Consider the following 141188-nt stretch of genomic DNA (forward strand, 5'->3'; position numbering starts at 1 on the left):
ATATATATATATATATATATATATATATATATATATATATATATATATATATATATATATATATATATATATATATATATATATATATATATATATATATATATATATATATATATATATATATATATATATATATATATGTCTTCATCGGTGGATATGCCCTCTGCAGTCACATGATGACCCAGGTATTTAACTTCCCGCTGGAAAAAGTAGCATTTCTTTGCGTTAAGGCGTAGACCAGCGGCTGACAATTGCTGGATAACGTCCTTCAAGTTCTTAAGGTGCTCGTCAAATGTTTTGCCCATCACTATGATGTCATCCAAGTATATCAAGCACGATTTCCAGTGCGACCCCTTCAGTACCCGCTCCACCAATCTTTCGAAGGTAGCCGGAGCGTTGCAGAGCCCGAACGGCATTACATTGAATTGCCAGAGACCGCCATTAACGCCAAAAGCCGTCTTTTCCTTGTCTTTCTCGGCGATCTCTACTTGCCAATATCCACTCTGCAAATCGAGCGTAGAAAACCATGTTGTTCCGGCTAGTGTGTCCAACGTGTCATCAATGCGTGGAAGCGGATAATTGTCCTTTTTGGTGACATCATTCAGCTTTCTGTAGTCAACGCAGAATCGGGTACTTCCATCTTTCTTTTTGACCAGCACAACTGGGGAACACCAAGGACTTGATGACGGCTCGATCACACCACTCTCCGCCATTTCCTTTATGAGCTTTTGAACTTCGTCTCTTTTTGCCAGGGGAACACTTCGTGGTGCCTGTTTTATGGGCCTTTCTTCTGCGGTTTTAATTTCATGTTTCACTACAGATGTTCTTCCTTGATTTCCCTTTTCAGAAGCAAAAGCAGAGGCGTTTTTCCACAACAATTGCTTGGCTTTATTTCTCTCTGACGGCGATAGATGACGTCTCCAAGCCTCGACATACGCTTCTAGATGTTTTCTTACTGCTCCATGTGTCTTTGATGAGTTGCCTTCCAACTTGACTATTGCCTCGGCTGGTGTACATTTGCCAATGTCAGAAAATTTTACAATTTGCTCGTGATTGTCAGACAAGTTCAAGACACGAACTGGTATTAGTCTCTCTTCGTTCGTTGTTACCAGGGCATTTGCTATCAAGATGTTGTTGCTTTTGTTTTCTGCTGGTTCAACAACCCACAATTGGCCGACTTCACAATCTCCATCCATAGAAACCCATATAATTGCTTCGGCATTCGGTGGTATAGACTCTGACTGGCTCGTTGTCAAACGTCTGACAGGTATATTCTCGTCGTATCCCACGTTTACCGTTATTTCGGCATCGCACCATGTCATTACACGACGCTTCATATCCAAATTGAGGCCAAAAGCAATCATGAAATCCGCTCCAATTATAACTTCGTCTACTATATCGGCCACAATGAAATCATAAGTAACGGATTTGTTAGCAATAGTTAATTTTACGGCGACCTTTCCATATACGGTTGCGGGTTCACCTGTAGCCGTGCGTAGCTTGACTCCAATCAGTGGTGTAACTTTTCCTTTTACTAAATCAGATCTAATTATAAACTTTGATGCACCAGTATCTAACGTCAAAGTACGCTTGTCGCCATTAATAACACCCGCAATAGTTAAATTGTTATTTTTCTGTTGAACTATTGCTATGGAGATGGTGGGGCCATCGTCTGTGGGAGCCAGCTCTTGCCCCGCTGAACTAGCTCGATTTAGTTTAAAGGCGACTCACATGACTGTGGGGTCACCTTCTTATGGCTATTGTTTAATGGAGATGGTGATGTGGATCTGGACCGTTTGCGTCGTGCTTTGCATTCTCGAGCTAGATGTCCCGGCTTATCACAGTTATAGCATTTGATCCGGGATTTATTTGCCTCTTGCTTCATTTCTTGCATAGCCTGCTTCATGGCCTCAATAACGGACTTTGATTCGTCACACTCTGTCTCTACTTTACGTACCTTGTGAATTTGAGGCCGCGCTAGCAATCTCGCAGTCTCCTGTGCAAGTGCGAATGTTACTGTTTCAGCGAATGTAGCCTTTTGTGACGCATATGTTGCACATTTTATATCTGGGTCTCGAATTCCATTGACGAAGGTTCCAAACTTGATGCGGTCCACAAGAGGATGACTCTCACCTGGGTATGTCAAAAGCACTAGCCGCTCAACTTCTGTTGCGAAATCTTGTAGGGTTTCATTCGATTTCTGGATTCTGCCTCTCAATTCCATTCTGAAGATGTCCTGCTTGTGCTCTCCACCATACTTGCGTTGAAGTGCCGCTATTACTTCATTATAATTATTTCTAGAAGAAGCGGGAATGCTTTGTATCACATCAGCAGCATTGCCCTTTAATGCCAATAGAAGTTCAATTGCTTTATCATCGTCATTCCACAAATTTCTACAAGCAACCATTTCCAATTGGAATTTGAAGACATCAAATGACGTTGAGCCATCGAAAACAGGAGTTTTGATTTTAGAGCCCTCGATGACGCGCACTGGACCACCTTTAATTTCCAGCTCTGACATTTTTTTCTCGATGTGCAGAAACTTCTGATCATGAACCATAATTTTCTCATCCACGGAAAGAACTTTCTTATCCAATTCCACAATTTGATTTTCTATATGGTCCACACGTTTCTCCATGCCTTCAGAAATTTGTTGTAATTTTTCGTTGAGAATTCTAGAATTTTCGTCGAATTTTTCTTCCAAATTTCTAGAACTTGCTTCCATTTGTAGGGCATTTTCTTTCAGCAATTTTCTAGAATTTTCTTCCATTTTTCTAGAATTTGCTTCCATTTGTAGGGCATTTTCTTTCAGCAATTTTCTAGAATTTTCTTCCATTTTTCTAGAATTCTCATCCATGATTTTTCTAGAGTTTTCTTCCATCATTTTGCTCAAAACATTGAGCATTGATGTGTAGTCCACAACACTCGAAGCCACAGATGGAGTTTCTACACTGCTTGTATTGACGAGTATTGATTCATCAATGTCTTCCTTATAATCAAACTCATGCGTCGCAATGTCCATATTACGCCGTTCAAACTCTTCCAGTAGACGCTTTTGAAGCTGGGCCTTATTGCCTGTTGTCGGCAGCTCCAGTTTGCTCAATTCCTTTTTTAAGTCTTCCACACGAAGCTCATTAAACTTCATTGTAGATTTTTTTCCGTTATTTCACTTCCGACACCAATTGTTACGTTTTTATATTTAGGCGTTTTTAATTACCCGACAATTAAAACACAGTTCTTTTAAATAACGACAATCTACAATTTATTTACTATGACTTCACACTTTACAATTCGTTCACACTGAAGTTATTCGTTTGACGCTTTAATTAAGACTGACTCGTTAGCAGCATGCGAGCGCTTTTATATATGACGGTGTGGCAATACGAGAACATTCTGGTAGCACTACAATATTCTGGCAACGCTAGAACATTCTTAGACAATGCTAGAAGGATCTACGACCATTAAGTTGTTCATCTGGTGGCTGCCAAACACATACACACTCACATAGATATATGCTCGCATTACTACAACAACAACAATAATGACAATAGACAATGAGATGAAATGAAATGAGAATGCAGAATAACAAAGCAAAGGGGTTGCTATTCTATGAGAGAGAGTAAGAACTAACATTACGGTAAGCAAACAAAAGAACATAAATGAAATTCAGGAAAATACTAGAAAATGAATAGATGATTCCAACAAGTGATAGCGAAATTTTATCGTTACAATTTGAAATTTTAAATTAACGGAAACTAATTTAAATAAACTTATATCTATAATTATCAAATTCGTAACAATATAATAAAACAATAAAAACAAAAAGAATCACATTTTCTTAAAAAATAAACAAAATAAATTCAAAAATACGCTGTCAAAAATAAAACACACATGTTCCTATGATCTCGCCCACAATTGACGACGACAACGTATTGGCCTATTTACGTCGTACGTTCAATTACATATATTACTAATTTTAACGCCGTATGTCGAAACGTCGCAATTGTGTTCCGGCCTTTAATTTGTCAACAGATTTAACCCAGTAAACAATTAGTGGCGAACAATTGTGCGAATTCCTACTAAATAAATAAAATTCCATCAATCTAGGATTTTTTTTTGAAATAGAGTACATAAAGAGCACTGTTGGACATAAAAATACGGCACCCAAAAAAAAGAGAGTGAACAAAAAGATACGAACACAAAAAGAGAACATGTTCTCTTTAAAAAAGATGTAATGGACAGCCTACCTCTGTGGGCAAATGAGTGTAAATCGGGCGAAAGGGAGCGATATCTAAATCTGAACCGAATTGGCTGATATTTTCCAAGTTTTAATATATGTGCATTTATACTAATGATGGGATGATAAATAAACTGGCGACGTATTGCACATTTTAATCCAGAAGTTGTTGATATGGAAAAATATCAAGTTGCTATCAATTTTAAATAATTGCATTTTGCAAGTTTTCTGGAAGCTTTCCCTTGTCGATAAACCACCATTATTTGTACATCGGTCAGATTCTTAAGCCATAATTCAAATATTTTATTTGAGTTCAGTGTCTTCCTTAAAGTTTTCATTTCAGTTTTTATTTTCATTATTACACTCAAAGAAGTGAACACTCTATTTCACTAAAGCCAATTTGACTTTATTTTAGTCCATTCTTGCAATTTTGAACTCCAATTTTTCCCTTCAAACTACAAAATTTTCTTTAACAAGTGGAAAAATTTAATTATTTCTAATAAATTTTCTTGAATTTGTCGCAAAACATTTATTTATTTTTGTGATACCAGCGTGATGTCAGCGCTTGTTATATTGTTTATGTTAGTTAACATTTTCTAAAAATAATCAAAGTTTTCTAAAATTAAACAAATTTTTCTAAAATTAAACAAAATTTTTCTTCCTGATGGGTTAACTCTTTTTTGAGTGTATAAACCGTTTGGAGTAACTTAAGTTAATTGTCAAGATTTTTCATATTTGTATTTTTATTTCCCCCAAACTTCGAACTTCGTTGCCCAAATTAGTATTGGAAACCGCATGTTTTTTCGTTTCATTTAAGATTGAAATTGAAAATGTATTGAAGGTGAGCCATCAGTGATAGGAGTATAACGTTTTGGTGATGTGCCTGGTGATGTACAATAAAGTGGCTGCTTATTATTACAGACACAAGCTGATAAAGCGATCTTATGTTTTATTACTCATTTCACCTTTTTCGATGACAAGCTGTCGAGCATCTTCATTCAGCTACATTCCTCAAAAGAAGGAAATAGGATCCACTTGTTTTTATCATCTGAAAGATGTATGTTATAGTTAACATAATTTATATTATACATGGATGGAAAGCTTACCGCCATTAATGTAGGCAAAGTCATGGTAGTGAACCATGATATTTGAAAATAGAAACTTCGACCGGAACGCATTATCATCATTCGCAATAACTGCTTGAATTCCTCGGATTCGTTGTACCAATCACAGCTAAAGAAAGCGTATGGAATCTTTTCACACTGAAATCAAACAATGGGAATTAATAAGTGGGAAATGCACACAAAAAAAATTTCTGATTCAATCACGAAATTAATTGATCCAATTATTTTATACCCACCACCATAGGATGGGGGGTATATTAACTTTGTCATTCCGTTTGTAACACATCGAAATATTGCTCTAAGACCCCATAAAGTATATATATTCTGGGTCGTGGTGGAATTCTGAGTCGATCTGAGCATGTCCGTCCGTCCGTCCGTCCGTCCGTCCGTCTGTTGAAATCACGCTAACTTCCGAACGAAACAAGCTATCGACTTGACACTTGGCACAAGTAGTTGTTATTGATGTAGGTCAGATGGTATTGCAAATGGGCCATATCGGTCCACTTTTACGTATAGCCCCCATATAAACGGACCCCAAAATTTGGCTTGCGAGGCCTATAAGAGAAGCAAATTTCATCCGATCCGGCTGAAATTTGGTACATGGTGTTAGTATATGGTCTCTAACAACCATGCAAAAATTGGTCCACATCGGTCCATAATTATATATAGCCCCCATATAAACCGATCCCCCGATTTGGCTTGCGAGGCCCCTAAGAGAAGCAAATTTCATCCGATCCGGCTGAAATTTGGTACATGGTGTTAGTATATGGTCTCTAACAACCATGCAAAAATTGGTCCACATCGGTCCATAATTATATATAGCCCCCATATAAACCGATCCCCCGATTTTGCTTGCGAGGCCCCTAAGAGAAGCAAATTTCATCCGATCCGGCTGAAATTTGGTACATGGTGTCAGTATATGGTCTCTAAGAACCATGCAAAAATTGGTCCACATCGGTCCATAATTATATATAGCCCCATATAAACCGATCCCCCGATTTTGCTTGCGAAGCCCCTAAGAGAAGCAAATTTCATCCGATCCCGCTGAAATTTGGTACATGGTGTCAGTATATGGTCTCTAAGAACCATGCAAAAATTGGTCAACATCGGTCCATAATTATATATAGCCCCCATATAAACCGATCCACCGATTTGGCTTGCGAGGCCTCTAAGAGAAGCAAATTTCATCCGATCCGGCTGAAATTTGGTACATGGTGTTGGTATATGGTCTCGAACAACCATGCAAAAATTGGTCCACATCGGTCCATAATTATATATAGCCCCCATATAAACCGATCCCCGGATTTGGCTTGCGAGGCCTCTAAGAGAAGCAAATTTCATCCGATCCGGCTGAAATTAGGTACGTGATGTTAGTATATGGTCTCTAACAATCATGCAAAAATTGGTCCACATCGGTTCATAATTATATATAGCCCCCATATAAACCGATCACCAGATTTGACCTCCGGAACCTATTGGAAGACCAAAATTCATCTGATTCAGTTGAAATTTGGTACGTGGTGTTAATATATGACCTCAAACTCCCATGCAAAAATTGGTCGATATCGGTCCATAATTATATATAGGCCCCATATAAACCGATCCCCAGATATTACCTCCAGAGCCCCTTGGAAGAGCAAAATTCTTCCCATTCGGTTGAAATTTGGTACGTGATGTTAGTATATGGTATCCAACAACCATGCAGGAATAAGAAGTTTTAAGATACCACAACCCAAGTAATTCGATTGTGGATGACAGTCTTTCGTAGAAGTTTCTACGCAATCCATGGTGGTGGGTACATAAGATTCGGCCTGGCCGAACTTGCGGCCGTATATACTTGTTTTTAATTGAAATGTCTTCAATCACAGAAATGATAGTATCAATTAAAAAATTAATTGAAGGTCAATTAAAAAATTAATTGATTCAATTAAAAAATTAATTGATACTATTAATTTTCGTGATTGATTTTTGTTTCAGTTAAAAAATTTTTTGAATCAATTAAATTTTTAATTGAATATTTTTTAAAACTCAATTAAAGTTTTAACTGGAAAAAATTTCGTGGAATTTTTTTCTGTGTGACCTGTCGGGTGAACTATAGTATATGATACCTTAAGGTCGGTACTATCCCAGCAAATAATACTTCAGCAGTAATAGTTTAGTTGCACTTTTTGGTATACAATAAAGTAGGCCGTGCATCCACACTGCATGAATCGGTGGCAATAACGTAAACGAGTAATCAAATTAGTTTATGATAATTCGTTTACGTTATTGCAACCAATTCATGCAGTATAGATGCATGAAAGGTAGTTCTGTTTTCCTTCACGCCAACAATGCTATACTCAAGATTTTATATCACTTCTGATCAATATTTCTATTAAAATGAGCAATTATATAAGCACTATGTAGAAGCTGCACTAAATCGGGACATCGCCCACAAAAATCAGCGCTGATTCGGTTGTGCTTCATTTCTTGCTGGGATATTTGGTTTTTTTTTTCACCAAACCATTAAATTAGTAGTGAAAGAATAAACGTAAAGACAATTACATTTTTATATAACTTTGTTAAAATTATGATGAAAGTTCCAAAGCATTAATTGCCTAATATTTTTTTTTATTATTAATTGATACAAACTGTAAGTGTAAAGAAAAGCAGGTTTTCGGTACGGAAGCTGAATATATATAAACTTAAAATTGAAAATTGCTTTAAAATCCGTAGTTTTAAAATCCTGAACAGCACAGAAAAAAATATCACCAAAATATTTCCAATTAAAAAGTTAATTGAAGTTGAAAATGTTTTCAATTAATAAATTAATTGATACAATTAAACTTTTAATCAAGGTAGCAACATTAAGTTAATTAAGTAAATGATTGAAAATTTTAAAATTATTAATTAAAAAAATAATTGATACAATTAACTTTTTAATCAAATTCGAAAGACTAACGGCCATTTTCATGTAGCTCAGTTAGGCTTTAACTGCCAGTTAACAGAAAGAAAAATGGAAATATCTTTTCTCCGGTTAACTTTAACTGAAAATTTTTCAGCAGCTAAGTTTCTAACTGGCATATGACAGATATGTAGATATCACGGTTTAAAAGTTCGTTAGCTAACGTAGCACTAATGGAGCTTCATGAAAATGGAGGTAAGTCAGTTAAAAAAAGTGATGAGCATTTTGTATACCCTCCACCATAGGATGGGGGTATATTAACTTCGTCATTCCGTTTGTAACACATCGAAATATTGCTCTAAGACCCCATAAAGTATATATATATTCTGGGTCGTGGTGAAATTCTGAGTCGATCTGAGCATGTCCAACCGTCCGTCCGTCTGTTGAAATCACGCTAACTTCCGAACGAAACAAGCTATCGACTTGAAACTTGGCACAAGTAGTTGTTATTGATGTAGGTGACGGTATTGCAAATGGGCTATATCGGTCCACTTTTACGTATGGCCCCGATATAAACGGACCCCCAAATTTGGCTTGCGATCGCTCTAAGAGAAGCAAATTCCATCCGATCCGGCTGAAATTTGGTACATGGTGTTAATATATGGTCTCTAACAACAATGCAAAAACTGGTCCACATCGGTCCACTTTTACGTATAGCCCCCATATAAACCGGTCCCCAGATTTGGCTTGCGGAGCCTCTAAGAGAAGCAAATTCCATCCGATCCGGCTGAAATTTGGTACATGGTATTGGTATATGTTCTCTAATGACCATGCAAAAATTGGTCCACATCGGTCCATAATTATATATAGCCCCCATATAAACCGATCCCCCGATTTGGCTTGCAGAGCCTCTAAGAAACGAAAATTTCATCCAATCCGGCTGAAATTTGGTACATGGTGTTGGTATATGTTATCTAATGACCATGCAAAAATTGGTCCATAATTATATATAGCCCCCATATAAATCGATTCCCTGATTTGTCCTCCGGAGCCTCTTGGAGGAGCAAAATTCATCCGATCCGGTTGAAATTTGGAACATGGTGTTAGAATGTGGTCTCTAACAAACACGCAAGAATTGGTCCATATCGGTCCATAATTATATATAGCCCCCATATAAACCGTTCCCCAGATTTGATCTCCGGAGTCTCTTGGAGGAGCAAAATTCATCCGATCCGGTTGAAATTTGCAACGTGGTGTTAGTATAAGGCGGCTAATATCCATGCCAAAATTGGTCCATATCGGTCTATAGTTATATATAGCCGATCCCCAATCACACAAAAATTGGTCCATATCGGTTCATATTCATGGTTGCCACTCGAGCCAAAAATAATCTACCAAAATTTTATTTTTATGGAAAACATTGTCAAAATGTTATTTCTATAGAAAATTTTGCCAAAATTTTATTTCTATAGATAATTTTGTAAAAATTTTATTTCTATAGAAAATTTTGTCAAAATTTTATTTCTATAGAAAATTTTTTCCAAATTTTATTTCTATAGAAATTTTTTCCAAATTTTACTTCTATAGAAAATGTTGTCAAAATTTTATTTTGTCAAAATTTTATTTCTATGGAAACTTTAAACTTAATTATATACGTATTTAATCGGCCTTTTTTAGTTTAATATATACTACGTATGGACTACCTTGTAATTTAGGAAGTTTTAAGATACCTTGCCATCGGCAAGTGTTGCCGCAACCCAAGTAATTCGATTGTTTTCAGTAGAAGTTTCTACGCAATCCATGGTGGAGGGTACATAAGCTTCGGCCTGGCCGAACTTACGGCCGTATATACTTGTTTTATTTTATAATTCAAAATGTATTTCAAACAATCATTTGTTATTCCAAATAAAAACTCTAAGCCAGTTCAGAAAGTAATTGAAAATATTGACCTTTTTTAATTAAAAAATTAATTGAGTTTTGCAATCAACATCAATTAAATTTTTAATTGAATCAATTAAAAAATTAATTGAAATTTGCTAATGAAATCAATTATTTTTTTAATCAAGAATTTTTTTCTATGCCCAATTAAAACTGTGATTGATACTATTATTTTCGTGATTGAATCAGAACATTTTTTTTTGTGTGTGGTTAAAGTTCCTATCCATTGCAGGCTATGAAGTTTAGCCTCATTCATATGCCCATGTTCCCAAATCCACTTCCAGGTGAATGTGAATCAATTCCACGATTTTCGTGTCCTACAATCCACTTTCACCGGAATTTTCGTGAAATCAATTCACTTGCAAAAGTCTTGGTGAAAGTTGAATTATGTCCAAGATGGGTGTATTTCCGGTTTAAAAAAAGTACTCGCGTAAAAAAATTTGAAATGTTTTATATTTAATACATGAGTTTTATTAAAACTGCGTCATTTTTAATTAAAAAAATAATAAATTGTAATAAGTCTATTGATTCCACTTATTTTGATTTCCGCCTTAGTGAATTTTTGAGTGATTTGTTCAACCCAGCTGGTTACAGAAAAGTTCAAAAAAGAACGTGGAATTAAGAACACAAAATTTTCACGTTCGTGGATTTGACGTGAATAGTGGAATTGAAGTGGATATCCGAACATGGGTGATAATGTATCATTCCATGCTAAACGAAAAGTTCCATTTCAAAATAAAACGCTCTTGGAGGAAAAAAGTAAGATGTAAAGTAAAGAAAAGGTGAAGGCCACAAGAAAATAAGAAATTATAATTTTTAATTATAATAAACAATATACATTTTCGATTATAAGATCATAACAGTACTATATCAATAAATGTGCAAAAGTACAATATTGATGATATCGCATTTAAGAACAAAAATATACTTTTGAAACTGAATATGAGGTTAACTTCAAAATTATTTATTTTATGGAGTATTATTCACCGATTTTGAAAATTAATTTAAAAAGTCAATTGTCGAGTAAAGTAATACCATAGTATTGATAGGAGTTTCGTAGGACTGTGATAATTTAATTTTAGCAGGATAATCCGTTATAAATATATGACCACTGCTCCCATCCAGAAATTCGGTGTGAATTTCATACGGCATTTGAGTAGGCATATCTGGGTATAACAAAATCAATTCTGGAATAAAATGCCACCTCTCTGGAAAGATGATTCCTAGAACTCTAAAACAGTGGTTAGTTCATTTCAAAGATATGACCACTGCTCCCGACCAAAACCCCGCTATGAAATTGGCCAAATTTGAACAGCCGTATCTGGGTGTACTAAAATCAATTTTTGAATAAAGTGATACCACTATGGATATGAACTTTCTAGGACTATACAACAGTGGTCATTAGATGAGGGCAGCATAATCCGTTCCAATGATATAGTCTCTGCTCCCAGTATAAAATTGGCCTCTTTGATCAGGCGTATCGGGGCATACCAAAATCAATTTTGGAATGTAGTGAAACCGCTATGGATAGGAGCACGCTTCAAATTTATAAAAACGAGGACGTCCGAGCGTTAGTTTTTAACAAGTATATACGGCCGTAAGTTCGGCCAGGCCGAAGCTTATGTACCCTCCATCATGGATTGCGTAGAAACTTCTTCTAAACACTGCATTCCACAATCGAATTACTTAAGTTGCGGTAACGCTTGCCGATGGCAAGGTGTCTTAAAACCTCCAAACACCATCTTCTAAATTGTATGTAAGTCCATACGAGGTATATATTAAATCAAAAAAGATCGATCCAATACGTATATAATTCAGTTTGACAAAGTAGACATAAAATTTTGACAAAATTTTCTACAGAAATAAAATTTTAACAAAATTTTCTATAGAAATAAAATTGTGACAAAATTTTCTATAGAAAGAAAAATTTGACAAAAATTTCTACGGAAATAAAATTTTAACAAAATTTTCTATAGAAATAAAATTTTGACAAAATTTTCTATAGAAATAAAATCTTGACAAAATTTCTATAGAAATAAAATCTTGGTAGATTATTTTTGGCTCAAGTGGCAACCATGATTATGAACCGAATAAAATTTGAACAAAATTTTCTATAGAAATAAAATTTTGACAAAATTTTCTATAGAAATACAATTTTGGCAATAATGAAAATTTTATTATGAACGGAATAAAATTTTAACAAAATTTTCTCTAGAAATAAAATTTTGACAAAATTTTCTATAGAAATAAAATTTTTGTAGATTATTTTTGGCTCTAGTGGCAACCATGATTATGAACCGATATGGACCACTTTTTGTGTGATTGGACAAATTTTGGTATGGTCCTTAGCGACCATATACTAACACCACGTTCCTAATTTCAACCGGATCGGATGAATTTTGCTCCTCCAAGAGGCTCCGGAGGTCAAATCGTTTTATATGGGGCCTATATATAATTATGGACCGTTATGGACAAATTCTGGCACGGTTGTTAAAGATCATATGCTAACACCATGTTCTAAATTACAACCGGATTGGATGAAATTTGCTTCTCTTGGAGACTTCGCAAGCCAAATCTGGGGATCGGTTTATATGGGGGCTATATATAATTATGAACCGATGTGGACCAATTTTTGCATGGTTGTTAGAGACCATATACCAATATCATGTGCCAAATTTCAGGCGGATCGGATGAAATTTGCTTCTCTTTGAGGCTTCGCAAGCCAAATCTGGGGATCGGTTTATATGGGGGCTATATATAATTATGGACCGATGTGGACCAATTTTTGCATGGTTGTTAGAGACCATATACCAACACCATGTACCAAATTTCAGCCGGATCGGATGAAATAAGCTTCTGTTAGAGGCTCCGCAAGCCAAATCTGAGGGTCCCTTTATATGGGGGCTATACGTAAAAGTGGACCGATATGGCCCATTTTCAATACCATCCGACCTACATCGATAACAACTACTTGTGCCAAGTTTCAAGTCGATAGCTTGTTTCGTTCGGAAGTTAGCGTGATTTCAACAGACGGACGGACGGGCATGCTTAGATCGACTCAGAATTTCACCACGACCCAGAATATATATACTTTATGGGGTCTTAGAGCAATATTTCGATGTGTTACAAACGGAATGACAAAGTTAATATACCCCCATCCTATGATGGAGGGTATAAAAAATGTCAAATTGAAGCAAATAAGGAAAAATTGGCTGCACTTTCAACATCAACTAGGAACTAGAGGTGTGCGCGTGACACGAAATTTTCGTGACACGCGTGATTCACGCGTGAATCACGTGAGTCGTGAACAAAATTTGAAGGAACTCTCGTGAATGTGCGTGAATGGGACTAAAATGAATATGTCGTGCGTAAGCGTGCGTGAGAAATAAAATCGGTTCGTGAGTGTGCGTGAATAAAATTTCTGCAAAATCACGCTCACGAAAAAAATCAATATTTAATTCATACTCGTATGTAAACTGAAATTAATTTAGCTCTCGAACTATATTATATTTTTGAATTTTGTTACCTTTGCTGATTTCCGTTTGGAAAATATCGTGAGTCCCATGAATTTGTCGTGAATCACGTGAATTGTCGTGAATCGTGCGTGAGTGTGAGTCTTAAAAAGTAGTTCGTGCGTGAGCGTGCGTGAGTACTGGTTTTCATTCCGTGAATGTGCGTGAGTGGGATTGGCTACCACACGTATCGTGCGTGAGCGTGCGTGAATAAATATTTTGGTTCGTGAACGTGCGTGACTGTGAGTGAAATTTCAGTCACGCGCACACCTCTACTAGGAACTATCCAGATCCGCTGACAAAGAATTTAATTTAAAATTTCGTTAACTAAAATAGAAAAACGTATTTGTTTCTTTAAAAATTTGAAAAAAATACAAAAAGGCAGTCAAGTTGATAAAAATTGGTTCTAACAGTAATGTTGTTCTATATTCTTTGCAGCTTTCGAAAAACTGATACAGTTATTTCTTCTTAAATAAGAAAGAATATTATGAAGCGTTACAAACGGAATTACAATATTAGTAAACCCCCTATCCTATGGTAAAGTGTATACAAATTTTGACGATATTTTTTTTTTCATACCTTTAACAGGACTTCATTACAACAACAATACAATTATTTTACTTATGAGAAAGCTGACAACTCTATTATCACTGAGTACTGCCCGATTCTATATTTAGCTTAATGACACAATTCCATATCTTACCTCAGACGTTAGACGTTGACCATTGTAGCAGTACAAAACTATTTCATATCCTGCTGCTGAGATGTACATTAACATCCGGACTAAGGTCATTATGTCCGATTCCTATAAATACAAAAACAATGTTTTTTAGCTTTCTCATACCTTTCTCGGACTTTTTACTCACCAAGCCAACACTCATTTGGAAAAGTACAATGCCCCAAACCAACAAACTGAGCATGAACTGTGAAAGGCTGACGTGTTTGTAAATTCTTCGTAGTTCATCAATATATCTGTGAAGACAAATATCGTGTGCTGAAAACAAATCTTATCCGGATCCAAAGATGTTGTCTCTATTTAAAAGATTTTGATATTGATTCCGTGCTAAATACAGGTGGAATTGCGTTAGCAATGCTCTTAATTTGCATTTAACAAAAACATATTTTCTCTTTTTATGCTTTTATGGAAGAGAACAACAGGAGGAAATAAACACATGAGATGCTACACATACTCAGTACTTCCGCTGACGAACGTGTTAATTGTAAAACCGACACAGATCACTGTGCACATCAGCGTTGCCACAACGAAATCTTTTTGGACCATATTTCCCTAAATCGGACCAAAATTCCCTCCAGCGGTCCAAATTTCCAATTTCAAAGAAAAATGTCTTATTCTTTATTATTGTACATGGTATTTTTGTTAAAAACGGAATTGAACCAGAAAGGGCTAATGTGATTTAGCAGTTAAATACAAAATCAGAATGCCGAATTCTCGACTTTTTATACCCTCCACCATAGGATGGGGGTATATTAACTTTGTCATTCCGTTTGTAACACATCGAAATATTGCTCTAAGACCCCATAAAGTATATATATTCTGGGTCGTGGTGAAATTCTGAGTCGATCTGAGCATGTCCGTCCGTCCGTCCGCCTGTTTAAATCACGCTAACTTCCGAACGAAACAAGCTATCGACTTGAAACTTGGCACAAGTAGTTGTTATTGATGTAGGTCGGATGGTATTGCCAATGGGCTATATCGCTCCACTTTTACGTATAGCCCCCATATAAACGGACCCCCACATTTGGCTTGCGATTGCTCTAAGAGAAGCAAATTTTATAGGCTTTCCTTACTTGAAATTTTTAGGCTTTCCTTACTTGAAATTTCGATCCGGCTGAAATTTGGTACATGGTTTTAGTATATGGTCTCTAACAACCATGCAAAAATTGGTCCATATCGGTCCACTTTTACGTATAGCCCCCATATAAACGGACCCCCAAATTTGGCTTTCGATCGCTCTAAGAGAACCAAATTTCATCTGATCCGGCTGAAATTTGGTACATGGTGATAGTATATGGTCTCTAACAACCATGCACAAATTGGTCCACATCGGTCCATAATTATATATAGCCCCCATATAAACCGATCCCCCGATTTGGCTTGCGGAGCCTCTAAGAGATGGAAATTTCATCCGATCCGGCTGAAATTTGGTACATGGTATTGGTATATGTTCTCTGATGACCATGCAAAAATTGGTCCACATCGGTCCATAATTATATATAGCCGATCCCCCGATTTGGATTGCGATCCCCCGATTTGGATTGCGGAGCCTCTAAGAGAAGCAAATTTCATCCGATCCGGCTGAAATTTGGTACATGGTATTGGTATATGTTCTCTAATGACCATGCAAAAATTGGTCCATATCGGTCCATAATTATATATAGCCCCCATATAAACCGTTCCCCAGATTTGATCTCCGGAGCCTCTTGGAGGAGCAAAATTCATCCGATCCGATTGAAATTTCCAACGTGGTGTTAGTAAAGGGTGATTTGTTAAGAGCTTGATAACTTTTTTTTTAAAAAAACGCATAAAATTTGCAAAATCTCATCGGTTCTTTATTTGAAACGTTAGATTGGTCCATGACATTTACTTTTTGAAGATAATTTCATTTAAATGTTGACCGCGGCTGCGTCTTAGGTGGTCCATTCGGAAAGCCCAATTTTGGGCAACTTTTTCGAGCATTTCGGCCGGAATAGCCCGAATTTCTTCGGAAATGTTGTCTTCCAAAGCTGGAATAGTTGCTGGCTTATTTCTGTAGACTTTAGACTTGACGTAGCCCCACAAAAAATAGTCTAAAGGCGTCAAATCGCATGATCTTGGTGGCCAACTTACCGGTCCATTTCTTGAGATGAATTGTTCTCCGAAGTTTTCCCTCAAAATGGCCATAGAATCGCGAGCTGTGTGGCATGTAGCGCCATCTTGTTGAAACCACATGTCAACCAAGTTCAGTTCTTCCATTTTTGGCAACAAAAAGTTTGTTAGCATCGAACGATAGCGATCGCCATTCACCGTAACGTTGCGTCCAACAGCATCTTTGAAAAAATACGGTCCAATGATTCCACCAGCGTACAAACCACACCAAACAGTGCATTTTTCGGGATGCATGGGCAGTTCTTGAACGGCTTCTGGTTGCTCTTCACTCCAAATGCGGCAATTTTGCTTATTTACGTAGCCATTCAACCAGAAATGAGCCTCATCGCTGAACAAAATTTGTCGATAAAAAAGCGGATTTTCTGCCAACTTTTCTAGGGCCCATTCACTGAAAATTCGACGTTGTGGCAGATCGTAAGTCTATTCATGATGAAATGTCAAAGCATACTGAGCATCTTTCTCTTTGACACCATGTCTGAAATCCCACGTGATCTGTCAAATACTAATGCATGAAAATCCTAACCTCAAAAGAATCACCCTTTATAAGGCGGCTAATATCCATGCCAAAATTGGTCCATATCGGTCTATAGTTATATATAGCCGATCCCCAATCACACAAAAATTGGTCCATATCGGTTCATAGCCAAAAATAATCTACCAAAAAATTCGAGCCAAAAATAATCTACCAAAATTTTATTTGTATGGAAAACATTGTCAAAATGTTATTTCTATAGAAAATTTTGTCAAAATTTTATTTCTATAGAAATTTTTTTCAAATTTTATTTCTATAGAAAATTTTGTCAAAATTTTATTTCTATAGAATATTTTGTCAAAATTTTATTTCTATAGAAAATTTTTTCCAAATTTTACTTCTATAGAAAATGTTGTCAAAATTTGATTTTGTCAAAATTTTATTTCTATAGAAACTTTAAACTTAATTATATACGTATTTAATCGGCCTTTTTTAGTTTAATATATACTACTTATGGACTACCTTGTAATTTAGGAAGTTTTAAGATACCTTGCCATCGGCAAGTGTTACCGCAACCCAAGTAATTCGATTGTGGATGACAGTCTTCAGTAGAAGTACGCAATCCATGGTGGAGGGTACATAAGCTTCGGCCTGGCCGAACTTACGGCCGTATATACTTGTTTAAATTTGGATGGATTGATTATAAAAATTTGACGTTTCAATTTTTCGACCTTTTTAAAAGTTGGAAAAGTACACCTTTACTCGATTTTGGCTAACATCAAAATTCGATTAGTCGAATTTCAATATTCCAAAACGATAATGTAGACTTAGAGGTATTTTAAGCCCGAAAAATACATGTATTTGGTTTATATTGGCCTATGTTTTGGTATAGTCCCGATGAAGACCGATCTCCCGACTCGCACCTTTATCCGATTTACGATAGTGTTGCTTTGCACTCACAATTTGCCAGGTGTAGTTTTCTATTGGTTCATATTCTTATACATCTCCCATATATCTCAATCTCCCTATTTAACATCTGGTGCACTTTCATGATCCAAAAAGATGGATATATTTTACCAGATAGATGGAAATGGACCACAATGAACTAAATTCCATTTGGTCCGTACATCGGACCAAATTGAAAAACTAAAATCATTTTGGACCAATTTTGGCAACGATCGGACCCGGGATCGGGAGCCACCGTGGTGCAATGGTTAGCATGCCCGCCTTGCATACACAAGGTCGTGGGTTCGATTCCTGCTACGACCGAACACCAAAAAGTTTTTCAGCGGTGGATTATCCCACCTCAGTAATGCAGGTGACATTTCTGAGGGTTTCAAAGCTTCTCTAAGTGGTTTCACTGGAATGTGGAACGCCGTTCGGACTCGGCTATAAAAAGGAGGTCCCTTGTCATTGAGCTTAACATGGAATCGGGCAGCACTCAGTGATAAGAGAGAAGTTCACCACTGTGGTATCACAATGGGCTGAATAGTCTAAGTGAGCCTGATACATCGGGCTGCCACATAACCTAACCTAACCTGACGATCGGACCCGAGTGGCAACGCTGCTGCACATATCTATAGAAATCGAATGCAAAATCACAAATAAGAGAGCAATAGTCATGACATTTGATGAGAGGTGACTTTTTCATGTATTGTCATCTGCTGAATTCGAAATGAAGGTTAATTTTTCTATGGAACAGTTTTTGAGATATCCCAATATTTTCAGTTTTTCGTCCTTATCTTTACTAGACAAATCATATCTCGAGCTAGAAATGTCCGTACACACGTGTACAATATGTTATTGTCCAATCAAAAACTTTTATGGAAGCTCTTATTTACTGGAATACAACCAACTTACTCGGTCACTCTTTGGTATTGATATATGCAATAGCGTAAATATTCTACACGTCGTTCTTTTGGGACATCTGGGGCTGTAGAATTTTCAATTAGCATGACGAGAACCTTTACAAGACCCACTGCGTGAACACAAAGGACAATGAAAACTCCATCAAAACTAACAGCACCTATTTCCAAAAATAAAATTTGTATAGGTAAAAATAAGTTGAGATTTTTCTTGGGCTCATACTTACACATTCCAGCTATGTAATCCGCGCTCCCACCTAAAAACATTTGAATATGGTAATAGGGGAACGACAAGCCTTTGCCTTTAAATATGGGATAATACGATGGGAAGGCTGAAAACATCGATGTGATAAGGAAATAAAAAAAGGACAAATTTCTTTAAAATAATGAAGTTTTAATTAAAAGAAAGTTTATGATCTTTGCTTCAATAAAATTGTTTATTACATTTAGGACACGAATCTTGGAAATTTGAGTCTCTCCGTTACAGTCGTATGTCTTTGAATTAGGAGAAATATCCTTAAAGTAAAGGAAAACATTTTTGTTTTAAAGAAATAATCCTTAACTTAGCTGAGATACTGAATCTTTGATTAATGATAAACATTTTCTATTATTAGGCTATGACTAAGTTTTTTAATAAAAAAAAAAACATTTTTTACTTTGAAGTATCTGTTATCGATTTTTAAACTGGCATTTGTTTGTACGTGAATACACCCAAAAAAAAAAGTGACCACTTCTTTAAGTTAAAATGAACTCATTGTGAAGAAAGTTGAACTTCGTATAGCGCCAAAGATTTCTTTTATTTGTTTGAACGATGTGATTTTCGTAGAAATTAGGTAGAATGCATTCCATATATTAGTTACCATTATCCTATATTTATGTACCACTATACTACAGAATGAAAAATTAAACTGAATTGAATTAATATATGGAATGATTTTATTGAACTTTTTTCATTCAGTTGGACAAATCTTACATATTTGTGGTAAACCTTTTACTTCAAAATTAGAACCGCTTACCTTCGTTTTTAAATGGAGTTTTATTTATTTATATAGGCAATTTTTTCTTCAATAAAATACACGTTTTATTAATATACTAAATATTTTTATTAAGAATCAACAGCATCAACTGGCCTTGAAATATTATCTTATTATTCCACTATTTCCAATTTCCATGTAATCAACTGTAGAACGCATTTTTCTTCTTCTTGTACCTTTCACTTTTAATAAGTTGCTACGTAACGATTTTGTCCTCCTTTTACAATTTCAATACCTACACTCAAAAAAGTGAACTCTCTATTTCACTAAAGCCAATTTAACTTTGTTTTAGTTCATCGAATTATTATATATGGAGAAAGTTTCGTTTACACTAATAATTTTTTGCGTACGTTAGTTAAATGAACTAAAAAACGGGAAAAAATTATATACAAATGAAGTGAAAAGTTTTACTGAATTCGAACTTCTCACCAAATAGTTCATTATTTCTTTAAATCTGTAAATTTTACTACAAATTCGTCCATCATGAACTTCGTATGTCATTAAAGACATTTTTGCAATTTTTAACTCCATTTTTTTCTTTCAAACTACATAATTTTCTTTAACACGTGGAAAAAATAATTATGTCTAATAAATTTTCTTGAATTTGTCGAAAAATATTTACTTAGTTTTGTGATATCGGAGAAAATTTTCTAAAATTAACTAAATGTTTTCTTCCTGGTGGGTTCACCGTTTTTTCAGTGTACAAATATAGAAAATCATAAACCAATTTTTTCACAAAAGGTTAGCGTCACTGAATGTTACCTGTTAATTGAAGATTCCAAAATGAAAGGGTTGTTATTCTGTTGGTGTTTTCTTTCCTACGAACATAATTATTTCTCACTAATTTAAAATAACAAATATTTTATATATTTGTTATTTATTATATTATTTTACTATATTATTTTTTAACAATCCCTCTGCATACCATAACAACGCGATTCCAACTAAAAACAACCTACGCGCGAACATATCGATTACATCGATGACAGGTATCGATTACAGGTAGATAAATATAGGAAAATTTCCTATATTCTAACAAGTGTGTCTCCTTAAGTTTTAAAAGGATTGAATACTTCTTTGTACGAATGAACTAAAATGTTTTTCTATGCCAAGTGTTATTTGTTGTATGATAATCTTTCCATAATAAAGGAATTCAGTGTTATCGTTTTATAAGAAATTTTACTAAATTTGAGGAAACTTGGTTTTAGTTCGGTTTTTGTTTACATTTACGAATGCTTTGTTATCAGTGAATAAAATTTTCTTGTTCAGTAGTAAATTCTTATACCCAGCGAAGAAGACAGTATTAGTAAACTTCCATGCCTTATTCTAGTTAATGAACTATTCCTAACTGCTTTCAGTTTAGGATGTTTTTACTGAAACAAGTAAATTTTATTATTTCACCCAAAAATTTAACTTAATGGAAATAAAATGGCTAAACTAAATTGATAAACATTTTTTCTTTTAGTTTCGAAGGCACTTTTTTCTGGGTGTAGCCTTATTAATATATCACAACGAGTAAATTAAAATCCGGTAAATGAGATCTGTATCCTAATAATCTTAATTTTTTTGATCATACACGCAGAGAACGAATATGAGCACCTCAAACATGTTTCAAGACCAAAATGTAATTTTTTGACATTGCTTTCTATTTTGATGTTGTTTTCTCGCCAAAGAGAGAATAACATGATTGCGACAAACATGATCTTGAAACGTGTTTGATGTAATCATATTCCTTCTCTGGGTGTAGATTTAAAGCTACACTCAAAAAAAAGTGAACTCTCTATTTCACTAAAGCCAATTTAACTTTATTTTAGTTCATGGAATTATTATGTTTGGAGAAAGTTTTCTTTGCTGTAATAATTTTTTGTGTACGTTAGTTAAATTAACTAAACCCGAGGAAAAAAATATACTCAACTGAAGCATAAAGATTAACTAAATTCGTGTCTTCCACAAAATAGTTCAATATTTCTTTAAATTTGTAAATTTTATTACAAATGCGTTCATCATGAACTTCGTATGTCACTAAAGACATTCTTGCAATTTTGAACTCCAATTTTTTCCTTCAAACTACAAAATTTTCTTTAACAAGTGAAAAAACTTAATTTTGTCTAATAAATTTTCTTGAATTTGTCGAAAAATATTTACTTATTTTTATGACATCGGCGTGATGCCAGCGTCTGTTATACTGTTTAGTTAAAATTTTCTACAAATATTCAAAATTTTCTAAAATTAACCGAAATTTTTCTTCCTGGTGGGTTCACTGTTTTTTCAGTGTATATAGGTCCCTAATACTCGTAATTTCTTTAGTTTCAAGAAGCCACATTTGTGGTCGCAATTGATAACAAAATCCTTAAGGAATGTCAAAATCTTTAGATCCAAGTAAACTTTGTTTGAGTGTATGGAAGGCCTAAATCTATCTATATAGAGAATATTCCAATTTTCGCGATATAAGCTCTAGATTTTTTTGTAGACTGCAAAGAAAAAAAAACGTTTGAAAAACGTGTACCGAAAACGTTTTTCTTTTGTTAGAGTTTTTTGAATTGCTTTGATAATTTTGAACTTTCATCACCAAAAAAATTCGTTTGTTACAAAATTTGTATTTTTTCAATAAAAAAAAGTTATTTTTGAAACAACAACACAGTCCATTTCTTTTATATCAAACACTGTTCTTTTCTGACTTTAGGTCTTTAATAAGACACATTTTACAGTTCAAAATTTAATATAGTACAATGTAATGTTGAACATTTTTTCGAAATCTTCCGAACATATCTGGAATATATGTAAAAAAAAAAACAAAAAAGCTTTGGTCGAAGCAGGGATTGAACCCACGACCCTTGGCATGCAAGTGGCACGTACTCCACGGTGCCAAACTAAATGTTTGTTTCTGTTAAATAAACTTTGTTTATTCGGTTCGTGGGCGCCGCATATAAATATAACTTATATGATTAATTATCTATTGATGACCATAACAGGTACATAGCTCAGTGGTTAGTGTGTTGGCTTACAAAGTGCATGTCCGCGGTTCGATTCTCCGTCCAGGCGAAAGATAAAAACATTTTAAAAATTTAGAAAATCGTATAATTTTTTCTACATTGTTTGTATTACAGAAAAAGGTGCTAAGAACTAAAAAACTTCGTGGAAGTGAGAAAGATGTGAGGGAAAATGCAATTAGCAAGAAAACAATGTTTTTTTTTTTTTGAGTTAGTCTTTATGAAATTGTTTTTACATCCTAGAAAAGAATAAACGTTTATCACAAAAAGTATATACTTTTCTTCCAAATACTCTTCCTTACAGCGAAAAGCAAATGAGAAACGAACTTTGTTTGTCTAAAATTTCGTTTGGGAGTAAAGAATTATTTTTTTGCGTGTATGTTTATTATTCACAACGAAACTGTAATGAGCCTGTGCACTCTTCAGCGAAAAGAACGTAAATGTTGTTAAGGTTTGCCCATCAGATAAGTTTTCTGTTGAACTTTTTACCGTTTGTTTTTCAAGACGCACACGCAAACATGTGCTTATTGCCATGCTTAGATGTGTATGTACAAATTGCATAGACGCTACACACGTATTAGAGAGAGAGTATGGAGAGATGTTTTAGAGAGAGAGAGAGAGAGAGAGAGAGAGAGAGAGTGCGGATAGGCAGAAATACTCAAACTCCTATTCGTATTATCAATGAACATATTTCATTAATATGACGAAATATAACAATTTAAAATTTATTTTTTAACGATCCATATCATAATATTAACGATCGCATTCGTTTTATAAATGAAATTTTCAATTCCAGTTTCGAAGTATATAAAACGACTGTTTTAAGGGCTAAAAGTTTTGTCTAAAACTTCGTTTGGGAGGAAAGAATTATTTTTTTGCGTGCATGTTCTTTACGCTACGAGAAAAACATTTTTGACTAATGCCACAACATTTTAGATGGTGACCATTTTCTTTTAATTCAAACAAAATTATTTCTAACATTTTAGATGAGGACAATTATGTTTCCATGTAACATTTTAAATTAAAATGTTACATGGAAACATAATTGCAAATAGCAAGATTTTCGTTTCCTTATGACTAAAGAACTCTCCTGCTAAGGGATTTTATTCCATTTTGGATTTAAAAAACACTATGGTAGAGAGCATGAATGCAATGTTTTAGAATTAAATCTCTTTGTTTAAACACCAAAAATAGCCAAATAAATATATTACGGATATCATTCTTAAATAAATACCATATATTATGGTGAAACTACCTTTTACAAACACTTACGCATCATAGGTTCATAATCGGCGGGTGCACCTTTCCATCCATTGTAAAAGTTTACAAATAATGCCATAAAAAAGTAATTGCTAATTATGGCGGAACAGCAACAAATATAGAATATCAATTGAGCATTGATGTTCTTCCAGCTTGATTCCAAGATTTCATCAATTTTATCCTTTAATCTTTCGCTCATGGGAAATCCTATTGGAAAGAGTACAATACTATTTAATACAATTCGATATGGCTGGGGTTCCACTACTTACCTTTATGGAATATTTCGATCTTTCTAACAAATTCATGTGTTTGAGCTTTCTCAAGCAGATGATATAGGCGTCGTTGAATGAAAAGATAATAGATCATTTTAATGATCGATATTAAAGTCTGGAATGCTGTACAAATACTCTAGTTTTTGAACAGAATTAAAAAGCATTACAATTTGTCATAAATACATAAAATCCATCCAATACACTACCTCTGCTATTTTAGGTATATCACGAATACTGCGTACTGTATAGGACCAATGAGCATAAAGTGACAATAAACTTGCCACAACCAGAATGACATTTATTCTGAAATTGAAATACATAAAATTTGATTAAATATTGATTCAATTTAATTGGACTCATTCCGAGTAATGGAAAACATACACACAAAAAAAGTGTCTCGTAAATTTAAGAAATTTTTACAATAATTTATTACAAGAATTTTCCAGAATTTTAGTTCATTTTTCGTATCTTCAACGAATATTAAATACTCGAAAAGACATTTTACAAATTTTAAGTAGCAATCGTTTAGTTCATGGCCTACAAAATACGATGGAAATTTCCTTAAAAATTCGTTTGTCATATTATAAAACTAATTGTGAAATCTAAAGTACTTTCTAAATTAGAAGTGCAATTTACTATAAGATTTATTTGTATGAGAAAATATTTTTGTACGAAAAATTAACTTGAAAGCGGATATCAATTTCTTACTGGCAAGTCCTATAGTTAATAACATTTGGTAGAATATTTCTCAATGTAATATTTTTATTTAAATTTGTGGACATTTTTGTCAAAAATGGGTTGATAACATTTCATGAAGGTTTTGGTAATTTTAAGTTAAACTCTTCATCGTTATTAAACTGATGCACCGTAGTACAGAGATCTTTCTCGGCAAGGTGGAATGTGATTAATGTAAAGATGATGTTACTCAGGGCTGCCAATAAAATTTTAAGAAAAATCGTCACTTTTTCCCGAAAAAATCGTCATAATCGGCACTTGCTTTTTAAAATCGTCAACAATCGGGAATTTTAATAATATTAAAATGAAACATATGTTTTGGTTAAAAGCGAAGGTATTCATTTCATATAAAGACACACAATTCTACTATACACCGAAAAAAAAGTTTACTATTGTTTACGAAAAATGAACTAACCCATAGTAAGAATGACCATGATTTGGCGCCAAAGATTTTTTTCATCTAGATAAGTTCATGATTTTCTTATAAATAAGTTTATGTATTGCATCGTATTTTAGTTCATTCTTACTACGCTGAGGGAAGAATGTACTTACACTCATTCAAAATATTCCTGCTATCCGGAAAAATGAACAAGTTTTTGGGAATCCTATATTTAGAAATTGGTTTCAAATAAACTATTTATCAGTATAATTTTCAAAGAAGTAAATAAATTTAGGAATTAAAGGTACAACAAGCCTGTATACAACTAAGAAATTTTTCGTACAATATAAGACAATTTTTCATAACTACCAGTATTTTATTTCAAAAAATTATTATTATATTACATAAAACTATGGCTTAAGATATACAATAAAAGAAATGTTTTTATTTGTACGCTGTATGTTGTTACTTTTCCGTAGTTAGTAATTGCTTCTTCAAAAGAGTAATATTCTATGTTAGTAGAATGAAACTAATTAATATCAATTTCCATTTTCTATCCATATGAAAGATATATGCCATAAGTTGCTATTTTCATTTCATTTTTGTCCAATTTCACCGATTTTGCTAGTTTTTGTTGTGTGGATTTGCGTCATAAGCCTCTGAAGTTAAAAAGGTATATGAAATATAAAAATATTATCAAATTCTATGGTATTTTGATCTTTAACTTACAAGAGAATTTTCTTAGAGCCAATAGGGATATCAGCTTAGATAGCATTAAACAGTAAGAAGATTCCAAAAAATACCATTAGATTTGCTGTCATCCTGCAAATGAAAATTATTTTTAATAAATAGAAATTTTGGCTTTATTACAAATGGACGAAAAACTTACCACATTGAAAAAAAACATCCAATTACTACATTAGTGGAATCATATCCATGCACAAATGGGACATTTTTGAAATCCTTCTCAGAATATAAATGAAATAAAAATATTATAAAATTAGATATAATTTCCACTTGTCAATATAGCATTTAGTATTTATGGTGGATATTAAGTTCGAGTTTAGTGGCTAAAATCCCAATTTTTCATGATTAGTTTTCTTTAGAAATACATGGGAACAAAATTGAACCGTTTTTGTGTTCATTTAAAATTTATATCAAATTTTTAGTAATTTGAGGTTGCTGAATCCAAATTTACACTTGTTTTTTTAAGAGCTCGACTTTTTGAGATATACGGTTATGTTCAAAATTAAGGGACTTCCGCTATATATATTGGAATAACTTGAAAACAATTCATCATATTAAATTAAAAAACAGCGTTCTACATAAGCTTAAAAACGATTTTCTGTTCTTAATCGTGTAATCCATTTAAAGAATATAAACTTTATAAAAAACTTGTTTCGAGCTATTCTCCATCAAGTTATATTTAAATTTGCATCGAAGGCGTATAATTTTACTTTTATTACTGATTTATTTCTGATTTTAGCACCTAAACTCGAACTTAGTACACACCTTAAGGACTCGCTATAACATAAAAATATAGACTCAAAAAATTGTACTGTGATCCAGATGTAGAGTAAATATAGATCATTTTATTACCACTCATTATGAATATTTTTATGTAAACCAATTTAAAACCGCACTAATTTTAAATTATTAATAGAAATATACAGTTTCTTAATATGTGATTTATTTTAGAGTTATTTATTTATTATCAATATAAAGTGTTTTTGTTTTCTCTAACATCACACCATTCACTTATCAGTTTCTAAAATGTTACGAAATAAATGTATTTTTATTAATAAACACAAATACCGCACGCAAGCGCACCACGTGTGCGTTTCATAAATGCATCAACAGAACTGAATGCACCAATAAAACTCAAAGACACAAATAGTCATAAAGGACACATATGTAAAGAAAAACAACTCCACACACACATGATCCCTTTCTGATCTCGCTATTGCAACAAAACAACTATCACCACAAAAGATACCAACAACACACATTCCATAACATCATCGCAATAACAAACACAAACAAAAAAAAAAGATGATGCAATAATTTCATAATTTCTTCTCACTTCAATTTCCAGTATCACGTTTATTGATTAGTTGGTATTCTATCTATAGGATAAGGTAAAATATATTCAAAATTTACGAGGAATCCATAAAAAATTATATACACCCGTCATGGATTAAATTAACTACTTTTTATTCTACTTTATCAAAAATTTTCAATGTGAGGAAATATACTCCAACTTATAGTAAAAACCGAAATAAGCTGTAGGAAGCCGCCATACGAATCGGTACTGTGGTTAAGTTAATTTTTACTATAAAAATTTTTTTCCATACAAAAATTTTTCTTAGTAAATTGTCCACATTTCGTAGTAAGATTTTTATATTGCCTATGTCTTTTTATAATACAATCAACGATGCATTAACTATTGTATTGGAAATTTATTTAAGGAAAACGCCGTCCCATTTCGTAGTTAGTGAACTAAAAAACATTTACTGAATTTTTATAAGTTTTCCTTTAGCTAAGTTAATTTTCGCAGTGGTTACGAAAAATAAACTATATTACAGTAAATTTTTTGAACTATGTGGAAGTTAAACTGGTCCTAAAATTAACAAGACACCTTTTTTTCTGTGTATATAGTAATTTTTTGTATTACGGATTCTGAGTAAGTCATAACCGTAAGTCACACGCAAAGAAAAAAAAACGTTTGGAAAACGTGTACCGAAAACGTTTTTCTTTTGTTAGAGTTTTTTGAATTGCTTCGAAAAGTATACACTTTTATCACCAAAAAAAATCGCTTGTTACAAAATTTTTATTTTTTCAATAAAAAAAGTTATTTCTGAACCAACAACACAGTCCATTTCGTTTATATCAAACACTGTTCTTTTCTGACTTTAGGTCTTTAATAAGACACATTTTACAGTTCATAGTAAAAATTCAATATAGTAGAATGTAATGTTGAACATTTATTCGGACTCTTCCGACCATATCTGGAATATATGTAAAAAAAAAAAACTTTAGTCGAAGCAGGGATCGAACCCACGACCCTTGGCATGCAAGTCGGACGTAGCAACCACTGCTCCACGGCGCCCAACTAAATGTATTTTTCTGTTAAATAAAATTTGTTTAATCGGCTCGTGGGCGCCGCAAGCTATGCTATATAAATATAACTTATATGGGTAATTGTCTATTGATGACAATAACGGCTACATAGTTCAGTGGATAGTGTGTTGGCTTACAAATTGTATGGTCCGCGGTTCGATTCTCTGTCCAGGCGAAAGATAAAAACATTTTAAAAATTTAGAAAATCGTATAATTTTTTCTACATTGTTTGTATTACAGAAAAAGGTGCTAAGAACTAAAAAACTTCGTGGAAGTGAGAAAGATGTGAGGGAAAATGCAATTAACCATAAAATTTTTTTTTTGAGTTTGTCTTTATGAAATTGTTTTTACATCCTGGAAATTAATAAACGTTTATCACAAAAAGTACACGCTCACAAAAAATCGCTTCTGTAACATATACTCCCAAACATATTTTGCTTCAAGCATATACATTTTTGGGTATTGCCCAAACATTTATATGTTTGATCTTTTCCAATATATAATATGTTTGAAAGCATATTGGTCTAAACAATATATGTTTGGGTAGTCTAAGTTCCAAACATTTTGTATTTTTGCATCCAAATTCAATAATGTTGTCTTCCAAAAAACAATATGTTATTATGTGACCATATAATATGTTTGGAAGCATTTTGCACCCAAAAATATTATATGCTTAAAAAAAATTCTCCCAAACAATATTGTGCTCAAAATTTTATTTATTTATTTATATATTTACAATCATAACGAATTATGAAAATAAACAGGTAATATAGGTGCTAACAACATAGGTTTTCGACCTGAATGCTTAAAATTTTGTTTCTGCCCAATTGTATATTCCCCCACATCTTTCTCACTTCCACGAGATTTTTTAGTTCTTAGCATCTTTTTCTGTAATACAAACATTGTAGAAGAAATTATTCAATTGTATGATTTTTTTTTTATTTTAATTTTACCTTTTGCCGGACGGGGATTCGAACAGCGGACCACACAGTTTGTAAGGATCAAAGTAGCTGATCAATTGCCCAAGAAAAAATAAAATGTTAATTTTGTAATAACAAGCAACAACCACCAACTTAATTCAATATCGCTCCCTGTTAGAAAGCGCTCCAAGCTACTAAACACATATATGTTTATAGGCTATTTCTAAATTAATATATGTTTGCATCCAAGCATATTATATTTAAAGACATTTTATGTCCCAAACATAATATGTTCTAACATATTAACATATATGTCCCAAACATGTTATGCTAGTTTATGAACATTATATGTGTTCGCCGAATGCGAAAAGTATGGAAATATAGGGAAAAATAAAAACACGATAGTTTAATATTTTCAATATATAACAAGAGCAGAAGGTTTTATTAAGGTGTTTTCTATTATAATTAATGGTAAACAATATTACCTATAATTTCCAACGATATGGATAAATTTGCAACCGCACCAATTGGCTTATCGATAACAAGTAAAGTGAGAGATGCTCTCAACCAAGATGGCGGAAGGCGGGGCTTTTGACAAGATAAATTAATATTCAAATTATGACATTTCTACTCTGGCAGGGATGTACCAAAAAGTAGTATACAAATTCTAACGAACACTATTAAGTCCAATTAATCTTTACTCGAACTTAAACATTGCCGGCCGCCTTGCAACATCAAGGTATGTTGTAACTAAAACTAAACTTAAAATACAAAATGAGGCTAAGTGCAGTGCAAAGTGAGTTTCCTTCAGTTCATTTACCATAAATCCAATTTATTAATTCATTTATCTTTTCAAATTCAACCTAAGACTAGATATTACGTAAGGTCAGAAGGGGACCTGGTAGAACCCAAAAGGGGGGCTCTCGCGACAATATATCGATGGGTCAAAAGGGGACCCGTTAGAACCCCAAAAAGGGGGCTCTCGCGAAGAGATACAATAAACGATGGCCAAAAGGGGGCCGTTAGAACCCAAAAGGGGGGCTCTCGCGCATTTACCCTAGCAGTTACACAACCCGGACAGAACCCAACCGAAGATTGTATAATGAGCCACCGGGAGACCGGGCGACGTATACACCCTATGTGTTATGATTCGCCCATACACCTCAGGACCAAAAACGATCGCAACCCGTCCCACTCGGTAAAATTGCGGATCTGCCAAAGGTAATCCCAAAAAGGATTCCTTGATCCGTTCTGGCACGGCTTCGGCGGGGGTCAACACACGACCTAGATCGTGCACACGAGCAGTAAACGTCAGTCGCTGCTCTGGATCATAAGCGGACGATACTGTCAACCGGCAAAATTGGACCCCCTCAATTACTGCACGGACCGGAACGGACACACCATGGGGGGACACGCGGACTACGAGGCTGGGCGCCAGAGTAACGACATTCTGCAGAGGCAGAACTCCGACGCCGCCAAAATCGGAATATGACCGTGCCACAGCAAGATCGGACGGACGATTCGTATGGTTCCCACTACGAATCCGCTGAGCAGACCTCGAGCTCCCATGTTCAATTCGAGGCGCCACAGCCGCAGCGTGTAACAAAACATTGTGGTCCCCGGAGCAACTGGGGCACCTACGCCGGCTAGGACAATCCTTCGACTGGTGGGTCTGTGCTAGACATCTGTAGCAATAGCGATGTCGTACCACCATACGTATCCTCTTCTCAATCGAAAGAGAGAGGAACTTCCGACACCGCCGCAATGCGTGACGACCTCCACAAACCCTGCAAACCAATTGAGCAGGAGTTCGACCAACATCAGTAGCCTCTACTACAGCAGGCGCCACCACGGGCTCATCCACAACTACCGGAGGTGGACTCTCAATTTCTTGGGGCGATAGCTGAACCTCCGGAATGGCAGGCGACGGTATCGCCATCGGCTCCTCCAACAATGCCCGTTCGACCGCCGACATATCAAGGGGGCACGCAGTATCATCATCCGATTGATCCATAATAACCTCGAAATTTTCCAAGTCGTCAGCGAAGCACGAGGTATTTTCCATGATACTGCGAGAAAATATACGAATTACAAAGAGTTCGCCGAAGTGTCGGTCAATGAGACCAACTTAGCTATAGGTCGTCTTACAACGCCATTCTCCGTACGTATATCCGCGACCCGAATGTGACCATCTACGCCCGGGTGAACCGACACGACTCGACCTAATTTCCAAGAAGTTGGTGGAAGCTGTTCATGACGAATAACGACTAGGTCATTTACCATAACATCGCGCTGAGGAAATTTCCACTTATATCTCATATGCAGATTCTTCAAATATTCCTCTTTCCAACGTACACAAAACTGTTGTGCAAGAGCCTGTACCTTACGAAACCGATTCACCAACGAAAGAGGCTGTTCGGTTATAACTGGCTCAGCAGGGGCGAGTAGAGGGGCACCTATAAGAAAATGACCCGGTGTCAAAGCGTCAAGCTCCTGCGGGTTATCCGATTGGGGACAAAGAGGTCTTGAATTCAAACAAGCCTCAATACGAGCCAACACCGTCGAAAACTCTTCAAACGTGAAACGAACATTCCCTATTTGCCTTCTGAAATGCAACTTAAAACTCTTCACCCCAGCTTCCCAAAGGCCTCCCATATGAGGCGCACCAGCTGGGATAAATCGCCACGATAGGCCCTGGTGTGCAAACTTAGAGGACACGACATCACTGCTTCCCCTCATTACATCCCGGAAATTTCGTTCAAGCTCACGCGACGCACCGACAAAATTTGTCCCATTGTCCGAGAAAATGGTCGCAGGACAACCCCGACGAGCAACAAACCTATGAAATGCCGCAAGAAAGCCGGCAGTCGACAAGTCGGAAACCGCTTCCAAATGAATCGCCCTAGTAGCAAAACACACGAAAACGCACACATAACCTTTAGTTATGCGACAATAACGTCCGGTGAACGACTTCACCTCAAAGGGGCCTGCATAGTCTACGCCAGTCGTCGTAAAAGGTCTGTCGAGAACAGTTCTTTCCGGAGGAAGAGGAGCCATCACCTGACTACAAACCCGTTTCCTCTCCAAAAGACATGGTTTACACCTATGTATAACCGAACGAATAAGATTCCTCACCCGAGGTATCCAGTATTCTATACGAAGAATACGCAACATCAACTGATTTCCTCCATGAATGGAAATCAAATGAACAAATTCCACCAAAAGCTTCGTGAATCGACAGCTGTAGGGCAAAATTATAGGGTGCCGCTCCGAATACGAAAGAATAGGCGAGCGGCTCAAACGACCATACATCCGCATTACACCCATTTCATCAAGGAACGGGTTCAAAGAAACAAGTGAACTGCCAGTACCTAACGAAGACCTATCCATCAAGTCCTTATATTCATTACCATAATTCATTTTTTGAGCAAGCACTATCAAGCGACTTTTAGTTGCCCTAATCTCCGACGATGATAAACTGTGATCCGCATAGCTACAATCACGCCTATGAGCGGGATGCGTCCGATAAAAGAATCTCATAACATATGAAATAACACGCAGCGCTCTATCCAGAGAAGAAAATCTATCGAGAACATCCTCGTATGAATTAACGAAAGAAGCATGTGCCTTCACAGACCGAATTTCTACGTCGGTGTCAAAAGAGGAAGTGTCACGAACCGGCCATTCCGATTGACTACACGATAGCCACTGAGGCCCATGCCACCAAAGTCGAGAGGCGGCCAAATCCGAAGGGGACACACCGCGGCTGCCAAGATCAGCAGGATTATCCTCCGACCTCACATGATACCAATTCGTACCACCGACGTTCTCCTGAATGCGACATACCCTATTCGCGACAAATGTTGTCCAAGCCGAAGGCGTTTTCTTTAACCAGGCTAGTACAATAGTCGAATCCGTCCAACAATAAATTCGACCAAAATCAATACCGATTTCTCGAATGACCGTTCTTGCGAGTTCGGACGCTAAAACAGCGCCGCAAAGCTCCAAACGAGGCAAAGAAACCGATTTCAACGGAGCAACTTTCGTCTTGCACGATAGCAAATTAACGACAATCTCGCCATTCGGGGCCAAAACTCGAATATATACTACCCCCGCGTATGCCTTAACCGAGGCATCTGAAAATACGTGAAGCTCGGCCGAAGTGCACGGTGTGTAACGAATCCACCGAGGAATATTTATCGAATTGACATCCGGATAACTATCTACAAATTTTTCCCACTCGGATGCCGTTGCCGAAGGCAGTATTTCATCCCAGCCGACGCGATCAAGCCAAACCTTCTGCATGATAATCTTTGCCACAATTATCACTGGACCTAACCAACCGACAGGGTCGAATAATTTCGCGATAGCCGACAACACTTCCCGTTTAGTGTATCCACACCTTTTTGCTATAGGCTCGACCGCGAAGTAGAATGCATCCAATTGAGCATTCCATCTCACACCCAATGGTTTCGAATTGCTAGCCTCGACAAATGCCAGCAATTGAGCATCAACCAAATATTCCGGCGGTAGTGAATCTAAAATTTCTCTATAATTCGATGTCCATTTCCGCAGTTCAAATTTAGCCGTCGCAAGCGCCGCGATTAATTGATCCCGAGCCATTATCGCAGTTTCAAGGTCATGAGTTCCGGTCAAAACGTCATCAACGTACATACATTTACGTAATATATCGGCCGCGAGTGGAAACTCCTCCTCAGTGTCTTCAGCTAACTGTAACAGTGTCCGTATCGCGAGATATGGTGCACAGTTTACACCGAAGGTCACCGTTTGTAGTTCATAGTCCTGGACTGTCCTTGTCGGAGAATCCCTAAAAACAATTCTCTGCAACGGAGCATGAGAAGAGTCCACTCGAATCTGCCTATACATCTGTGTAATATCGCAGTTGAACACGTATTTAAATAGTCGCCATCGCACAATAAGAAGGACTAAGTCCTGCTGCAAAGTGGGACCTACGTGAAGGATATCGTTAAGACTATTCCCGTTGGACGTTTTATTAGACGCATTAAATACGACGCGAAGTTTGGAAGTCTTCTTCTCGAGGTTAATGACAGGATGATGTGGAAGATAACACGAAAGTGTATCACTTGCAGAAATGGCGGATACTGGCCTCATGTGATCCAAATGCAAATATTCTTTAACAACACTATCATAAACTGATTTCACGTCCGGCCTTTTCGATAATGACGATTCATTACGATAAAATTGCCTCAAAGCAGTTGTTCGGGACTCACCCAAATATCCACGAGGACCGAGCTCTTCCTTTAGCGGAAGTGTAACTATATATCTACCTTCCGAATCTCTGCGCGTTGTCCGAACGTAATTTTCCTCACAGAACTTATCGGAGGGGGACAAAACCCCTTTACGTGGTGTTTCCTCCAACTCCCAAAACCGTAAAAGCGTTCTATCTAAATTTTCCTCTTCATCAACCGCTATAGTCGTAGTAAATGTTTGAATTTGCGATGTAGAAATCGGACCCGTTACTAGCCAGCCGAAAACACTGTTCTGTGCTATCAATGATTGAGCCGCAATCTGCCGGCAACCTTCTAATAGTATTCTCGGGTACAAGTCAGCGCCTAGTAGAATATCGACCGGTCTCGACACGAAAAGATTCGGATCAGCTAAGCGAATATCCGGAATCTGAGACAAAACTTCCTGCGACACCGTAAAGGAAGGTAAATTCCCGGATATAGATTGGAGCACTATAGCCATAGTTTCCAACAAAACCGACGCGTTGAGTGGAGATCCGATTTTCAAATTACACATTTTACTCGATTTGGCCGAAATTGCGCTATTTACCCCCGAAATTGTAACATTAGCCGCGTGAACCGGTAGTTTCACCCGATTTCGAAAGCGTTCCGTCAGAAACGAAGATTCTGAAGCGGGGTCAATCAAAGCGCGTGCCGGATATGAAACCCCATCGTGCATGATATTAATCATCGCAGTTCCCAAAAGCACGGCCCTATTTTGCGTCGTATGAAATGCCTGGCGAGGTAGGCACGCCGACGAGGTAGAAGGTTGCGGCTGATCAACCGAAGGCATAGTTCTCGGTTGAAAACTAGCCGCTGAACTCGACAAGGTGTTGGTCGAACCCGTCGCCGAAGTCGCGCTATTAGACGGCGTAGAATCGCGATGCAATAGCGAATGATGTCTCGAATTACATTTTGCACACGAATATTGTCTTGGACAATCCTTCATCTCATGACCTTTCATTAAGCAATTCAAGCACAACCGGTTACGTTTTACCACTATGTAACGTTCCGATACCGAGAGTTTACCAAATTTAACGCAAGCCGAAAGTCTATGATTATGTTTAGGACAAATAACGCACTTAGATTCCGACGAAGCACGCGACGATTTAGAAGAAGACGCATTGGTAAAATGCGCTTTTACCTTCTTTTCCTGAGAACGCTTCGAAGACGTGTCTTCCCGCAAATCATGCAAACACATCAACGTACGAACCCTTTCGGACAAAAAAGCGTCTAAATCCGCCCACGACGAAAGGGCTGATTTGTCCCTAACACTCTGCTCCCAAAGAGTCTGTGTGAGCCGCGGCAAACGTTGAAGGCAAATAAAAACGAGTATCTGGTCCCAATTATCGGTCGAAACTTCGTACGTATTCAATGCCGAAAGACAGCCATTGATTCCACGTTGAATCGATTTCAAACCCGCACTTGTCTCTACCGATACTGCCGAAATTGCAAAGAGAGACTTAAGTTGATTGTGAACTAGAACCCGCTTATTGTCGTATGCATCAACGAGGGCCTTCCACGCGAGGGCAAAACTTCGATGTGTCAGCGGAAACTTCGAGACAATTTCCCTAGCTTCGCCACTGGTCTTCCGCACAAGATGACACAAACGCTCGACGTCCGTTAATCTTGAATTGTTAACATAAACTGCTTGAAACAAATCCCGGAATGTAGGCCAGTCTAGAAAATTGCCCTCAAATACATCCGTATCGCACGGTGGCAACGCCAAATTGTGAACCATATCACAAAGTGGAGGGCCACTAACGGCCACTTCACCCCTAAACCCGGCTTTGCCATTAGGCAGCGACTGCCCATCCCGATCAGCCGGTATCGAAGTAGTCGCGTTATTAGCCAAAATCGCTTCGGATCCTTGAGTCGATTTATGAGACCCGATACTCCGTCTCGATGCTGCAACGACCGAAGACGCAGACGAAGTGATCGATGATCTACGTGACCGACGAAACTGGCCCAATTTTCGATTTATCGCGGACAAACAATTCATATAAGCCTGATGGGACGCGTCATATTTCCCGTCCACCGATTCAATATCGCTCGTTTGCGTTGTTCCGGCACCCTGTAAACTAGCCACGCATTCCTCAAAGCAATCCTGAACCTTTGTCCACAACTTCCCCAATTCCTCACTTCGAATCTCGAGGCTATAGACGTCTAACTCCTCATCTTTCATGGCATTAAAATGGGCGTGGAATTTAATAAGAGCGTCCGAAACGCGAATAAAGCGATCAATGGGAGATACAGACATTCTAACTTTACGTTCAACTACCAAATTGAAGAATGTAACCAAATACGAAATTACAATATAGCCAAGAAGCAACGGCCAATAAAATTACCAAACTCAGACAAGGTTCCGTTCAATAAAAATAGCAAAATACGCAAAAGTAACTCAAATTCCGACCAAAACGAAAAAACACAATTTTCACTATCAAAATAAATCAATCCGTATCAAATATCAAAACGCACTTTATCTCGAGTTACAAAGATTAATTCGAGTCCACAACTCGCGAAAATCCGACAAAAGATCAAACGTTCCCAGAAACCGAAAATACTGAATGTAGGGTGCACAAAATATTACCCCCGAACGCTTGACACAAGAAAAATTATAATAATAATAATAATAAACAAAGGTATAAATAAATCAATAATAATAAATACCTGTCCAATAAATATTCAAAATTTACCAAATATTTGAATGATCGAATAATTTCTCTCAGTGTGAGAGCGTAAAAGTTTCAAAATATACCGAGTTTTAATTCAAGCCCCGATTCCAACCGGGAAATATTCAAACCTTTGAATTCAACTTGAATTCTAATGTGGGAATTACACGTAGTGTATAGCCCCCTTAAGAATTCAAATGATGATCGATATCCGATAACACGATAGTACGAGATGTGCCCGATTAGTCACTATACTATAGCAATCGACTAAGAGCGCAACACTGATGAGAACAAAACAAAATAAAAGCTTTTGTATGTTCTCAAATGTATGCAAATGAACGAAACAATAATTAATAAATGAAATTTCAGCACAGAAAACGCGAAAAAGTGGTGAATATACGAAACAAAGAGAGTGATATATGTGTATAGTGAATATTAGTGTACGAAAGTGGTGAAAATATGTACTTTAAGTTATTTCTCTCCGAAATTATTTGCACAGACGTCAAAATGGAAATACAAAAACAAAAACCTTGAATGCGTTTTGCCGTCGGCAAATGAAAATTTACTTAAAAACAATGAAAAACGATATTTTCACGCAAATAAATGCAAATAAACCACTTTAAATAAAAAAACACTAATATTCACTGATATCACTGAACTTGTACACCACTTTTAGGAATATTTATAATAAAAACCGATCGCGTAGCGTTGTAAAACAACCTTTTTTTTTCTTTAAATGGACGGACGACCACTATATTTGTTGTTGCACCGACCGCGAACTCACTTTATAAGGGAAAATGCACTGCACTTACCTTATAAAACGATGAAACAGATGTTGAGGATGATGAACTGATTGGTTTGAGTTTAAGGTGAAATTGATGACCAGGTCAGGTGGACTGTGTCTATAACAAAAACCAAGAAAAACACCGGTTAAACCAATTCTTCCACTCCGAAGTCCAATTATCCGGTACGAATGGATCAAAATGTTCGCCGAATGCGAAAAGTATGGAAATATAGGGAAAAATAAAAACACGATAGTTTAATATTTTCAATATATAACAAGAGCAGAAGGTTTTATTAAGGTGTTTTCTATTATAATTAATGGTAAACAATATTACCTATAATTTCCAACGATATGGATAAATTTGCAACCGCACCAATTGGCTTATCGATAACAAGTAAAGTGAGAGATGCTCTCAACCAAGATGGCGGAAGGCGGGGCTTTTGACAAGATAAATTAATATTCAAATTATGACATTTCTACTCTGGCAGGGATGTACCAAAAAGTAGTATACAAATTCTAACGAACACTATTAAGTCCAATTAATCTTTACTCGAACTTAAACAATATGCTTGCACTCAAAAATATTGTGTTTAAAAATTTGTGTTCCAAACATATAATGTTTATAGCCAAACATATGAAAAACAGCCTTTTTCATCCGTGTATACACTTTTCTTCCAAATACACTTCCTTTCAACGAAAAGCAAATGAGAAACGAACTTTGTTTGTCTAAAATTTCGTTTGGGAGGAAAGAATTATTTTTTTGCGTGCATATTCTAAATTTCAGCTTCTAAACATTAAAAACCATAAATACATCCAGATTTTATATCCTATCCCACATAGTGGTTAGGGTATAATAACTTTGATCTGTAAAAAATATGCCTACCAGAAATATTGATTATAGACTCCATAAAACATACTGATCGACTCGGAATCACCTCCTGAGTCGATCTATTCGTATTCGTCCCTTCATCGGTCGGTCTGTCTATGTATTCTTCGCAGGATTCCGGTCGCAATTATTTTGATGAAACTTGGTTCAGTGTTTTTTTGGCACAAGGACGAACGCTTTTGAATTTGGAAAAAATCGGATCAAATTTAGATATAGCCCCCACACACATGTATCGCCCGATTTCAACAAATGGGATCGTATTGAGCCTATTTAATAACCGGTCGTCTTCAAATTTAATACAAGATAATTAAGCATCCTTAAAGTAAGTAACATTTAATTGAAATCGGTTCAGATTTCGAAATCGCTCGATTTTCCCAAATTTTTGGACGGAGTAAATATCGTCATTTTCGAGGCAAAAATCGGAAACTGCTATTTTTTGAGCCAAAAATCGTCAAAATGACGATAAATCGGCAAAATTGGCAGGGCTGATGTTATTTGAATTTTATTTGAGAGTGAGAGCATGTATTGAGAGCAATGCAATAATGAGAAATGGTAGCGAGTGCTGGTGTGTTGTGTATATCAGAGAGTGGGGTTGTTTTTATTTTTGTTCTTTCAGTGGTTTGTGTGTGTGTTTGTTATTCGCGGATGGTTTATTTGTCTGGATGAGGTGTTCTTTTCAATGAAGGCGCATGTATTTTTGTTGTTGTAGGAATGTTTGGGTTTGCACGGTTTTGTTTGGCATGTTTCAGTTGTATAGTTGGCGTTGTATCTAATTCAACCGTCGAACGGAACGGATGTGTTTTTTAATAGCAGACCAACTCATCGTAATAGGTACCTACTAAGAATTTCAAGTGTGGTGGGATATTAAGCCACCATGCAGCGAAATTCAAAGTCATCCACTGGGTTACTAACTTCAGGGCCCAGTGGACGGGTATCGACTGGAGTTATAAATCTCGGCAATGACCAAGAGTTAGGCCCAATTAGTCGCCCTGTAGACGGTTCGACAGGTGGCGACACTCTGACAAGTCGACATCAAAAGTGGGTAATCCCTCACGAAAGAGATTCAAGGAACCCATAAATGCTTTGTTTATCCTAAAGAAGTTAGGATCAGTCGACCCAAGCACGCTGTCGGCTAAACAAAGCGATTCCTTAAAATGGGCTCAAGGAATTCTTGAGACTGGAAAAAGGGAACGATCGCCGGATGAGCTGCCATCCTCCAAAAGGGATCAAAGATCGATTGCCTCAGTTGCTAAAGACAGCCTTGTGATGGCTATCATTAATAAAGGAGCATTTGGACGGTATGACAAAAATGGGGGGGAAATTGAGAATGCTCTGTCTGTCGTCTACTCACAGGTGCTGGAAAAGTTTCCCGTTCCAGATCCTCGACACCAAGAGGCTGGTTGGTATCAAGGACGATTTAAGCTAGTCGCATTTGAGGACCAGAGGTCTATAGAATGTTTTAAAGCTGCTCTGATACTAATTGGTGAAGTTTGGGAAGGAGCTGCTCTAGAGTTAGTCGAGAAGAAAGACATACCGGCTAGACCTAGAGCACATGCGTAAATACCTGCAAACCCTTCTGACCCTGAATCTATTTTTAATAGGCTGAAACGATGCAATCCAGATCTTCCAACAGCTGATTGGAAGGTTGACCGTTTGGGTGAAGTGAATGGACCAAGACGGCATGCAGTGTTTATATTGAACACTCAGTCTTTGCCACATCTAGCAAATGTATGTTATGGTTTTCATTATATCCAAATGAAGGTATATAAAAACGACCAGCTAAAGGATTCAGAAATGGACAAGTCTCTGTCTGAATCAGAAGTAAGCGGATCCTCTTGCGAAGTCGAGGGAGATACCAAAGGTGAAAACATGGATAGATACCGTATGCGTGAGGAAGTTTATACTGCCTCAGAACTCACCAAAGTTGAACTTGTGCTTATTGCGAGAGTCACCGAGATCTCTGAAGAGGACTCTGTTTTCTTTTAGTCCTTCACGGCTTAGGGTATCCAGTGCCAAAAGAAAACAGACCTATTCTTGAAGACTCGATTGAAGCGTCTGATGTGACGGTTGTTGAAAATCTCGATGGTCCTACGGATCCTCCAGATAAATTTTCATCATTGTAAGGCTGCATGTGCTGCCTTAACCCTGCTATTATGTTGGGGTCATTTGATGACCCAAATCGAATTTATTATTACCCCATTTCTTTGTGGTGGAATATAATTAAAAGATCTTACTACTCAGTGCATGAATTGGTGAAATGTACTTAATTCAATAGGGTTTGTTAAAATTTTATGTTCGTAGGGCTTTTTTTTTCTTGGTGTATACACATAACAGGTTGGGGTCATTTAATGACCCCATATATTACACAGGGGAACAAACACGAACTTTTTTGTGTTGATTTGAAATTTATAGCAAATTTTAGTAATTTGAGGTCGCTGAATCCAAATATACACTTGGTTTTTATCCATCAGTTTGACTTTTCGAGATATACCGTTATTTTCATAATTAAGGCACTTCACTACATATATTGGAAAAATTTGAAAACGGTTCACCATTTTAAATAAAAACAAACCGAAAATCCCAAAGAATATTATCTTTAAGCCGTCTTTACATTGCTTTTCAATTTTCTTAGTAGTTTTAGAGATATCGTTTAAGTTTTGAAAAAAAAAATTGAAATTTTTAACAAAAAAAATTTTGTTCTTTAAAAATTCCTACAAAATAAAAATGGGTCGAAAATCACAGTTTTGGTTCAGAAATAGTTAGTTTAATATATTTCGAATAAAATGAGCTTTATTTCATTACAATCGGTGCACGACTTTTAATATTGTTCACGATTTACTGAATTGATATAAATCGCGATTTCCGTATAAAAATTACATTTTCTAATGGGTGAATGTTTGTATGTAATAAGTTAGTTTTTTTTTATGGTTCTGTTGATGAAGAACTGAATATTGTTTTTATAGTCAAATCTGCACGTGGTTCCACATTTCGGTGAAACCACATAGAGAAGCTTTGAAACTCAGAAATGTCACCAGCAGAAGATATATTATTCCACCCGCTGAAAAAATACTTTGGTGTTTGGTCGAAACTGGGGTTGAACCCATGACCCTTTGTAAAACGGGCATGCTAACCATTGCGCGACGGTAGCTCCCATTACCACCTACATACAACTTTTTTACAACCAAAAGGCGCGAGTAAATTAAAAAAGTAAATTTTTTCATTAAAGAAAAACTTCCAATAAAGCATAACTGGCAAAATAAACGGTATGTTCGTCTCAACGACAGAAAATTCCAGTAACAACAACCTATTCCGATGATCCCAAACTATAAAAAACCTTTTAATTAGATACACATTTCATTTTATTTTACAAAATTAAGTGTGGGTCATGATATGACCCCAACATAAAATCTGTAAGTTTTTTCTAACATAGTAGCAGGGTTAAAAGTTCTCCTGATGAAAGGGGACATAGACATAGTTCTTATTCAAGAACCATATGTTTATAGAAACAACATATGTGAATTAAGAACTCCGGGGTTCAAACTATTGCAGTATACTGGTAATGATGTAAATCGGCCTGTATAACTGTTAAATACGAGCTTAACTTGTTTCTGCTTCCTTCAATGAGCAATGCAGACACTGTCGTTGCCAATTTAGAAATAGCCAAATGCAAATATTGGGTATCTTTTTTCTACATGGGACATGACAGGGAGATGCCTCCATATGCCGTTAAGACCTTAGTTGCGGAGTCACTGAAAACAAAGACGAAACTCATTATGGGATGCGATGCGAATGCCCATCATAGTATATGGGGAAGTAGTGATACTAATGCAAGGGGAAAGTTGCTAATAGAGTTTATTTTGCGTACTAATCTGCTAATCTGGTAGTTTGCAACAAGGGAGATGCCCCAACCTTTGTTACTAAAAACAGGCAAGAGGTTTTGGACATCACCTTGGCCTCGCAAGAACTGAATGAAATGATATCTGGGTGGCAGGTTTTAAGTGAACACAGCTTCTCAGATCATCGCTACACCAGTTTCAAATTTGATGTTCATACCACCAAGACCATATTTCCGCCAAATGTTAGGAAAGCTGATTGGAATAGGTATAGGGAATCGTTCAATATGATGATACCGGAAATAACAGAGACAAATATGAGAAATGTGCAAGATATCGAACACGCAGTTGAGCGGATTACTAAGGCCTTCAACATCTCACTGAAGGCTGCATGCCCTAGAGGTAGGCTGTCCATTACATCTCTTTTAAAGAGAACATGTTCTCTTTTTGTGTTCGTATCTTTTTGTTCACTCTCTTTTTTTTGGTGCCGTATTTTTATGTCCAACTCTATTTCAAAAAAAAAATCCTAGATTGATGGAATTTTATTTATTTAGTAGGAATTCGCCACAATTGTTCGCCACTAATTGTTTACTGGGTTAAATCTGTTGACAAATTAAAGGCCGAAACACAATTGCGACGTTTCGACGTACGGCGTAAAAATTAGAAATAGATGTAATTGAACGTACGACGTAAATAAGCCAATACGTTGTCGTTGTAAATTTATTTTGTTTATTTTTTAAGAAAATGTGATTCTTTTTGTTTTTTATTGTTTTATTATATATTTATTTCGTTGTTTCTATCATTAGAAACTATTATTATTTTAATTTTAACATCAATAAAATTATTAATTATTTAATAAAGATTTTTTTTTATTGTAAACTCTTTTTTAGTTAAAATGTTCTCTTTTTTTAAAGCGAAAGTTCTCTTTTGAAAATTATCCATATGGAAACCCTACCTAGAGGGAAGCCAAGGGGGAAAAATCAATCGCCATGGTGGTCTACGGAATTAAGTAATATGAGGAAATCCTGCAGGAAGCTCTTTAACAAGGCAAAGTCCACTAGAGCCCCTGAGGATTGGGACGCTTACAAGAAGAATCTGAGAGGATACAAGCGAGAACTGAAAATGCTCAGCATAACTCTTGGAATGATTACTGCAGCAGTATTGAGGAAACGCCCGAGGCTTCCAGACTACGGAAGGTACTAGCATCCACCAAATCCGCTCCATGCTTCATTACAACATCGGAGGGCAATTGGACAACGTCCAGTGAGGAGAAGCTGGAGGTACTTTTGGACACACATTTTCCTGGAAATCAGACGGTTGAACCAGGTTCTGGCGGTGGCTCAGCGGTCGTTTCCTATCGAGGAAATTGTATCGGAATCTAGAATAAGATGGGCGTTAAATAGCTTTGGACCATTCAAATCCCCAGGACCTGATGGAATTACTCCGGCGGAGTTACAAGCAGTGACTGACAAAATTATCCCCTGGTTGTCGGCGATATATAAAGGATGTATCAACTTATCATATATCCCAGGAAAGTGGAGGGAAACAAAAGTCGTTTTCATACCTAAAGCGGGAAAAGCCTCTCACTCGAGGGCGAAGGATTTCCGACCAATCAGCTTATCATCATTCCTACTTAAGACTCTGGAGAGGATGATAGATATTTATCTTAGAACTAGCATCGATTCAAGTTTGTTCTCGAAACGACAGCATGCATACTCGAAGGGCAGGTCTACTGAGACCGCACTACATGAACTAGTCAGCTTTATTGAAAGCTCACTATCTGTCAAAGAATACACAATCGTGGCGTTTCTAGACATCGAAGGGGCGTTCAATAATGTCCATCCGAGGTCGATATTAAATGGACTGACAACTCTGAATGTTGATCCATGTATACTCAGGCTGTTAGACGAACTGCTAATGAAGAGACGTATTTCAGCCACACTAGGACAAGCAAACATACAAAAGTATGTGAACAGGGGCACTCCCCAAGGAGGAGTTCTATCACCTCTTCTTTGGAATGTTGCTATAAATAGCCTTCTGGTTACTCTAGAAAAAGAAAGGATAAAAGTGGTGGCATACGCAGATGATGTAGCTCTGGCAGTCAGGGGAAAATTCCCATCCACAATCAGAGATATTATTCAGAGGGCCCTCCGGATGACTGAGAAATGGGCGAAAGACAATGGTCTTGGGGTAAATCCTGGAAATACAGAACTAGTCATGTACTGCAAAGATCGCAAAACTCCCACGGTTAGGTCCATTTCCTTAGGGGGTATTGAAATTCCCTTTGGTGAGTGTGCAAAATACATTGGCGTTATTTTGGACAGGAAGCTGAACTTTAAGCTTAATATTGAAGAAAGGGCAAGAAAGGCAACTGTAGCTTTGTACTCGTGCAAAAAGGCAATAGGAAAAAAGTGGGGACTAAAACCAAAAATTGTGCATTTGGCTATACACGGCAGTGGTTAGACCTATAATGCTATATGGTGTTGTGGTCTGGTGGCCGGCACTTCAGAAACCGACTTGTTTAGATAAAGTTCAGCGTATGGCGTGTTTGTGTATTTCAGGCGCATTCAGCAAGACAGGAACAAATTCCCTTAATGTCATGCTGCATCTATTGCCTTTAGACATTTTGGCCAAACAGTCAGCTGCAACAACGGCTGTGCGGTTGCGCGAAATATCGCTGTGGTTGGAAAAAGGTTACGGTCACAGTTCTGTCCTCAAAATAATGCCAGATGTGCCTAACGTAGTGGATTACACTTTGGCGAGTCCACTTTTCGACAAAAAGTTTGAGACTCAAATCCCCAACAGTGAGGTGTGGTGCACACAGACCCCGGGGAATAAAGAATATATAGATTTCTACACGGGTGGCTCCAAATTGGATGGACAAGTGGGGTTCGGAGTATATTCTAATGATCTGGAACTTCGAATAGCGAAAAGATTACCTAATCACTGTAGTGTTTTTCAGGCTGAAATATTAGCAATAAGAGAGGTGGCGAATTGGCTGAGAAGTAATGTTCCAAAAAATGTGTGCATTAATATATACTCAGACAGTCAACCTGCAATAAAATCCTTGGACTCTGTGTTCCTCAACTCAAAAACGGCCATCGACTGCCGCAAATCTCTCAATGAGATGGCTGAGCAGTACAATATTCACCTAATATGGGTGTCTGGCCATAGGAACATACCGGGGAACTGCGAAGCGGATGAGTTGGCAAGCCTAGGGACTACCTTACATATTTCAGGGGAACTAGAATTTGTTGGTATGCCCCTAGCTACCTGCAAGCTCATGCTGCGTGAGAAGGCTGTTATGATGACAAATGTTCGATGGGAGAATTGCAAGGGTTGTAACGACACCAAGCAAATGTGGCCCATTTCAACTTAAACCGCACACTAGATATGCTAATGTTCACGAGACGTCAGATATCACTCCTGATATCTGCTATAACGGGTCGCTGCCTGATAGGCGATTTTGCAAAAAGTATAGGCGCGAAGTATAATGACTATTGTATGACCTGCCATGATGCGGAGGAAAAGGAATCAATTAAACACCTCTTGTGTGAGTGTCCTGCATTTTGTGTAAAGCGCAAGCAACTTTTAGGAGCATATAGCTTCGGATTACTGGCGGATCTGGAAAACATTAACTTAAGCAGTCTGCTAATGTGTTTGGAACAATCTGGTTGGTTCAACAAAGGAAAATAATCAAGAAGGTTCAGCGGTTAAAACTAGAAATGCCCATATGTAATAAGTACTTTCAGTTAATGTGGTATCACAATGGACTGAATAGTCTAAGTGAGCCTGAATCTTAACCTAACCTAACCTTGTATCTTTTTAGCAGGTATGAAACACGGGAATATATACGTATGGATTTTGAAATATATTAGCGTTTGCTTATTAAACCTTTTAAGTTAGATATTAATTCTTTAGCAATGAGATGTACGATCATTAAGAATGTCCAATATTTAAGAAAAAATGCTGAAATGGAAAGTATGTATATTGAAATTGTTTTATAGAAATCTAATTTAATATTATTCCATGTAAAAAATAAATATTCAATTTCAGAGTAATCCGAGATGAATTTGGAAGTTTTTTATTACATCTCAACTTATAGTTTAATGGTAAATTGGTAAATATTCTTTTAATTTTTTTTTATTAGTTAATTAATTTTTTTGTTTTTCTTGTAAAAAAATATTTAATTTCAGAGCAACCCCAGACGGATTCGGACAAATTTCTATATTTCAGTGTATAATTTAATAGAGAATTGGTAAGTTTTCTTTTAAAAAATTGGGTTTCTTTTAACTAAAATATTTACGTTATTATGACCTTTATATCACCAAAAACACAGTTTTTAATACCTCATTTTATTATTTCTTTAGTCAATTTTTTTTGTAAACCAATTTAATATTTTTAATGTAAAATATAAATCTTTAATTTCAGAATTGCCCCAGAACTATTGGAATAATTTTGATTACTCCTCTGCTTATAATTTAATAGTGAATTGGTAAGGTTTCTTTAACTATCTTTTAACCAGAATATTTATTTTTTTTTTTTTTGTTTTATATATTTAATAAGAATTTTATGGAAACCAATTTAATGTTTTTATTTAATGTAAAAAAATATTCAATTTCAGAGTAACAAATTGGACACATTTCCCTCAGCGTATAATTAAATAGAGAACTGGTAAGTATTCTTTTAAATTTTTGGCTTCCTTTTAACTAGAATATTTAGAGTTTCTATGTCCTTCACATCAGCAACACAGTTTTTTGAGTTAAAATAGCTTATTTCATTATTTCTCTAATTATTTCAGGGTAAAATTTTATGAGATATGCTTACCAAAGAAAAGTTTAATTCCTTATACCAATTTATTTATTTATGCTCCCAAATATGGTAAGTTAAAAGCTAATATGATTAATATTTTTATTACATGATGTACATTTTTACAAGTTTCATTACTCCATCCATTTTGTTCAGCAAAATGTGTGAAAAATATACTTAGAATAAAGAACTAACGATAAGCCAAAATGTTCAAACGGCGAGTTAAAAGAAACTACTGTCTTGTTCCACGTGGCCATAATTTTTATTCACAAAAATCATTGTATTAAGAGCTTTTTTCATAAGTTTTTATAATAAAGTACGTTTGCTTAAAGAAAGTTTACTTTTAATGTATGAAGATTTTCATACTAGTATAGCGGTTTTTTATACCCTCCACCATAGGATGGGGGGTATATTAACTTTGTCATTCCGTTTGTAACACATCGAAATATTGCTCTAAGACCCCATAAAGTATATATATTCTGGGTCGTGGTGAAATTCTGAGTCGATCTGAGCATGTCCGTCCGTCCGTCCGTCTGTTGAAATCACGCTAACTTCCGAACGAAACAAGCTATCGACTTGCAACATGGCACAAGTAGTTGTTATTGATGTAGGTCGGATGGTATAGCAAATGGGCCATATCGGTCCACTTTTACGTATAGCCCCCATATAAACGGACCCCCAAAATTGGCTTGCAGACCCTCTAAGAGAAGCAAATTTCATCCGATCCGGCTGAAATTAGGTACATGGTGTTAGTATATGGTCTCTAACAACCATGAAAAAATTGGTCCACATCGGTTCATAATTATATATAGCCCCCATATAAACCGATCCCCCGATTTGGCTTTCGGAGCCTCTAAGAGAAGCAAATTTCATCCGATCCGGCTGAAATTTGGTACATTGTGTTAGTATATGGTCTTTAACAACCATACAAAAATTGGTCCATATCGGTTCATAATTATAAATAGCCCCCATATAAACCGATCCCCAGATTTGGCTTGCGGAGCCTCTAAGAGAAGCAAATTTCATCCTATCCGGCTGAAATTTGGTACATGGTGTTAGTATATGGTCTCTAATGACCATGCAAAAATTAGTCCACATCGGTGCATAATTATATATAGCTCCATATAAACCGATCGCCAGATTTGACCTCCGGAGCCTCTTGGAAGACCAAAATTCATCTGATTCAGTTGATATTTGGTACGTGGTGTTAATATATAATATGGGAGCCACCGTGGTGCAATGGTTAGCATGCCCGCCTTGCATACACAAGGTCGTGGGTTCGATTCCTGCTACGACCGAACACCAAAAAGTTTTTTCAACGGTGGATTATCCCACCTCAGTAATGCTGGTGACATTTCTGAGGGTTACAAAGCTTCTCTAAGTGGTTTCACTGCAATGTGTAACGCCGTTCGGACTCGGCTATAAAAAGGAGGTCCCTTGTCATTGAGCTTAACATGGAATCGGGCAGCACTCAGTGATAAGAGAGAAGTTCACCACTGTGGTATCACAATGGACTGAATAGTCTAAGTGAGCCTGATACATCGGGCTGCCACATAACCTAACCTAACCTAATATATGGCCTCAAACACCCATGCAAAAATTGGTCGAAATCGGTCCATAATTATGTAAAGCCCCCATATAAACCGATCCCCAGATTTGACCTCCGGAGCCCCTTGGAAGAGCAAAACTCATCGGATTCGGTTGAAATTTGGTACGTGATGTTACTATTTGGTATCCAACAACCATGCATGAATTGGTTCATATCAGTCCTTAATTATATATAGCCCCCATATAAACCGATCCCCAGATTTGACCTCCGGTGCCTTGTGGAGAAGCAAAATGCATCCGATCTGGTTGAAATTTGGTACGTGGTGGTAGTATATGATATTTAACAACCATGCCAAAAGTGGTCCATATCAGTCCATAATCATATATAGTCCCCATATAAACCGATCCCGAGATTTGGTTTTGGAGCCTCTTGGAGGAGTAAATTTCCTCCGAATCAGTTGAAATTTGGTACATTGTGTTAGTATATGGCCGTTAACAACCATGCCTAACTACACGCTCACAAAAAATCGCTTCTGTAACATATACTCCCAAACATATTCCTGATGGCAAGGAGGTGAAGTATGATATCACTGGGTGTGAGAAGCTTCTTGCTGGAGATGATGTGTCATCTTGATTATGATGCATTGATAATTTTTTTTTATCTTTTTCTTTTTTATCTTTTTCTCAATTAAATATCTACTTACATTTATATTTAGATGCTAATGTGATCTCATGTGCCTAGCCGATTTATATATTGTATGAATTATATATGAAGTTTTTGTTACATTTTTACCTAGTTATAGTTTTTTACATATCACTAAATTCTTGGTTTCCAAATCTAATACACTTTTATGTCTATGTCTACTCTTGACAATCTAGGCCCCATTGTTAGTGACAATAGCTTTATAAAGAATAGGTTGATGGTGTTTTCTGGTCAATTTGTGGTGGCTCATTGGAACTGTAGGAGTTTGGCTCCTAAAATGGACGAATTAAGGCAACTATTGAAAGAGAATATTTTTGATGTTTTTGCAGTCTCCGAATCATGGTTATCCGAGTCAATATCTGACAATGCTGTGTCTATTCCAGGTTACAGGATTGTTCGCAATGACCGTGGATCCAGGGGGGGTGGGGTATGTATTTATATATCAAGGAAACTTAATTTTAAGGTAGTTTACAGGTATACTGATGCTACGTCATGTGAGACCTTGTTTATTGAAATTCTTTTTAATGACACACGTTGTCTAGTAGGAGTTGTTTACTTACCTTGTGGTAATTTGGAGGCTTTTGAGAGCAACCACCGTGATATATTTTTGAATTATGCGAATGTGATTGTATGCGGAGATTTTAATTGCAACTTATTTGAGATTTCTAAGTCGGAACATTTAAGGTCAGTTGCTTTACGTTGTGGTTTATCTGTGCTACATAATTGTAGGCCTACACATTTTGATGTTAGGAGAAATTCTACATCTCTTCTTGACTACTATCTTGTGAGTTCATCCATGACAGTTGGTTGTTCCGACCAAGTTCAGTATCCTTCAATTTCTGACCATGCACTGGTATTTTTATCTTTTCATTTTAACATTGATCGGGTTGTGGAGTTTTTTGAATTTCCTGATTTTAATAGAGTTGATATGGATAGCTTAGCTACATATTTGGATAACTATGTATTTTCAAATTTTTTTGTTACAACTGACGTTAATGCCATGTGTGAAGAAATGTCTATATTGTTTAGAGATTTACTCACATATGTCCCTATGGTTAGGAGGAGAGTTGTATATAATACTGATTCGTGGATGAACTCACATGATGTTGTTTATGCTAGGTCTCTTAGAGACTTAGCATATTCTACATTCTGTGCCAGTCGGACCCCTCAGAATTGGGAGGTTTACCGAAGATTGCGAAATAGAGCTAAGGGCGTCATACGTAGCCAAAAGAGGAGACATTTCGAAAGGGTCTTTAAGGGGTTGGATACAGCAGGAATGTGGAAGTTGCTGAAGGCCAGTGGTTGTGTTGCAGGTGACGATGGTGAATTTGAGGTTGACGTTGATGACTTGAATCAGTTTTTTGTTGGGGGCAGTGATGTTGTGGATTATGATCGCAGTGTCATTGATGACTTTGCTGACCGCGATCATGAATTTTCATTTCGCTGCATCACTGAATCTGAACTTCTTGAGGCTTTGTGTAAGGTTAAATCTAAATCTACAGGTGTAGATAATATTTCAATTCGCTTCATTAAGCTTATTTTTCCTTATATTTCTGGTATAATTTTGCACCTTTTTAATACGATTTTGACAACTTCAACCTTTCCTTCACCATGGAAGTTGGCTCGCGTTGTCCCGATTCCTAAAGTGCGTGTGGTTCGTGGGCCAGAGGATTATCGACCAATATCTATTTTACCAGCACTTTCTAAAGTAATGGAGCACATTCTTAAGTCACAGATATTGGAATGTGGTTCAGTGCAGATTTGTCGGGATCAGTATGCCTTCCGTAAGGGTTTTAGCACGTCTATGCTTCTTATTAGATTGACTGATGCGATCAGAGAGGAATTAAATGAAAATAGGCTATGCTCTCTTGTATCTATAGACCTTTCTAGAGCCTTTAATTCTATAGATTTTGTCACAATGGTTTCTAAGCTTCATGCGCAATTTAACTTTTCTAAATCTGCATGCAGACTTATTTTTTCTTATTTGTATGATCGCTTCCAATACGTTGCATTTAGGGGTCATGAGTCTTCTGTGCTTGGTTTAAACTCCGGAGTTCCACAGGGATCCGTGCTTGGGCCACTTTTATTTATCCTATATATTAACGACTTACATCAATGCGTTTTCTTGGATAGGTGCAAATCTTTTTGTTATGCTGATGATGTCTTTTTCCTTTTTAGTGGCAATCGCGGTGAAATTGGAATTTTGGAGCGGGAAATCAATGGGTGTCTCTCGGGGTTTAGCGGTTGGACTGTTAGTAACGGCCTTTCCGTTAACCCATCGAAGTCGAAGGTTATTTCGTTTGGATCATCTAATCACGATGACTATAATTTGAATGTATTTCTTGGCAATTATCGTATTGAGTTGGTTGAACGGTTGAGATGTTTGGGTTTGATTCTTGATTGTAGACTTACCTTTAGACCGCATATTGATTTGGTATGTTGTAGAGTTTGGAGTGCCTTGCGTAGGATTTACTCATCAAGAGTGATTCTACCTTTATTTGTCAGGAAATGTCTAGCTCACAGCCTTTTATTATCTCAAGTTATATACTGTTTAGAAGTTTATTCTGGCACTTGCCATGGTAATTTGTTGGTTTTGAATAGAATAGTTAATACTATTGCTCGTTTTGTCTTTAACGTTAATCGACGCGATCATATTTCTGATTATGTGAAGGAATTTTTGGGTTGCTCTTTTGAGAATTTTCTGAACATTCGTCTACTTCACATGTTTCATAAGATTATTAAAAGTGGTCAACCTTTAGCATTGTATGAGTGCTTTTCATTCAGTAGATCTACGAGAAATCCTCAATTACTCATTCCTCTTGTGAGGAATTCTGTTTACATGAGGTCTTTTGTTGTCAGGATTGCTCGGTGCTGGAATGTGTTGCCCTATTCTTTACGTATTTTCTCTCAATGTAATAATGTCTTTCGACTGAAACTTTATGAGTATTTTAATGCCTGATGTCTAAAAATCTTTCTTTTTTCGCTTGACTGACTATTTCATCGCTGTTCTTTAGTTTTTGTTGCTAACACGGGGTTATTTACTAGTTATTTGTAATTTTTTTGCACTACTTGAATTATTATTTCAGTGTATTAGATTTGGGAAACTGGTTGTGATGTGTATTTATTTAGTTGTAAGGATTTTAATTTTAAAGTTTTTTTCTGTAGCCTATGGTTATGATCTATTACTGTGTAATACACTATATGGGCCACTAGGCCTTTGTATTATATTGAATGAATAAACAAACAAACATATTTTGCTTCAAGCATATATATTTTTGGGTATTGCCCAAACATTTATATGTTTGATCTCTTCCAATATATAATATGTTTGAAAGCATATTGGTCTAAACAATATATGTTTGGGTAGTCTAAGTTCCAAACATTTTGTATTTTTGCATCCAAATTCAATAATGTCGTCTTCCAAAAAACAATATGTTATTATGTGAACATATAATATGTTTGGAAGCATTTTGCACCCAAAAATATTATATGCTTAAAAAAATTCTCCCAAACAATATTGTGCTCAAAATTTTATTTATTTATTTATATATTTACAATCATAATGAATTATGAAAATAAACAGGTAATATAGGTGCTAACAACATAGGTTTTCGACCTGAATGCTCAAAATTTTGTTTCTGCCCAATTGTATATTCCCCCACATCTTTCTCACTTCCACGAGATTTTTTAGTTCTTAGCACCTTTTTCTGTAATACAAACATTGTAGAAGAAATTATTAAATTTTATGATTTTTTTTATTTTAATTTTACCTTTTGCCGGACGGGGATTCGAACAGCGGACCACACAGTTTGTAAGGATCAAAGAAGTAGCTGATCAATTGCCAAAGGAAAAATAAAATGTTAATTTTGTAATAACAAGCAACAACCACCAACTTAATTCAATATCGCTCCCTGTTAAATAGCGCTCCAAGCTACTAAACACATCTATATTTATAGGCTATTTCTAAATTAATATATGTTTGCATCCAAGCATATTATATTTACAAACATTTTATGTCCCAAACATAATATGTTCTAACATATTAACATATATGTCCCAAACATGTTATGCTAGTTTATGAACATTATATGCTTGCACTCAAAAATATTGTGTTTAAAAATTTGTGTTCCAAACATATAATGTTTATAGCCAAACATATGAAAAACAGTCTTTTTCATCCGTGTAGGTCCATATCGGTCTATAGTTATATATAGCCCTCAGATAAATCGATCCCCAATCACACAAAAATTGGTCCATATCAAGTTCATAATTGTATATAGCCCCCATAAAAGCGACCCCCATGTTTCAATTCTGGCTCCCTACTTACCGTGCAAAAGTCCATATCGATTCGAATTATTTGTAGACTTACATACCTTTTTGTCTAATATATACCACGTGTGGACTAACTCACAATTTAGAAAACGATTTAAGATACCACAACCCAAGTAATTCGATTGTGTATAACAGTCTTTCGTAGAAGTTTCTACGCAATCCATGGTGGAGGGTACATAAGATTCGGCCTGGCCGAACTTACGGCCGTTTATACTTGTTTTTTCCTTTGATTATTATTATTTTTTTTTTTTTTGTATTTTGGAAAGATTTATTTAAAAATAGTTTATTCGTCGATATTTTAAAGAGAATATTAACGAAATTTTACTATCGGATTTCCCCAAAAATGGTCAAGTTAACCAAAATAATACAGGTTTTTTTTTTTAACTTGGTAGGGGTATATACCTTATGGTGGTGTAAAATTGAACTAAAATACAATGCCATAGATGAATTAAAATTTAAGAGAATTTTAAACTAGACAAATGGAACAAAATCTAAAGGGCTAAATCATGGTCAATATTACCACAGTTTAGGTCATTTTGCAATGGAAAAGGGTTCACTGCTTTTTCAGTGTAGCAATAAATTATTTCATTAGATTTCATTAGATTAGTTAAATTTGTTTCAAATTTACACTTGGGAAAATAATAATTTTTGTATAAATTAATAAATAATACATGATTCAGCACACCCAGAAAAAAGTGACCCCTTCTTTAAGTTAAAATGAACTCATTGTGAAGAAAGTTGAACTTCGTATAGCGCCAAAGCCATTTTTATTTGTTTGAACGATGTGATTTTCGTAGAAATTAGGAATAATGTATTCCATATATTAGTTAACATTTTCCTATATTTATATACCACTATACTACAGAATGAAAAAATTTAACTAATTTGAATTCATATATGGAATGATTTTATTGAAATTTTTTCATTCATTTCGACAAATCTTACACATTTGTGGTAAAACTTTTACTTCATAATTAGAACTGCTTACCTTCGTTTTTAAATACAATTTTATTTATTTCTATAAGCAATTTTATCTTCAATAAAAGACATGTTTTATTAATGTATTGAATATATTTATTAATAATCAACAGAATCGAATCTATTTGAAATATTAGTTTATTATTCCACTATTTCCAATTTCCGTGTGATATTATCAACTGTAAAACGCACTTTTTCTTCTTCTTGTACTTTTCACTTTTAATAAGTTGCTGCCTAACGATTTTGTCCTCCTTTTACAATTTCAATACCTACAAATATAAAAAATCATAAAACATTTTTGTTGCAAAAGGTTAGCGTCACTGAATATTACCTGAAAATTGAAGATTCCAAAATGAAGACAAATGAAAGGGTTGTTATTCTGCTGGTGTTTTCTTTCTTTATACACTATCACGAACATTGATAGATTTATTTAAAAAAAACGAAAATTTTTCTCACTAATTTAAAATAACAAATATTTTATATATTTTATTTGTTATTTATTATATTATTTTACCATATTATTTTTTAACAATCTCTCCGTATACCAAAACAACGCGATTCCAACTAAAAAAACAACCGACGCGCAAATATATCGATTACACCCACGCGCAAACACATCGATTACGATGACAGGTATCGATTACAGGTAGACAATAGAAATTTAGGAAAATTTCCTATATTCTAACAAGTGTGTTTCCTTAAGTTTTGAAAGGATTGCATACTTCTTAGTACGAATGAACTAAAATATTTTTCTATGCCAAGTGTTGTTCGTATGTATGAAAAACTTTCTATTATAAAGGAAGTCGAAATTATCATTTTATAAGAAATTTTACTAATTTTGAGGAAACTTGGTTTTAGTTCGGTTTTTGTTTATTTTTACGAATGCTTTGTTATCGGTGAATAAAATTTTCTTTTTCAGTAGTAAATTCTTATACCCAGCGAAGAAAATAGTATGAGTAAAATTCCATGCCTTATTCTAGTTAATGAACTATTCCTAACTGCTTACAGTTTAGGATTTTTTTACTGAAACGAGTAAATTTTATTATTTTTCACAAAAATTTACCTTGATGGAAATAAAATGGATAAACTATATTGATGAAAAATTTTTCCTTTAGTTTCGAAGGCACTTTTTTCTGGGTGCAAGTACATTCTAAACTGAAAGTAGTAGAAAGAAATAATTTTGTAACTAGAATAAAGTATGAAATTTTACTAACACTGATTTCTTCTCGGAGAGTAAGAATTCACCACTGCCAAAAGAAAAAGAAAATTCGATATATGAGAACTGTATCTTAATTTAAATTTATAGCAACGTAGAAAGTATCCTCATTTTAACCCAAAATTAAACTGCCGGACAAAAATTGATTTACGGCCATTTTCATATAGCGCCGTTAGGCTTTAACTCCCAGTTAACAGGAAGTAAATTGAAAATATCTTCTATCCAGTTAACTTTCACTGAAAATAATTTCAGCGGTTAATGTCCTAACTGTCATATGAAATATATAGGCAAGATGACAGATATGTCCATAGTACGGTTTAAAATTTCGTTAGCTAACGTAGCACTAACGGAGCTTCATGAAAATGGGGGTTAATGGGGTTTTATTCTGTAACGACTAAATAAAGAGGTTTAAATAAAAAATTTACACTTTTTAGAAAAAGAGTGTCCCCATATGGGAACATTGGGCAAATTGAGCATGCAATTCTCCAAAAATCTTCACTAACTGGTAGTACAATTTTAAATTTGTTATTACAATAAACTTAACAGTTTTATCTACACACAACCGAGATATCATATGCGAAGAATTAAAAAATTTAGATCACTTGGTAATCCAATCTAGAACATAAAACTATAGAAAGTATTTTCGAAAGTTATCCGAATAATAACAAGAATATAACGCACAGAATATGACAATTTTGTATCGAATGCGATTAAGTGTCTTTGTTTATAGATCAGATGCAGTATAAAGCTGTCATACGTGTATTTAAAATTACACAAATAACCGGTAGCTCATAGTTGTTTGACTTTAAAAAGGTGTTCTCATTAGAGTGATGAAAACAGGTCGATGAAAACCGGTGGACCGGTTTTTTGTTTTGCACCGATTGTCGGTTTAGTATAAAACTCCATTTGCGGTGGACCGGTAGAACCGGTGTTTTTAATATCATAAAACCCGGTTGTCTGTTTTTTAGGCGCTACGAATATGGGCCCCATGAAAATGAGCCCCACTGTTTCTAATGAAAATGAGCCCCAATAATTACGTGCGATACAACAACACGAAATTTGGTTCATTTTTGGGGTCGTATTTCATTTATTTTTTGGGGTTCTATTTCATAATGAAAATGGACCCTAAAATGTCCTAATGAAAATGGGCCCTAAAATTTATTTGGGGCCTGTTTTCATTTAATGTGGGGCCAATTTTCAATTCTTAAGCTTATCAGATGCCTAGTTTTTAATTTTAAAGATTAAACTTAAATCAAATCTGGTTTTATCGTTTTATTACATTAAATGGAAATATAATGATCAAAATTAAAAACAAAAAAATTAATTCATTAATGAAATAAATCGCTTTCAGCGTTAACAATTAGTACAGTATTTGTTAGTTTAAACAAACACTTGCATTACATCCTGGACTACATGACGGCAACAAGGACATTTATAATCTTCTTCATACCAGCTTTAAATTACATTCATGGCATACAATTAAATGTTTGCAAGGTAAAAAAAACTATATTGGGACTATTGCCCCGACAAACAACGCAGCTTCTGTTGCTTTCGTTTGACACTATCGCGCGATTTTTTGGAAAAATATATTTTGCTTTCATTTCCTCCCACTAACAAAAGTACAGTATATAATTGGGCAAAAAAGGTTTAACAAGGATTGTAATATTAATTTTCAAATTTTTGTAGAACTATGTTCGCGCGATTTTTTTAAATAGTCTATTGTTTTAACATTGTTTTCTGCCAATAAAAATCTTTTAAATGTCGACCACATAGTTCTACAAAAATTTGAAAATTATTTCTGGAAATTGAAAGTGTCAGCTTTTATTTAATTATATATTTTAATCACTCACCAGCATCCGACTAGGCTTACACTCGGAAATTGGTTTGTCAGTGCACGTCTAATTGCACATTCATAGTCAGTTACGAATATATTCGGTTCCATTTGAAATATGTTTTCATTTATATATTTCAATAAACAAGCATATGCAATATATGACTTTTTATCCATTAGTATAAAAAAGACTGGAAATATCTAAAAATAGGTATATTAATATATATTATAAATAATAACTAAAATTATATACTTCATCGAAATATTATATATATATAACCAAGTGCTGTCGAAAACATCCACGGGGTACACAACTAAATGTACCATCCATTAAATATGTTCTATTTGCCGGAACAATGTTTTCTTTAATTAATTTTATTGTTTTAATTGATGAAAATATACAGTACGATATATCTTTTTCTGTGATACACGCTGTAAAGAAGCGCTCCGGTTTAGATTCTTCTGTGGTTATACCAAAATGTTGCCAAATTTTCTCTAATTGAAATGCCTCCAGCACTTTTAATGGAGTTGAAGGAGACGGTGTATAGTTTTTGCTGACAATATACTGCAATCCGCGCTGAATTTTTGGAAAACTGATATTTTGTGATTCATGCTGAAATCTTATAGCATACACAATATGATATAAAATCTTATTTATTTATTTATTTATATACATACCTCTCACAGTTTTTTTCAAAAGCTTGTTTTATTGAACTTCTTCGACTTCGATACAATCACTTTTAATTTTGTTTAAGACACTAATTTCTTTAAATTCATTTTCCTGATGGTCATGACAATGATCCACATAATTTTTCGCTAAGACACATTTCCCATCTGGCATTAAATTAACCCTTGCTTTACAGGATTTCACCCAACATTCATATTTATCAACTTCTTTATACGACGATTTTTTTTATATATCATTTTCTGATCATACACATACAATAATTTATTATCAATTTTTCGTCCAGTAAAAATAACACACTCCATATTCAACTAGGCACTAACTAATGTACGTGTAACTAATGCAGATGGACGCGACAGTACCAATAACGGTAAACAAGTAGCTATGGGTAAATAATTAACATAGCAACTAGTCTTAGAATAATATTATGTGGCGACATTCTTCATTAGGGCTCTCCCCGAATGGAGTACAGTCGAATAATAAGATTGGGTTTTAGTGCATTGATGTAAACTATAATTTTTAAATAAGCATTAAAAAGTTGTATTTAAAAATACTCTTAGATGTACAAAATCTTTAGTAATTATTTTGATGCATGTTTTTTTAATTTTGGGGCACTCTTTCGTAATTTTGGGGCCCATCTTCCTACACTCAAAAATACTTAATGAAAATGGGCCCCAACGTTTTTTTGGGGTCCATCTTCGTTTCTATCATTCATAAAAATGGGGCCCATGTTCATGGGGCTTGTATTCATAATGAAAGACGACCCCAAAATTGGGGTTCTGCTTCATTTACTGTTTGGGGCTTATTTTCCTGGGGCCCATATTCGTAGCGCCTGTTTTTTATTTTCAATGTAAACTGAAATATGAAAACATCCCGAATGTATTTTCTGTGCACTTCCAACATAGTACACCGAAAGAATTTTCTTCGTAAAAAGAACGAAAAATTTCGTTAAAAGTACGAAATTTGTCATTGTTTTACAACCAAAGAAACTTTTCATTATAGTACGAAATATTTCGTACTTTTTACGAAGAAAATTTCTTTCAAAAATATCGTAGTTTGTAAGAAAAAAATTTATGAATTTATTATGAAGAATCTTCGTACTTTTTATGAAAAATCTTCGTACTTTTTATGGAAAATTTTCGCAGTTTTTATGAACAATTTTCGTAATTTTTATGAAAAACTTTGGTACTCTGTTTTCAAAACTGTTCGAACTTTTATAAAAAAAAATTATAGCCGAAAGTGCATTTGGTTGTAGTTACAAGTGTGAAAAATGACATCACTACTTACTTTACATCTAAAGTTTTTGAATAATTTTTAGTTTTATTGCTTCACTTATATTCATAGCGCGCTATCACCCAAATGAGAAGTAGCATAGCTTGCATAAAAAAATAGAATAAAGGAATACACTAAAGGACATAACAAAAGACAATTTAATGCCGCGAACGGAAATTTTACAACTTCGTTATTTCAAAGAAAATGTTTCGTAATTTTTATGAAGAAATTTTAACGCAGAATGTTTCGTAAAATATTCGTAAAAACTTCTTCACAAAATTCATGAAATTTGAAGAAAGTTTCGTTAAAAGTACGAACTTTTTACGAAGAAAGGTTAATGTAGAATATTTCGTAGAAGTTCCGTATATTCGTAAAATGTTCTTCGTAAAATTTACGAAAATGAATGAAAATTTCGTTATTTTAATGAAGAATTCACGAAGAATAGTTAATGAAGAATTCTTCGTAAAATTAACGAAGAGAATTCTTTCGGTGTATTCGTCCAAGATGTCAAATAAAATACGTTGGTTTTCTAAATAGATCTCAGACATATTTCAATAAAATATAAGCAAATCGGCTTATATTTCGTTAACAAAATCTATGATATTTCTTACGTTATTATTATACGACTTAATTTGGTGTACCTTTCTTTAGAAAATGAACTCTGTGAATATTTTGAAAAACAACAAAATTATTCTTCGAAAGCCAAATGCAGAATGTAGAAGAACAGTTTTAGTTGTCGAGACTCTTTAAGACCATATTTAATATAACATTTCAGAAATATTCACACAAAGCAAATGGAACCAAAAAATAAAAAAATCCAACATTTTAATATTTATCTACGGTATTGTTACCGCAATTACTGCCAAGGAATTTAATTTTTAAATTAAAACATTGAAGCATTTTTTCCTTCATTAAGCGTTTTTGCTACTTTTGGGAAAAACCGGTTATTTAATTTTTAAAACACCGCCCACTGGTTTTAAAAAATGGTTCGGTTTTTTAGAACCGAGAAAACCCGACTTTCAAATAAACCGGGTTTTTATCACTCTAGTTTTCATATGGGGACACACGGCGGTAATAGTTCAAAGAAGCAGCATCTTTGGCTCGGACTCAATTAGAGGTGTGCGCGTGACTGAAATTTCAATCACACTCACGCACATTCACGAAGCAAAATGTTTATTCACGCACGCTCACGCACGATACGTGTGGTAGCCAATCCCACTCACGCACATTCACGAAATTAAAACCAGTACTCACGCACGCTCACGCACGAACTACTTTTAAAGACTCTCACTCACGCACGATTCACGACAATTTACGTGATTCACGACCAATTCACGAGACTCATAACATTTCCCAAACGGAAATCAGCAAAGGTAACAAAATTCAAATATAGAATATAGTTCGAGAGCTAAATTAATTTCAATTTATATACGAGTATGAATAAATATTGATTTTTTTCGTGAGCGTGATTTTGCAGAAATTTTATTCACGCACACTCACGAACCGATTTTATTTCTCAAGCACGCTCACGCACAACATATTCATTTTAGTCCCATTCACGCACATTCACGAGAGTTCCTTCAAATTTTGTTCGTGACACGCGTGAAAATTTCGTGTCACGCGCACACCTCTAGACTCAATACCTTAAGGAAGGTCAAGGTAAACTTTTTGTTTAGTGTGGTAGAGGCTTGTTAAGATTCAGCCTGGCCGTATATATTACTACTTCTGTGGTATAGGGTATCATATAATCACACCTACACAGAAAAAATATCACCAACATATTTCCAATTAAAAAGTTGATTAAAGTTGTAAATTTTTTAATAAAAAATTAATTGATACAATTAAATTTTTAATCATACTAAGCCAGTTAAAAAGCGATGATTTTTTTTAATTTTTCATTTCATTTTTTAATCAAAACTAAAACCACTAAGTCAGTTAAGAAAGTAATTGAATAGTCATGTTTAATGCAAAAATTAGTTGAGGTTTGCAATCAACATTAATCAAATTTTTAATTGAATCAATTAAAAAACAAGTATATACGGCCGTAAGTTCGGCCAGGCCGAAGCTTATGTACCCTCCATCATGGATTGCCTAGAAACTTCTTCTAAACACTACCATCCACAATCGAATTACTTAAGTTGCGGTAACGCTTGCCGATGGCAAGATATCTTAAAACCTCCTAACACCATCTTCTAAATTGTATGTAAGTCCATACGTGGTATATATTAAATCAAAAAGAATCGATCCAATACGTATATAATTCAGTTTGACAAAGTAGACATAAAATTTTGACAAAATTTTCTACAGAAATAAAATTTTAACAAAATTTTCTATAGAAATAAAATTTTCACAAAATTTTCTATAGAAATAAAAATTTTCACAAAATTTTCTATAGAAAGAAAAATGTTGACAAAAATTTCTACAGAAATAAAATTTTAACAAAATTTTCTATAGAAATAAATTTTGACAAAATTTTCTATAGAAATAAAATCTTGGTACACCCAGAAAAAAGTGCCTTCGAAACTAAAGGAAAAAATTTTCATCAATATAGTTTATCCATTTTATTTCCATTAAGGTAAATTTTTGTGAAAAATAATAAAATTTACTCGTTTCAGTAAAAAAATCCTAAACTGTAAGCAGTTAGGAATAGTTCATTAACTAGAATAAGGCATGGAATTTTACTCATACTATTTTCTTCGCTGGGTATAAGAATTTACTACTGAAAAAGAAAATTTTATTCACCGATAACAAAGCATTCGTAAAAATAAACAAAAACCGAACTAAAACCAAGTTTCCTCAAAATTAGTAAAATTTCTTATAAAATGATAATTTCGACTTCCTTTATAATAGAAAGTTTTTCATACATACGAACAACACTTGGCATAGAAAAATATTTTAGTTCATTCGTACTAAGAAGTATGCAATCCTTTCAAAACTTAAGGAAACACACTTGTTAGAATATAGGAAATTTTCCTAAATTTCTATTGTCTACCTGTAATCGATACCTGTCATCGTAATCGATGTGTTTGCGCGTGGGTGTAATCGATATATTTGCGCGTCGGTTGTTTTTTTAGTTGGAATCGCGTTGTTTTGGTATACGGAGAGATTGTTAAAAAATAATATGGTAAAATAATATAATAAATAACAAATAAAATATATAAAATATTTGTTATTTTAAATTAGTGAGAAAAATTTTCGTTTTTTTTAAATAAATCTATCAATGTTCGTGATAGTGTATAAAGAAAGAAAACACCAGCAGAATAACAACCCTTTCATTTGTCTTCATTTTGGAATCTTCAATTTTCAGGTAATATTCAGTGACGCTAACCTTTTGCAACAAAAATGTTTTATGATTTTTTATATTTGTAGGTATTGAAATTGTAAAAGGAGGACAAAATCGTTAGGCAGCAACTTATTAAAAGTGAAAAGTACAAGAAGAAGAAAAAGTGCGTTTTACAGTTGATAATATCACACGGAAATTGGAAATAGTGGAATAATAAACTAATATTTCAAATAGATTCGATTCTGTTGATTATTAATAAATATATTCAATACATTAATAAAACATGTCTTTTATTGAAGATAAAATTGCTTATAGAAATAAATAAAATTGTATTTAAAAACGAAGGTAAGCAGTTCTAATTATGAAGTAAAAGTTTTACCACAAATGTGTAAGATTTGTCGAAATGAATGAAAAAATTTCAATAAAATCATTCCATATATGAATTCAAATTAGTTAATTTTTTTCATTCTGTAATATACCACTATACTACAGAATGAAAAAAATTAACTAATTTGAATTAATATAGGAAAATAAATATACGAAAATGTTAACTAATATATGGAATGCATTATTCCTAATTTCTACGAAAATCACATCGTTCAAACAAATAAAAATGTCTTTGGCGCTATACGAAGTTCAACTTTCTTCACAATGAGTTCATTTTAACTTAAAGAAGGGGTCACTTTTTTCTGGTTGTAGATTATTTTTGGCTCGAGTGGCAACCATGATTATGAACCGAATAAAATTTGAACAAAATTTTCTATAGAAATAAAATTTTGACAAAATTTTCTATAGAAATAAAATGTTGACAATGATGAAAATTTTATTATGAAACGAATAAAATTTTAACAAAATTTTCTCTAGAAATAAAATGTTGACAAAATTTTCTATAGAAATAAAATTTTGACAAAATTTTCTATAGAAATAAAATTTTGGTAGATTATTTTTGGCTCTTGTGGCAACCATGATTATGAACAGATATGGACCAATTTTTGAGTGATTGGACCAATGTTGGTATGTTTGTTAGCGACCATATACTAACACCACGTTCCTACTTTGAACCGGATCGGATGAATTTTGCTCCTCCAAGAGGCTCCGGAGGTCAAATCTGGAGAACGTTTTATATGGGGGCTATATATAATTATGGACCGATATGGACCAATTCTGGCACGGTTGTTAAAAATCATATACTAACACCATGTTCCAAATTACAACCGGATTGGATGAAATTTGCTTCTCTTTGAGGCTCCGCAACCCAAATCTGGGGATCGGTTTATATGGGCGCTATATATAATTATGGACCGATGTGGACCAATTTTTGCATGATTGTTAGAGACCATGTACCAAATTTCAGACGGATCGGATGAAATATGCTTCTCTTAGAGGCTCCACAAGCCAAATCTGGGGATCGGTTTATATGGGGGCTATATATAATTAAGGACCGATATGGACCAATTTTTGCATGGTTGTTAGAGACGATATACCAACATCATGTACCAAATTTCAGCCGGATCGGATGAAATTTGCTTCTCTTTTAGGCTCCGCAAGCCAAATCTGGGGATCGGTTTATATGGGGGCTATATAATTATGGACCGATGTGGACCAATTTTTGCATGGTTGTTAGAGACCATATACCAACACCATATACCAAATTTCAGCCGGATCGGATGAAATATGGTTCTGTTAGAGGCTCCACAAACTAAATCTGAGGGTCTGTTTATATGGGGGCTATACGTAAAAGTGGACCGATATGGCCCATTTTCAATACCATCCGACCTACATCAATAGCAACTACTTGTGCCAAGTTTCAAGTCGATAGCTTGTTTCGTTCGGAAGTTAGCGTGATTTCAACAGACGGACGGACGGACATGCTTAGATCGACTCAGAATTTCACCACGACCCAGAATATATATACTATGTGGGGTCTTAGAGCAATATTTCGATGTGTTACAAACGGAATGACAAAGTTAATATACCCCCATCCTATGATGGAGGGTATAATTAAATGAAATTTGCTAATGAAATCAATTAATTTTTTAATCAAGTGTTTTTTGATGTCCAATTAAAACTGTTTTTGATACTATGATTTTCATGATTGAAGACATTTCAATTAAAAAATTAATTGGATCAATTTATTTCTTGATTGAATTAGAAACAAAAATTCTGTATGCAAATTTAACTCTTTATTTTTTAAATATCTGCTTACTTACATTCTTAGCGAATCCTTAAATTTGGAGGGACTAGTTAGATTAACACCCAGTCCAAATGAAATCCTTATTAATTCTTTAATTTTGTTGTAGTTGCGTTTTTTCAATAACTGCACTTCTTTTTCACTCAACATTTTAAATATTAAATTAGTTAACTATATGTCTATATTTCAACTAATTCCAAGGAACTCAAATTGATAACTAATTGACCATCAGTTGGATAATGAAGGTATGCCATACATGTTAATTAAAAATTTGTCTTATGATACTTCATAAATATTGCATACAAATGTTTACACCCAAATATTACACGATTATCTATTTGAAATTGGTAAAAAAAAAATACGATAGACTGGAGGTGTAACCGTTCTCATTGAAATTCTTTTGGATTTACGTTTGGGCGTTGTCCAAATAAATGAAGTAATTAAGTTTAGGTAATTAATAATTACGAGTATTTTTTTTTTTTTTTTTTTTTTTATTTTCTTCTATGGATTAAACCCTTACAGACTAACAGTAATATATTACATTATATACATATTGTTTGTTAATATATCAAGTATTTAATAATAATGTTATCTTTTTCTTTACATTGTATTTCTCTTCTGACAAATCAAGATAATAATAAAATTTATTGAATTCTTTACAAAGACGGCGAAGTGGATCGTTGTTTTCAAAGTTCGTTCGAAAGTATTCAATATGGAGCAGTTCAAAGTTGCGGGTAGGTCTAAAGGGTACATTGAATGATATGCTGTTAATAAAGAAGTCAGATTTAAATCTTCCGTTAATTAAATCAACCATAAAACAGATATTCAGCATGGTACGTTATTCCGACGTAAACAAAACAGTAAAAATTGTTTCTGAACAGATTCAATACGATTGCAATGAATTTGGTACTGTGGGTCCCAAATTACAGATCCATATTCCAGGATAGGACGCACAAGTGAAGTATATAAGTTTCTTGTAACAAATGGGTCAGAAAATTCCTTACTCCAGCGCTTGACAAATCCAAATGATCCATAGGCCTTATTTACAGTCATAGAAATGTGAGATCTAAAATTTAGCATGCGATCCAAAAGTATTCCAAGATCTTTAAAGGATTCAACAGTTTCAAGCGTTGTGCCATTCAAGTTATAATTCGTGTCGATATAATTTAATCTATAAAAAGAGATATGCTTGCATTTCCTTATGTTCAGTTCCATCATATTTGATGAGCACCATCTGTACATGCTATTCAGATCAGATTGGAGTAAGGATTGGTCATCACTATTCCGAATAACCTTTATAATTTTAACATCGTCAGCATACATGAGAGTGTAACCATATTTAATGGCTGATGGAAGGTCATTTATAAATAGGCAGAACAATAGAGGGCCAAGATGACTGCCTTGTGGAACACCGGAAGGCACATGTATTGATTTTGAAATAATGTTATCAAATACTACAAATTGTGCTCTTTACGGTTAACTCTAAAACTTCTCAAAGAGTACCGTAAAAGGATTGCATTTTTATTTCATTGGCAGCAATGTCCCGAAGGACAATTATTAAAAGCACATGCCCTCTACGATGATGTTTTAATAAAAATAATTGATGTGACTCACAGTCGTCCTTCAGAAAATAGATATTTCTCTCATTAAAAAGATGATTCTTAACCCTTCTGTGCGTGATGAGGACCTTTTTGATTTTATTCATACATAACTTTATCTTTTATATGATTTGCAGCGAGAAATATTGCTCTAAGACCCCATAAAGTATATATATTCTGGGTCGTGGTGAAATTCTGAGTCGATCTAAGCATGTCCGTCCGTCCGTCCGTCTGTCCGTCTGTCCGGCTGTCCGTCCGTCTGTGGAAATCACGCTAACTTCCGAACGAAACAAGCTATCGACTTGAAACTTGGCACAAGTAGTTGTTATTGATGTAGGTCGGATGGTATTGAAAATGGGCCATATCGGACCACGTTTACGTATAGCCCCCATATAAACCGATCCCCAAATTTGGCTTGGGGAGCCTCCCGGAGCAGCAAAATTCATCCGATCCGGTTGAAATTTGGTACGTGGTCTTAGTATACGGTCTCTAACAACCATGCAAAAATTGGTCCATATCGGTCCACAATTATATATAGCCCCCATATAAACCGATCCCCAGATTTGACCTCCGGAGCCTCTTGGAGGGGCAAAATTCATCCGATCGGATTGAAATTTGGTACCTGATGTTAGTATATGGTCTCTAACAACCATGCAAAAATTGGTCCATATCGGTCCATAATTATATATAGCCCCCATATAAACCGATCCCCAGATTTGACCTCCGGAGACTTTTGGAGGGGCAAAATTCATCCGATCCGGTTGAAATTTGGTACCTGATGTTAGTATACGGCCTCTAACAACCGTGCAAAAATTGGTCCATATCGGTCCATAATTATATATAGCTCCCATATAAACCGATCCCCAGATTTGACCACCGGAGCCTCTTGGAGGAGCAAAATTCATCCGATCCGGTTGAAATTTAGTACGTGGTCTTAGTATACGGTTTTTAACAACCATGCAAAAATTGGTCCATATCGGTCCATAATTATATATAGCCCCCATATAAACCGATCCCCAGATTTGACCTCCGGAGCCTCTTGGAGGGGCAAAATTCATCCGATCCGGTTGAAATTTGGTACCTGATGTTAGTTTACGGCCTCTAATAACCATGCAAAAATTGGTCCATATCTGTCCATAATTATATATAGCCCCCATATAAACCGATCCCCAGATTTGACCTCCGGAGCCTCTTGGAAGAGCAAAATTCATCCGATCCAGTTGAAATTTGGTACATGGTGTTAGTATATGGTCTCTAACAACCATGCAAAAATTGGTCCATATCGGTCCATAATTATATATAGTTCCCATATAAACCGTCCCCAGATTTGACGTCCGGAACCTCTTGGAGGAGCAAAAGTCATCCGATACGGTTGAAATTTGGTACATTTTGTCAATATATGGCCTCTAGCAGCCATGTAAAAATTGGTCCATATCGGTCTTTAGTTATATATAGCCGATGACTTATTACACAAAATTGGTCCATATCGCCAAAAATAATCTACCAAAACTTTATTTCCATAGAAAATTTTGTCAAATTTTATTACTATAGAAAGTTTTGTCAAAATTTCATTTCTATAGAAAGTTTTGTCAAAAGTTTATTTCTATACAAATGTTTGTCAAAATTTTATTTCCATAGAAAATTTTGTCAAAATTTTATTTCTATAGAAAATTTTGTAATCTACCAAAACTTTATTTCCATAGAAAATTTTGTCAAATTTTATTAATATAGAAAGTTTTGTTAAAATTTCATTTCTATAGAAAGTTTTGTCAAAAGTTTATTTCTATAGAAATGTTTGTCAAAATTTTATTTCTATAGAAAATTTTATAAAAAATTTATTTCTGTAGAAAATTTTGTCAACATTTTATTTCTATACAAAATTTTTGTCAAAATTGTATTGCTATAGAAAATTTTGTCAACATTTTATTTCTATAGAAATTTTTGTCAAAATTGTATTGCTATAGAAAATTTTGTCAACATTTTACTTCCATAGAAAATTTTGCCAATATTTTATTTCTATAGAAAATTTTGTCAAGTTTTTATTTCTATAGAAAATTTTGTCAAATTTTTATTTCTATAGAAAATTTTGTCAAAATTTTATTTCTATAGAAAATTTTGTCAAGGTTTCATTTCTATAGAAAATTTTGTCAAAATTTTATTTCTATAGAAAATTTTGTCAAACTAGATTATATACGTATTTAATCGGCCTTTTTTGTTTAATATATACCCCGTATGGGCTAACTTACAATTTAGAAGACAGTGTTAAAAAGTTTTACGATACCTTGCCATCGGCAAGTGTTATCGCAACCCAAGTAATTCGATTGTGGATGACAGCCTTTAGTAGAAGTTCCTACGCAATCCATGGTGGAGGGTACATAAGATTCGGCCTGGCCGAACTTACGGCCATATATACTTGTTTTCAACTTGCCTAGTTTATAATTCTCTTAAATTTTAGTTCATCTATAACATTGTATTTTAGTTCATTTTTACAACACCATAAGATTTATATACCCCTACCAAGTTAAAAAGTCAGTATTATTTTGGTTTACTTGCTTATTTTGTGGGAAACCCGATAATAAAAATTGGTTAACAGTCTCTTTAAAATGTCGACAACTAAACTATTTTTAAATCAATCCTTCCACAGTACAGAGAAATTAAATAATTAAAGGAACTGTTGTTCCGTTTTTACTATTATGAAAATGTTCATACATTAAAATTAAACTTTCATTAAGCAAAATTACTTTATTATAAAAACTTATGATGAAAGTTCTTAATACAATGTTTTTTGTGAATAAAAATTATGACCACGTGGAACAGAGAGTAGTTCATTTGAACTCGCTGTTTGGACATTTTGACTTATCCTTTTTTTATTCCAAAAATGGAAGCAATAATGAAAATTGTTAAAAATTAACATCATGTAATGAAATAAAATTTTTTAATTCTTCAATTTAGCTTGTAACTTACATTTTATCACATGGTGTAAGGAATTCAACTTTTCTTTGGAAAACGTATCTCATAAAATGTGTACCCGAAAAAATTAGAGAAATAATGAAGTATTCTATATAAGCTCATAAAACTGTGTTGTTATCGATGTGAAGGATATAATAAAATAAATATTCTAGTTGAAAGAAAGACAACGTTTTAATATAAAACTTACCAATTCTCTATTAAATTGTACGCTGAGGGGTAATATACAAAGGTGTCCAAATTTATTTGGGTTACTCTGAAATTAAATATTTATTTTTTACATTAATTAAAATTATTAAATAGGTTTCCAAAAAGGCTAATGAAACAAATAATAATATCCATAAAAATATTAATAATAAAAATACCCTAGACAATCATCATTCGTCAAAATGACGACACGTAACTTCATTTTCGATTTAAAATTCATTTTAGTCTATTGGGAAATGGTAAATTTAAGTTATACTAATTCGACCGTTTTATGAATTATTGTTTTATACGAATTAAAACCAAATTGAATAAGAAAATAAATTCAAGTTTGGTTCACTTTTTCGCTCACGATGAAAATTATAGCGTCTTGAAATGAGCCGTCGTCAAAATGACGAAGGATGACGTTAATGTACAAAAAATAAGGATGACTGTACAGGGTTAAAAGAAAGTTAAAGAATCCTTACCAATTCACTTATTACAATCAAAGGAGTACTAAAAATTTTTCCAAATTTTTAAGAGGTTATTCTGAATTTAAATATTTGTTTTTTACATTAAAAATATTACATTGGTTTCCAAAAAAATTGATTAAAGAAATACTAAAATAAGGTATTAAAAACCTGTAATTTTGATGATAAAAAGGTCATAAAAACGTAAATATTCTAGTTGAAAGAAAGCCAATTTTTAAAAGAAAACTTACCAATTCTCTATTTTTTAAATTTGTTCGAATCCATCTGGAGTTGCTCTGAAATTAAATATTGCTTTTACAACAAAGAAAAACATTAAACTGGTTTCCAAAAAAATTAATTAACAAATAATAATATACATAAAAATATTCTTTTTAAAAGAAAGCCATATTAAAAAAAAAAATACTTACCTTTTAGTATAATTATTTGTAGAGTTTGTAAGGCTTGAGGTCATGGACAACGTCAGGACGGACAACGATGGTGCTCGAGATATTGGAAAAAATTAAAAATAAAACACTATAAAAAAACTACGATTTTATTTTGTTTTATTACAACATGACCTCAAGCCTTACAAACTCTACAAATAAAAATACTTACCAATTTATGACTAAACTATACGCTGAGATATAACAAAAATTTTCCAAATTCATCTGGAATTGAATATTATTTTTATACCCTCCACCATAGGATGGGGGTATATTAACTTTGTCATTCCGTTTGTAACACATCGAAATATTGCTCTAAGACCCCATAAAGTATATATATTCTGGGTCGTGGTGAAATTCTGAGTCGATCTAAGCATGTCCGTCCGTCTGTCCGTCTGTCCGGCTGTCCGTCCGTCTGTGGAAATCACGCTAACTTCCGAACGAAACTAGCTATCGACTTGAAACTTGGCACAAGTAGTTGTTATTGATGTAGGTGGGATGGTATTGAAAATGGGCCATATCGGCCCACGTTTACGTATAGCCCCCATATAAACCGATCCCCAAATTTGGCTTGCGGAGCCTTCCGGAGCAGCAAAATTCATCCGATCCGGTTGAAATTTGGTACGTGGTCTAAGTATACGGTCTCTAACAACCATGCAAAAATTGGTCCATATCGGTCCATAATTATATATAGCCCCCATATAAACCGATCCCCAGATTTGACCTCCGGAGCCTCTTGGAGGGGCAAAATTCATCCGATCCGGTTGAAATTTGGTACCTGATGTTAGTATACGGTCTCTAACAACCGTGCAAAAATTGGTCCATATCGGTCCATAAATATATATAGCTCCCATATAAACCGATCCCCAGATTTGACCTCCGGAGCCTCTTGGAGGAGCAAACTTCATCCTACCCGATTGAAATTTGGTACGTGGTGTTAGTATATGGTCTCTAACAACCATGCAAAAACTGGTCCATATCGGTCCATAATTATATATAGCTCCCATATAAACCGATCCCCAGATTTGACCTCCGGAGCCTCTTGGAGGGGCAAAATTCATCGGATCCGTTTGAAATTGGGTACCTGATGTTAGTATACGGTCTCTAACAAGCATGCAAAAATTGGTCTATATCGGTCCATAATTATATATAGCTCCCATATAAACCGATCCCCAGATTTGAACTCTGGAGCCTCTTGGATGAGCAAAATTCATCCGATCCAATTGAAATTTAGTACGTGGTGTTAGTATATGGTCTCTAACAACCATGCAAAAATTGGTCCATATCGGTCCATAATTATATATAGCTCCCATATAAACCGATCCCCAGATTTGACCTCCGGAGCCTCTTGGAGGAGCAAAAGTCATCCGATGCGGTTGAAATTTGGTACATTTCGTTAGTATATGGCCTCTAACAGCCATGTAAAAATTGTCAAATTTTATTACTATAGAAAGTTTTGTCAAAATTTCATTTCTATAGAAAGTTTTGTAAAAAGTTTCTTTCTATAGCAATGTTTGTCAACATTTTATTTCCATAGAAAATTTTGTCAAAATTTTATTTCTATAGAAAATTTTGTAAAAAATTTATTTCTGTAGAAAATTTTGTCAACATTTTATTTCTATAGACAATTTTGTCAACATTTTATTTCTATAGAACATTTTGTCAACATTTTATTTCTATAGAAAATTTTGTCAACATTTTATTTCTATAGAAAATTTTGTCAAAATTTTATTGCTATAGAAAATTTTGTCAACATTTTACTTCCATAGAAAATTTTGTCAACATTTTATTTCTATAGAAAATTTTGTCAAGTTTTTATTTCTATAGAAAATTTTGTCAAAATTTTATTTCTATAGAAAATTTTGTCAAAATTTTATTTCTATAGAAAATTTAGTCAAACTGAATTATATACGTATTTAATCGGCCTTTTTTTTTGTTTAATATATACCCCTTATGGACTAACTTACAATTTAGAAGACAGTGTTAAAAAGTTTTACGATACCTTGCCATCGGCAAGTGTTATCGCAACCCAAGTAATTCGATTGTGGATGACAGCCTTTAGTAGAAGTTCCTACGCAATCCATGGTGGAGGGTACATAAGATTCGGCCTGGCCGAACTTACGGCCGTATATACTTGTTTTACATTGAATAATGAAAATTTCAATACACTTTCAATTTCAACATATTTTCCAAAATATTCTTAATAACTTTTTTCTAAACTATTTTTTCTAAACTATAGTTTAGTCATAAATTGGTAAGTATTTTTTTAATATGGCTTTCTTTAAAAAAAGAATATTTTTTATGCATATTATTATTATTTTTAATTATTTTTTTGGAAACCAGTTTAATGTTTTTCTTTGTTGTAAAAGCAATATTTAATTTCAGAGCAACTCCAGATGGATTAGAACAAATTTTTAAGTTTTCTTTTAAAAATTGGCTTTCTTTCAACTAAAATATTTACGTTTTTATGACCTTTTTATCATGAAAATTACAGGTTTTTAATACCTTATTTTAGTATTTCTTTAATAAATTTTTTTGGAAACCAATGTAATATTTTTAATGTAAAATATTTAATTTCAGAATAACCCCTTAAAAATTTGGAAAATTTTTTAGTACTCCTTTGCTTGTAATTTAATAGTGAATTGGTAAGGATTCTTTAACTTTCTTTTTACCCTGCACAGTCATCCTTATTTTTTGTACATTAACGTCATCCTCGTCATTTTGACTACGGCTCATTTCAAGACGCTATAATTTTCATCGTGAGCGAAAAAGTGAACCAAACTTGAATTTATTTTCTTATTCAATTTGGTTTTAATTCGTATAAAACAAAAATTCATAAAACGGTCGAATTAGTATAACTTAAATTTACCATTTCCCAATAGACTAAAATGCATTTTAAATCGAAAATGAAATTACGTGTCGTCATTTTGACGAATGATGACTGTCTAGGGTTAACCAGAATATTTGGTTTTTTATGCATATTATTATTTTTTTCATTAGATTTTTTTGGAAACCTATTTAATAATTTTATTCAATGTAAAAAATAAATATTTAATTTCAGAGTAACCCAAATAAATTTGGAAAATTTTTTATATTTCCCTTCAGCGTACAATTTAATAGAGAATTGGTAAGTTTTATATTAAAACTTTGGCTTTCTTTCAACTAGAATATTTTGTTTATTATATTCTTCACATCGATAACAACACAGTTTTACGAGTTTATATAGAATACTTCATTATTTCTGTAATTGTTTCAGGTATAAATTTTATGAGATACGTTTTCCAAAGAACAGTATAATTCCTTACACCATTTGATAAAATGCCTCCATATATGGCAAGTTACTAGCTAAAATGATGAATAAAAAAAACTATATTTCATTACATGGTGTTAATTTTTACCAATTTTCATTACTGCTTCCATTTTTTCCAGCAAGATATGTGAAAAAATTACCTACGATGAATAAAACAAGGATAAGTCAAAATGTTCAAACAGCGAGTTCAAATGAACTACTCTCTGTTCCACGAGGTCATCACACGCACAGAAAAATCATGTTTAAACATGGTTGCCGCATCCATTTAATGCTTATCTGGAGTATGTAATTGCCACCATGTATTTGGTCTTTGTAAAAATAATTTTCGAGCGGAGAAAAATATATGTTGGCAATAAGCATTTAAATGGTTCTCAAATGCCGCAAACATGTTCTATTATTTAAATGATAGAATTTGAGACCATTACATGGTCGGGAAAATCATGTACGTGACATGTCGAGAACCATTACATGGACATAAAGACCATGTACATTGTTTTCGTGACCATTTAATTTTTTGCAGCGGAAAAGATTTGAGCAGGTACACACGTTTTTCATTTTGAGCGTCAGTCGTGTGTTGATTGTTTCTTGGAATGGACGGAGAATACGGAATTACTGTGTTTTGTGTCAATTTATTTATTCAGAAGTGGCACGTGGTTTTATGTGAAGGAAAGTGTAATTGAAAAAATGTACCTGTTTTTTTGTTCTGCATTTTGATATATGACATCATTTATTTTTATTTGCAGTTACATGATATCTGCGTTTTTTCATTTGCACGACGCAAATATGGAATGATTACTTATTATTGAAATAGAGCCAAAATAGAGTGTATAAATATATGTGATGTTTGTTTTCACAACATTATAAATACAAATAAACAATGAATTAGTTTATAAAAAAATAAATAAATAAAGTTAATTTTGTGTTTTCTTTTCTCAAGTGGCGTCCTTTTTTCGACGACGAAAAAAGTTTTTTCATAAAGATCAAAACATTTTAGGTTGTGGCCATGTTCTTTTAACTGAGAGTAAGACATTTTTGACGAATACCATAACATTTTAGATCGTGACCATTGTCTTTTAATGGAAACAAAATTCTTGTTATCAATATAATAATATTTTAGATGAGGACAATTTTATTTTTCTTAGAACCATGTTCACTGAGCCAACATGGTTGCCGCAAAAATAGCTCCAATCATATTATTTTGCTCTTCGAATATGATTCTGACAATCATGTTTCTTCTCTGCGTGCATTTTTATTCACAAAAAACATTGTATTAAGAACTTTCATTATAAGTTTTTATAATAAAGTACTTTTGCTTAAAGAAAGTTTAATTTTAATGTAAAAGGTGATACGGTCAAAATTTGGTCAATATAAACTTGACGTATTTCTTTCAATTTTGCATTTAACCCTGGACAGTCATCCTTCGTCAAAATGACGACGCGTAATTTCATTTTCGATCTAAAATGCATTTTAGTCGATTGGGAAATGATAAATTTAAGTTATACAAATGCAAATATTTTATGAATTTTTGTTGTATACTAATTAAGAACAAAATGAATAAGAAAATAAATTAAATTTTGGTTCACATTTTTGCTCACAGTGCAAGTTATAGCATCTTGAAATAAGCCGTAGTCAAAATGACGAAGGATGACGTTAGTGTACAAAAAATAAGGATGACTGTCCAGGGTTAAAAAACCTGAACACCCCTCATTTTGAAGGTGTGTGTGTGTAGAATGTTGCTCCTATTTTGATTTTGGAATTCACTCTTCAGTTGTCAAAATGCCGTCCAAGCAAGAAGAGCAGCGTATCAAAATTTTGCTCGCGCATCGCGAAAATCCGAGCTACTCGCACGCAAAGCTGGCAAAATCGCTAAAAGTTGCCAAATCAACCGTTACAAATGTAATTAAAGTGTTTGGGGAACGTTTGTCGACAGCCAGGAAGTCTGGATCGGGGGGAAATCGAAAACCGGAAGCCGCTGAGACGACAAAGAGAGTTGCCGGTAGTTTCAAGCGAAACCCTAACCTCTCTCTCCGAGATGCCGCAAATAAGCTGGGTGTATCGTCTACAACCGTGCATCGAGCCAAAAAACGAGCCGGACTATCGACTTACAAGAAGGTAGTGACTCCAAATCGCGATGATAAACAAAATACGACGGCCAAAGCGCGGACCCGGAGGCTGTACACGACGATGCTGACGAAGTTTGACTGCGTGGTAATGGACGACGAAACCTACGTCAAAGCCGACTACAAGCAGCTTCCGGGACAGGAGTTTTATACGGCAAAAGGAAGGGGAAAGGTAGCAGATATTTTCAAGCACATAAAACTGTCAAAGTTCACAAAGAAATATCTGGTTTGGCAAGCCATCTGTACCTGTGGCTTGAAAAGCAGCATTTTCATAGCTTCCGGGACAGTCAACCAAGAAATTTACGTGAAAGAGTGTTTGAATAAACGTCTGCTGCCTTTCCTGAAGAAACACTGTTGTTCCGTACTGTTTTGGCCGGATTTGGCATCTTGCCATTACGGTAAAAAGGCCATGGAGTGGTACGCCGCCAACAACGTGCAAGTGGTTCCCAAGGACAAGAACCCTCCCAACACGCCAGAGCTCCGCCCAATTGAGAAATACTGGGCTATTGTCAAGCGGAACCTAAAGAATACCAAAAAAAAACTGCTAAGGACGTGCAGCAGTTCAAGGCAAACTGGCTTTCTGCGGCGAAGAAGATGGACAAGGTGGCTGTACAAAATCTGATGGCAGGTGTCAAGCGTGAGGCCCGGCAATTCGGATTTGGAAAAGCGAAAGCCTAACTGAATATTTTTCCTGAATTTTATACTAATTGAACTTGAAAAAGAAATTTAATTTGATTTTTTAAATAAACGATTTCACCGATTTACACGCGTTTTCCCTTGACCAAATTTTGACCGTATCACCCTTTATGAAAATGTTCATAATAGTAAAACGGTTTGTTGTTCCTTTAATTATTTAATTTCTCTGTACTGTGGAATGATTTATTATACCCTCCATCATAGGATGGGGGTATATTAACTTTGTCATTCCGTTTGTAACACATCGAAATATTGCTCTAAGACCCCATAAAGTATATATATTCTGGGTCGTGGTGAAATTCTGAGTCGATATAAGCATGTCCGTCCGTCCGTCAGTCCGTCTGTTGAAATCACGCTAACTTCCGAACGAAACAAGATATCGACTTGAAACTTGGCACAAGTAGTTGTTATCGATGTAGCTCGGATGGTATTGAAAATGGGCAATATCGGTCCACTTTTACGTATAGCCCCCATATAAAGGGACCCTCAGATTTGGCTTGTGGAGCCTCTAAAAGAAGCATATTTCATCCGATCCGGCCGAAATTTGGTATATGGTGTTGGTATATGGTCTCTAACAACCATGCAAAAATTGGTCCACATCGGTCCATAATTATATATAGCCACCATATAAACCGATCCCCAGATTTGGCTTGTGGAGCCTCTAACAGAAGCATATTTCATCCGATCCGGCTGAAATTTGGTATATGGTGTTGGTATATGGTCTCTAACAACCACGCAAAAATTGGTTCACATCGGTCCATAATTATATATAGCCCCCATATAAAGCGATCCCCAGATTTGGCTTGCGGAGCCTCAAAGAGAAGCAAATTTCATCCGGTCCGCCTGAAATTTGGTACATGGTGTTGGTATATGGTCTTTAATAACCATGCAAAAATTGGTTCACATCGGTCCATAATTATATATAGCCCCCATATAAACCGATCCCCAGATTTGGCTTGCGGAGCCTCTAACAGAAGCATATTTCATCCGATCCGGCTGAAATTTGGTATATGGTGTTGGTATATGGTCTCTAACAACCATGCAAAAATTGGTCCACATCGGTCCATAATTATATATAGCCCCCATATAAACCGATTTCCAGATTTGGCTTGTGGAGCCCCAAACAGAAGCATATTTCATCCGATCCGGCTGAAATTTGGTACATGGTGTTGGTATATGGTCTCTAAAAACCATGCAAAAATTGGTCCACATCGGTCCATAATTATATATAGCCCCCATATAAACCGATCCCCAGATTTGGCTTGCGGAGCCTCAAAGAGAAGCAAATTTCATCCGATCCGCCTGAAATTTGGTACATGGTGTTGGTATATGGTCTCTAACAACCATGCAAAAATTGGTTCCCATCGGTCCATAATTATATTTAGCCCCCATATAAACCGATCCCAAGATTTGGGTTGCGGAGCCTCAAAGAGAAGAAAATTTAAACCGATCCGGCTGAAATTTGGTACATGATGTTGGTATATGGTCTCTAACAACCATGCAAAAATTGGTCCATATCGGTACTTAATTATATATAGCCCCCATATAAACGGATCCCCAGATTTGGCTAGTGGAGCCTCTATGAGAAGCATATTTCATCCGATCCGGCTGAAATTTGGTACATGGTGTTGGTATATGGTCTCTAACAATCATGCAAAAATTGGTCCACATCGGTCCTTAATTATATATAGACCCCATATAAACCGATCTCCAGATTTGGCTTGCGAAGCCTCAAAGAGAAGCAAATTGCATCCGATCCGGCTGAAATTTGGTACATGGTATTGGTATATGGTCTCTAACAACCGTGCAAAAATTGGTCTACATCGGTCCATAATTATATATAGCGCCCATATAAACCGATCCCCAGATTTGGGTTGCGGAGCCTCAAAGAGAAGCAAATTTTATCCGATCCGCCTGAAATTTGGTACATGATATTGGTATATGGTCTCTAACAACCGTGCAAAAATTGGTCCACATCGGTTCATAATTATATATAGCCCCCATATAAACCGATCCCCAGATTTGGCTTGCGAAGTCTCCAAGAGAAGCAAATTTCATCCAATCCGGTTGTAATTTGGAACATGGTCCATATCGGTCCATAATTATATATAGCCCCCATATAAAACGTTCTCCAGATTTGACCTCCGGAGCCTCTTGGAGGAGCAAAATTCATCCGATCCGGTTCAAAGTAGGAACGTGGTGTTAGTATATGGTCGCTAACAACCATACCAAAATTGGTCCAATCACACAAAAATTGGTCCATATCGGTTCATAATCATGGTTGCCACTAGAGCCAAAAATAATCTACCAACATTTTATTTCTATAGAAAATGTTGTCAAAATTTTATTTCTAGAGAAAATTTTGTTAAAATTTTATTCGGTTCATAATAAAATTTTCATCATTGTCAAAATTTTATTTCTATAGAAAATTTTGTCAAAATTTTATTTCTATAGAAAATTTTGTTCAAATTTTATTCGGTTCATAATCATAGTTGCCACTCGAGCCAAAAATAATCGACCAAGATTTTATGTCTATAGAAAATTTTGTCAAAAGTTTATTTCTATAGAAAATTTTGTTAAAATTTTATTTCTGTAGAAATTTTTGTCAAAATTTTCTTTCTATAGAAAATTTTGTCAAAATTTTTATTTCTATAGAAAATTTTGTGAAAATTTTATTTCCATAGAAAATTTTTTAATATTTTCTTTCTGTAGAAAATTTTGTCAAAATTTTATGTCTACTTTGTCAAACTGAATTATATACGTAATGGATCGATCTTTTTTGATTTAATATATACCACGTATGGACATACAATTTAGAAGATGGTGTTAGGAGGTTTTAAGATACCTTGCCATCGGCAAGCGTTACTGCAACTTAAGTAATTCGATTGTGGATGGCAGTGTTTAGAAGAAGTTTCTACGCAATCCATGATGGAGGGTACATAAGCTTCGGCCTGGCCGAACTTACGGCCGTATATACTTGTTCAAAAATAGTTTAGTCGTCGACATTTTAAAGATACTGTTAACCAATTTTTATTATCGGGTTTCCCAAAAAATAAGCAAGTAAACCAAAATAATACTGACTTTTAACTTGGTAGGGGTATATAAATCTTATGGCGTTGTAAAAATGAACTAAAATACCATGTTATAGATGAACTAAAATTTAAGAGAATTATAAACTAGACAAGTTGAAAAAAATCTTAAGGGCTAAATCATGGTCAATATTACTACAGTTTAGTTCATTTTGCAACGGAAAAGGGTTCACTGTTTTTTCAGTGTAGGGATAACCTCTCTACCATCTTTTTTTTTATTGTAGGTCCCACGGGACCTCATCTCGCTGGTATCTCTCCCAGTGCTATCACATATACAAGGGTTAAGCGCTCTTCAATAAGATGAACGACTTGATGATTTACACTGAAAAAAATATTGTCGTGACGTCAAAGATTTCATGTCTTTAAAATACGAATGCAAATTTTGCTTACCATAGAAGACGCATTTCTCTAATATAAAGATTTTTTCCTTGTCCAAAAGTCGATAAACTTTTCAATGAAGTCGTATTGTCCTTATAATTAAGTGATTTCAGTTAAAAATGTGTATCATAACATGAAAGAAAAAATGTTTTGACTAAGGTGAACTTGACTTTAATAATTCAGAAAAATTCTTTAAATTTAATGAAATTGTCTTTAAATTTGTTGTCTTTTTGCATCTTGACTACAAAGCAAAAATCATTCAAATATAGGACATGTTTTCCAACACTTTATTTTAATGACGTTTTTTTACGTGAAACATAGCATAATTTATACTGAAAGTCGAGTCTTAATTTGGAAAATAAAGATGTCGTTAACCCGTTTTTAGAGGAATTTTTATTAATATTAAAACTTGCTTCCTAGAAGCAAGTACACAAAACCCAAATTTAAAAGAGAATTGTATCTTACAAATATCCTTACTTGTATTCTCCGCTTCTTTGGTTCGGAATCAATACCAAAATTTTTAAAGTCCTTTAACATTCACTTTTATTGTATTTAAAGTAAACCATGCATTTTTCCATGCATTTCTCGAAACTAGACCTAACTAAGGCCTATATACCTATGGCCGGAGAAGACATTCTCAAGACAGCCATTACAACCCCCTTCGGAATGTTTGAGTTCATGCATATGTTTTTTGAATTGAGAAACAGATCTCAAAAATTCCAAACACTTATAAACGAGGTTTTCTTTAGGTTCGACTTTTTATTCACTTACATTGATGATGTTCTAGTCGCAAGTGAAAATCTAAAGTGTCTCGTAAATTTAAGAAGATTTTTACAATAATTTATTACAAGAATTTTCCAGAATTTTAGTTCATTTTTCGTATCTCTAACGAAAATTAACTACTTGAAAGGAAATTTTACAAATTTTAAGTAGCAATCGTTTAGTTCATGGCCTGCAAAATACGATGGAAATTTCCTTAAAAAATTTCTTAACTGGTAGTTAAAAATTCGTTTGTCATGCTATAAAACTACTTGTGAAATGTAAAGTATTTTCTAAATAATAAGTGCAATTTACCATAAGAATTTTTTGTATGAGAAAATATTTTTTTACGAAAAATGAACTTGAAAGTGGATAGCAATTTCTTACTGACAATTCCTATAGTTAATAATTGTTGGTAAAAAATTACCCAATGAAATATTTTTAGTTCACATGTAATTAAATTTATAGACATTTTCGTCAAAAATGGGTAGATATCATTTCATGAAGTTTTTGCTAATTTTAAGTTAAACGTTCCATCGTTCTTATACTGATATGCATTTAAGAGTATTGTTTTTAGAGTAAATTGTGGACAGATGCGATGAACTAATGCATAGTACAGAGATCCTTCTCGTCAAAGTGGAATATGTTTAATGTAAAGATTATGTTACTTGAATTTTTTTGAGAGTGAGAGCATGCAATGCAATAATGAGAAATGGTAGCGAGTGATGGGGATGTTGTGTATATCTGAGCGTGGGGTTGTTTTTGTTCTTTCAGTGGTTTGTGTGTGTGTTTATTATTCGCGAAGGGTTTATTTGTCTGGATGAGGTGTTGTTTTCAATGAAGGCACATGTATTGTTGTTGTTGTAGGAATGTTTTGGTTTTGCTTGGTTTTGTTTGGCATGCTTCAGTTGTATAGTTGGCGTTGGCGTGGGCTGTTGCATCTTTTCAGCAAGTATGTATGGAATATTTTGGTTTTTTGAGACATATATTGGTGTTTGTTTATTAAAACTTTGAAATGAAAGTTATTAATATTTTAGCGATTAGATGTGCGATGGCGAAGTGATGATCGGTAACTTAGAAAAAAGTTATTAAGAATGTTCAATATTTAGGAAAAAATGCTGAAAAGGAAAGTATATTGAAATTGTTTTATCTAATTTAATTTTTATTATTCAATGTAAAAAATAAATATTCAATTCCAGAGTAACTCCAGATGAATTTGGAAAATTGTTTGTTACACCTCAGCGTATAGTTTAATGATAAATAGGTAAGAGTTCTTTTTAAATGTGGTTTTCTTTTAAAAAATAATGTTCTTTATGTATATTATTATTATTATTTTTTGAAACTAGTTTAATGTTTTTCTTTGTTGTAAAAAAAATATTTAATTTTAGAGCAACCCCAAGATGGATTCAGGCATATTTTTATATTCCTCTTCAGCGTATAATTTAATAGAGAAGTGGTAAGTTTTCTTTTAAAATTGGCTTTCTTTTCACTAGAATATTTAAATTTTTTATGACATTTTTATTATCAAAACTACAGGTTTTTAATACCTTATTTTAGTATTACATTAATCAAATATTTTTGGAAACCAATTTAATATTTTTATTGTAAAAAACAAATATTTAATTTCAGAATAACAATTTGGAAACATTTTTATGAATTGGTAAGCTTTCTTTAACATTCTTTTAACCAGAATATTTAGTTTTTTTTTTATGCAAATTATTTCTTTAATTAGATTTTTTGGAAACCAATTTAATGTTTTCTATTTAATGTAAAAAATAAATATTTAATTTCAGAGTATCCCCAAATGAATTTCGATAACTTTTTAACCTCAGCGTACAATTTAATAGAGAATTGGTAAGTTTTATGTTAAAACTTTGGCTTTCTTTTGACAAGAATATTTATTGTATTATGTCCTTCACATCGATAACAACACAGTTTTATGAGTTAATATATTACTTAATTCATTATTTCTCTAATTGTTTCAGGTACAACTTTATGAGGTACGTTTATCTATGAAAAGTTGAATTCCTTACACCATTTAATAAAATGCCCCCAAATATGGTAAGCCACAAGCTAATTTAAAGAGATTAAGAATTATATTTTATTACATGTTAATTTTTAACAATTTTCATTATTCCTTCCATTTTTTTAGCAAGATATGTGAATATACTAACGATGAATAAAAAACTAAGGAAAAGTCAAAATGTCCAAATAGCGAGTCAAAATAAACTACTTTCTTGTTCCACGTGGTCATAATTTTTATTCACAAAAACATTGTATTAAGAACTTTCATCATAAGTTTTTATAATAAAGTACTTTTGCTTAAAGAAAGTTGAATTTTAATATATGAAGATTTTCATAGTAGTAAAACGAGTTGTTGTTCCTTTAATTATTTAATTTCTCTGTACTGTGGAATGATTGATTTAAAAATAGTTTAGTCGTCGACATTTTAAAGAGACTGTTAACCACTTTTTAGTATCGGGTTTCCCAAAAAATAAGCAGGTAAACCAAAATAATACTGACTTTTTAACTTGGTAGACGTATATAAATCTTATGGTGTTTTAAAAATGAACTAAAATACAATGTTAGAGATGAACTAAAATTTAAGAGAATTATAAACTAGACAAGTTGAAAAAAATCTTAAGGGCTAAATCATGGTCAATATTACTACAGTTTAGTTCATTTTGCAATGGAAAAGGGTTCATTGTTTTTTCAGTGTACATATGGACACTTCTAGTTTCAACCGCTGAACCTTCTCGATTATTTTCTTCTGCTGAACAAACCAGATTGTTCCAAAAACATAAGCAGACTGCTTATGTTTACATTTTCCAGGTCCGCCAGTAATACAGTAGTCATAATTCGCGCCAATAGTTTTTGCAAACTCGCCTATCAGGGGTGCGGTTTACGTTTAGATGGTGCCATATTTGCTTAGTGTCGTTGCAACCCTTGTAATTCTCCCATCGGACATTCGCCATCATAATAGCCTTCTCTCAGTATAAGCTTGCAACAGATTCTAGTTCCCCTGGAATATGTAAGGTAGTTCCTTGCCTTGCTAACTCATCCGCGTCCGACGGCCCCAATTTTTTGGCCAAAAATCATAGCGCTTAAGCGGCCTGATCACCACAAAATATTCTAGATATTGATTCAAAAGGACAAAACCTTTAAGACTAATCCATTTTTAGACCCGCCTGCCCCAACACAGGGTGGAAGACAACGTGTCAAAATATACTGCTTTCATATTTTTATACATGCAAAGAAAAAAAAACGTTTGGAAAACGTGTACCGAAAACGTTTTTCTTTTGTTAGAGTTTTTTGAATTGATTCGAAAATTTTAAACTTTTATCACCAAAAAAATTCGTTTGTTACAAAATTTTTATTTTTTCAATAAAAAAAGTTATTTTTGAAACAACAACACAGTCCATTTCGTTTATATCAAACACTGTTCTTTTCTGACTTTAGGTCTTTAATAAGACACCATTTTACAGTTCAAAATTTGATATAGTACAATGTAATGTTGAACATTTTTTCGGAATCTTCCGAATATATCTGGAATATATGTAAAACAAGTAAGTAAAGTAGAAAGTCGGGCGGGGCCGACTATATCATACCCTAAACCACCATTACAGAATTAGTAATCATAAGCTTTTGTGGGGTAACATATAGGTCTGGGAGATAAACCGCAGTTGCATATTTAAGAAAATTAAGGGGTACATGTCTATGGGTGCTTTGTGTCAATCTGACTATAGCTCATAGTCAATGTTGCCAGGGAAAATGTTCGGTTTATCCTACAACAACAAAATACAACAAAAAAAGTTCCCTACTTTCCATACATTCCCAAATAATTTTCCCTACTATATTTTTCGTTAAATTTAAACAATTTTACAAAACAAAAATGGTTCTAAGTACTTTATTATCTTAAAACATGAATATGCAACGTATATAACTTAGAATATAAATTTGTATTACCACCACGGTTGCCACAGTTGGTAGAATTCTACCCAAATTAGTAATCTTTTTTTTTTTAATCTTTATAAAAACAAAATTTTGGAAAAAGTTTCTATAAACAAATTTTTGTGAGAAATTTTTCTATAGAAATAAAATGTTAACAATAAATTCTATAGAAATAAAATTTTGAGAAAAAATTCCGCAGAAATAAAATTTTGAGAAAATTTTTAATATATAAATAATATTTTGAAAAAAATTTCTATAGAAATACAATTTTGACAAAATGTTTTATAGAAATAAAATGTTGACAAAATTTTCTACAGGAATAAAGTTTACCACACATTGTTAAAGATCAAGCCTCTAATTTCCTCCTCTAGAGCCACCAAAATGTAAAAATTATTACAAATTGTGTTGAGTGAAAATGTCCTACATTGTGGCCCTACGTCCCTACAAGACGCTAAATATTAGAAAAACCCTACATATATTAGAAACACCCTACATACTTCTAGAAACACTGACTGTGTTGATATTGCACCTACGGAGTTAGTTTGCCACTAATATTGATCCCATTATTAAAAACGAGAAAATCGTTAAATTAGTGTGGATAATAAATACAATTTTTTAAAAATCGAGCAATATTCTTATGTAAGAGCTACAAGTACGTATAAGTACGATCAGCTAGTACATCAAAATTTGAAATTTGAGTACCATTGGTTAATAAATAAGAGTACTATGGCCAAATTTGGGAAAATCGAGCGATGCATATATATGGAAGATATATCTAAATCTGAACCAATTTGCATAATATTTTGCGGGTTTGATTAATACCATAAAAGGTTACCTTGTGCAAAATTAGAGTAAGATCAGTTAAGAAATGAGGCCTGTATGGTCAAACATAAGGTTATTAAGGGCGAATTTTTCAAAATCAGGTAATACATATATGGGAGCTATATCTACATCTGAAGTTAGTACTATAGAGGACTGGATCTAGCCAACTTTTAGTAAGATCGGTTAATAAATAAGGGTTCTATGGCCAAATTTGGTAAAATCGGGTTATACATATATATGGGAGCTACACCCTCAAAAAAAGTCGCTTCTGTAACATATACTCCCAAACATATTTTGCTTCAAGCATATAAATTTTTGGCTATTGCCCAAACATTTATATGTTTGATTTCTTCCAATATATAATATGTTTGAAAGCATATTGGTCTAAACAATATAATATGTTTGGGTAGTCTAAGTTCCAAACATTTTGTATTTTTCCATCCAAATTCAATAATGTTGTCCTCCAAAAAACTATATGTTCTTATGTGAACATATAATATGTTTGGAAACTTTTTGAACCCAAAAATATTATATGCTTAGAAGAATTTTCTCCCAAAGAAGATTGTGCTCAAATTTTTTTTCTGCCTAATTGTATATTCCCTCACATTTTTCTCACTTCCACGAGTTTTTTAGTTTTTAGCACCTTTTTCTGTAATACAAACATTTTAGAAGAAATTATTATATTTTATAATTTTTTTAATTTTACCTTTTGCCGGACAGGGATTCGAACAGCGGACCACACAGTTTGTAAGCCAGCACACTAACCACTGGCCTACGTAGCTGTTATGGTCATCAAGAGATAATTATCGTTATAAGTTATATTTATATAGCATAGCTTGCGGCGCCCACGAGCCGATGCAAACATAACATTGTTTAACAACATAACATTGTTAAACATACATTTGTTGGCAGCGCGGAGCAGTGGTTGGTCGTCCGCCTTGCGTGACAGGGGACCTGGGTTCGATCCCTGCGTCGACCAACACCATTTTTTTTAATATATTTTTTAACATATATTCCAGATACGTTCGGAAGTTCCCGAAAAGGTGTTCGGCATTACATACTATTATATTAAATTTTTAGTACGAAATTGTAAAGTGTGTTTTATAAAAGACTTAAAGTCAGAAAAGAAAAGTGCTTGATATAAACGAAATGGAGTGAGTTCAAATCAAATATTATTTTTTTATTGCAACAATAAAAATTTCGTAACAAATAAAGGTTTTTGTATACAAGTTTAAAATTTTCGAAGAAATTCAAAAACTCTTACAAAAGAAGAACGTGAAGTCGAGTATATATAAATATTTTTCCATCGAATCCTAAGGTTAACGATAACCATTCAAAAGCACATTATATTTAAATTATAAACAGTAATTTTAAAACAGCACATAAATTTATTTTGGTGTGAACAATTGTTTGCTAGCATGTAACATCATTAATTTAGAAATACAAATAAATATGAATTTTTATTAACGAATAATTTTGTACTTAATTTAATTCTTAAGGCCGGTATAAATTGGCATTATCACGTTAAAATGGCCATGTTTACCCTTTTACTTTTCTTTAATAATTTCTTTTAAAGAAAATAAACTTATTCAATTGTTGCTTTGGATCTTTCCCCACCATGTTATAATAAAATTTACCGGAAAAAGTTGTAATGTTATTCTGGTTTTGCCGCTAAAATGAGAAATAATTTTAGCGGCAAAACTCGAACTCAATGCCCGCTTTTATTTTCGAAAAAATCCGTCAACTCCTCTTGGACTACTTATTAATAAAGAGGAACTAATCTTTGTTTTTATAGATCTTACTGTTTAATTTTTCACTGCTTCGCCCTGTTTTCATTTTACTTTCACAACTCTAAAAAGAGTGCACTGAAAAAATATTGTCGTGAGGCCAAAGAGTTCATGTCCTTAAAATAAGAATACAACTTTTGCATAGCTTAGAAGATGCATTTCTCTAATATAAAGTTTTTTTCCATGTTCAAATGTCGATACTTTCAATGAAGTCGTGTTGTCGTTATAATTAAGTGATTTGACTTAAAAATGGGTATCATAACATGAAAGAACAAATTTTTGGACTAAGGTCAACTTGACTTTAATAATTCAGAAAAATTCTTTAAAATTAATGAAACTGTCTTTAAATTTGTTGCATTTTTGCATCTTGACTACAAGGCAAAAATCATTAAAAAATAGGATATGTTTTTCAATACTTTATTTTAAAGACATTTTTTACTTGAAACATAGCATAATTTCTATGAAAAAAAGCTGAAAAAGCGAAAAATTGAAATGTGCTTCGTACACTGTTAGAAAAATATGTTTTTCATATGTTCACACAAAAATTTTTTTTTCTGATTCAATCACGAAATTAATTGATCCAATTAATTTTTTAATTGAAATGTCTTCAATCACGAAAATGATAGTATCAATCACAGTTTTAATTGGGCATAGAAAAAATTCTTGATTAAAAAATTAATTGATTTCATTGCCAAATTTCAATTAATTTTTTAATTGATTCAATTAAAAATTTAATTGATGTTGATTGCAAAACTCAATTAATTTATTAATTAAAAAAAGGTAACTATCTTCAATTACATTCTGAATTGGCTTAGAATTTTTATTTGGATTAACAATTGATTGATTGAAAAAAAATTTTAATTAAAATTTTAAAAAAAAATTTTCATCATCATCATAAACTGACTTAGTCTTCCGAATTTGATTAAAAGTTAATTGTATCAATTAACTTTTTAATTAAAAATTTTAAAATGTTCAATCATTGACTTAATTAATTTAATGTTTCTATCTTGATTAAAAAGTTAATTGTACCAATTAATTTATTAATTGAAAAAAATTTCAACTTCAATTAACTTTTTAATTGGAAATATTTTGGTGATATTTTTTTCTGTGATAGAGAGTTTAGAGCTCTCACTGAACAGTATAATATCACTCTGTGCGGGTACCTGGAAATTTTCGAGTAATGGATAATGAGGAGGCGTATGTGCAGGCTAAAGTAGGTGCACGCGGGACGAGACCACTGATAGGCATCATAACACACTTGGAAACACATGGTAAGGATTGTCTTAATGCCTTACGATATTTGTAGATGGTGTCTGGACCCAGAGGCAACAGAAGACTTCTACCACTTTCTGTGCCAGTGTCCAGCATTATCCTTTAGAAGAAACAAGATATTGTGCGCATTTTCCTTTCAAGATATAACGGTATGGTCTCGGTATGGAAGACCTCGTCTGGAAACTCAAATACAATTGATGAAGAGGAGAGAAAACAACTATGAGGAAACACAATGGGATCAACATGGTCTAAGTGGGAATCACCCCTTTTGCTACGGTCTGGTTTCATCCTCTATAACCTAACTTAACATATTGAAGCCATGGGCAGACAAACATTTGGGGCACAGACTGTAGACACTCTAACAGGACTCAGCACGTGTCAAGCAAGAATACCGTATATTTTAGTTTTTTTTTACGGAATTGCGCCCGAGCAGGGACCCAGTTACCTTTTCGTACATTAACAGAAATTGTGCCCGAATTACCATTTCTTACATTGGCTAACCATTACTTTGACACGATCTCAACTTCTGGTCTTTACCTATATTTTGATACAGACGCATATACCTACATAATGCTGGTTCTGACAACTGGTCAGATAACCAAATTGTTTTATATACACACAAAACAATTTTTTTCTGATTCAATCACGAAATTAATTGATCCAATTAGTTTTTAATTGAAATGTCTTCAATCACAGAAATGATAGTATCAATTAAAAAATTAATTGAAGGCCAATTAAAGACTTAATTGATCCAATTAAAACATTAATTGATACTATTATTTTTGTGATTGATTTTTGTTTCAATTAAAAAATTTGTTGAATCAATTAAATTTTTAGTTGAATATTTTTTAAAACTCAATTAAAATTTTAATTGGAAAATTTTTCGTGAAATTTTTTTGTGTGTTCCGATATAAACAAAATGTGTTTCGGGCACAATTTTTAAACACAATACATTTAAGTACAAACATGTAATGTTCCTAAACTAACACAAAATGTTTGGGACACATATGTTAATATGTTACAATATATTATGTTTGGGGCATGAATATTTCATAAAAATAATATGTGTGAATGTAAACATATATAAATTTACAAATTTCGAGTAAACATATATATATTGGGATACTTTATTCAGAGAGCGACAGAGAGGGAGTTAGTATAGAGAAAGAAATAGAGATGGAAACCGGGAGGGTTGAATAAAAAGATATCAACATAACAGAGCGAGAGAATGAAATGAGAGCAATTTCTGGGAAACCGCTTGTTTGTTGCTTCGGAAAACTGTTTCATGATAAGGCCAAAAATTTAATATGCTTAAGTCTAAATATTATTTAATTTGAATATTAGAATGAATATTCGGAACCAAGAGAATAGACATTTGAAATAAAAAACAGCATATTTGTATTACAGAAAAAGATGCGAAGAACTCAAAAATTTCGTGGAAGTGAAAATTACGTGGAAGTGAAAAAGTGAGGGAATGAGCACAATCTTCTTTGGGGAATTCTTCCAAGCATAAACTATTTTTGGACTCAAAATGCTTCCAAACATATAATATGCTCACATAAAACGAACATATTAATGTTTCGGCAGTATCCAATAATATATGTGCTTCCTGCAAAATATGTTTGGAACATATGTTAGAGAAGCGATTTTTTTTGAGGGTGTAGAGTCAAGTACACAAAACCCCATTTAAAAGAGAATTGTGTCTTAAAAGCATCCTTACTTGTATTCTCCGCTTCTTTGGTTCGGAATCAATACCAAAATTGTTAAAGTGGAGACACAATCTTTGGAACCGGACATGCTTTTTGTTCAGTGTATAGTGCCCTTTCGTTAGTTTTTATGAAGATCCCTTTAATTACCTTTGTTTGAATATTTTGACTTACTCGTCCTACGTTCCGATTTGTTTTGACGAAACAAAAAAATTGTGCCCGTAATGCGAAAATGATAAACAAAACTCATGCTCTTTTTTTCAAATATATTTTATATTGGTTCCGAATGAATTTTCTCTCCGAATACTCATTTTAATATTTTACTTAAGCATATACATGTTTTGGCGAAGTCTTATATCACAACATATATATGTTTACTCATAATATATAAATTTATACTTGTTTATATTCACACGTAGTATTTTTCCTATATTTAATGAAATTTTCTTTCACATATATGTTTATGGGCTATTTCTAAATTAATATATGTTTGAATCCAAGCATATTATATTTACAAACATTTTATGTCCCAAACATTATATGTTCTAACATATTAACATATATGTCCCAAACATATTATGTTAGTTTATGAACATTATATGTTTGCACTCAAAAATATTGTGTTTAAAAATTTGAGTTCCAAACATATAATGTTTATACCCAAACATATGAAAAACAGTCTTTTTCGTCCGTGTATATCTAAATCTGAACCGATTTCGATGATTTTTTGCACATAGAGTTAGTGCTATAGGAGACTACATTTAGCCAAATTTGAGTAAGATCGGTTGATAAATAAGGGTTTTATGGCCAAATTTAGAAAAATCGGGCGGTACATATATATGGGAGCTATAGCTAAATCTGAGTACCATTGGTCAATAAATAAGAGTACTATGGCCAAATTTGGGAAAATCGAGCGATGCATATATATGGAAGATATATCTAAATCTGAACCAATTTGCATAATATTTTGCGGGTTTGATTAATACCATAAAAGGTTACCTTGTGCAAGATTTGAGTAAGATCAGTTAATAAATGAGGCCTGTATGGTCAAACATAAGGTTATTAAGGGCGAATTTTTCAAAATCAGGTGATACATATATGGGAGCTATATCTACATCTGAACCGATTTCGATGAAATTTTGCACATATAGTTAGTACTATAGAGGACTGGATCTAGCCAACTTTTAGTAAGATCGGTTAATAAATAAGGGTTCTATGGCCAAATTTGGGAAAATCGGGCTATACATATATATGGGAGCTATATCTAAATCTGAACCGATTTCGATGATTTTTTGCACATATAGTTAGTGCTATAGTTAGTGATAAATAAAGGTTTTGTGGCCAAAATTGCACGGATGAAAAAGACTGTTTTTCATATGTTTGGCTGTAAACATTATATGTTTGGAACACAAATTTTTAAACACAATATTTTTGAGTGCAAGCATATAATGTTCATAAACTAGCTTAACATGTTTGGGACATATATGTTAATATGTTAGAACATATTATGTTTGGGACATAAAATGTTTGTAAATATAATATGCTTGGATGCAAACATATATTAATTTAGAAATAGCCTATAAACATATATGTGTTTAGTAGCTTGGAGCGCTATTTAACAGGGAGCGATATTGAACTAAGTTGGTGGTTGTTGCTTGTTATTACAAAATTAACATTTTATTTTTCCTTGGGCAATTGATCAGCTACTTCTTTGATCCTTACAAACTGTGTGGTCCGCTGTTCGAATCCCCGTCCGGCAAAAGGTAAAATTAAAATAAAAAAATCATACAATTGAATAATTTCTTCTACAATGTTTGTATTACAGAAAAAGGTGCTAAGAACTAAAAAATCTCGTGGAAGTGAGAAAGATGTGGGGGAATATACAATTGGGCAGAAACAAAATTTTGAGCATTCAGGTCGAAAACCTATGTTGTTAGCACCTATATTACCTGTTTATTTTCATAATTCATTATGATTGTAAATATATAAATAAATAAATAAAATTTTGAGCACAATATTGTTTGGGAGATTTTTTTTTAAGCATATAATATTTTTGGGTGCAAAATGCTTCTAAACATATTATATGTTCACATAATAACATATTGTTTTTTGGAAGACAACATTATTGAATTTGGATGCAAAAATACAAAATGTTTGGAACTTAGACTACCCAAACATATATTGTTTAGACCAATATGCTTTCAAACATATTATATATTGGAAGAGATCAAACATATAAATGTTCGGGCAATACCCAAAAATGTATATGCTTGAAGCAAAATATGTTTGGGAGAATATGTTACAGAAGCGATTTTTTGCGAGCGTGTGGGAAAATCGGGCGATACATATATATGAGAGCTATATCTAAATCTGAACCGATTTGGATGAAATTTTGCAGACTTGAAGGGCGATGGAAAAGATTACCTTTTGCCAAATTTGGTGACGATCCGTTTGAAAAAAAGCGCAACGTGACCCCATTTGTCGAGATCGGGCGATACATATATATGGGAGCTATATCTAAATTTGATCCGATTTCTTCCAAATTCAATAGCGTTTGTCCTTGTGCCCAAAAAACTCCCTGTACCAAATTTCATCAAAATCGGTTAATAATTGCGACCGGAATCCTGTGAACAACACATGGACAGACGGACGGACGGACGGACGGACGGACACCAAGCGCTAGATCGACTCAGGAGGTGATTCTGAGTCGATCGGTATATATTTTATGGGGTCTAAAATCAATATTTCTGGTAGGCAAATTTTTTGGCCGATCAAACTTATTATACCCTGACCACTATGTGGTTTAGGGTATAAAAAACAAAAGCAAAACAAAAACTTTGGTCGAAGCAGGGATCGAACCCACGATCCTTGGCATGAGAGTCGGACGTAGCTACCACTGCTCCACGGTGCCAAACTAAATGTTTGTTTCTGTTAAATAAACTTTGTTTATTCGGTTCGTGGGCGCTGCAAGCTATGCTATATAAATATAACTTATATGGATAATTATCTATTGATGACCATAACAGGTACATAGCTCAGTGGTTAGTGTGTTCACTGAAAAAACAGTGAACCCACCAGGAAGAAAACTTTCGGTTAATTTTAGAAAATTTTGAATATTTGTAGAAAATTTTAACTAAACAGTATAACAAACGTTGGCATCACGCCGATGTCATAAACATAAGTAAATATTTTTCGACAAATACAAGAAAATTTATTAGACATAACTAAGTTTTTTCACTTGTTAAAGAAAATTTTGTAGTTTGAAGAAAAACCTTGGAGTTCAAAATTGCAAGAATGTCTTTAGTGACATACGAAGTTCACGATGGACGCATTTTTGGTAAAATTTACAAATTTAAAGAAATTCTGAACTATTTTGTGGAAGACACGAATTTAGTTCATCTTTATGCTTCATTTGAGTATATTTTTTTCCTCGGGTTTAGTTAATTTAACTAACGTACACAAAAAAGTATTAGAGTAAAGAAAACTTTCTCCAAACATAATATTTCTATGAACTAAAATAAAGTTAAATTGGCTTTAGTGAAATGGAGAGTTCACCTTTTTTTGAGTGTTGGCTTACAAAGTGCATGGTCCGCGGTTCGATTCTCCGTCCAGGCGAAAGGTAAAAAAAATTTTAAAAATCGTATAATTTCTTCTACATTGTTGGTATTACAGGAAAAGGTGTTAAGAACTAAAAATCCTCGTGGATGTGAGAAAGATTTGAGGGACAATGCAATTAGCAAGAAAATAATGTTTTTTTTTGAGCTAGTCTTTATGAAATTGTTTTTACATCCTGGAAAAGAATAAACGTTTATCACAAAAACTATATATACTTTTCTTCCAAATACACTTCCTTACAGCGAAAAGCAAATGAGAAACGAACTTTGTTTGTCTAAAATTTCGTTTGGGAGGAAAGAATTATTTTTTTGCGTGTACCCACCACCATAGAATGGCGTATAATACGTTTGTCATTCCGTGGGTGACACATCGAAATATCGATTTCCGACTATATAAAGTATATATATTCTTGATCAGATAGAAATTCTAATGACGCTACAGCTTTCAATAATGGTGCTATCGTCATGAAAGTTGGCATAGATACGTTTTTTGTCAGCAGGCAGGTCAAGTTCAAAGTTAGGCTATATCAGTCCAGGTTTCGATATAGCCCCCTTATAAACACACCCCGATTTGGGGTCGTGGGCTTCTAGAAAACGTAGTTTTTATCCTATTTGCTAGAAATTGAAAATCTAAATATAATTTAGGACTACAAATATGTGTGCCGAATACGGTGAGTATCGGTCCATGTTTTGGTATAACCCCCATATTAACCGATCTATAGGAGATATTCATTTTATTGCAATTAAAAAAAATTATATATTGTATTTTTGTATATTTCAGTTAATTTTCCTTCCAATATTCTTTTCCAACGATCAAATTAGACAGGAGAATTGTTATCAACGAGAGGTTTGAACAAAAGTTCTCCCTGAAGCCAAGCACTATTGTCTAACTTAAATCTGTCGAGTTGTCTGCCTACTTTTTGCCACATTTGATCCAATTTTACCAATAACTTCGCACTTTTATTTTAATTTAGTTAATGTATTCCGCTGAAATGCTAAGATCTCCATACACTGTTAGAAAAATATGTTTTTCATATGTTCCGATATAAACAAAATGTGTTTCGGGCACGATTTTAAACCACAATATATTTAAGTGCGAACATGTAATGTTCCTAAACTAACACTAAATGTTTGGGACATCTATGTTAATATGTTAGAATATATTATGTTTGGGGCATCAATGTTTCATAAAAATCATATGTGTGAATACAAACATATATAAATTTACAAATTTCGACTAAACATACATATGTTGTGATATTTTATTCAAAGCGACAGAGAGAGTATAGAGAGAAATAGAGATGGAAACCGGGAGAGTTGACGAAAGATATCAATATAACACAGCAAAAGAGTCAAAAGAGAACAATTTCTGTGAAACCGCTTGTATGTTGTTTCGGAAAACTGTTTTATGATAAGGCCAAAAATTTGATATGTTTAAGTCTAAATATTATTTAATTTGAATAAAGAGAATAAACATTCTGAACCAAGAGAATAGACATTTGAAAAACAAACAGCTTATGTTTTCGCCTTGAGAGCAGCATTTTATGTATGTGTGGACATGTGTTTTGTTTATCATTTTGGCATTATGGGCACAATTTTTTTCTTGCTTCGTTAAAAGAAATCAGGGGTCTTCATAAAAATAACGAAAGGGCACTATACTCTTTTTAGAGTTGGGACAGTAAAATGAAATAAGGAGGAAATAGTGAAAAATTACACAGTAAAATGTAAAAAAACAAACTTTAGTTCCTCTTTATTAAAAAGTAGTCCACGAGGAGTTGACGGACACCATCAAATATAAAAGCGGGCATTAAGTTCGAGTTTTACAGCTAAAACAATTTAAAAAGTTTATTTTCTTTAAAATGAATTATTAAAGAAAAATAAAAGGAATTTTAGAGCGATGGTGTTAAATGCTAGTAAAAAACTGTTCACTCCTAAATAAATTTATGTTTATATTATTATTATTATGTATGTATGTTTATACTCGACTCCACGTTCTTCTTTTGTTAGTTTTTGAATTCCTTCCAAATTTTAAAGTTTTGTACAAAAACAGTTTTTTATTACAAGATTGTTATTTTTGCAATAAAAAATAATATTTTATCCATAAATCAGTCAATTTCGTTTATATCAAGCACTGTTACTGACTATAAATCTTTAATAACACACATTTCGAAGTTTCATTTAAAAAAAATTAATATAGTATAAATATAATTGTGTAAATTAAAAAAAAAAAAAAAAAAAAAAAAAAACAATGTTCGGTCGGAGCGGGGATTGAACCCACGACCCTTTGCATGCAAGGCAGACATGCTAACCACTGCTCCACGTGGCAAACAAATGTATGTTTCTGTTAAATAATGTTATGTTTGCATGGGCTCGTGGGCGCTGCAAACTATGCTATATAAATGTAACTTAAAACGATAATTATCTACTGGTGACTACAACAGCTACGTAGCCCAGTGGATAGTGTGTTGGCTTACAAACTGTATGGTCCTCGGTTCGATTCTCCGTGCAGGCGAAAGGTAAAATTTAAAAAATTTATAAAAGTGAATAATTTCTTCAACATTATTTGTATTACAGAGAAAGGTTCCAATAACTAAAAAATTTCGTGGAAGTGAAAATTACGAGTATGTTAGGGAATGAGCACAATCGTGTTTGGGAAAAATTCTTCCAAGCATATAATATTTTTGGCTCAAAATGCTTCCAAACATATAATATGTTCACATAAAACAAACATATTAATGTTTCGGCAGTATGCAATAATATATGTGCTTCCTGCAAAATATGTTTGGAACATATGTTAAAGAAGCGATTTTTTTTGAGGGTGTAGTTTTTAGCAATATGGTTAAAAACGTTATCAAATTTTTCTTCTTTCCGGTGTGAATTCAACCAAACATTGAGCAAATCTCGGTTTTTGAAACAAAATAAAAACGCATTTTTTCTTCAAAAAGCAGATAAAAGCAGAATTTTTATACCCTCAACCATAGGATGGGGGTATATTAACTTTGTCATTCCGTTTGTAACACATCGAAATATTGCTCTAAGACCCCATAGAGTATATATATTCTGGGTCGTGGTGAAATTCTGAGTCGATCTGAGCATGTCCGTCCGTCCGTCTGTTGAAATCACGCTACACTGAAAAAACAGTAAACCCTTTTCCATTGCAAAATGAACTAAACTGTAGTAATATTGACCATGATTTAGCCCTTAAGATTTTTTTCAACTTGTCTAGTTTATAATTCTCTTAAATATTAGTTCATCTATAACATTGTAGTTTAGTTCATTTTTACAACACCATAAGATTTATATACCCCTACCAAGTTAAAAAGTCAGTATTATTTTGGTTTACTTGCTTATTTTGTGGGAAACCCGATAATAAAAATTGGTTAACAGTCTCTTCAAAATGTCGACGACTAAACTATAAATAAATCAATCATTCCACAGTACAGAGAAATTAAATAATTAAAGGAACAACAAACCGTTTTACAATTATGAAAATGTTCATACATTAAAATTAAACTTTCTTTAAGCAAAAGTACTTTATTATAAAAACTTATGATGAAAGTTCTTAATACAATGTTTTTTGTGAATAAAAATGATGACCACGTGGAACAGCGAGTAGTTCATTTGAACCCGCTGTTTGGACATTTTGACTTATCCTTTTTTTATTCATCGTAGGTAATTTTTTCACATATCTTGCTGGAAAAAATGGAAACAAAAATGAAAATTGTTAAAAATTAACACCATGTAATGAAATATAATTTTTAATTCTTCATTTTAGCTTGTAACTTACCATATTTGGGGGCATTTTATCAAATGGTGTAAGGAATTCAACTTTTCTTTGGAAAGCGTATCTCATAAAATTTGTACCTGAAACAATTAGAGAAATAATGAAGTATTCTAAATAAACTCACAAAACTGTGTTGTTATCAATGTGAAGGATATAATAAAATAAATATTCTAGTTGAAAGAAAGCCAAAGTTTTAATATAAAACTTACCAATTCTCTATTAAATTGTACGCTGAGGGGAAATATAAAAAGTTGTCCAAAATTATTTGGGTTACTCTGAAATTAAATATTTATTTTTTACATTAAATAAAATTATTAAATAGGTTTTCAAAAAATCTAATGAAAAAAATAATAATATGCATAAAAAACCAAATATTCTAGTTAAAAGAAAGTTAAAGAATCCTTACCAATTCACTATTAAATTACAGACAAAGGAGTACTAAAAATTTGTCCAAATTTTTAAGGGGTTATTCTGAAATTAAATATTTGTTTTTACATTAAAAATATTACATTGGTTTCCAAAAAAATTTATTAAAGAAATACTAAAATAAAGTATTAAAAACCTGTAATTTTGATGATAAAAATGTCATAAAAACGTAAATATTCTAGTCGAAAAAAGACAATTTTTAAAAGAAAACTTACCAATTCTCTATTTTTTAAATTTGTTCGAATCCATCTGGAGTTGCTCTGAAATTAAATATTGTTTTTACAACAAAGAAAAACATTAAACTGGTTTCCAAAAAATTAATTAACAAATAATAATATACATAAAAAATATTCTTTGTAAAAGAAAGTCATATTAAAAAAATACTTACCAATTTATGAATAAACTATACGCTGAGATATAACAAAAATTTTCCAAATTCATCTGGAATTGAATATTATTTGTTTACACAGAATAATAAAAATTTCAATACACTTTCAACATATTTTCCTAAATATTCTTAATAACTTTTTTCTAAACTACCGATAAAATATTAATAACTTTCATTTAAAAGGTTTAATAAACAAACACCAATATATGTCTCAAAAATCCAAAATATTCCATGTCTTTATATTCCCTTGTTGCATACCAGCTAAAAAGATGCAACAGCCCACGCCAACGCCAACTATACAACTGAAGCATGCCAAACAAAACCAAGCAAAGCCAAAACATTCCTACAACAACAAAAACACATGTGCCTTTATTGAAAACAACACCTCATCCAGCCAAATAAACCATCCGCGTATAACAAACACACACACACTCACAAACCACTAAATGGACAAAAATAAAAACAACCCCACGCTCATGTATACACAACAAAACTCAAGTAACATCATCTTTACATTAATCACATTCCACTATGCCGATAAAGATCTCTGTACTATGCATTAGTTCATAGCAGCTGCTGACAATTTACTCTAAGAATAATATTCGTAAAAGCACACCAGTTTATGAACGATGAAACGTTTAACTTAAAATTTGCAAAATTTTCATGAAATGTTATCTACCATTTTTGACGAAAATGTCTATAAATTTAATTACATGTGAACTAAAAATATTTCATTGGGTAATTTTTTACCAACAATTATTAACTATAGGAATTGTCAGTAAGAAATTCCTATCCACTTTCAAGTTCATTTTTCGTAAAAAAATATTTTCTCATACAAAAAAATCTTATAGTAAATTGCACTTATTATTTAGAAAATACTTTACATTTCACAAGTAGTTTTATAGCATGACAAACGAATTTTTAACTACCAGTTAAGAAATTTTTTAAGGGAATTTCCATCGTATTTTGTAGGCCATGAACTAAACGATTGCTACTTAGAATTTGTAAAATTTCCTTCCGAGTAGTTAATTTTCGTTGAAGATACGAAAAATGAACTAAAATTCTGGAAAATTCTTGTAATAAATTATTGTAAAAATTTTCTTAAATTTACGAGACACTTTTTTTCTGTGTAACTTCCGGACGAAACAAGCTATCGACGTGAAATTTGGCACAAGTAGTTGTTATTGATGTAGGTCGGATGGTATTGCAAATGGGCCATATCGGTCCACTTTTACGTATAGACCCCATATAAACGGACCCCCAAATTTGGCTTGCAGACCCTCTAAGAGAAGCAAATTTCATCCGATCCGGCTGAAATTTGGTGCATGGTGTTTGTATATGGTATCTAACAATCATGCAAAAATTGGTCCACATCGGTCCATAATTATATATAGCCCCCATATAAACCGATCCCCAGATTTGGCTTGCGGAGCCTCTAAGAGAAGAAAATTTCATCCGATCCGGCTGAAATTTGGTACATGGTGTTAGTATATGGTCTTTAACAACCATGCAAAAATTGGTCCACATCGGTCAATAATTATATATAGCCCCCATATAAACCGATCCCCCGATTTAGCTTGCGGAGCCTTTAAGAGAAGCAAATGTCATCCGATCAGCCAGAAATTTGGTACATGGTGTTAGTATATGGTCTCTAATAACTATGCAAAAATTGGTCCACATCAGTCCATAATTATATATAGCCCCCATATAAACCGATCCCCAGATTTGACCTCCGGAGCCTCTTGGAAGACCAAAATTCATCTGATTCAGTTGAAATTTGGTACGTGGTATTAATATATGGCCTCAAACACCCATGCAAAAATTGGTCAAAATCGGTCCATAATTATATATAGCCCCCATATAAACCAATCCCTAGATTTGACCTCCGGAGCCCCTTGGAAGAGCAAAATTCATCCGATTCGGTTGAAATTTGGTACATGATGTTAGTATATGGTATCCAACAAACATGCAGGAATTGGTTCATATCAGTCCATAATTATATATAGCTCCAATATAAATCCATCCCCAGATTTGACCTCCGGTGGATAAGCAAAATTAATCCGATCTGATTGAAATTTAGTACGTGGTGTGTATATTGTCTCTAATAACCATGCAGGTATTGGTCCATATCAGTCCATAATTATATATAGCCCCCATATAAACCGATTCCGAGATATGGTTTTGGAGCCTCTGGAGGAGCAAATTTCATCCGAGTCAGTTGAAATTTGGTACATTGTGCTGGTATATGGCCGTTAAAAACCTTGCCTAACTAGGTCCATATCGGTCTATAGTTATATATAGCCCTCAGATAAATCGATCCCAATCACACAGAATTTGGTCCATATCAAGTTCATAATTATAGCCCCCATATTTCAATTCTGGCTCTCCACGTACCGCGCAAAAGTCGATATCGATTCGTAATTATTTGTAGACTTACCTATACATAACTTTTTTGTCTAATATATGTTATACCACGTATACACTAACTCACAATTTAGAAAACGATGTTAAGAAATGTTAAGATACCTTGCCATCGGTAAGTATTACCACAAGAACCATGGCAAAAATGGTCCATATCAGTCCATAATCATATGGACTAACTCACAATTTAGAAAACGATGTTAAGAAGTTTTTAGATACCACAACCCAAGTAATTCGATTTTGGATGACAGTCTTTCGCAGAAGTTTCTACGCAATCCATGGTGGAGGGTACATAAGATTCGGCCTGCACTGAAAACACAGTGAACCCACCAGGAAGAAAACTTTTGATTATTTTTAGAAAATTTTGATTTTTTTAGGAATTTTTAACTAAACAGTATTACAAGCGCTGGCATCACGCCGATATCACAAAAATAAGTAAATAATTTTCGACAAATTCAAGAAAATTTATTAGACATAAATAATTTTTTTAATTTTTTAAAGAAAATTTTGTAGTATGAAGGAAAAAATTGGAGTTCAAAATTGCAAGAATGTCTTTAGTGATATACGAAGTTCATGATGGACGCTTTTGTAGTAAAATTTACAAATTTGAAGAAATTATGAACTGTTTTGTGAGAAATACGAAGTTAGTAAATCTATATCCTTAATGTGTGTATAATTTTTTCCCGTCTTTTAGTTAATTTAACTAACGTACGCAAAAAATTATTAGAGTAAATGAAACTTTCTCCAAATATAATAAGTTCATGAACTAAAATATAGTTAAATTGGCTTTAGTGAAATAGTGAGTTCACTTTTTTTTGAGTGTGGCCGAACTTACGGCCGTATATACTTGTTTATACTGAATTTATTTCGAAAAATCTCACAAAAATCCCAAAAATTATGAAAAGTCCCCAATTCAAAAATTTCGTCCCATCCACGAAGAAATATCCCCCATTTGGGGAAAATACCCAAAACTGGCAACACTGTGCACGAGTACAAAGCTATCGTGCCTTTTCTCGCCCTTTCTTCAATATTAAGCTTAAATTTCAGCTTTCTGTCCAAAATAACCCCAAGGTATTTTGCACACTCACCAAAGGGAATTTCAATATCCCTAAGGAGATTGGGAATTTTGCGTTCTTTGCAGTACATGACTTGTTCTGTCTTTGCAGGATTTACCATTAAACCATTCTCTTTCGTCCATTTCTCACTCATCCGAAGTTCTCTCTGTATAACATCTCTGATTGTGGATGAGAATTTTCCCCTGACTGCTAGCGCCAAATCATCTGCGTATGCCACCACTTTTATCCTTTCTTTTTCTAGGGAAACCAGAAGGTTGTTTATAGCAACATTCCAAAGAAGAGGTGATAGAACTCCTCCTTGGGTGTGCCTCTATTCACATACCTTTGTATGTTTGCTTGTCCTAGCGTGGATGAAATACGTTTCTTCGTTAGTAGTTTGTCTAACAGCCTAATTATTCCTTGATCAACATTCAGAGTTGCCATTCCATTTAATATCGAGCTCGGATGGACGTTGTTGAATGCCCTTCGTTGTCTAGAAAAGCCACAATTTTGTATTCATTGACAGATAGTGAACTTTAAATAAAGCTGACTAGTTCATGCAATGCGGTCAGTAGGGCAGTAGAAACCTCCTCTCGTATACGGTGTCCGTCCACGTCTGCATTTTTGGTATCTCCCTCGACTTCGGCGTCAAGAGGCCGATTACCCGAAGCTGAAGCTTTTTGAATAATTTATTTCATACTGAATTGTCCAAATGTTGAATTTGTCCGTTCAAAACACCCAGTACAATTTTCCAAGTAGTTTTAGAGATATCGTTCAAGTTTTGCAAAAAAAATTGAATTTTATGACATTTTTTTTTTTTATTTTTAAAAAATCAAAATGGTACAAAAATCACAGTTTTATTCCAGAAATAGTAAGCTAAATATATTTCCAATAAAATGAGCTTTATTTCATTACAATCGGTGCACAACTTTTGATTTTATTCACGATTTACTGAATTGATATAAATCGCGATTTCCGTACATAAATAACATTTTCTAATGGGTAAGTGTTTGTATGTAATAAGTTTATTTTTGTTACGGTTCTGTTGATTTAGAATGGAATATCGTTTTTAAGGTTATTTGGGACGCTGAATCCAAATCTGCAATTGGGTTTTCAGCTCGAATTTTCGAGATATACCGTTATGTTCAAAATTAAGGTACTTCCGCTACATATATTGCAAAAAAGTTAGTTAAATATATTTCGAATAAAATTAGTTTTATTTCATTATAATCGGTCCACAACTATTGATTTTGTTCATTTCTATCAACTATACTTTTTAATTTAACACAAAAAGAGAAATTTTAAGAAAAATAAAAACTTTTAATACACAAATATTACAATGTAATTACAACTCATCGAAAAATTTCCTTTTATAAGATTTTCTTCAATAATCTTGTTTAGAGGGATTATTTTTAATGCTCCAGCAATAGGCCGCCATCATATGTTTATCCCAGTGACCCTGGTACCGCTCCTCTATAGTGCGGATATCTTGATGGAAACGTTCACCTTGTTCTTCACTGAAGTCTCCAAGATTTTCAGGGAAACAATCCATGTGACTGTGTAGATAGTGCAGCTTAATGCTCATATTACTACCAAGCTGCTTGAAATGTGACAACATGTTATCCACGTGGTCTGAGTAGTGATAACCCGTTTTGTTTCCCAGGAAATTGCACACAATCCAAACAAGCTCATTCCAAGCATTTCTTTCAATATCTGTCATTGAAGTACCAAAATTTTCATCATTGATTAATATTCTGATTTGGGGGCCATCAAAAATGCCAGCTTTCAGTTTCTCCGAACTCAAATTGGTGAACTTTCTACTGATATATCTAAAACAATCACCGTCCTTGTTGAGAGCTTTGACAAATTGTTTCACCCAATTTATTTCCGTTATGCAGAAGTACACATTTTAGGCTGCGTTTAGAAGAATCTATAAATAGTCGCCAGTCATTTGGATCATACCTCTCTAATCCTATCGCAGTTACTAAACCAGGAACATCTGAACAATAAACAAATTCATCGTCTTCGGAAAAAAATGTAAGTAAGTTTTTTCTCTGTTACGGTAGTATGAAATTGTTGTTCCTTGGGTTAACAGATTTTTTTCTTTAATATCTCACTAAATCACTAAGCTCATCCTGATTAAATTGTTCGCGTCCATAAGAAATATCTAAATGGATGCCATCTGATCCAGATTCAGAAATTGATGAAGGAACATTTTGTTGTAGGTCGTGAAAATTGTGTGTAGATGTATATGGTTGTAGTTCTGAATCCTTACTAGAATACAGGACTGGTTAGGTAATAGACAACACGTTAGGATAAATCCATTTAGACTGGTTTCTTTTATTAATGCCTGTTATGTTGAAATAACAATCGTCATAATGATTCGAAGGTTCCCACCAGATCATTGGTGTTTTATACTTGAAGTGGGTCCTCTGCTTCTTTGCCCATAACCTTAAATACTCTACACAGTTGCTACATACCGTATTAGGAATCCAGTACTTGTCACGGATTTTCGTGGCAAATCCGAAGTATTCAAAATAAACTTTTTTAATAAAATCTGACACACTTTTTCTATTTTCTATAAAAGTGTATTCGCCACATATGTGACAAAAATAGTTGAGATTGATTATACAGCTGTCTCTTGACGTAGTCATATTTTTTGTCGTTATACTTTTCACTTTCGTAAACACTTGTTGAATGACAAAAATTGGTTGAATACTTCATAATTTTTTACTAAAGTACCTAGAAATAATTATATCCACAATTTTATTGACCTACGGTAAACCACACATCAATAAAAACAACTGCACTTTTCTTTTTTTTCTTTAATTGACTTGAACTGACTAGGTATCACAAAGGAACAATAAAATGTATAGGCGTTTTGAGTTTGCTACCTACTACTTTTTATTACCTAATTTTTTTAATTCGTAGAATCTTAAACAACTTACCCATTAGAAAATGTTTATTTTTTTTACGGAAATCGCGATGTATACCAATTCAGTAAATTGTGTAAGAACGACTTAAAGAGAACAGTGTTTCGGATTTTTTTTTCTAAATTTATTATGTTGAGCCGTTTTCAAGTTATTCCAAGTGCCTTAATTTTGAACATAACGGTATATCTCGAAAAGTCGAGCTGATAGAAAAAAAAACCGAGAGCAGATTTGGATTCAGCGTCCCAAATAACCTTAAAAATGATATTCAGTTCTTAATCACTGTTCGCCTGTGTAATAACCTTAAAAATGATATTCAGTTCTTAAATCACTGTTCGCCTGTGTATTCGGCCTTCGGCGTCAAGAGGCCGATTACCCGAAGCTGAAGCCTTTTGAATAATTTATATCATATTGAATTGTCCAAATGTTGAATTTGTCCGTTCAAAACACCCAGTACAAATAAAACGTAAAATATCCGTTTTTGTCATTATAATATAAAACTACTGGACTGAATTACCTTTTATTGTTGTATTTTTGCATTTGTTGAAAAAAATATTCCAATATTGAACTAAAACACACCAAATTTCTTTAATTACAAATTTGAGGAAAATAATCGGCTTCGGCCGATTATTGCTTTTTAGCCGAACATCGATTTCGGCCAAAAAACCGCTTCGGTAGAGCTCTAATTTGCACTTTCATTACATGCTCAACCGTTTTTGATAAAATCGGCATAATGGAGATCAGCCTCAACTCAGTCACATCTTTGCCCTTTGGTATAGGAATTACGTGGCCTATCTACTATTCCCGGGGATACTTTGATGTTGACCAGGAGGAGAATATGGTAGATTAAATATGTAGATTAAATTCATCGTGGTTAGGTTAGTTTAGGTTAAAGTTGCAGGTCAATTTATTGTCAGGCTCGCTTATACTATTCTGTCCATTGTGACACCACATTAACTAAAAGTACCTATTACATATGGGCACTTCTAGTTTTAACCACTGAACCTACTCGATTATTTTCTTGAACAAACCAGACTGTTCCAAAAACATTAGCAGTCTGTTAACATTTTCCGTCCGCAAGTAATATTCAAGCAAGCTCCTAATATTCGCTTACGCCTTACACAAAATGCAGAACATTCACACAAGAGTTGTTTAATCGATTCCTTTTCTTCCGCATCATGACGACTCATGCAGTAAGGTTGACTTACACACCATGCGTCAATCCGTGCGTTGATGGAAGGGTTGACTTTTTCCGTTTGCGGCAGACTATTCGAGCTTTTGATTTCAAAGAGAAATTTCAACTCTTCAATCATCGGACGGATTTAACGCATGGTATGTAGTTTTACCTGTAGTCATTGTACTTAGCGCCAATAGTTGTTGCAAACTCGCCTATCAGGCAGCAACCCGTTATAGTAGATGTCAGGAGTGATCTCTGATGTCTTGAAAACACTAATCCATCGTGACCCTCATATCATATTGAATGCCTAAGTCATCTCCAAGAACGTCACAGTACGAAACGAAACACATTCATATACCCAGCAAAAAAAGCGTCACCAAAAAAGTAAAAGCAAATGTTCTTTTTGGTTCCGGAAGTTGATATTGTATTTCAGAAGCGATGAATTTAACATGGGCTTGTCATAGGACGGATGTCCACCATTTCAACAGACGCTGCACTTAATTTGCATCACTTTTTAGGGTGTGAGGTGAATTCAGTTTTTTGGATGTGAATTAAGAAATTTTGTGATATTTGGACAAATAAATAATTTTTAAATTTTTTATGATTTTTAATGCATTATAACGCTTGTCTGGAACGTTTGTCATCAAATATTTTCAAAAATTCGCAATTTTTCTAGAAAGCATTGTAACGGCGAAAGTCGTTACACTTGTTTTCGCCTCACCATTTTCTTTTGTTTTAATCAATACCCATGAAGTCATTTTGTTAAGTTTGCTTTTATGAATTGTTTTTATTTTATTTGCCCTTGAAATATATTTTTTGAGTTATCCTATAAGTTTTAAGCATTAATTTCTCTCATGCGAGATAAAAGATGTCGGCTGGGTAAGCATAAGAATTGTTGCTGGGCACATGAGTGGTAAACAAGGTACCGTTACCGGTTAGAAACAACACAACACCCTCATGCAAAATAGGTACGAACCGCAAAGAGACAAAGCTATAAAAGGAAGAAGACAATTGAAACCGGTCTCTTTTGTGACGACACGTGGACGAAGCAACAGGTGAGTAGAGTGGAAAAAAATCAGTGATAAAATAACATAGTGAAGTGAACCAAACCTAGTGGTAATAGTTGGTAATTTTCAAGGTGACCGGGGTTGATATTATTATTCCGCGAAGCGAACAGCAACTCTATTTTTACTCCGCTTATTTCTTTGTCATTGACTAATTACGCGTGACTGTCCAAGGTCATTTAGAACTCGAATCACGGTTTGTGCTCCGAACGCGGTCACAACCCCTTTCGTGCAAGTGATCTTCACTCTGACTGGTGTTCCGAACTCGGTCACAGTCATAACCCTTCGTCAGGCATGTTATCATAGTTCAAGGTCACGGTCAAGGGCAACCGCGAATAACACGTGTTTAGTCGACATTTCCGTTAACCTCCATTACCCCGTATATCCACGTTCTGTGTTCCGAACGCGGTCACAGTCATATCTCCTCGCCAGTTACGTCGTCACTATTCAAGGTAACCGTCAAACTTGATTGCGAGTCGCGTTATCATAGTTCAAGGTCGCGGTCAAGGTCATTCGAGGATAACGCGTGTTTCTGCCTTGATTTTCTTGCGTTCTGTGTTCCGACCGCGGTCACAGACACGTAATTTGTCTTGCTTCACTCTAATTATCACGGCTTGTGTTCCGAACGTGGTCACAGACACGTCACCGCCGGTGTTTTACTCACGTTATCTAGACTTGTGTTCCGAACGCGGTCACAGTCACGCTTTCCGTTTTCTTGAAGATCATTCTTGCTTGGACTAGTGTTCCGAACACGGTCACTGTCCTATTCCGTTCGTCAGTCACGTCGTCACAGTTCAAGGTCACGGTCAAGGTCATTCGAGGATAACGCGTGTTTCTGCCTTGATTTTCTTGCGTTCTGTGTTCCGACCGCGGTCACAGACACGTAATTTGTCTTGCTTCACTCTAATTATCACGGCTTGTGTTCCGAACGTGGTTACAGACACGTCACCGCCGGTGTTTTACTCACGTTATCTAGTCTTGTGTTCCGAACGCGGTCACAGTCGCGCTTTCCGTTTTCTTGAAGATCGTTCTTGCTTGGACTAGTGTTCCGAACACGGTCACTGTCCTATTCCGTTCGTCAGTCACGCCGACACAGTCCAAGGTCACGGTCAAGGTCATTCGGACATAAAACGTGCTCTCATCGTCGTTTCCATCGCCAATTGCTTCACCCGTAAACTTCTCCCGCCTAACGTGCGCTGTGTTCCGAACGCGGTCACAGTCACGTCCCCGCCCGTGTTTCACTCACGTTATCTCGACTTGTGTTCCGAACGCGGTCACAGTCACGCTTTCGGGTTTCTCGAAGATCGTTCGTTCCTGGACTAGTGCTCCGAACTCGGTCACTGTCCTATTCCGTTCGTCAGTCACGTCGTCACAGTTCAAGGTCACGGTCAAGGTCATTCGGACATAAAACGTACTCTCATCTTCGTTTCCATCGTCATTTGCTTCACCCGTAAACTCCTCCCGTCACACGTGCGCTGTGTTCCGAACGCGGTCACAGTCACGTCCCCGCCCGTGTTTCGCCCACGTTATCCCCATCTGTGTTCCGAACGCGGTCACAGTCACATCACTTCCCGTGTTTTATCTACGTTATCCCCATCTGTGTTCCGAGCGCGGTCATAGTAACGTTTTCCAGTTTTCAAGGTCATCCGTAAGTAACACGTGTTTTTCATCTTTGTCTTCTCCGGTACTCACCTCGCCTGCCAACTACGCACGACTGCCGTGCTCTGTGTGCCGAACTCGGTCACAGCTCTGTCTCCACCCTATTCGTAGCGTCATAGGTCAAGGACGTCATCAAGGTCATTCGCCCATAAGTTGTTTTCTAGCCGACCGTTAACCAAAACTGTGTTCCGACCCCGGTCACAGATAGGGCACCAACACCACCGATATCGCGCTGAAAAAGTGTTCCGAATCCGGTCACGGCCTCGCCTGTCCTTTCCAGCCCCACGCCTTAGAGCCTCCAGCTGTGTCAACCAGCAAGCAGCACAGTTTCGTAGTATAGTTCACCATACACGAATAAACCAATAAAGCATAAAACAAAACAAAACATTGCCGTTTTCTTCCGCTGTCACTTTCCCCTATAAATTTCTGTGACGGACCCTTCCCCCGCGAGCTAACCCCAGCAGACGGAGGAAACTCGTCGTTACAGTGGCGCCCGAGCAGGGACAGTCGGAAGAAAATTGTGTAAATAAGGTTATCTGTGCAAGAGGTTTGGCTACAGAATGACGAGCACACTGCGTATATCATGGGCATACTCACTCCGGAAAGAGGATCTAACCGCCTACCTTGCCGAATTCGAACTTGATGCCGAAGGAACAGTGGATGAGATGCGGCGGCGTTTTGCTGCATTCTTGGGGAAAACACATACAGAGAAGATCCAGACGAGGCTACTAGTAATACAAGCGAAGCATGGCACTATCAAATCCCCCGCCGTATTACCACCGTCCATAACAGATCCACCGGCTCTTAGCATGGATGCAACGGAGCAGGCAGTGGCGAATTCGTCACCCCCGGCAGGTCAGTCAATTGGACCAGTAGGAACCAACTTCCAGCGTGGAGACAATGACAGAGCCCAACTTCAAGACATTCGAGCCATCGCAGACCAGGTACGAAAGTGGGGTGTCCGCTACGATGGAGAACGCAGCCCTCTAGAATTTATTGAGAGGTTGGAAGAACTAGCTGTCATGTATGCAATGGATGTAGACAAATTACCAAAAATGATGCCCGAAGTGCTAGTCGGAAGAGCATTGGTGTGGTACCGGACAGCCACCAAACACTGGTCTAGCTGGAGCACCTTCAGAGAGGAGTTTCTGAAATTCTTCCTGCCATCCCGATATTTTGAGCATTTGGAAGATGAGATAAGGAAACGCCGTCAAAAGCCCAGGGAGTCCTTCAAGAACTTCGCCCTCGCAATGCAAGATCTTATGCGTCACTGCGACCTCTCCGAGGAACAGAAGGTCGAGCGCATTTTCCGCAATGCACTGCCGGAGTACCTATGGTACATCAGGAGGCGTGATTTCCTAAATCTTCAGGAGCTAATGGAGTTGGCTGAGGACCTGGAGAGTCTACCACCGCTCGCTACTCACACAAAAGAACATCATCGAAGACTCGATCCAGACGAGGGACCCCAGAGAGCGGCCGAGGTCCTCAACCCACGCACAGCCTGCCGCCGTTGCGGTCAAAACGGACATTATGCCGCCGGGTGTCGAAATGAACCCCTGCTTTTCTGCTGGGAATGCGGACGGCGAGGAGTCCGAACAATCAACTGCTGTAGACAGCATTCGGGAAACGGGAATCGGACCCGCCCAGGACGAGGGGGGGCGAGTCCACAGGCCTCTCAAGATACCCTCCAATAAAGACAGCGCTGCGGGTAGAACCTAATAAATTAGTGGCGACCATCGGGATCGGAGATCGGCTGGTAGCTGCAACGGTCGACACTGGCGCAACTGGATCCTTTGTCAGCCGAACATTCGTGAGCCGCAGCAATATTTCACATACCCTAATTCCCTATGTAACCGACGTGACCCTAGCAGATGGATCCCAGTGCCGCATTAAAGAAGCGGTGGAACTTCCCGTTGAAATAGGAGACAAATACATACAGACGAGATTTCTGGTGATGCCCGAAGCCACCGAGGACGTGTTGCTCGGACTGGACTTCCTAACTAATGCTCATGCTCAACTAAAGGTTGCGGGACTTACGTGCACATTCGGAGCCGATAGACCTCCCACCGGTATTTCGCTGAGTCAACGTCATCTCACATTGACGACGCAGTTGGCGATGGCGACTGCTGCAGAGAATCCCGCCGATACCAATACGCCAGTTCCAGGAATTCAACCCAATCACGACGATGCACGCATTAGGAATTTCCTGGAAGGTGAGTTACAGAAGTTCCATAGCTTACATGGTCCTTCAACAATCGCGACACACCGAATCATCATGAAAGATGATCGACCATTCAAGCTGAGGTATGCCGCCCGGAATCCCGCCATGCAAGCAATCATAGATGAGAAAGTTAGTGAGCTACTGGCTAAAGGTCATATCGAGCCATCGCACAGTCCGTATAGCTCACCAATTGCATTGGCCCAGAAGAAGAATGGTACGTGGAGACTTTGCATGGACTTCAGGCATCTAAACAGCAGGTCGGAACCAGATGCGTACCCATTGCCCCGAATCTCATCCATCCTGGATCGACTCCGAGAAGCCAAGTTTGTCAGTAGTCTCGACTTGAAAGATGGCTACTGGCAAATACCGATGGACGAGTCCAGCAAGAAGTACACCTCTTTTACGGTAGCCGGCCGAGGATTATATCAATGGCGAGTGATGCCATTCGGTTTACACTCAGCCCCAGCCACCTTCCAGCGTGCTTTGGATAGTGTCATCGGACCAGATCTGGAGCCTTACGCGTTTGCCTACCTCGACGATATTATTGTTATTGGCCGAACACTGGAGGAACACCTGGACAAGTTGCGCGAAGTATTCCAGCGGTTACGTCGAGCCAATCTCAAAATCAACCCAGAAAAATGCGAGTTCTTTCGACGTGAGACTCGATACCTAGGCCATGTCATCAGTGGAGAAGGTATCCATACAGACCCAGACAAGATCGCGGCGATAACAGAAATGACAGAGCCGAAGACACTGAAGGAGTTACGACGTTTCCTGGGAGTCGTGTCTTGGTATCGCCGATTCGTACCCGATTTTGCCATGCTAGCTCACCCGCTGACGTCACTCCTGAAGAAGGGAAAGCATTGGCGATGGACCGAGGAGCAACAAACGGCGTTCGAGCTCTTAAAGGCTAGACTGACTAACGCACCAGTCTTGGCGTGTCCGGATTTCCATAAAACGTTCGTGTTACAGACCGATGCCAGCGACTACGGGCTAGGAGCAGTCTTAACTCAGGAGCTGGACGATGGTGAACGCGTCATAGCCTATGCAAGTCGTACCCTTAATGGTGCCGAGAAGAACTACTCAGCCACGGAAAAGGAATGTTTAGCCATCGTCTGGGCCATCCGGAAGATGCGACCTTACTTAGAGGGATACAGCTTCCTGGTGATAACGGACCACCTGGCGCTCAAATGGCTAAACTCCATCGATAATCCCACAGGCCGCCTCGCACGCTGGGCATTGGAGTTGCAACAGTACCAGTTCACCGTCAAATACAGGAAAGGTGGTATGAATGTCGTTGCGGACGCCCTCTCACGCCAACCCCGGGAATCCGTACTACGAGCAGTGGAAGAGGTGGAATCCAATTGCCCATGGATTAACGAGATGTCGGATAAAAATCATACCGAAATCCAGAACATGGGCAATAAACGGCCCGCCAACCCACAACCTCTCCGCACCAAAGCTTACTACAAGGAGCAACTTCAAAATCGTGAGCTGCTCCAGAATACCGAACATCCGCCACTAAAGAGCTGCACGGTACGCCTCAACAAGATCTCGACCAGTGAGACCCATAGTAATTCCGGGGCAACTACGCGCCCAGTTGCAGTAGTAAAACCTCAATGGGAAACTATTAGCATCTCGTCTGACAGCGACGAGGCTTACTCTCCTCCACGCCTGCGGCCCCGACGCCAAGCCAGACCTCGAATGCTATCCTCCTCATCGGACAGCTCACCACCTCCGCAACGCCCACAAGCACCATCACACCAGTCGCCAGTCCGTCAAACCCCAGGTCCGGTCGTGGTCAACCAAACTTCGATTCTCGAGGCCCTCCTGACAGCATCCTTCCGTCCCACATCCCCCTACTATGTGGAGGAAATAACCACAACAAGCCCGAATCAAGTGCTACGAGAAACGACACCACCTCTGCCTGAACGTCCGGTCATACTAGCCAACGAAATCCTGCAAGCCGGGACCATCGACACTGGAAGCACACCGGACTCTCCGGTCGCCCCCCGGCCTACCACTCCCACACTCGTGGAATCATCCGGCTCGGAAGACGACGGGCCGAGACAGAATACACGGCTGGTCCGAACACGGGAACCGTCCCCCGTCCGACCCCTGGCAAGTGCCGTAGTGGTTCCACCACAATATGAATGCCGCGAAGTACTGTCAGAGGAAGTGCTAAGGGAGCTGCGACCATATATGGGGTACTGCCGGGCCATACCGAAGGCACGTCGGCCATACAAGCATACGCTGACCATAGAGGACCAACGGTACCGCATCCTCATCAACCGCCGAGGTAAAATTATTATACAATTGCTTCCCCCCCCGCGTTGGAGGAGGACAGTGTAACGGCGAAAGTCGTTACACTTGTTTTCGCCTCACCATTTTCTTTTGTTTTAATCAATACCCATGAAGTCATTTTGTTAAGTTTGCTTTTATGAATTGTTTTTATTTTATTTGCCCTTGAAATATATTTTTTGAGTTATCCTATAAGTTTTAAGCATTAATTTCTCTCATGCGAGATAAAAGATGTCGGCTGGGTAAGCATAAGAATTGTTGCTGGGCACATGAGTGGTAAACAAGGTACCGTTACCGGTTAGAAACAACACAACACCCTCATGCAAAATAGGTACGAACCGCAAAGAGACAAAGCTATAAAAGGAAGAAGACAATTGAAACCGGTCTCTTTTGTGACGACACGTGGACGAAGCAACACAGGTGAGTAGAGTGGAAAAAAATCAGTGATAAAATAACATAGGGAAGTGAACCAAACCTAGTGGTAATAGTTGGTAATTTTCAAGGTGACCGGGGTTGATATTATTATTCCGCGAAGCGAACAGCAACTCTATTTTTACTCCGCTTATTTCTTTGTCATTGACTAATTACGCGTGACTGTCCAAGGTCATTTAGAACTCGAATCACGGTTTGTGCTCCGAACGCGGTCACAACCCCTTTCGTGCAAGTGATCTTCACTCTGACTGGTGTTCCGAACTCGGTCACAGTCATAACCCTTCGTCAGGCATGTTATCATAGTTCAAGGTCACGGTCAAGGGCAACCGCGAATAACACGTGTTTAATCGACATTTCCGTTAACCTCCATTACCCCGTATATCCACGTTCTGTGTTCCGAACGCGGTCACAGTCATATCTCCTCGCCAGTTACGTCGTCACTATTCAAGGTAACCGTCAAACTTGATTGCGAGTCGCGTTATCATAGTTCAAGGTCGCGGTCAAGGTCATTCGAGGATAACGCGTGTTTCTGCCTTGATTTTCTTGCGTTCTGTGTTCCGACCGCGGTCACAGACACGTAATTTGTCTTGCTTCACTCTAATTATCACGGCTTGTGTTCCGAACGTGGTCACAGACACGTCACCGCCGGTGTTTTACTCACGTTATCTAGACTTGTGTTCCGAACGCGGTCACAGTCACGCTTTCCGTTTTCTTGAAGATCATTCTTGCTTGGACTAGTGTTCCGAACACGGTCACTGTCCTATTCCGTTCGTCAGTCACGTCGTCACAGTTCAAGGTCACGGTCAAGGTCATTCGAGGATAACGCGTGTTTCTGCCTTGATTTTCTTGCGTTCTGTGTTCCGACCGCGGTCACAGACACGTAATTTGTCTTGCTTCACTCTAATTATCACGGGTTATGTTCCGAACGTGGTCACAGACACGTCACCGCCGGTGTTTTACTCACGTTATCTAGTCTTGTGTTCCGAACGCGGTCACAGTCGCGCTTTCCGTTTTCTTGAAGATCGTTCTTGCTTGGACTAGTGTTCCGAACACGGTCACTGTCCTATTCCGTTCGTCAGTCACGCCGACACAGTCCAAGGTCACGGTCAAGGTCATTCGGACATAAAACGTGCTCTCATCGTCGTTTCCATCGCCAATTGCTTCACCCGTAAACTTCTCCCGCCTAACGTGCGCTGTGTTCCGAACGCGGTCACAGTCACGTCTCCGCCCGTGTTTCACTCACGTTATCTCGACTTGTGTTCCGAACGCGGTCACAGTCACGCTTTCGGGTTTCTCGAAGATCGTTCGTTCCTGGACTAGTGCTCCGAACTCGGTCACTGTCCTATTCCGTTCGTCAGTCACGTCGTCACAGTTCAAGGTCACGGTCAAGGTCATTCGGACATAAAACGTACTCTCATCTTCGTTTCCATCGTCATTTGCTTCACCCGTAAACTCCTCCCGTCTCACGTGCGCTGTGTTCCGAACGCGGTCACAGTCACGTCCCCGCCCGTGTTTCGCCCACGTTATCCCCATCTGTGTTCCGAACGCGGTCACAGTCACATCACTTCCCGTGTTTTATCTACGTTATCCCCATCTGTGTTCCGAGCGCGGTCATAGTAACGTTTTCCAGTTTTCAAGGTCATCCGTAAGTAACACGTGTTTTTCATCTTTGTCTTCTCCGGTACTCACCTCGCCTGCCAACTACGCACGACTGCCGTGCTCTGTGTGCCGAACTCGGTCACAGCTCTGTCTCCACCCTATTCGTAGCGTCATAGGTCAAGGACGTCATCAAGGTCATTCGCCCATAAGTTGTTTTCTAGCCGACCGTTAACCAAAACTGTGTTCCGACCCCGGTCACAGATAGGGCACCAACACCACCGATATCGCGCTGAAAAAGTGTTCCGAATCCGGTCACGGCCTCGCCTGTCCTTTCCAGCCCCACGCCTTAGAGCCTCCAGCTGTGTCAACCAGCAAGCAGCACAGTTTCGTAGTATAGTTCACCATACACGAATAAACCAATAAAGCATAAAACAAAACAAAACATTGCCGTTTTCTTCCGCTGTCACTTTCCCCTATAAATTTCTGTGACGGACCCTTCCCCCGCGAGCTAACCCCAGCAGACGGAGGAAACTCGTCGTTACAGTGGCGCCCGAGCAGGGACAGTCGGAAGAAAATTGTGTAAATAAGGTTATCTGTGCAAGAGGTTTGGCTACAGAATGACGAGCACACTGCGTATATCATGGGCATACTCACTCCGGAAAGAGGATCTAACCGCCTACCTTGCCGAATTCGAACTTGAGGCCGAAGGAACAGTGGATGAGATGCGGCGGCGTTTTGCTGCATTCTTGGGGAAAACACATACAGAGAAGATCCAGACGAGGCTACTAGTAATACAAGCGAAGCATGACACTATCAAATCCCCCGCCGTATTACCACCGTCCATAACAGATCCACCGGCTCTTAGCATGGATGCAACGGAGCAGGCAGTGGCGAATTCGTCACCCCCGGCAGGTCAGTCAATTGGACCAGTAGGAACCAACTTCCAGCGTGGAGACAATGACAGAGCCCAACTTCAAGACATTCGAGCCATCGCAGACCAGGTACGAAAGTGGGGTGTCCGCTACGATGGAGAACGCAGCCCTCTAGAATTTATTGAGAGGTTGGAAGAACTAGCTGTCATGTATGCAATGGATGTAGACAAATTACCAAAAATGATGCCCGAAGTGCTAGTCGGAAGAGCATTGGTGTGGTACCGGACAGCCACCAAACACTGGTCTAGCTGGAGCACCTTCAGAGAGGAGTTTCTGAAATTCTTCCTGCCATCCCGATATTTTGAGCATTTGGAAGATGAGATAAGGAAACGCCGTCAAAAGCCCAGGGAGTCCTTCAAGAACTTCGCCCTCGCAATGCAAGATCTTATGCGTCACTGCGACCTCTCCGAGGAACAGAAGGTCGAGCGCATTTTCCGCAATGCACTGCCGGAGTACCTATGGTACATCAGGAGGCGTGATTTCCTAAATCTTCAGGAGCTAATGGAGTTGGCTGAGGACCTGGAGAGTCTACCACCGCTCGCTACTCACACAAAAGAACATCATCGAAGACTCGATCCAGACGAGGGACCCCAGAGAGCGGCCGAGGTCCTCAACCCACGCACAGCCTGCCGCCGTTGCGGTCAAAACGGACATTATGCCGCCGGGTGTCGAAATGAACCCCTGCTTTTCTGCTGGGAATGCGGACGGCGAGGAGTCCGAACAATCAACTGCTGTAGACAGCATTCGGGAAACGGGAATCGGACCCGCCCAGGACGAGGGGGGCGAGTCCACAGGCCTCTCAAGATACCCTCCAATAAAGACAGCGCTGCGGGTAGAACCTAATAAATTAGTGGCGACCATCGGGATCGGAGATCGGCTGGTAGCCGCAACGGTCGACACTGGCGCAACTGGATCCTTTGTCAGCCGAACATTCGTGAGCCGCAGCAATATTTCACATACCCTAATTCCCTATGTAACCGACGTGACCCTAGCAGATGGATCCCAGTGCCGCATTAAAGAAGCGGTGGAACTTCCCGTTGAAATAGGAGACAAATACATACAGACGAGATTTCTGGTGATGCCCGAAGCCACCGAGGACGTGTTGCTCGGACTGGACTTCCTAACTAATGCTCATGCTCAACTAAAGGTTGCGGGACTTACGTGCACATTCGGAGCCGATAGACCTCCCACCGGTATTTCGCTGAGTCAACGTCATCTCACATTGACGACGCAGTTGGCGATGGCGACTGCTGCAGAGAATCCCGCCGATACCAATACGCCAGTTCCAGGAATTCAACCCAATCACGACGATGCACGCATTAGGAATTTCCTGGAAGGTGAGTTACAGAAGTTCCATAGCTTACATGGTCCTTCAACAATCGCGACACACCGAATCATCATGAAAGATGATCGACCATTCAAGCTGAGGTATGCCGCCCGGAATCCCGCCATGCAAACAATCATAGATGAGAAAGTTAGTGAGCTACTGGCTAAAGGTCATATCGAGCCATCGCACAGTCCGTATAGCTCACCAATTGCATTGGCCCAGAAGAAGAATGGTACGTGGAGACTTTGCATGGACTTCAGGCATCTAAACAGCAGGTCGGAACCAGATGCGTACCCATTGCCCCGAATCTCATCCATCCTGGATCGACTCCGAGAAGCCAAGTTTGTCAGTAGTCTCGACTTGAAAGATGGCTACTGGCAAATACCGATGGACGAGTCCAGCAAGAAGTACACCTCTTTTACGGTAGCCGGCCGAGGATTATATCAATGGCGAGTGATGCCATTCGGTTTACACTCAGCCCCAGCCACCTTCCAGCGTGCTTTGGATAGTGTCATCGGACCAGATCTGGAGCCTTACGCGTTTGCCTACCTCGACGATATTATTGTTATTGGCCGAACACTGGAGGAACACCTGGACAAGTTGCGCGAAGTATTCCAGCGGTTACGTCGAGCCAATCTCAAAATCAACCCAGAAAAATGCGAGTTCTTTCGACGTGAGACTCGATACCTAGGCCATGTCATCAGTGGAGAAGGTATCCATACAGACCCAGACAAGATCGCGGCGATAACAGAAATGACAGAGCCGAAGACACTGAAGGAGTTACCACGTTTCCTGGGAGTCGTGTCTTGGTATCGCCGATTCGTACCCGATTTTGCCATGCTAGCTCACCCGCTGACGTCACTCCTGAAGAAGGGAAAGCATTGGCGATGGACCGAGGAGCAACAAACGGCGTTCGAGCTCTTAAAGGCTAGACTGACTAACGCACCAGTCTTGGCGTGTCCGGATTTCCATAAAACGTTCGTGTTACAGACCGATGCCAGCGACTACGGGCTAGGAGCAGTCTTAACTCAGGAGCTGGACGATGGTGAACGCGTCATAGCCTATGCAAGTCGTACCCTTAATGGTGCCGAGAAGAACTACTCAGCCACGGAAAAGGAATGTTTAGCCATCGTCTGGGCCATCCGGAAGATGCGACCTTACTTAGAGGGATACAGCTTCCTGGTGATAACGGACCACCTGGCGCTCAAATGGCTAAACTCCATCGATAATCCCACAGGCCGCCTCGCACGCTGGGCATTGGAGTTGCAACAGTACCAGTTCACCGTCAAATACAGGAAAGGTGGTATGAATGTCGTTGCGGACGCCCTCTCACGCCAACCCCGGGAATCCGTACTACGAGCAGTGGAAGAGGTGGAATCCAATTGCCCATGGATTAACGAGATGTCGGATAAAAATCATACCGAAATCCAGAACATGGACAATAAACGGCCCGCCAACCCACAACCTCTCCGCACCAAAGCTTACTACAAGGAGCAACTTCAAAATCGTGAGCTGCTCCAGAATACCGAACATCCGCCACTAAAGAGCTGCACGGTACGCCTCAACAAGATCTCGACCAGTGAGACCCATAGTAATTCCGGGGCAACTACGCGCCCAGTTGCAGTAGTAAAACCTCAATGGGAAACTATTAGCATCTCGTCTGACAGCGACGAGGCTTACTCTCCTCCACGCCTGCGGCCCCGACGCCAAGCCAGACCTCGAATGCTATCCTCCTCATCGGACAGCTCACCACCTCCGCAACGCCCACAAGCACCATCACACCAGTCGCCAGTCCGTCAAACCCCAGGTCCGGTCGTGGTCAACCAAACTTCGATTCTCGAGGCCCTCCTGACAGCATCCTTCCGTCCCACATCCCCCTACTATGTGGAGGAAATAACCACAACAAGCCCGAATCAAGTGCTACGAGAAACGACACCACCTCTGCCTGAACGTCCGGTCATACTAGCCAACGAAATCCTGCAAGCCGGGACCATCGACACTGGAAGCACACCGGACTCTCCGGTCGCCCCCCGGCCTACCACTCCCACACTCGTGGAATCATCCGGCTCGGAAGACGACGGGCCGAGACAGAATACACGGCTGGTCCGAACACGGGAACCGTCCCCCGTCCGACCCCTGGCAAGTGCCGTAGTGGTTCCACCACAATATGAATGCCGCGAAGTACTGTCAGAGGAAGTGCTAAGGGAGCTGCGACCATATATGGGGTACTGCCGGGCCATACCGAAGGCACGTCGGCCATACAAGCATACGCTGACCATAGAGGACCAACGGTACCGCATCCTCATCAACCGCCGAGGTAAAATTATTATACAATTGCTTCCCCCCCCGCGTTGGAGGAGGACAGTGTAACGGCGAAAGTCGTTACACTTGTTTTCGCCTCACCATTTTCTTTTGTTTTAATCAATACCCATGAAGTCATTTTGTTAAGTTTGCTTTTATGAATTGTTTTTATTTTATTTGCCCTTGAAATATATTTTTTGAGTTATCCTATAAGTTTTAAGCATTAATTTCTCTCATGCGAGATAAAAGATGTCGGCTGGGTAAGCATAAGAATTGTTGCTGGGCACATGAGTGGTAAACAAGGTACCGTTACCGGTTAGAAACAACACAACACCCTCATGCAAAATAGGTACGAACCGCAAAGAGACAAAGCTATAAAAGGAAGAAGACAATTGAAACCGGTCTCTTTTGTGACGACACGTGGACGAAGCAACACAGGTGAGTAGAGTGGAAAAAAATCAGTGATAAAATAACATAGGGAAGTGAACCAAACCTAGTGGTAATAGTTGGTAATTTTCAAGGTGACCGGGGTTGATATTATTATTCCGCGAAGCGAACAGCAACTCTATTTTTACTCCGCTTATTTCTTTGTCATTGACTAATTACGCGTGACTGTCCAAGGTCATTTAGAACTCGAATCACGGTTTGTGCTCCGAACGCGGTCACAACCCCTTTCGTGCAAGTGATCTTCACTCTGACTGGTGTTCCGAACTCGGTCACAGTCATAACCCTTCGTCAGGCATGTTATCATAGTTCAAGGTCACGGTCAAGGGCAACCGCGAATAACACGTGTTTAGTCGACATTTCCGTTAACCTCCATTACCCCGTATATCCACGTTCTGTGTTCCGAACGCGGTCACAGTCATATCTCCTCGCCAGTTACGTCGTCACTATTCAAGGTAACCGTCAAACTTGATTGCGAGTCGCGTTATCATAGTTCAAGGTCGCGGTCAAGGTCATTCGAGGATAACGCGTGTTTCTGCCTTGATTTTCTTGCGTTCTGTGTTCCGACCGCGGTCACAGACACGTAATTTGTCTTGCTTCACTCTAATTATCACGGCTTGTGTTCCGAACGTGGTCACAGACACGTCACCGCCGGTGTTTTACTCACGTTATCTAGACTTGTGTTCCGAACGCGGTCACAGTCACGCTTTCCGTTTTCTTGAAGATCATTCTTGCTTGGACTAGTGTTCCGAACACGGTCACTGTCCTATTCCGTTCGTCAGTCACGTCGTCACAGTTCAAGGTCACGGTCAAGGTCATTCGAGGATAACGCGTGTTTCTGCCTTGATTTTCTTGCGTTCTGTGTTCCGACCGCGGTCACAGACACGTAATTTGTCTTGCTTCACTCTAATTATCACGGCTTGTGTTCCGAACGTGGTCACAGACACGTCACCGCCGGTGTTTTACTCACGTTATCTAGTCTTGTGTTCCGAACGCGGTCACAGTCGCGCTTTCCGTTTTCTTGAAGATCGTTCTTGCTTGGACTAGTGTTCCGAACACGGTCACTGTCCTATTCCGTTCGTCAGTCACGCCGACACAGTCCAAGGTCACGGTCAAGGTCATTCGGACATAAAACGTGCTCTCATCGTCGTTTCCATCGCCAATTGCTTCACCCGTAAACTTCTCCCGCCTAACGTGCGCTGTGTTCCGAACGCGGTCACAGTCACGTCCCCGCCCGTGTTTCACTCACGTTATCTCGACTTGTGTTCCGAACGCGGTCACAGTCACGCTTTCGGGTTTCTCGAAGATCGTTCGTTCCTGGACTAGTGCTCCGAACTCGGTCACTGTCCTATTCCGTTCGTCAGTCACGTCGTCACAGTTCAAGGTCACGGTCAAAGTCATTCGGACATAAAACGTACTCTCATCTTCGTTTCCATCGTCATTTGCTTCACCCGTAAACTCCTCCCGTCTCACGTGCGCTGTGTTCCGAACGCGGTCACAGTCACGTCCCCGCCCGTGTTTCGCCCACGTTATCCCCATCTGTGTTCCGAACGCGGTCACAGTCACATCACTTCCCGTGTTTTATCTACGTTATCCCCATCTGTGTTCCGAGCGCGGTCATAGTAACGTTTTCCAGTTTTCAAGGTCATCCGTAAGTAACACGTGTTTTTCATCTTTGTCTTCTCCGGTACTCACCTCGCCTGCCAACTACGCACGACTGCCGTGCTCTGTGTGCCGAACTCGGTCACAGCTCTGTCTCCACCCTATTCGTAGCGTCATAGGTCAAGGACGTCATCAAGGTCATTCGCCCATAAGTTGTTTTCTAGCCGACCGTTAACCAAAACTGTGTTCCGACCCCGGTCACAGATAGGGCACCAACACCACCGATATCGCGCTGAAAAAGTGTTCCGAATCCGGTCACGGCCTCGCCTGTCCTTTCCAGCCCCACGCCTTAGAGCCTCCAGCTGTGTCAACCAGCAAGCAGCACAGTTTCGTAGTATAGTTCACCATACACGAATAAACCAATAAAGCATAAAACAAAACAAAACATTGCCGTTTTCTTCCGCTGTCACTTTCCCCTATAAATTTCTGTGACGGACCCTTCCCCGCGAGCTAACCCCAGCAGACGGAGGAAACTCGTCGTTACAGCATTTACCATTTTTGTCGGCTAAATTTAAATAATTTGTACCATTTTATTGATTCTTAATCTGTTTTTAACCTATTTGAAACAACAAAAAATACATATCCCATTAAAAATATGAAATAAGCGAGTTAAAAAAGAATTGACTCAAATGAACTTCCTGGACAGTTAACATAAAGAACATCTTTGGGAGGACATTTTTGGAAGTTCTTTTTTTTTTTATTTTAGCCTATAGATACAAATATCCTTACAGACTATTCTATACAAATATATATACAAACAATACTTTTATAATAATTGAACAATTCAAATAGAGTTTAGATGTATTATAAGTTTTCGTTTTAAAGATTGTTTATTATCAGAGAAATCAAATATGTGATAATTTAAATTGAAATCGTAACAAATTCGTCGGAGGGGATCATTATTTGCAAAATCTTTTTGATAATATTGAATAGATAGGAATTGAAAATTCCTTGTTGATCTAATAGGAACATTAAATAGGAGGCGGTTAAGGATAAAATCTGAATTAATAGAACTCTGCAAGATTTTCATTATGAAAGTAATGTTCAACACTTTTCTACGACTACTAAGGGTAGGAAGCTTAATCATATTGAGCCTAAACGCATAAGAAGGAAGTGTATTGAAATTCCATCCGTGACTACGAAGGTGAAATAAAAGAAATTGTTTTTGAACAGATTCAATTTTATTCGAATAAATAGTGTATGCTGGATCCCAAATTACGGATCCATATTCAAGATTGCTCCGAACAAGTGATATATATAAGTTCTTAGTTATTGTAGGATCACAAAATTCCTTACTCCATCGTTTCATAAATCCGAGAGAACTAAGGGCTTTGTTAACCATTAAACATATATGTTGCCTAAAGTTTAATCTACGATCCAACATGATACCAAGATCAAGAAAAGAGTCTATTATTTCAAGTTCATGGCTATTAAGCTCATATGAAATTGGAAAGTATTTGATTCTGTAAAAAGACATTAACTTACATTTCTTAATATTTAGCTGCATTAAATTCACATCACACCAGAAAGAGAAGCTGTCAAGATCTTGTTGCAACAAAACCTGCTCGTTGGGATCAGAGAACGATTTAAAGATTTTCACGTCGTCAGCATACATTAAAACAAAAGAATGTTTGATAACATTTGGTAAATCATTTATGAAAAGGTTAAAAAGAATGGGGCCCAAATGGCTACCCTGCGGAACCCCTGACTTAACTGAAATTCTCTTAGATAGAGTGTTGCCAAATTTAACCTGTTGTACACGCCCAGATAAGTAAGATCTAATCCACCTTAATAACAAAGGACAGAAGCCAAACTTATCAAGTTTTAAAGTTGTGCCTTGAGAAGAACTTCCAAATTTTTTTGCTGGGATACATCACAAGGAACACATAAGACGTCAACAATATCATTAGATGGATTAGCTACAAAATTTCGATTCAGACGTTCAACATCCCCACAAACAACACTATTATCGACATCATCACAAACACTATTCTTCCTGAGAATTCCCCATATCTCCCTCGAGGAGTTAGTATCAAACATATAACTATGTTCCGCCCTTTTTATCCACCTAATAACACGTTTCGCATGGTTCCGATTACGACAATAGCTCTCTCAATTCACCAAACTTTTGTCCTGCATATAAGTCTTAAAGGCAATATCCCTTAGTGAAAGTTGATATTGTATTTCGTCGCAATGGAACCAGTCATCAATTCCAGTCATCACTAAGCACCTTTTAACAGGAACTATAGTATGAATCCGACAAAGATTAGCATTCAATACAAACAATTGCACATCAACAGACGTTACATACATACTGTCAACATAAGAGCAGGAAGGCCTCTGGGGAGGGGGCTTAGACCCCCCAGAAAAAAGTAGTGAAAATGTTTCTTTTGGGTCCGGAAGTGGTGTAAAATTGGCGCAGAAGCGATTAATGTAATACGAAATTGTCATAGGACGGATGTCCACCATTTCAACACCGTTGCACTGAATTTGCATCACTTCTTAAGGTGGGATCCGAATTCAGTGTTTTGAATGTGAATTAAAAAACTTTGTGATATAATTAATTTTTTTATAATTTGTAATGCATTCTTACGCTTGTCTGAAACATTTGCCCTCGAATATTTTGAAACGTTATCGATTTTTGTAGAATGGATAATTTGTACCATTTTATTAATTCCAACTATTTTTTTAATCTACTCGTATTTGAAAAAAAAAAACAAATAAACAAAAAATTACCCATACAAATATGAAAAAACGACCTTTAAAAAATTTAACTAAAAAACTTTCTGTGTAGTTCAAATAACTAACTTCTTCATGAGGACATATTTTGGATGTGCTTTTAAAGTTGTGCCTTTAGAACAACTCCCATTTTTTTGATGGGAGAAAGTGTGGAACTACTTTTAGGTGCTTTATTAAAAGTTATTGATTTTTTATTCATTTTTATAAAATAAAACATTAATTGGGCCTATAAGTTCAGTCTATAATTTTTTAATTATGGGGGCTATAGCCACCCTAGCCAAATTGTCTAGCTACGCTAATGACTGTCAGACGTTTCATACATACTGTCAAAAAATATGAACCTATCAACCTATCCACTAATAAGAATTCCGTTTGTCGATATGTGCTGCTATCGATAATTATCGTCACAGATTGGTACTCTTGATGACGTTTTTTGTCGCCACTTATGTCACTTTTTGTCGCCGTTGAATTTGGAAACGACAAGTTGAGTGATCAATGTTTAAAGAAGTGGACGAAAAAATTAAAAAAAGAAATGGATAAACTAAAAGTAACTAATTCTCTTCAATTTGAAAAACGTTGAAGAACTAGAAAAGAATCCCCTACTGGTCAGAGGATTTCGGAGGTGCACAACTCCAAACAACTTTATAGAAGTATGGGAAACAATTTCTTTGAACCCAAGGACCTCCAAGCAAAAGGTAAAGAAAAAATAATGATTGACAAAATCTTTATTATTGAAATATTTTCAGGTGTCGAAAAATCTAAAGTTTAAAGTTAAGAAAAAAATGTTAACAAACAAAGCCGAGGGCAGCGCTACTGGCGGAGGCTTAAACAAAATGTATTCTTTGACTCCTTTACAGGAAACCATTGCAAACATAACGCAATTTCAAAAACAATTATTTCAACGGGCTCAGTAAAGGGTGTCAAGTACACCCAGAGAAGGAATATGAGCACCTCAACCATGCTTCAAGAGCAACATGTTATTTTTGAATGGTGACCATGTAACATGTTTGTCGCAACCATGTTATTTTCTCGGAGGTTATGTGTCTGATTTCGGCAAGCATATTATTTTTGGCGAGAAAAGAACATTTTTGCCATAAACATGTTACATGGTCACCATCCAAAAATAACATATTGCTCTTGAAACATGGTTGAGGTGATCATATTCCTTCTCTGCGTGTAGAAACTCCACAATGTTCAGGAACAAACTCCGTTCCTGAAGATGCTATTGATTAATGTTTTGAAGAAATCTTAGAACATTATGATGCCATCCCTGATAGGACACCATCAAGAATTAGAAAAGGCACAGCAGCTGAAAACAAAGCATCAGAAACATCAAAAAGGAGATGAAGCACGAATTGCTAAAAAATCATAGTAAAGAATTAACGACTTTACTTAAAGATATTTCTAATTCTTATTCATCTTTAAAGCGAGCTGCGCGTGAAATAGAAATAGTGCAAAAGAGGTCTTTGGAAATATTGGAAGACAAAAATAAAAGAGAGAGAGAGAATGAAACTGATAAGACTGCACCCAGAAAAAAGTGACCCCTTCTTTAAGTTAAAATGAACTCATTGTGAAGAAAGTTGAACTTCGTATAGCGCCAAAGACATTTTTATTTGTTTGAACGATGTGATTTTCGTAGAAATTAGGTATGATGCATTCCATATATTAGTTAACATTTTCCTATATTTATGTACCACTATACTACAGAATGAAAAAATGTAACTGATTTGAATTCATATATGGAATGATTTTATTGAAATATTTCATTCATTTGGACAAATCTTACACATTTGTGGTAAAACTTTTACTTCATAATTATAACTGCTTACCTTCGTTTTTAAATACAATTTTATTTATTTATATAAGCAATTTTATCTTCAATAAAAGACATGTTTTATTAATATATTGAATATATTTATTAAGAATCAACCATGTGATATTATCAACTGTAAAACGCACTTTTTCTTCTTCTTGTACTTTTCACTTTTAGTAAGTTGCTGCCCAACGATTTTGTCCTCCTTTTACAATTTCAATACACCCAGAAAAAAGTGACCTCTTCTTTAAGTTAAAATGAACTTATTGTGAAGAAAATTGAACTTCGTATAGCGCCAAAGACATTTTTATTTGTTTGAACGATATGATTTTCGTAGAAATTAGGTAGAATGCATTACATACATTAGTTAGCATCTTCCTATATTTATGTACCACTATACTACAGAATGAAAAAATTTTACTGAATTGAAGTCATATATGGAATGATTTTATTGAACATTTTTCATTCATTTGGATAAATCTTACATATTTGTGGTAAACCTTTTACTTCAAAATTAGAACTGCTTATCTTCGTTTTTAAATAGAATTTTATTTATTTATATAGGCAATTTTTTCTTCAATAAAAGACATGTTTTATTAATATATTAAATATATTTATTTAGAATCAACAGCATCGACTGGCCTTGAAATATTAAAACACATTTTTTTCTTCTTCTAGTACCTTTAACTTTGAATAAGTTGCTGCTAGCAATTTTGTCCACCTTTTACAATTTCAATACCTACAAATATAAACAAAAAATCTTAAACCAATTTTTTCACAAAAGGTTAGCGTCACTGAATATTACCTGATAATCGAAGATTCCAAAATGAAGTCGAATGAAGGGGTTGTTATTCTGCTGGTGTTTTCTTTTTTTATAAACCAATTTTCAAAAAACAAAATTTTATTCACTAATTTAAAATAACAAATATTTTATATATTTTATTTGTTTTTTTATTATATTATATTTATTTTTTAACAATCTCTCCGTATACCATAACAACGCGATTCCAACTAAAAAACAACCCACGCGCAAACATATCGATGACAGGTATCGATTACAGGCAGATAAAAGAAATGTAGGAAATTTTCCTATATTCTAATAAATGTGTTTCCTTAAGTTTTGAAAGGATTGAATACTTCATAGTAGGAATATAAATAAATAAATTTATCATTTTATAAGAAACTTTACTAAAATTGAAGAAACTTGGTTTTAGTTCGCTTTTTGTTTATTTTTACGAATGCTTTGTTATCAGTGAATAAAATTTTCTTGTTCAGTAGTAAATTCTTATACCCAGCGAAGAAAACAGTATTAGTAAAATTACATGCTTTATTCTAGTTAATGAACTATTCCTAACTGCTTTCAGTTTAGGATTTTTTTACTGAAACAAGTAAATTTTATTATTTGACACAAAAATTTAACTGAATGGAAATAAAATGGCTAAACTAAATTGATGAACATTTTTTCCTTTAATTTCGAAGACACTTTTTTCTGGGTGTACCTACAAATATAAAAAATCATAAACCATTTTTGTTACAAAAGGTTAGCGTCACTGAATATTACCTGATAATTGAATTCCAAATTATTCCAAATAATTGAAGATTCCAAAATGAAGACAAATGAAAGGGTTGTTATTCTGCTGGTGTTTTCTTTCTTTATACACCATCACGAACATTGATAGATTTATTTTCAAAAAACGAAAATTTTCCTCACTAATTTAAAATAACAAATATTTTATATATTTTATTTGTTATTTATTATATTATTTTTTAACAATCTCTCCGTATACCACAACAACGCGATTCCAACTAAAAAAACAACCCACGCGCAAACATATCGATTACACCCACGCGCAAACACATCGATTACGATGACAGGTATCGATTACAGGTAGACAAGTGTTGTTCGTATGTATGAAAAACTTTCTATTATAAAGGAAGGTGCAATTATCATTTTATAAGAAATTTTACTAATTTTGAGGAAACTTGGTTTTAGTTCGGGTTTTGTTTATTTTTACGAATGCTTTGTTATCGGTGAATAAAATTTTCTTGTTCAGTAGTAAATTCTTATACCCAGCGAAGAAGACAGTATGAGTAAAATTCCATGCCTTATTCTAGTTAATGAACTATTCCTAACTGCTTACAGTTTAGGATTTTTTTACTGAAACCAGTAAATTTTATTATTTATCACAAAATTTTACCTTAATGGAAATAAAATGGATAAACTATATTGATGAAAAAATTTTCCTTTAGTTTCGAAGGCACTTTTTTCTGGGTGTGAGAATAAAAGTAAAAGAGAAGGAGCTCCAGCTTTCTTGATTGAATTTAACCATTAACATTTTTGTTATCACATTTTATTTAGCAATACTAAAGCCATTAAGGCCCATAAGTCCATTAAATAGTAATTTAGGTTAGAAAAATTGGCTATTCTTAAATTTTAGTATATAAAATACTTAGGTTAGGTCATATCATTAAATATGGCTCTAATGGATAACCAGCATCTCCTAAAAATATTTTGAAATTAAACCCATAATATAACAAGTATATACGGCCGTAAGTTCGGCCAGGCCGAATCTTATGTACCCTCCACCATGCATAGAAACTTGTACTAAAGACTGTCATCCACAATCGAATTACTTGCACTTGCCGATGGCAAGGTATCTTAAAACTTCTTAACACCGTCTTCTCAACTGTAAGTTAGTCCATACGGGTATATATAATAAGATAAAATAAAATTTTGACAAAATTTTCTATAGAAATAATATGTTGACAAAATTTTCTACACTGAAAAAACAGTGAACCCTTTTCCATTGCAAAATGAACAAAACTGTAGTAATATTGACCATGATTTAGCCCTTAAGATTTTTTTCAACTTGTTTAGTTTATAATTCTCTTAAATTTTAGTTAATCTATAACATTGTATTTTAGTTCATTTTTACAAACCATAAGATTTATATACCCCTACCAAGTTAAAAAGTCAGTATTATTTTGGTTTACTTGCTTATTTTTTGGGAAACCCGATAATAAAAATTGGTTAACAGTCTCTTTAAAATGTCGACGACTAAACTATTTTTAAATCAATCATTCCACAGTACAGAGAAATTAAACAATTAAAGAAACAACAAACCGTTTTACTATTATGAAAATGTTCATACAATAAAATTATACGCTGAGGTGTAACAAACAATTTTCCAAATTCATCTGGAGTTACTCTGAAATTGAATATTTATTTTTTACATTGAATAATAAAAATTAAATTAGATAAAACAATTTCAATATACTTTCCATTTCAGCATATTTTCCTAAATATTGAACATTCTTAATAACTTTTTTCTAAGCTACCGATCATCACTTCGCCATTGTACACCTCATCGCTAAAATATTAATAACTATCATTTAAACGTTTTAATAAAAAAACACCAATATATGTCTCAAAAAACCAAAATATTCCATACCTTTATACTCCCTTGTTACATACTTGCTAAAAAGGTACAACAGCCCACACCAACGCCAACTATACAACTGGAGCATGCCAAACAAAACCAAGCAAAACCAAAACATTTCTACAACAACAAAAACACATGTGCCTTCATTGAAAACAACACCTCATCCAGACAAATAAACCATTCGCGAATAATAAACACACACACACAAACCACTGAAAGAACAAAAATAAAAACAACCGCACGCTCAGATATACACAACATCTCCATCACTCGCTACCATTTCTCATTATTGCCTTGCATGCTCTCACTCTCAAAAAAATTTCAAGTAACATCATCTTTACATTAAACATATTCCACTTTGACGAGAAAGATCTCTATACTATGCAGTGCTGCCGCTAGTGAAAAATTGAGTGAAGTAGATTTTGGAAAAAAGTGGAGTAGATTGAATAAAATTGAAGTAGCATACATTTTTGAAAACAAAACAATAGAATTCATTTTATTATACCCTCCACCATAGGATGGGGGTATATTAACTTTGTCATTCCGTTTGTAACACATCGAAATATTGCTCTAAGACCCCATAAAGTATATATATTCTGGGTCGTGGTGAAATTCTGAGTCGATCTGAGCATGTCCGTCCGTCCGTCTGTTGAAATCACGCTAACTTCCGAACGAAAGAAGCTATGGACTTGAAACTTGGCACAAGTAGTTGTTATTGATGTAGGTCGGATGGTATTGCAAATGGGCCATATCGGTCCACTTTTACGTATAGCCCCCATATAAACGGACCCCCAAATTTGGCTTGCGGGGACTCTAAGAGAAGCAAATTTCATCCGATCCAGCTGAAATTTGGTACATGGTTTCAGCATATGATCTCTAACAGCCATGCAAAAATCGGTCCACATCGGTCCATAATTATATATAGCCCCCATATAGACTGATCCCCCGATTTGGCTTGCGGAGCCTCTAAGAGAACCAAATTTCCTGCTGAAATTTGGTACATGGTGTAAGTATATGGTCTCTAACAACTATGCAAAAATTGGTCTACATCGGTTAATAATTCAATGATTAAAACCGCTATGTTCATCATAATTAAAGGAATAGGAAAAACAATTAGGTAATATGGGGAAAAATTTTAAAATTTGAAGCAGAACAAAAAGTGAAGCAGATTTTTGGAAGAAGGAGTGACGAAGTAAATTTTGTGAAAATGAAGCAAAATACTTCGATTGAAGTAGTAGCGGCAGCACTGATACTATGCATTAGTTCATCGCATCTGTCCACAATTTACTCTAAAAACAATACTCTTAAATGCATATCAGTATAAGAACGATGAAACGTTTAAATTAAAATTAGCAAAAACTTCATGAAACGATATCTACCCACACGCTCACAAAAAATCGCTTCTGTAACATATGCTCCCAAACATATTTTGCTTCAAGCATATACATTTTTGGGTATTGCCCAAACATTTATATGTTTGATCTCTTCCAATATATAATATGTTTGAAAGCATATTGGTCTAAATAATATATGTTTGGGTAGTCTAAGTTCCAAACATTTTGTATTTTTGCATCCAAATTCAATAATGTTGTCTTCCAAAAAACAATATGTTATTATGTGAACATATAATATGTTTAGAAGCATTTTGCACCCAAAAATATTATATGCTTAAAAAAAAATCTCCCAAACAATATTGTGCTCAAAATTTTATTTATTTATTTATATATTTACAATCATAATGAATTATGAAAATAAACAGGTAATATAGGTGCTAACAACATAGGTTTTCGACCTGAATGCTCAAAATTTTGTTTCTGCCCAATTGTATATTCCCCCACATCTTTCTCACTTCCACGAGATTTTTTAGTTCTTAGCACCTTTTTCTGTAATACAAACATTGTAGAAGAAATTATTCAATTGTATGATTTTATTTTATTTTAATTTTACCTTTTGCCGGACGGGGATTCGAACAGCGGACCACACAGTTTGTAAGGATCAAAGAAGTAGCTGATCAATTGCACAAGGAAAAATAAAATGTTAATTTTGTAACAACAAGCAACAACCACCAAATTCAATATCGCTCCATTAAATAGCGCTCCAAGCTACTAGACACATATATGTTTATAGGCTATTTCTAAATTAATATATGTTTGCATCCAAGCATATTATATTTACAAACATTTTATGTCCCAAACATAATATGTTCTAACATATTAACATATATGTCCCAAACATGTTATGCTAGTTTATGAACATTATATGCTTGCACTCAAAAATATTGTGTTCCAAACATATAATGTTTATAGCCAAACATATGAAAAATAGTCTTTTTCATCCGTGCATTTTTGACGAAAATGTCTATAAATTTAATTACATGTGAACTAAAAATATTTCATTGAGAAATGTTGTACCAACTATTATTAACTATAGGAATTGCCAGTAAGAAATTGCTATCCGCTTTCAAGTTCAATTTTCGTAAAAAAATATTTTCTCATACAAAAACTCTTTATAGTAAATTACACTTATTATTTAGAAAGTATTTTACATTTCATAAGTAGTTTTATAGTATGACGAAAGAATTTTTAACTACCAGTTAAGAAATTTTTTAAGGAAATTTCCATCCTATTTTGTAGGCTATGAACTAAACGATTGCTACTTAAAATTTGTAAAACTTCCTTTCGAGTAGTTAATTTTCGTTAAAGATACGAAAGATGAACTAAAATTCTGGAAAATTCTTGTAATAAATTATTGTAAAAATCTTCTTAAATTTACGAGATACTTTTTTTTCTGTGTATAGAAATAAAATTTTGACAAAATTTTCTATAGAAATAAAATTTTGACAATATTTTTTTTAAGAAATAAAATCTTGACAAAATTTTGTATAGTACTAAAATTTTGACAAAATTTTCTATAGAAATACAATTTTGACAAAATTTTCTACAGAAATAAAACTTTGACATTTTCTATAGAAATAAAATCTTGGCAAAATTTTGTATAGTACTAAAACGTTGACAAAATTTTATATAGAAATAAAATTTTGGTAGATTATTTTTGGGGATCGGCTATGTATAACTATAGACCGATATGGACCCATTTTGGCATGGTGTTTAGTGGTCATATACTAGCACAATGTACCAAATTTCAACCGGAGCGGATGAGCTTCGGAGGTCAAATCTGGAGATCTGTTTAAATTGTGGTTATATATAATTAAGACCGGTATGGACCAATTTCTCCATGGTTGTTAGAGACCATATACTAACACCACGTACCAAATTTCAACCGGATCGGGTGAATTTTGCTCTTCCAAGGGGCTCCGGAGGTCAAATCTGGGAATCGGCTAATATGAGGGCTACATATAATTCCTGCATGGTTGGTAGAGACCATATACTAACATCACGTACCAAATTTCAACCGAATCGGATGAATTTTGCTCATCCAAGAGGCTCCGGAGGTCAAATCTGGGGATCGGTTTATATGGAGGCTATATATAATTATGGACCGATGTGGACCATTTTTTGCATGGTTGTTAGATACCATATACTAACACCACGTACCAAATTTCAGCCGGATCGGATGACATTTGCTTCTCTTAGAGGCTCCGCAAGCCAAATCTGGGAATCGGTTTATATGGGGGCTATATATAATTATGGACCGATATGGACCAATTTTTGCATGGTTGTTAGAGACCATATACTAACACCATGTACCAAACTTCAACCGGATCGGATGAATTTTGCTCCTCCAAGAGGCAAGCCAAATCTGAACGTCGCACAGAGGGACAAAATCGCAAAAAATGGAGATTAATTGAAAAATTAAATTAAATGTTTTTTGAAAAATACTTAGCATCCGATTAAAGTATATAAAATTCTACATCATTACTGAAAATTTCAATGTCATATGTTGTTTTCTTGTCAAGTTGCATTGTGTTAAGCAATTTTTGAGCTATTCGCTCAAAGTCAGCGTTGCCAATTTAGCTTTTTTCCCGCTAGATTTGGCTTTTTTTGAAGACGTTTAGCGGGAAAAAAATGCATTTAGCTTTTAGCTTTTTTTCTGGCTTTTTTTCATGACCCTTTTAGCTATTTTTGGCTTTTTTTATTTTCGACATGTTTCTATTGAAATATGGATAAATCGGCGTTTTTATCTAAGCCTTGCTGCAAGTATAAGGGTTTCCACATATTTCAAAGCTCAGTCGAAACATTAATAATGAGTCCAGCCATTATGCGGGCATTTTTGTAGCAAATACACCTTGTTGTAAAGTTTTTTCATTATATACATAAAAGTTATCGTAAACTTTAAATCTACTATTACCATACAAATTTGTTAGATAAACTGTCAGTAAATTATTGGGAATATTATCATTTGACTCGTTTATCCTTTTTATGTTATTATAATATTCTAAAGTTATTACGATATTACTAAATTAAAATAGTAGAATATTGTCGTCTCCTTAAAATACGAACGCGAATTTTGGTTATAATAGCATTTGTGAATTTCTTTTATATAAACTGTTTTCCTTGTCCAAAAGACGATAAAATCGTTTTGTCCTTATAATTAAGTGATTCAACTTAAAAATGGGTATGTTTTCATGAAAGAAGGAAGAATTAATGCAATAGTCTTTAAATGTGAGGAGTTTTTGCATCTTAACCACAAACCAAAATAGCGTTCAAAAATAGAAGATGTTTTTCAACACTTTATTTTAAAAACGTATATATAATAATTTCTACTTGAAGTCGAGTCTGAATTTGGAAATTTAAGTTGGCGTTAGCACGTTTTTAAAGCACTTTGATAGCTCATGAAGAAAAGGAAAATGTTTTTACTGGGAAATGTAAACTATAGGTATTTTCTACAATTTAAATAAAAGTAATGTATTTCGAATTATTCACAATTTCAAATGACAAATCATTTTTTTACCAAATCCAAAGCATGCTTAGATCATTTAATATTTTAAAATAACAAGTAAATAAAATAGAGGTGTTGGGAAGGTAGCTCCCACAAAACGAAGGACTTCCAGTAAAAAATTTGTGATAGTAATCAAAGTGTATCGAATACGCAAACAGAGCTAATATGCCTTAGATATTGTTACAGTCTCACAGAAGTGGAATTAAAATGAAAATAATATGCATAGTAAGTGAAATAAAGCCTTTAAGTTTGTTAAATTTCAATCAAAAATGTGACTTTTGATACAAAAAAAATTAGCTTTTTTTCTAGCTATTTTTTAGCATTTTTTAGCTATTTTTTTGGCAAATCTAGCGGTTTTTGGTGAAACAATTCTGGCAACGCTGCTCAAAGTAGTGTTTTTTTGAAATTCGGTATATTTCGGAGCTTAATATATAGTATTTCGCAAGCCAAAAGTAATATTTTCAGAATGGAATCTTCAACCTCAGGTATTTTTGCGTTGTTCTACAAAAACTGTGTAAACAAAAAATGTGTATAAATATTTTGAAAAAATATTTTAAAATGTGTCTAAATTTTGGATATTCTCAAAATATTTTTGGATATTTAAATATGAATGGGGTCACTTGGCGTTAGAATATTAATGTTTTAATGTTTCATATTAAGTAATAAAATGTTGCGCAGTTTTGCGCGAAATCTTTTTATTAAATTAACTGTGAAAATAGTCACTCAAACAAAAAACAACAGTTCTTGTATTTTGTTAGCTTTTTCTTCGTTTTCTTTGTTATAATTGTTGTTTTTATATATATCAACTATGTGTTACAATGATAAAAGTATTTGTTATTGTGCGTTATGTGTTGTGTATTGAAATGCGAAAACGTCGTGTATTGAAATGCGAAAACGTGTTTAAAAAGATGTAAAACTTGTAATTGGGTTCCTGGGTTGCCCTAAACAAAGATTTGAAGAACTACAGAGAACATTTTTCTCGCAAATGTAGTCGAGAGGATTGCCATCGAGACATATTAATAGGTTCCTACTTAGTTAAGATCCAATCCTATTTGGTAAATCAAAATTGCAAAAAAAATCCAACAACTTCCAAAATCGGTGGTAGATCTAAAGGGTGATACGGTCAAAATTTGGTCAATATAAACTTGACGTATTTCTTTCAATTTTGCATTTAAAAAACCTGAACACCCCTCATTTTGAAGGTGTGTGTGTGTGTGTAGAATGTTGCTCCTATTTTGATTTTGGAATTCACTCTTCAGTTGTCAAAATGCCGTCCAAGCAAGAAGAGCAGCGTATCAAAATTTTGCTCGCGCATCGCGAAAATCCGAGCTACTCGCACGCAAAGCTGGCAAAATCGCTAAAAGTTGCCAAATCAATAGTTACAAATGTAATTAAAGTGTTTGGGGAACGTTTGTCGACAGCCAGGAAGTCTGGATCGGGGGGAAATCGAAAACCGGAAGCCGCTGAGACGACAAAGAGAGTTGCCAGTAGTTTCAAGCGAAACCCTAACCTCTCTCTCCGAGATGCCGCAAATAAGGTGGGTGTATCGTCTACAACCGTGCATCGAGCCAAAAAACGAGCCGGACTATCGACTTACAAGAAGGTAGTGACTCCAAATCGCGATGATAAACAAAATACGACGGCCAAAGTGCGATCCCGGAGGCTGTACACCACTATGCTGACGAAGTTTGACTGCGTGGTAATGGACGATGAAACCTACGTCAAAGCCGACTACAAGCAGCTTCCGGGACAGGAGTTTTATACGGCAAAAGGAAGGGGAAAGGTAGCAGATATTTTCAAGCACATAAAACTGTCAAAGTTCACAAAGAAATATCTGGTTTGGCAAGCCATCTGTACCTGTGGCTTGAAAATCAGCATTTTCATAGCTTCCGGGACTGTCAACCAAGAAATTTACGTGAAAGAGTGTTTGAATAAACGTCTGCTGCCTTTCCTGAAGAAACACGGTTGTTCCGTACTGTTTTGGCCGGATTTGGCATCTTGCCATTACGGTAAAAAGGCCATGAAGTGGTACGCCGCCAACAACGTGCAAGTGGTTCCCAAGGACAAGAACCCTCCCAACACGCCAGAGCTCCGCCCAATTGAGAAATACTGGGCTATTGTCCAGCGGAACCTAAAGAAGACCAAAAAAACTGCCAAGGACGAGCAGCAGTTCAAGGCAAACTGGCTTTCTGCGACGAAGAAGATGGACAAGGTGGCTGTACAAAATCTGATGGCAGGTGTCAAGCGTGAGGCCCGGCAATTCGGATTTGGAAAAGCGAAAGCCTAACTGAATATTTTTCCTGAATTTTATACTAATTGAACTTGAAAAAGAAATTTAATTTGATTTTTTAAATAAACGATTTCACCGATTTACACGCGTTTTCCCTTGACCAAATTTTGACCGTATCACCCTTTACTTGTTTCGCCTTCAGTTTTGACGAACGTGGCACCAGAAGGCATAAATCATGAAGCAGATGACGACGATGATTATATGGAGGACAATGCATTGGAGTTTTGATGACTTTGGACATATATTTTAAAATAGAAGGTCAGAAACATATGTCTCATAATATAAAACGATATATATAAAAACTTATGTATAAACTTGTTTCCTACTTTGTAGATATGAAGGAACAAGCTACTTTTATAACAAATTTAATATCTGCTTTCGGTCCCGAATTTAGTTACACATATGATACAACAATACCCCTTTTGTCAACGTTATTATAATACAAATAAATTAATTACTATGTTAAAATTGTATTAATTTTTTCCAAAAAAAAAAAAAAAATCGACTGAGCCAGAACATTTTTTAAAAGGGGGCGTGGCACCACCCTATTCCATCTTGGATGTAACTCATACTGTACGATCAACATATATACCAAATCTCATATTCATACCCCTAATAGTTCATGAGATATATCCGTTCCATGTTTGAATGGGCGGTGCCACGCCCAATCATAACCAAGTATAGCCACGGTCTATTAGCAGGACAACAGTGGTTATGATTGGGAGGTGCCACGCCCAATCATTACCATGTATAGCCAAGGATTATTACCAGATTAACAGTACAACATTGGGAAAGTTTCATTTTTTTGTATTTATTTTCATAATTTATTATGATTTTAAATAAACAAATAATAATAATAATATTATTAACTATAGGAATTGCCAGTAAGAAATTGCTATCCGCTTTCAAGTTCAATTTTCGTAAAAAAATATTTTCTCATACAAAAACTCTTTATAGTAAATTACACTTATTATTTAGAAAGTATTTTACATTTCATAAGTAGTTTTATAGTATGACGAAAGAATTTTTAACTACCAGTTAAGAAAATTTTTAAGGAAATTTCCATCGTATTTTGTAGGCTATGAACTAAACGATTGCTACTTAAAATTTGTAAAATTTCCTTTCGAGTAGTTAATTTTCGTTAAAGATACGAAAAATGAACTAAAATTCTGGAAAATTCTTGTAATAAATTATTGTAAAAATCTTCTTAAATTTACGAGACACTTTTTTTCTGTGTGCAAAATTGTATATACTTCTACACATTCTATGTACTTAAAATTTAAATCTAACGTTATGGGACGTAACACAATTTTAACAAAAAATAAAAATGCAAGGAAAGTCGGGTGGGCCGATTATAATATACTCTGCACAACTTTGTATTTAGATCTACATTTTGATACAATCTCAAATCAGACTTCTACAAAATCTCGGGCAATATTTGGGAAATATTTATAATTGTTTAGACAATTTCCCAAAAATGCATTTATGATTCATTCATTGAAAAATTTGAAAATTTTCGACTTAGCAGTCCCGAAAAAAGGTTTTGTATGATAGCCGGCTTATGCCGAAATAAATTCAAAACAAACATATCTCTTTTCCTATGCCACTGTCAAATCATCGATTTGAATTCAATGCTTAAAGAACAAAACCAACAATAACAAAACAAAAAGAATGAAAAAAGAAGAGGAAGCACGCTCAAAATAAACCCAGCCAACTGAATTCAAATCGATGATTTGACAGTGGCATAGGAAAAGAGATATGTTTGTTTTGAATTTATTTCGACATAAGCCGGCTATCATACAAAACCTTTTTTCGGGAGGTTCAAGTGTGGTTCATTGTTGGGTTTAATGAACTGCCTGAATTTATTCTGATAATTGGTTGATAGTTTTGCTGCAAGTAGAGGATGCTGATGAGGAATGTGGTAATTCCGAAACGTGCGTCCATCCAACCATCTTGCAGTCTATAGGGCTTTGCCCAAATAAATTTGACAAACACTCTTTTCCTCTGTTGGTTAAGCTACACTTGTAGTTTAGTCAATCGAAATACTTGGGTTGTGGTATCTTAAAACTTCTTAACGTCGTTTTCTAAATTGTGAGTTAGTCCATACGTGGTATATATTAGACAAAACAGTTAGGTATAGTTAAGTCTACAAATAATTACGAATCGATATGGACTTTTTGCACAGTACGTAGAGAGCCAGAATTAAAATATGAGGGTCACTTATATGGGGGCTATATACAATTATGAACTTGATATGGACATAAGCGTAGTAAGGCCTCTGGGGGGAGGGCTTAGCCCCCTCCAGAAAAAAATTAGCCCCCCCCTAGAATGTGAAAACCTATATATGATGTTCCATTATATATTGTTACTGTAGTATAGATAGGGGGCTACAGCCCTCCTGGTTAAATATGTCTAGATACGGCAATGGTTATGGATCAATTTTTGTGTGATTGGAAATCGATTTATCTGAGGGATATATACAACTATAGACCGATATGGACCTTGTTAGGTATGATTGTTAACGCCCATATACTAGCACAATGTACCCAATTTCAACTCACTCGGATGAAATTTGCCCCTCCAAGAGGCTCCAAAACCAAATCTCGGGGTCGGTTTATATGGGAGCTATATATGATTATGGACTGATATGGACCACTTTTGGCATGGTTGTTAAATATCATATACGATCACCACGTACCAAATTTCAAGCAGATCGGATGAATTTTAGCTCGAGTTGAAAGTGGTTTATTTTATGTATATGTTATGAACTTTTTTTTTTGTTTAATGAATTATTATG

General features: G+C 35.5%; 2 protein-coding genes across 2 annotated transcripts; both read right to left on the reverse strand.

Annotated features, from left to right (window-relative positions):
* Window positions 1-5127: 5127 nt before the first annotated feature.
* Or63a (Odorant receptor 63a) lies at window positions 5128-66069 on the reverse strand. Its single transcript, XM_075304418.1, has 10 exons — window positions 65939-66069; window positions 24682-24778; window positions 24473-24611; window positions 24216-24410; window positions 19147-19251; window positions 18915-19080; window positions 14562-14667; window positions 14399-14500; window positions 5344-5499; window positions 5128-5285 (listed from the first exon to the last, which is right to left on the reverse strand). Exons 1-10 carry the CDS (start codon window positions 66067-66069, stop codon window positions 5232-5234), a joined length of 1251 nt encoding a protein of 416 aa, XP_075160533.1. The 3' UTR covers window positions 5128-5231.
* On the reverse strand, window positions 30687-38733 carry LOC142233296 (uncharacterized). The gene is made up of 3 exons (XM_075304176.1): window positions 38687-38733; window positions 38381-38470; window positions 30687-31698 (listed from the first exon to the last, which is right to left on the reverse strand). Exon 3 carries the CDS (start codon window positions 31692-31694, stop codon window positions 30687-30689), a length of 1008 nt encoding a protein of 335 aa, XP_075160291.1. The 5' UTR covers window positions 31695-31698; window positions 38381-38470; window positions 38687-38733.
* Window positions 66070-141188: the final 75119 nt, after the last annotated feature.

The sequence above is a fragment of the Haematobia irritans genome, chromosome 4 (genome assembly GCF_050003625.1).
Source record: "Haematobia irritans isolate KBUSLIRL chromosome 4, ASM5000362v1, whole genome shotgun sequence".
NCBI lineage: Eukaryota > Metazoa > Arthropoda > Insecta > Diptera > Muscidae > Haematobia > Haematobia irritans.

Bases quoted from the DNA above. Each gene is read 5' to 3' on its own strand.
- LOC142233296 (XM_075304176.1), bottom strand. From the start codon at position 31,694: ATGGAAAATACCTCGTGCTTCGCTGACGACTTGGAAAATTTCGAGGTT.
- Or63a (XM_075304418.1), bottom strand. From the start codon at position 66,069: ATGTTGAGTGAAAAAGAAGTGCAGTTATTGAAAAAACGCAACTACAAC. The intron at 24,612-24,681 runs GTAGTGTATTGG...TTCAAAAACTAG, and splicing joins ATATACCTAAAATAGCAGAG to AGTATTTGTACAGCATTCCA. The intron at 5,500-14,398 runs GTAAGATATGGA...GTTTGATTTCAG, and splicing joins GTCAACGTCTAACGTCTGAG to TGTGAAAAGATTCCATACGC.